This window comes from Oncorhynchus masou, chromosome 33 (assembly GCF_036934945.1).
Source record: "Oncorhynchus masou masou isolate Uvic2021 chromosome 33, UVic_Omas_1.1, whole genome shotgun sequence".
NCBI lineage: Eukaryota > Metazoa > Chordata > Actinopteri > Salmoniformes > Salmonidae > Oncorhynchus > Oncorhynchus masou.
The window spans coordinates 24461147-24584430 of record NC_088244.1 but is presented as its reverse complement, the minus strand read 5'-3'; the positions used below and the strand labels follow the sequence as shown (position 1 = coordinate 24584430).

The 123284-nt window shown below is 43.7% G+C and overlaps 4 protein-coding genes across 8 annotated transcripts; all 4 read left to right on the top strand.

Moving 5' to 3' along the window:
* The first annotated feature begins 5386 nt into the window (after positions 1 to 5386).
* On the top strand, positions 5387 to 29493 carry LOC135528084 (uncharacterized). Its single transcript, XM_064956874.1, has 25 exons — positions 5387 to 5523; positions 6448 to 6576; positions 8446 to 8591; positions 10337 to 10535; positions 10670 to 12222; positions 12398 to 12515; positions 12793 to 12858; positions 12973 to 13058; positions 13172 to 13249; positions 16177 to 16326; positions 16472 to 16579; positions 16664 to 16805; positions 17067 to 17354; positions 17520 to 17564; positions 17677 to 17756; positions 24292 to 24404; positions 24558 to 24741; positions 24873 to 24957; positions 25285 to 25430; positions 25523 to 25613; positions 25904 to 26052; positions 26350 to 26435; positions 27960 to 28029; positions 28233 to 28354; positions 28471 to 29493. Exons 1-25 carry the CDS (start codon positions 5502 to 5504, stop codon positions 28640 to 28642), a joined length of 4428 nt encoding a protein of 1475 aa, XP_064812946.1. The 5' UTR covers positions 5387 to 5501; the 3' UTR covers positions 28643 to 29493.
* Positions 29494 to 38367: 8874 nt separating this feature from the next.
* LOC135528082 (microtubule-associated protein RP/EB family member 1-like) lies at positions 38368 to 46439 on the top strand. Of its 3 annotated transcripts, none has more exons than XM_064956873.1 (7): positions 38368 to 38456; positions 39710 to 39833; positions 40046 to 40191; positions 40912 to 41104; positions 41453 to 41562; positions 41693 to 41845; positions 43605 to 46439. In XM_064956873.1, the coding sequence occupies exons 2-7, from the start codon at positions 39713 to 39715 to the stop codon at positions 43653 to 43655; spliced, it is 774 nt and encodes a 257-aa protein (XP_064812945.1). In that variant the 5' UTR covers positions 38368 to 38456; positions 39710 to 39712; the 3' UTR covers positions 43656 to 46439. The 3 variants fall into 3 exon arrangements, with proteins under 3 accessions (XP_064812945.1, XP_064812944.1, XP_064812943.1); XM_064956872.1 differs by having other exon boundaries at positions 38382 to 38502; XM_064956871.1 differs by lacking the exon at positions 38368 to 38456 and adding an exon at positions 38634 to 38885.
* Positions 46440 to 46707: 268 nt separating this feature from the next.
* Positions 46708 to 68994, top strand: LOC135527442 (WD repeat-containing protein on Y chromosome-like). Its single transcript, XM_064955968.1, has 26 exons — positions 46708 to 46769; positions 46873 to 46915; positions 47037 to 47184; positions 51457 to 51575; positions 52790 to 52893; positions 53795 to 53981; positions 56256 to 56373; positions 56575 to 56659; positions 57293 to 57404; positions 57545 to 57625; positions 58345 to 58475; positions 58778 to 58845; positions 59046 to 59194; positions 59376 to 59513; positions 59682 to 59789; positions 59925 to 60152; positions 60258 to 60328; positions 60506 to 60710; positions 61775 to 61993; positions 62192 to 62323; positions 62489 to 62704; positions 63813 to 63962; positions 64859 to 65027; positions 65505 to 65637; positions 65890 to 66061; positions 68788 to 68994. The coding sequence occupies exons 1-26, from the start codon at positions 46708 to 46710 to the stop codon at positions 68944 to 68946; spliced, it is 3507 nt and encodes a 1168-aa protein (XP_064812040.1). The 3' UTR covers positions 68947 to 68994.
* Positions 68995 to 69435: 441 nt separating this feature from the next.
* Positions 69436 to 91212, top strand: LOC135528081 (acetyl-coenzyme A synthetase, cytoplasmic-like). 3 transcript variants are annotated; one of them, XM_064956869.1, is made up of 18 exons: positions 69436 to 70405; positions 71197 to 71392; positions 76765 to 76960; positions 77546 to 77618; positions 78275 to 78350; positions 78565 to 78676; positions 79566 to 79610; positions 82339 to 82476; positions 82606 to 82776; positions 84527 to 84660; positions 86213 to 86345; positions 86904 to 86960; positions 87086 to 87166; positions 87356 to 87464; positions 87648 to 87716; positions 88020 to 88196; positions 88346 to 88420; positions 88578 to 91212. In XM_064956869.1, the coding sequence occupies exons 1-18, from the start codon at positions 70279 to 70281 to the stop codon at positions 88703 to 88705; spliced, it is 2097 nt and encodes a 698-aa protein (XP_064812941.1). In that variant the 5' UTR covers positions 69436 to 70278; the 3' UTR covers positions 88706 to 91212. The 3 variants fall into 3 exon arrangements, with proteins under 3 accessions (XP_064812941.1, XP_064812940.1, XP_064812942.1); XM_064956868.1 differs by having other exon boundaries at positions 79563 to 79610; XM_064956870.1 differs by lacking the exon at positions 79566 to 79610.
* Positions 91213 to 123284: the final 32072 nt, after the last annotated feature.

Sequence of the window (123284 nt, the reverse complement as noted above, 5' to 3'; positions counted from 1 at the left end):
TGCTGCTTAGTACTGTAAAACAATAAATACATTCTCCTGTAAATTTACAGCATTATACTGGCACCACAGTTGCCAGTTTAATACTGTAATTTTGCTATGTTTACAGCATGATTTTCCTTACTGTAAAACATATTACAGCATCCCTGCTGTAAAAGTACAGCAGAGATGCTGTAATATGTATGTCACTGTAACAGTATAACTTTAGACCGTCCCCTCGCCCATACCCGGGCGCGAACCAGGGACCCTCTGCACACATCAACAACAGTCACCCTCGAAGCGTCGTTACCCATCGCTCCACAAAAGCTGCGGCCCTTGCAGAGCAAGGGGAACTACTACTTCAAGGTCTCAGAGCAAGTGACGTCACCGATTGAAACGCTATTTAGCGCGCACCGCTAACTAAGCTAGCCGTTTCACATCCGTTACATCACATAAATCATGCTGTAAACTATATTACAGCAGTACTGCTGTAAAGCAAAATTACTGTATTAAACTGGCAACTGTGGTGCCAGTATAATGCTGTAAATGTACAAGGAAAAGTTTTACACTGTACAGTCTCGTATGGTGGGATCCAATTTAGAACCAGGAACAGATATAGCCCTTGGTTCTCAAGGGCTATATCGCATTTTTCTACAGCTGACCATGCTTTCCACCTGGCTACCCATAACCCGGTCAACAGCTCTGCACCCCCCACAGCAACATGCCCAAGCCTCCCCATTTCTCCATCACCCAAATCCAGATAGCTGATGTTCTGAAAGAGCTGCAAAATCTGGATCCCTACAAATCAGCTGGGCTAGACAATCTGACCCTCTCTACCAAGCCTTTTCGATTCCCACCGTACCTTCTCCGCTATGCAATCTGGTTTCAGAGCTGGTCATGGTTGCACCTCAGCCAAGCTCAAGATCCCAAACGATATCAGAGCAGCTCACAGTAATCTGTGAGCTGCTCTGACAATTGGTGCTTAAAACTAGTTAGGGAGATAAGTGTTTCCAGTTTCAGAGATTTTTGTAGTTCGTTCCAGTCATTGGCATCAGAGAACTGGAAGGAGAGGCGGCCAAAGAAAGAATTGGTTTTGGGGGTGACCAGAGAGATATACCTGCTGGAGTGCGTGCTACAGGTGGGTGATGCTATGGTGACCAGCGAGCTGAGATAAGGGGGGACTTTACCTAGCAGGGTCTTGTAAATGACATGGAGCCAGTGGGTTTGGCGACGAGTATGAAGCAAGGGCCAGCCAACGAGAGCGTACAGGTCGCAATGGTGCGTAGTATATGGGGCTTTGGTGACAAAACGGATTGCACTGTGATAGACTGCATCCAATTTGTTGAGTAGGGTATTGGAGGCTATTTTGTAAATGACATCGCCGAAGTCGAGGATTGGTAGGATGGTCAGTTTTACAAGGGTATGTTTGGCAGCATGAATGAAGGATGCTTTGTTACGAAATAGGAAGCCAATTCTAGATTTAATCTTGGATTGGAGATGTTTGATGTGGGTCTGGAAGGAGAGTTTACAGTCTAACCAGACACCTAGGTATTTGTAGTTGTCCACGTATTCTAAGTCAGAGCCGTCCAGAGTAGTGATGTTGGACAAGTGTGCAGGTGCAGGCAGCTATCGGTTGAAGAGCATGCATTTAGTTTTACTTGTATTTAAGAGCAATTGGAGGCCACGGAAGGAGAGTTGTATGGCATTGAATCTCGTCTGGAGGTTAGTTAACACAGTCTCCAAAGAAGGGCCAGAAGTATACAGAAGTACACCTCTGTGTAGAGGTGGATCAGAGACTCACCAGCAGCAAGAGCAACATCATTGATGTATACAGAGAAGAGAGTCGGTCCAAGAATTGAACCCTGTGGCACCCCCATAGAGACCGCCAGAGGTCCGGACAGCAGACCCTCCGATTTGACACACTGAACTCTATCAGAGAAGTCGTTGGTGAACCAGGCGAGGCAATCATTTGAGAAACCAAGGCTGTCGAGTCTGCCGATGAGGATGTGGTGATTGACAGAGTCAAAAGCCTTGGCCAGATCAATGAATACAGCTGCACAGTAATGTTTCTTATTGATGGTGGTTAAGATATTGTTTAGGACCTTGAACGTGGCTGAAGTGCACCCATGACCAGCTCTGAAACCAGATTGCATAGCAGAGAAGGTATGGTGAGATTCAAAATGGTCGGTAATCTGTTTGTTGACTTGGCTTTCGAAAGACCTTAGAAAGGCAGGGTCGGATAGATATAGGTCCATAGCAGTTTGGGTCAAGAGTGTCCCCCCCTTTGAAGAGGGGGATGACCGCAGCTGCTTTCCAATCTTTGGAAATCTCAGACGACACGAAAGAGAAGTTGAACAGGCTAGTAATAGGGGTGGCAACAAATTTGGCAGATCATTTTAGAAAGAAAGGGTCCAGATTGTCTAGCACGGCTGATTTGTAGGGTCCAGATTTTGCAGCTCTTTCAGAACATCAGCTGACTGGATTTGGGAGAAGGAGAAATGGGGAAGGCTTGGGCGAGTTGCTGTGGAGGGTGCAGTGCTGTTGACCGGGGTAGGAGTAGCCAGGTGGAAAGCATGGCCAGCCGTAGAACAATGCTTATTGAAATTCTCAATTATAGTGTATCTAACTACCTCATCCCCTTCCTGTATTTATTTATTTTGCTCCTTTGCACCCTAGTATCTCTACTTGCACATTCATCTTCTGCACATCAACCACTCCAGTGTTTAATTGCTATATTGTAATTACTTCGCCACCATGGCCTATTTATTGCCTTACCACCCTTATCCTACCTCATTTGCACACACTGTATATAGACTTTTTCTAATGTATTATTGACCGTATGTTTTGTTTAGTCCATGTGTAACTCTGTGTTGTTGTATGTGTCAAACTGCTTTACTTTATCTTGGCCAGGTCCCAGTTGCAAATGAGAACTTGTTCTCAACTAGCCTACCTGGTTAAATAAAGGTGAAATAAAAATAAATAAATACACCCTCTCATGGGGTGTAATTTATTTAACTTTGTCTCCTCGGTAAGAAAAGCACCACTTATTTTTAAAATTAGGAATCCAATGTGCCATTTGTTTATTTCTATGTTTACGTGACTAATGCTACTACTTTTTGGAAAATGTGTTGTATTACTTCCCTTCAGGAAGACCACATGAAGCATACACTACATGACCAAAAGTATGTGGACACCTGCTCGTTGAACATCTAATTTCAAAATCATGGGCATTAATATGGAGTTGGTCCCCCTTTTCCTGCTATAATAGCCTCCACACTTCTGGAAAGGATTTCCACTAGATGTTGGAACATTGTTGAGGGGACATGCTTCCATTCAGCCACAAGAGCATTGGTGAAGTCAGGCACTGATGTAGGGAGATTAGGGCTTGCTTGCAATCGGTGTCCAATTCATTGCAAAGGTGTTTGATGGGGTTGAGGTCAGGGCTCTGTGCAGGCCAGTCAAGTTCTTCCACACCGATCTGTACAAACCATTTCTTTATGGACCGCTTTGTGCATGGGGGCATTGTCATGCTGAAACACAAAAGGACCTTCTCCAAACTGTTGCCACAAATTACAGAATCATCTAGCATGTCGTTGTATGCTGTAGCGTTAAGATTTCCCTTCACTGGAACTAAGGGGCCAAGTCCGGGGTCTGCCTGGGACACTCAAGGACATTCAGAGACTTGTCCTGAAGCCACTCCTGTGTTGTCTTGGCTGTGTGCTTAGGGTCGTTGTCCTGTTGGAAGGTGAACCTTTGCCCCAGTGTCACGCCCTGGCCAGAGAGGCTTTTATTATTTATTTTGTTTAGGCCAGGGTGTGACTAGGGTGGGCATTCTAGTTTCTTTATTTCTATGTTTTGACTGGGAATGGTTCTCAATCAGGGACAGCTGTCTATCGTTGTCTCTGATTGAGAATTATACTTAGGCAGCCTTTTTCCCCAACTGCGTTTTGTGGGAAGTTGTTTTCTGTATAGTTTATGCACCTTACAGAACTGTTTCGGTTTTCCCTCTGTTTATTTTGTTCGAAACTTACCACGCTGAGCTTTGGTCCGATCCTCATTACGACGAGAGCCGTGACACCCAGTGTGAGGTCCTGAGTGCTCTCGAGCAGGTTTTCATCAAGGATCTTTCTGTACTTTGCTCTGTTTATCTTTCCCTCGATCCTGACTAATCTTCCAGACCCTGCCGCTGAAAAACATCCCACAGCATGATGCAGCCACCACCATGCTTCACCATAGGGATGGTGCCAGGTTTCCTCCAGGCGTGAAGCTTGGCATTCAGGCCAAAGAGTTCAATCTTGGTTTCATCAGACCAGAGAATCTTGTTTTCTAATGGTCTGGGAGTCTTTAGGTGCCTTTTGGCAAACCCCAAGCAGGCTGTCATGTGCCTTTTACCGAGGAGTGGCTTCTGTCTGGCTGCTCTGCCATAAAGGCCTGATGAGGAGAAAAATAACAATTTGATCTATTTCAGAATAAACCCATAATTTAACAACATTTGGAAAAAGTAATGGGGTCTGACTACTATAATTATAACTTTTCACCACCATTTCCCAGATAAATAATATTAGTCACAAAAAGATCCCACCATGTTGAACGAACAAATTAGGCCTATTTGTCGGCATTTATAACAATTACACCAAAACTTTCTATCACAGCTGTCGTGTTTTTTAAAAATACATATTACTTTACTCACATAAAAACTTTGGATAGAAGCGTGGATAATGTTAATCCATTCGTTTAACAACTAAATTACTCGGAGTTTGAGTCGATCCCAACTGAGCTTAGTTTCGACCTTCGCCATTTTAGACCAGTTGGAGCTGCCATTTGACAACAGAATAACTAGGCTACTGTAGGCCTATGCACAGAATGGTTCAACTAAATAGCACATTACTACACTAGATTTAGCCTGTCCAGATTTAGGCATATTTCGGGAATGAAGTCGTTATGTTTCTATCAAGAAAGTTCAACCCTGTGGTCCCCCTACCTACCCCCATGGTGTTTTTATAGTCCTAAATGTTGTTTTGTCGTGGAACGTGATGAATATGTGGGTACATTCGGTTACTTCCTTTTAGTGGCCACACTAGAAAGTTCGATCATCTGAGATGCTGAGTAAATTTCGCCTAGATCCGTTTTGATGGGCTTTTTGTCTGCAACACCTTGTGGCTCTCGAAATGTCGTAAACACAACCCTACAATGATACAACAATATATTATGATGTTTCGCTTACGATTCTGACTTAGAAACTGTAAAACAGTTAGTGTTTCCATTGTTTCGGTGGTTGGCGGGCGCAAATAGCCATAGCATAGTTTGCGTAATTGCGCACGAAGAGGGATCGGCGGGTTCACGTGGTCCAACCCCACTCAACATTAGCATAGAGAAATCATTGGTTGGAATCCCGCGGACGAAACATAGCTTTGGGTCTTCTGTAGAGCTGCAGCGAGTTAAATATCCCGTATTCTCTAGGCCAAAGGGGTGAGTAGCTAGCTTGGCCAAAAGACAGACCACGAGTTTGGGACATTGAAAACGCCATGAAAAGGAAAGGAGAGCGAGGTGAGCGCACATGTCTGAACAATATTGAACATTTTCGATATATCGTAAGCAAATAGGCAAGTAGCCTAGCTCATAGCCTCACATGAACTTTTACCAGGTTGTATTGTACTTTTTACGTTCACCAAGCTTTATAAATAGCATAGGTTACACATATAACAATGTAATTGAATGATATAGACTTTTCTTTTACCAATATGTCCAAATAAATTATTATTGCTTGGAATGCTGAGAAATATGTTTTGCCATTTTGGCTACAGTTTACCAGCCTTGTTGAAAACACTAGTTAAATATTGTTCTAAATAACGTTCTAATAACATGTGGGGCACCTGAAGAAACACTTCTGCGTTTGTTCGGTTCACTCACGTTTTCTCTCAACACTGCATGGTTACCATACACGTGGCTGCTTGGGTCAGCATTGGTCCAAATACAATACATTCCTTCGGTGTTTTTTGCGGGAAAATAATATGAGCATGCCTAAGTTTAGCCCTTGGCGAATAGTGTAAACATTTAAAATCAGAACATTTGACTATAGTAACTGTTAATATAGGCTATTTGAACATTCAGGAAGTTAACGTGAAGCACGAATGCACAAAGCAAGAGCGCAGATGAATCGACACAATGTTACAACACCCTGAATCGTTCGAGAGCGATACAATGTTGCAGCAGCTATATGTGACACACTGTAACGGTAGTTTACTTGTATTGTTATTGCGATGTTCGATTCCTTCCCCCAACCTTTACAATACGCAAATTGATGTTTACGTTGATATTTACCGGTGCTTGAAAGTAGCCTTGTTGGTGGAGTGTGCACTCCGTACTGAATATCAATTCATGCATTTAACACATACTATCACTTATACAAATACTATGATCTTTGTTTTAGTTATTAAGCTACATTGTTATTGATATGTGGTTTTGCTACAGGTGGAGACCTGGAGATGGCAGTGAATGTCCAAGTCAAGCCTGGTGAGAAACACAACCGCTATGAGCTGCTGACTTGGCTCAATGAATCTCTACAGACCAGGTTCACAAAGGTGGAGCAAACATGCTCAGGTAGGCTAGATGCTCATTGTACACACTGTTGATAAATTCTCTAGGCCTATGTATTGTCTCTAGATAATACACTTATGTGTCTGTCATACCTAGAGAACATTTCTCTACATCAATGTTTTTATTTTACTTTTATTTAACCAGGTAGGCCAGTTGAGAAGTTACCATGTAAAACAATCATAGTTAGCTACAGTGCCTTGCGAAAGTATTCGGCCCCCTTGAGCATTGCGACCTTTTGCCACATTTCAGGCTTCAAACATAAAGATATAAAACTGTATTTTTTTGTGAAGAATCAACAACAAGTGGGACACAATCATGAAGCGGAATGACATTTATTGGATATTTCAAACTTTTTTTAACAAATCAAAAACTGAAAAATTGGGTGTGCAAAATTATTCAGCCCCTTTAGTTTCAGTGCAGCAAACTCTCTCCAGAAGTTCAGTGAGGATCTCTGAATGATCCAATGTTGACCTAAATGACTAATGATGATAAATACAATCCACCTGTGTGTAATCAAGTCTCCGTATAAATGCACCTGCACTGTGATAGTCTCAGAGGTCCGTTAAAAGCACAGAGAGCATCATGAAGAACAAGGAACACACCAGGCAGGTCCGAGATACTGTTGTGAAGAAGTTTAAAGCCGGATTTGGATACAAAAAGATTTCCCAAGCTTTAAACATCCCAAGGAGCACTGTGCAAGCGATAATATTGAAATGGAAGGAGTATCAGACCACTGCAAATCTACCAAGGCCTGGCCGTCCCTCTAAACTTTCCGCTCATACAAGGAGAAGACTGATCAGGGATGCAGCCAAGAGGCCCATGATCACTCTGGATGAACTGCAGAGATCTACAGCTGAGGTGGGAGACTCTGTCCATAGGACAACAATCAGTCGTATATTGCACAAATCTGGCCTTTATGGAAGAGTGGCAAGAAGAAAGCCATTTCTTAAAGATATCCATAAAAAGTGTTGTTTAAAGTTTGCCACAAGCCACCTGGGAGACACACCAAACATGTGGAAGAAGGTGCTCTGGTCAGATGAAACCAAAATATAACTTTTTGGCAACAATGCAAAACGTTATGTTTGGCGTAAATGCAACACAGCTCATCACCCTGAACACACCATCCCCACTGTCAAACATGGTGTTGGCAGCATCATGGTTTGGTCCTGCTTTTCTTCAGCAGGGACAGGGAAGATGGTTAAAATTGATGGGAAGATGTATGAAGCCAAATACAGGACCATTATGGAAGAAAACATGATGGAGTCTGCAAAAGACCTGAGACTGGGACGGAGATTTGTCTTCCAACAAGACAATGATCCAAAACATAAAGCAAAATCTACAATGGAATGGTTCAAAAATAAACATATCCAGGTGTTAGAATGGCCAAGTCAAAGTCCAGACCTGAATCCAATCGAGAATCTGTGGAAAGAACTGAAAACTGCTGTTCACAAATGCTCTCCATCCATCCAACCTCACTAAGCTCAAGCTGTTTTGCAAGGAGGAATGGGAACAAATTTCAGTCTCTCGATGTGCAAAACTGATAGAGACATACCCCAAGCGACTTACAGCTGTAATCGCAGCAAAAGGTGGCGCTACAAAGTATTAACTTAAGGGGGCTGAATAATTTTGCACGCCCAATTTTTCAGTTTTTGATTTGTTAAAAAAGTTTGAAATATCCAATAAATGTCGTTCCACTTCATGATTGTGTCCCACTTGTTGATTCTTCACAACAAAATACAGTTTTATATCTTTGTTTGAAGCCTGAAATGTGGCAAAAGGTCGCAAAGTTCAAGGGGGCCGAATACTTTCGCAAGGCACTGTATTTTGCATGTGTTTCAGGGATGGGGGTAAGACTCTAAATGTGTGTTCCAGGTGCTGCGTTCTGCCAGCTGATGCATTGGCTGTTCCCTGGTTCTGTGGACGTACAGAGAGTGAGGTTCCATGCCAGTGATGAGGTGGATGCCCGTCACAACTACAGTGTGCTGCAGGCTGGCTTCAGGAGGAGTGGGGTGATCAAAGTGAGTTACACTCTACAGCCATACACCCGTTAATGATATACTGCAGTCTAGTAGGACTGTGTGTAATCTGCACACAACTTCTTCATTCCATTGCTCTTACACATGTGTAGCAACACTGCAATTACTCTAGTAATAACATGGTGTTATTATATTGCTCAAAAAAAGGGAACACTTAAATAACACATCCTAGATCTGAATGAAATATTCTTATTAAATACTTTTCTTTACATAGTTGAATGTGCTGACAACAAAATCACACAAATTATCAATGGAAATCAAATTTATCAACCCCATGGAGGTCTGGATTTGGAGTCACACTCAAAAATGAAGTGGAAAACTACACTACAGGCTGACCCAACTTTGATGTGATGTCCTTAAAACAAGTCAAAATGAGGCTCAGTAGTGTGTGTGGCCTCCACGTGCCTGTATGACCTCCCTACATCGCCTGGGCATGCTCCTGATGAGGTAGCGGATGGTCTCCTGAGGGATCTCCTCCCAGACCTGGTCTAAAGCATCCACCAACTCCTGGACAGTCTGTGGTGCAACATGGCGTTGGTGGATGGAGCGAGACATGATGTCCCAGATGTGCTCAATTGGATTCGGGTCTGGGGAACGGGCGGGCCAGTCCATAGCGTCAATGCCTTCCTCTTGCAAGAACTGCTGACACACTCCAGCCACATGAGGTCTAGCATTGTCTTGCATTTGGAGGAACCCAGGGCCAACCACACCAGCATATGGTCTCACAAGGGGTCTGAGGATCTCATATCTGTACCTAATGGCAGTCAGGCTACCTCTGGCGAGCACATGGAGGGATGTGCACCCCCCCAAAGAAATGCTGACCCACCGCCAAACCACTCATGCTGGAGGATGTTGCAGGCAGCAGAACGTTCTCCATGGCGTCTCCAGACTGTCACGTGCTCAGTGTGAACCTGCTTTCATCTGTGAAGAGCACAGGGCGCCAGTGGCGTATTTGCCAATCTTGGTGTTCTTTGGCAAATGCCAAATGTCCTGCACGGTGTTGGGCTGTAAGCACAACCCCCCACTTGTGGACGTCGGGCCCTCATACCACACTCATGGAGTCGGTTTCTGGCCGTTTGAGCAGACACATGCACATTTGTGGCCTGCTGGAGGTCATTTTGCCGGGCTCTGGCAGTGCTCCTCCTTGCACAAAGGCGGAGGTAGCGGTCCTGCTGCTGGGTTGTTGCCCTCCTACGGCCCCTCCACGTCTCCTGATGTACTGGCCTGTCTCCTGGTAGCTGACACATAGCAAACCTTCTTGCCACAGCTCGCATTGATGTGCCATCCTGGATGAACTGCACTACCTGAGCCACTTGTGTGGGTTGTAGACTCCGTCTCATGCTACCACTACAGTGAAAGCACCGCCAGCATTCAAAAGTGACCAAAACATCAGCCAGGAAGCATAGGAACTGGGAAGGGGTCTGTGGTCACCACCTGCAGAACCACTCCTTTATTGGGGGTGTCTTGCTAATTGCCTATAATTTCCACCTGTTGTCTATTCCATTTGCACAACAGCATGTGACATTTATTGTCAATCAGTGTTGCTTCCTAAGTGGACAGTTTGATTTCACAGAAGTGTGATTGACTTGGAGTTACATTGTTGTTTAAGTGTTCCCTTTATTTTTTTGAGCAGTGTATATGTAATCTAGTACTTATTCCATTTTATAACATGCATATTTTTACATGTAGTGATTTAATAATGTTGTGTAAAATCTCTCCTCCCCCAGTCAATCCCAGTGGAGGGTCTGGTCGGAGGGAGCTCTGAGGCGAGCCTGGACTTCCTACAGTGGTTCAAGGTATTCTTTGACTCCAACCACAATGGCCAGAAGTATGATGCTCTGGAGTCGCGGGCTGGACAGAGCATGCCACCTGCTAATGCTGCTAAACAGCCACAAAGACCCAAAGCCCTGACACAACTCGACTTCTGTGAGACTCAACTTCACTCTCTCTCTGTTCTATTCTTTTGTTTTTTCGTGTGAATTGCTAGTATGACATTCTAGTCCACTGTATCCACTTTATTTGTGTTTTGGTTTCTCAATGTTGTCATTTGTCACCCACAGCTAGGGAAGTGGAGATGTCTGAGGGGCCCTGGCAGAACCAGGAAATGGCACTGGATGTTCAAACAGCAGAGGAGAAGGAGGATACATTTTTCCATTTCAGCCCCAGCCTGCTGCAGCTCATCCAGAAGCACTGGCCCAGCCCAGCAAAGCACGGGACAGAACTTACCCAGGATCAGGTAGCCAGACACGCTCTGGGTCAGAAATACCCTCAGGACATCACCGCTGCCTGCTCCCAGACCCCCTACTGCCTCTACCTGTACCGAGGTGTGGAGCTGGGAGGGGATGGAGACCGGGAGACGGCCAGTGTGCTCCTGATGGGCTACTTTGACCAGAGGTCAGGGGTCAAGCATGTGCGCCTGCTAGACACCCTTGAGCCCAGGGATGCCACAGTGTCAGCTGGTACAGCCGAGCTGAACTGCCTGGTGGAGACTCTGAGGAGGTTTGAGCTCCCCTTGGCGAACTTGGCTGTGTTCTACTGTGGAGACACAGGGCTGAGTCAGGTGTTGGTGACTGGGCTCAGGGCCCTGAACCCTGGGCTGGTATCCCTATGTGGTCTCCCTGGCCTGGCTGGACGGGCGTGTCAAGTGGGCGTGAGTGTGCTGCCGGAGTCAGTCCTGGAGCTGGTTAGAGACATCCACCACCACTACTCCACCTGCCCCACCACCAACCTCAAGGAGATATTTGCCGATGTGACATCCTTGGACCCTCTCCTTCCCCTGTCGTCCCAGTGCCTTTTCCTGGGCAGGACAGTGCAGAGGATGGCAGACGCCTGGCCCGAGCTGCTCCAGTACTTTGAGTCCCGGGGCAATGAGGGGGACGCGGAGCAAGTGTGTGCCTGTCTAAGGGACCTAAAAGTCAGACTGAGCCTGCTGTTCCTGGGACAAGCCTTGGAGCCCCTCTGTGCCTTCCAGGAGCTCCTTGAATGGGGCGACTCTGATGTGGCCAACATCCTACAGCAGGCCTCTATCCTGGTGCACTCCTATGCAGCCAGCTTCCTCCGCTCGCCCGCCGTGGACCGCTTCCTGAGGCAGCGGGAGCCCACGCTCCTTGCCAACAAGAAGGATCACCTCCTGAGGGTGGATGTGAATACGGGCGCCCGCGTGAAGGACTTCCTGTTGGAACATCAGGCAGAACTCGAAGACGATGTCGTAGACTCTTTCCTGGAGAGCAGTGTCTCCTTCTACAAGGCTACCACCTGGAGCCTGATGCAGAGCCTGCCACTACCCAACGTGGCCCTGAAGAACATTCCCATCTTGCTGAGGCCTACTGGGAGGCTGGAGGTGACGAGTAGGGTAGTGGCCGAGCTGGGGTCCCTCATGGGGCTGTGTGGAGTCCCGGGTGACATGGCCCTGCTGACCGATGAGTTCCTGGAGTATATGATCTCAGAGGGTGAGAAGCTTACCGCCGACTCTCCCACCCCTGGGCCCACGGTGGAGCAGCACTGGAAACGGGTGCTGAGAACCATGGGAAAGACATCTATCCTACGGAGGCTGATCTGCAGCCTGCTTACTCTCCCCTCTGGCTCTCTGCAAAGGGACAAGGTCTTCGCTCGGGTGTGTAGCTAACTGGACTAGACGGCACTGTTTGGGAAATTATGTTGGTGTGTTTGCTCTGCTGTAATGTATGCTACTACTATAGTCACATTGTTTTGCAATGTAGAACATACCGTTTTTTATGTTTTGTTTCTGTCTGTTAATGTGTTGGTATGGATGTCTTTTATGTGTCCAGGCTACCTTGCTTGGTGATGGTAGTCGGGATGAGGATGACTGGCTCACAGAACGCAGTGAGGACGAAGGCATACCCTCGTCACCCTCAAGTCCTCTAACACAGGAGCGCAACTCATCTGGTAAGATTGTACTATATATTTACCAGAATGTGACACTTGACAAACTGTTTATTCGGAGCAGAGGTCTCCCACTCTGTTTCTGTGTGCAGGCTTTTGTTCCAGCCCAGCAGTAACAGACTCAATTCAACTAAGCCTCTCTCTAGACTGAAGGCCATTATTTGTTGTTTATTTGACACAAGTGTGTGAGTGCTGGGCTGGAACAAAAACATTGCATACCCCGTAGGTGAATACGGATATGCTGTATATTTAATAATTCCGATTGTTCCTATTGTTCAAGATTTGATTGACCTCACAGAGCCTGCTGAGACTGAACCTAGGCCTGTTCAGACAGACATAAGACCAGGTAAGGATGGCACTGAGAATCACATACATTTATTAAAGGATCATTGTCAGACAATTGTACATTTATATATCCTAAAAAAATATTGACCTCTTTGCAATTTGCCCACAATGGCAGCGCTAAAGACAACTGAGTCTATTCCAATTATTGTTCTCGATGACAGCGACGACGACGTTATTTGGACTGAGACCATACAGCACAAGGTACATTATATTGTTGTTTAAATCTATTTCCTTTTTTAAAATATAAAATATGATTATGTGCAGTGCAAATATTATGGAAGCATAATATAAGTGTTTCGCTCACTGACTCCCAGCGTAAAAATGACAATGCCCTGCCGATGGCCACATCCACCCCTGAAGGATCAGCGAAGACATCCTCCTGCCTGTACGAGGTAGATACTGTTGACTCCAACAACATATTGTCACTGTTATTATATTAAATTATACTGTTCTGTATGTACAGTGGCAAGAAAAGTATTTGAACCCTTTGGAATGATCTGGATTTCTGCATAAAGTCACAACAACAGTCTGCTTAAACTAATAATACACAAACTATTGTATTTGTCTTGTCTATATTGAATATATCATTTAAACATTCAGTGTAGGTTGGGAAAAGTATGTGAACCCAGAAGTCAGCTAACCTCTAGGGTACAATCATTGAGACGAGATTGGAGATGTTGGTCAGAGGTGCCATGCCTTATTAAAAAAACACTCACAAAATTAGTTTGCTATTCACGCAAAGCATTGCCTGATGTGAACCATGCCTCGAACAAAAGAGATCTCAGAATTGTTGACTTGCAGAAAGCTGGAAGAGGTTACAAAAGTATCTCTAAAAACCTTGATGTTCACCAGTCCACGGTAAGATAAATGGAGAAAGTTCAGCACTGTTGCTACTCTCCCTAGGAGTGGCCGTCCTGCAAAGATGACTACAAGAGCACAGCGCTGAATGAGGTTAAGAAGAATCCTAGAGTGTCAGCTAAAGACTTTAAAAAATCTCTGGAACATGCTAACATCTCTGTTAACGAGTCTACGATACGTAAAACAGTAAACAAGAATGTTGTTCATGAGAGGACACCACTGAAGAAGCAACTGCTGTCCAAAAAAAACATAACTGCACATCTGAAGGTCAGAGTATCTAGATGTTCCACAGCGCTATTGGCAAAATATTCTGTGGACAGATGAAACTGAAGTTGAGTTGTTTGGCAGGAACACACAACACTATGTGTGGAGAAAAAAGGGTACAGCACACCAACATCAACCTCATCCCAACTAAAGTATGGTGGAGGGACATCATGGTTTGGGGCTGCTTTGCTGCCTCAGGGCCTGGACAGCTTTCTATCATCAACTGAAAAATGAATTTCCAAGTTTATTACGACATTTTGAAGAGACTGTAAGGCTATCTGTCCGCCAATTGAAGCTCAACAGAAGTTGGGGTATGCAACAGGACAACGACCCAAAACACAGATGTAAATCAACAACAGAAGAAAATACATCTTCTGGATTGGCCCAGTCAGAGTCCTGACCTCAACCCAATTGAGATGATGTGGCATGTCCTCAATAGAGCGGTTCACGCCAGACATCCCAAGAATATTGCTGAACTGAACGTTTTGTAAAGAGGAATTGTGACGCAGTCTCCTCTGAAGAGTTGATGTTGAGATGTGTCTGTTACATGAACTCTGTGAATGTCACTTATACTCCCTCTCGGTCATCAGGCTGCTGATTATCCAGCACACCAGTCACCATTGTCTCGCACACCTGTGCCTCGTCACTCACCTGGACTCCATAATCTCCTTGATTATCTTCCCTATATCTGTCACTCCCCTTGGATCTTTACTCTGGTGTTAATGACTCTGTTTTCATGTCGGTGTGTTTGTTTTGTGTTTATTTTATTTATTAAAACGCTCACTCCCCGAACTTGCTTCCTGACTCAGAGCACTCGTTCCAGGAATGGTCCAAAATTCCTCCTGACTGTTGTGCAGGTCTGATCCGCAACTACAGAAAATGTTTGGTTGAGGTTGTTGCTGCCGAAGTAGGGTCAACCAGTTATTAAAACCAAGGGTTCACATTAGAGGTCGACCGATTTTTATGATTTTTTTTTTTCCAATCCCGATACCGACTATTGGAGGACCAAAAAAGCCGATACCGATTAATCAGCCAATTTAAAGATAAATGTATTTGTAATAATGACAATTACAACAATACTGAATTAACACTTATTTTAACTTACTATAATACATCAATAAAGTCAATTTGGTTTAAATAATGCAAAAACAAAGTGTTGGAGAAGAACATAAGTGCAATATGTGCTATGCAAGAAAGCTAACGTTTTAGTTCCTTGCTCAGAACATGAAAGCTGGTGGTTCCTTTTAACACGAGTCTTCAATATTCCCAGGTAAGAAGTTTTAGGTTGTAGTTATTATAGGACTATTTCCCTCTATACCATTTGTATTTCATTAACCTTTGACAATTGGATGTTCTTATAGGCACTTTAGTATTGCCAGTGTAACACTATAGCTTCCGTCCCTCTCCTCGCTCGAATCAGCAACACAACGACAACTGCCACCACATCGAAGCAGCGTTACCCATGCAGAGCAAGGGAAAACAACCACCCCAAGGCTCAGAGCGAGTGAAGTTTGAAACTCTTATTAGTGCACGCTAACTAGCCAGCCATTTCACTTCGGTCACACTAGCCTCATCTCGGGAGTTGATAGGTTTGAAGTCATAAACAGTGCAATGCTTGATGCACAATGAAGAGCTGCTGGCGGCAAAACGCACGAAAGTGCTGTTTGAATGAAAGTTTACACGCCTGCTTCTGCCTACCACCGCTCAGTCAGATACTTAGATACTCGTATGCTCAGTCAGATTATATGCAACACAGGACACGCTAGGTAATATCATCAACCATGTGTAGTTAACTAGTGATTATGATTGTTTTTATAAGAAGTTTTAATGCTAGTTAGCAACTTACCTTGGCTTACTGCATTTGCGTAACAGGCAGTCAGTCTCGCAGCAAAAGGTGGCGCTACAAAGTATTAACTTAAGGGGGCTGAATAATTTTGCACGCCCAATTTTTCAGTTTGATTTGTTAAAGTTTGAAATATCCAATAAATGTCGTTCCACTTCATGATTGTGTCCCACTTGTTGATTCTTCACAAAAAAATACAGTTTTATATCTTTGTTTGAAGCCTGAAATGTGGCAAAAGGTCGCAAAGTTCAAGGGGGCCGAATACTTTCGCAAGGCACTGTATCAATGTATTTTGGTGTTCAATCTCATCAAATGTGTTTTGTGGTGTATGGCTGACTGTGCATTTCCCTGTAGGATGAGAAGGGCTACAATGTGGGGGATCTGGTGTGGGGACAGATAGAGGGATTCTCCCTGTGGCCAGGGACTGTCCAACCCTGGAAGGGACGGCAGGCAGCCAAAAGCATCCGGAAAGTTGAATGGTTTGGGAACGGCATGCTTTCCGAGGTGAGGGGGGAGAAGGACATCATGTTTTTGTTTTCAGTGTGTTTGTGAGTTATGAGTGTCCATATTTGATGGACAATGTTTTTTTAAAATTAAATTGTAAAGGTGACCTGTTGTGCCTCACTTAGTGAAATTCTGTCTGTTTCAGAAAAACACCCGGGGACTGCTGCCATTTGGATCGTTTGCACAATGTTTCTGCGCAAATAGCTTCGCCACCCTCGTCACGTACAGGGATGCTATATTCCAATCTTTACAGGTCAGTCTATCTCTGCTTGTGTGTGATTGTCGATTTTCTATGTGTGTATCCTATCCGATTGTGTGTTGGTATGTAACCGTGTAGGTGGCTGCTTCAAGATGTAGGAAGGTGTTTTCCCTGGGTTCAGAGAAGCAGGAGGAGCACCTCAGCGAAATGGTGGACTGGGCCTTCGGCGGCTTCAAACCCACTGGCCCAGATGGGTTCCAACCACCACTCCAGACAGAGGGTAAGCTAAGAGGCTGACTAACATATCATTCTGTATCTACCCACTGGCACACACTGGTTGGGCCAATGTTGTTCCCACGTCATTTCAATTAAATTACGTTGAACCAATGTGGAATAGACGTTAAACTGACGTCTGTGCCCAGTGGGTATTACATACATGATCCCTCTTTCATTTTGAAGATATTATAACAACTTGTATGAAAATAAATAGATATATTTTGCCTTAAAGGTGTACAGTATTTTGATGATAATGATTTTACAGCTAAAGGGATTGCTAATGGGAAGCAACCGGACCAAAAAAAGGCAACATCCATCAACAGCGAACTGCACAACCTGAGCCAGGTGTCTGTGTGTCTCACCAAGCTCTCGCTGAACCTGGACAACGGCACCTTCAACCTCAGGCAGGAGAAGGATGCAGGTGCCTCGTCCAACATGGAGAAAAATGATCAAAATCCGGACTGCAAGCCACCACTCAAAAAACAAAAGCAGCAGTCCAACAAAATAAAAGACCCAGGCTACGTCTATGAACAGCCGGATCAGAAATACAGAGGTGGGCATTCTCTACTCTTTCTTCACGCTGATATATCCTCTGTTAATAATTGTTTCACATCACTACCAACAGCGGTATTTCCTATTTGTTTACTTTTCTCAATGCAGTGGCACTGTCTCTGCACACTCATTTAATATACTGTATTTTGTATCTTTATTTTCTCAGAGGAGATGGTTCAATGGGTACAGAAGAAAAGACTGGACATTGAAGGTGAGAGCTTGTCCTGACATGGACACACTTTTGTATTAAATAGTGGTATTGTGTTGGACGTCTGGTTCCTTCATTGTTTTGTTCACTCACTTTCATTTTCTATCTTCCAAAGCTTTCTGCCTGTGCTGTATGGCTGACGATATAGAGATTTTCCATCCACTGTTTGAAGGAAGCCTTTGCCTTAAATGCAAGGTAAAGCAAAACATATATTCATCTTGTGGTTCTTGCTACATTTCACCATGTTGTACAGGTCAGAGAGGTTACAAAAACATCCAGTACCAGTCAAAAGTTTGGACACCTACTCATTCATGGGTTTTTCTTTATTTGGACTATTTCTTTATTTGGAGATTCTTCAAAGTAGTCAACCTTTGCCTTGACGACAGCATTGCACACTCTTAGCATTCTCTCAACCAGCTTCACCTGGAATGCTTTTCCAACAGTCTTGAAGGTGTTCCCACATATGCTGAGCACTTGTTGGCTGCTTTTCCTTCACTCTGCAGTCCAACTCATCTCAATTGGGTTGAAGTCGGTTGATTGTGGCGAACAGGTCACCTGATGCAGCTCTCCATCATGGTCAAATAGCCCTTACACAGCCTGGGGGTGTGTTGAGTCATTGTCATGTTGAAAAACAAATGATAGTCCCACTAAGCGCAAACCAGATGGGATTGTATATTGCTGCAGAATGCTGTGGTAGCCATGCTGGTTAAGGGTGCCTTGAATACTAAATAAATCAGTGTCCCTAAAGCACCATCACACCTCCTCCTCCATGCTTCACAGTGGGAACCACACGCGGAGATCATCCGTTCACCTACTCTTGGGGCAGCAGCGTAGCCTAGTGGTTAGAGTGTTCGACTAGTAACCAAAAGGTTGCAAGATCGAATCCCCGAGCTGACAAGGTACAAATCTTTTGTTCTGCCCCTAAACAAGGCAGTTAACCTCTTGATGCTCTGGGGGCGCTATTTCATTTTTGGATGAAAAACGTTCCTGTTTTAAACAAGATATTTTGTCACAAAAAGATGCTCGACTATGCATATAATTGATAGCTTTCGAAAGAAAACACTCTGACGTGTCCAGAACTTACCAAGATATTTTCTGTGCGTGCCCTAGAACGTGAGCTTCAGGCAAAACCAAGATGAGACGGCATCCAGGAAATGAGCAGGATTTTTGAGGCTCTGTTTTCCATTGTCTCCTTATATGGCTGTGAATGCGAGAGGAGTAAGTCTGCCCTTTCTGTCGTTTCCCCAAGGTGTCTGCAGCATTGTGACGTATTTGTAGGCAGATCATTGGAAGATTGACCATAAGAGACCACATTTACCAGGTGTCCGCCCGGTGTCCTGCGCCGAAATTGGTGCGCAAAAGTCAGCTGCAAGTATTTTTCCATGGAATTTAGAGAAGAATGCAAGCTTCCACGAACGATATATCAATGAAGAGATATGTGAAAAACACGTTGAGGATTGATTCCAAACAACGTTTGCCATGTTTCGGTCGATATTATGTAGTTAATTCGGAAAAAGTTTGACGTTGTAGGTGACTGAATTTTCGGTTCGTTTCGGTAGCCAGATGCGATGTACAAAACGGAACGATTTCTCCTACACACAGACGCTTTCAGGAAAAACTGCGCATTTGATATGTAACTGAGAGTCTCCTCATTGAAAACATCCGAAGCTCTTCAAAGGTAAATGATTTTATTTATTTGGTTATCTGGTTTTTGTGAAAATGTTGCGTGCTAAATGCTACTCAAAATGCTATGCTAGCTTTGCATACTCTTACACAAATTAGTCAATTTCTATGGTTCAAAAGCATATTTTGAAAATCTGAGATGACAGTGTTAAGAAAAGGCTAAGCTTGAGAGCAGACGCATTATTTTCATTTTATTTGCGATTTTCAGAAATCGTTAACGTTGCGTTATGCTAATGAGCCTGAGGCTTTAGTCACGATCCCGGATCCGGGATGGGGAGTTTCAAGAGGTTAACCCACTGTTGCTAGGCCGTCATTAAAAATAAGAATTTGTTCTTAACTTCTTGCGTCGAGCAATCCCGTATCTGGGAGCGTAATCATAGCCTCAAGCTCATTACCATAACGCAACGTTAACTATTCATGAAAATCGCAAATGAAATGAAAAATATATTCACTCACAAGCTTAGCCTTTTGTTAACAAAACTGTCATCTCAGATTTTCAAAATATGCTTTTCAACCATAGCTACACAAGCGTTTGTGTAAGAGTATTGATAGCTAGCATAGCATTAAGCCTAGCATTCAGCAGGCAACATTTTCACAAAAACAAGAAAAGCATTCAAATAAAATAATTTACCTTTGAAGTACTTCGGATGTTTTCAATGAGGAGACTCTCAGTTAGATAGCAAATGTTCATTTTTTTCCCAGAAAGATTATTTGTGTAGGAGAAATCGCTCCGTTTTGTTCATCATGTTTGGCTAAGAAAAAAAACCTGGAAATTCAGTCATTACAACGCCTAACTTTTTTCCAAATTAACTCCATAATATCGACGGGACAACGGAATGGATCCCAGCCGGCGACCCAAAAAAACGACTTCGTAAAAGAGGTAAACGAAGCGGTCTTCTGGTCAGACTCCGGAAACGGGCACATCGTGCACCACTCCCTAGTATACTTCTCGCCAATGGCCAGTCTCTTGACAACAAGGTTGATGAAATCCGAGCAAGGGTGGCATTCCAGAGGGACATCAGAGACTGTAACGTTCTTTGCTTCACGGAAACATGGCTCACTGGAGAGCCGCTATCGGAGTCGGTGCAGCCAGCTGGTTTCTCCACGCATCGCGCCAACAGAAACGAACATCTTTCTGGTAAGAAGAGGGGCGGGGGCGTATGCCTTATGGCTAACGAGACGTGGTATGATCACAAAAACATACAGGAACTTAGAATTACTCACAATCAAATGTCGACCGCATTATCTACCAAGGGAATTCTCTTCGATTATAATCACAGCCGTATATATTCCCCCCCAAGCAGACGCATCGATGGCTCTGAACGAACTTTATTTGTCTCTTTGCAAACTGGAATCCATACATCCTGAGGCTGCATTCATTGTAGCTGGGGATTTTAACAAGGCTAATCTGAAAACAAGACTCCCTAAATTGTATCAGCATATCGATTGCGCAACCAGGGCTGGCAAAACCTAGGATCATTGCTATTCTAACTTCTGCAACGCATATAAGGCCCTGCCCCGCCCTCCTTTTGGAAAAGCTGACCACGACTCCATTTTGTTGCTTCCTGCCTATAGACCGAGACTAAAACAAGAAGCTCCCACGCTGAGGTCTGTCCAACGCTGGTCCAACCAAGCTGATTCCACACTCTGGGACTGCATCCATCACGTGGACTGGGATATGTTTCGTATTGCGTCAGACAACAACATTGACGAATACGCTGATTCGGTGTGCGAGTTCATTAGAACGTGCGCTGAAGACGTCGTTCCCATAGCAACGATTAAAACATTCCCTAACCAGAAACCGTGGATTGATGGCAGCATTCGCATGAAACTGAAAGCGCGAACCACTGCTGTTTAATCAGGGCAGGGTGACGGAAACATGACCGAATACAAACAGTGTAGCTATTCCCTCCAAGGCTAAGCGTCAGTATAGAGACAAAGTAGAATCTCAATTCAACGGCTCAGACACGAGGTATGTGGCAGGGTCTACAGTCAATCACGGACTACAAAAAGAAAACCCGTCATGGACCACGATGTCTTGCTCCCAGGCAGACTAAACTTTTTTGCCCGCTTTGAGGACAATACAGTGCCACTGACACGGCCTGCAACCAAAACATGCGGACTCTCCTTCACTGCAGCCGAGGTGAGTAAAACATTTAAACGTGTTAACCCTTGCAAGGCTGCAGGCCCAGACGGCATCCCCAGCCGCACCCTTAGAGCATGCACAGACCAGCTGGCTGGTGTGTTTACGGACATATTCAATCAATCCCTATCCCAGTCTGCTGTTCCCACATGCTTCAAGAGGGCCACCATTGTTCCTGTTCCCAAGAAAGCTAAGGTAACTGAGCTAAACGACTACTCACTTCCGTCATCATGAAGTGCTTTGAGAGACTAGTCAAGGACCATATCACCTCCACCTTAGACCCACTCCAATTTGCTTACCGCCCAAATAGGTCCACAGAAGACGCAATCTCAACCACACTGCCCTAACCCATCTGGACAAGAGGAATACCTATGTGAGAATGCTGTTCATCGACTACAGCTCGGTATTTAACACCATAGTACCATTCAAGCTCGAGACCCTGGGTGTCGACCCCGACCTGTGCAACTGGGTACTGGACTTCCTGACGGGCCGCCCCCAGGTGGTGAGGGTAGGCAACAACATCTCCACCCTGCTGATCCTCAACACTGGGGCCCCACAAGGGTGCGTTCTGAGCCCTCTCCTGTACTCCCTGTTCACCCACGACTGCGTGGCCACGCACGCCTCCAACTCAATCATCAAGTTTGCGGACGACACAACAGTGGTAGGCTTGATTACCAACAACGACGAGACGGCCTACAGGGAGGAGGTGAGGGCCCTCGGAGTGTGGTGTCAGGAAAATAATCTCACACTCAACAAAACTAAGGAGATGATTGTGGACTTCAGGAAACAGCAGAGGGAACACCCCCCTATCCACATCGATGGAACAGTAGTGGAGAGAGTAGCAAGTTTTAAGTTCCTCGGCATACACATCACAGACAAACTGAATTGGTCCCCCACACAGACAGCATCGTGAAGAAGGCACAGCAGCGCCTCTTCAACCTCAGGAGGCTGAAGAAATTGGCTTGTCACCAAAAGCACTCACAAACTTCTACAGATGTACAATCGAGAGCATCCTGGCGGGCTGTATCACCGTCTGGTACGGCAACTGCTCCGCCCACAACCGTAAGGCTCTCCAGAGAGTAGTGAGGTCTGCACAACGCATCACCGGGGGCAAACTACCTGCCCTCCAGGACACCTACACCACCCGATGTTACATGAAGGCCATAAAGATCATCAAGGAGAACCACCAAAGCCACTGCCTGTTCACCCCGCTATCATCCAGAAGGCGAGGTCAGTACAGGTGCATCAAAGCTGGGACCGAGAGACTGAAAAACAGCTTCTATCTCAAGGCCATCAGACTGTTAAACAGCCACCACTAACATTGAGTGGCTGCTGCCAACACTGACTCAACTCCAGCCACTTTAAAAATGGGAATTGATGGGAAATTATGTAAAATATATCACTAGCCACTTTAAACAATGCTACCTAATATAATGTTTACATACCCTACATTATTCATCTCATATGTATATGCATATACTGTACTCTATCATCTACTGCATCTTTATGTAATACATGTATCACTAGACACTTTAACTATGCCACTTTGTTTACATACTCATCTCATATGTATCTACTGTATCTTGCTTATGCTGCTCTGTACCATCACTCATTCATATCTTTATGTACATATTCTTTATCCCTTTACACTTGTGTATAAGACAGTTTTGGAATTGTTAGTTAGATTACTTGTTGGTTATTACTGCATTGTCGGAACTAGAAGCACAAGCATTTCGCTACACTCGCATTAACATCTGCTAACCATGTGTGTGTGTGTGATAAATAAAATTTGATTTGAAACATGGCAAACGTTGTTTAGAATCAATCCTAAAGGTGTTTTTCACATATCTATTCGATGATAAATCATTCGTGGCAGTTGGGTTTCTCCTCGGAAGCAAATGGAAAAATACACGCAGCTGGAGATTACGCAATAAATGCGGACACCAAGCGAGCACTTGGATGATGTAGTGTAAAATGGTCAATCTTCCAATGATATGCCTACAAATACGTCACAATGCTGCAGACACCTTGGGGAAACGACAGTGTAAGCTCATTCCTGGCCCATTCACAGCCATATAAGGAGACATTGGAACACAGCGCCTTCAAAATCTGGGGCACTTCCCGTTTGAAATTTCATCTTGGTTTCGCCTGTAGCATCAGTTCTGTGGCACTCAGACAATATCTTTGCAGTTTTGGAAACGTCAGTGTTTTTCTTTCCAAAGCTGTCAATTATATGCATAGTCGAGCATCTTTTCGTGACAAAATATCTTGTTTAAAACGGGGACTTTTTTTAGCCAAAAATTAAGAGCGCCCCTATATCCAAGAAGTTAACTGACTTGCCTAGTAAAATAAATGTAAAAAATACTTGTCTCAAATTTGTACTCATCAGACCAGAGGACAGATTTTCACTGGTCTATTGTCCATTGCTAGTGTTTTGTTGGCAAGTCTCTTCTTATTGGTGTCCTTTAGTGGTGGTTTCTTTTCAGCAACACAACTGATTGGTTCAAACACATTAAGAAGGAAAGAAATTCCACAAATTAACTTTTAACAAGACACACCTGTTGATTGAAATGCATTCCAGGTGACTACCTTGTGAAGCTGGTTGAGAGAATGTCAAGAGTGTGCAACACTGTCATCAAGGCAAAGGGTGGCTACTTTGAAGAATCTCAAATATATTTTGATTTGTTTAACACTGTTTTGGTTACCACATGATTCCATATGTGTTATTAAAGAAACCCTTGAATGAGTAGGTGTGTCAACTTTTGACTGGTACTGTATATGTTAAACAAAATGTATATTGGGTGTGTTGCCTCCATTTTTTTCAGATGGTCATGTCTTCCCTAGTTGTGCCAATTCCTAAATCTTTATATGGGAAGCTATAACACTGACTACTCTTCCCTACAGGATAACTTCACTGAGACTCTCTATCGATACGATGAGGATGGCTACCAGTCATACTGTACAGTGTGCTGTGCTGGCCTGGAGGTCATCCTCTGTGGGAACGACAGCTGCTGCCGGTGAGTAACAGTATTTGCTACTAACGCTCTCTCCAGTGGAGGCTGGTGGAAGAGGAACCATCCTCCCCATTCTCACTCCACCAGCCTCCTATGCCATTGTTTACTCTAAACCTTCCAGACATGGGTCATGGTCTAACATATGTCTTCTCCCAGCTCCTACTGTTTGGACTGCCTAAACATCTTGGTTGGCCCAGGTACCTTTGCCTCTCTGAAGGAGATGGATCCATGGATCTGCTACCTGTGTGAACCACACAATGCCCACGGTGCCCTGAAACCCCGTCTTGACTGGAGCATCCGTGTCCAGGAGTTTTTTGCAAATAACAGTGCCTTTCAGTTTGTGAGTGGCGGTTGTAGCGTTACCTTAGAATGGAATGCTTTTTGTTTTGATTTGATCTATTAGTAACATTCATTTACCTACCGGTACTGGTCAATAACCGAATGAGTGTGCAAAACCTTTGCCCTCTCTAGGAGCCCGATCGGGTATACCCGTCCATCCCTGCCAACCTGCGTCGACCAATCAACGTCCTCTCACTGTTTGATGGGATTGGCACAGGTTAGCTGCAGCGCCGGAATTCTTCCATTTTTAATTCTACTGTGTTGTCCTGATTCTGCTGCCAAAAATACTACTGTATTATTTGTTTTAATTCTAGTCTAATTTTGATTCCACTCATTTGTTGTGCTTCTACTATGAAGATCTCACTGTGAATATTTGACTTCCATTTGATGCTAATTCTATTGTTTTTCAACTGTTCTGATTCTACTGTGAAAATTATACCCCTTTTAAGGTCTAACGAGAAGAGGAACTTCAATAATCAGAGACTTTGCACAGTAGCACTTAACCAGATTATTAAGGAGGGCATCTGTTTTATTTGACCCTTAGGTTACTTGGTGCTGAAAGAGCTGGGATTCAAGGTGGACAAATATGTGGCCTCGGAGATCTGTTCGGAGTCCATTGCTGTTTCTGAGATCAACCATGAAGGCAAGATCATACATGTGGATGATGTCCGGCTCATCACCAAAGAGCACGTACGTCTTATAATGTGAGCACAGCACTTTTACTGTCGGTTTGAAACATTGGTCATTACTAAAACAGACCTCACTACTCTTGTCCAATGCAGATCCTAAAGTGGGGTCCGTTCGATCTGCTCATTGGTGGGAGCCCTTGCAACGATCTGGCCATTGTGAACCCAGCACGGAAGGGACTGTTTGGTATGTCTGGGACTTGAATAGTTTACCTTGTGAGATCAACAGAGTAAAAATATATTTGTTAAGTATTCCCTACACATTTTATAGTGTGGCTTATAGACATTACCAGCAGAGTGCAGTGTACAACAGCGTGGTTAGTTTGGAATAGGCAAGTAGAGTGCAACATCTGTTAGCTCTAATGTGGATATCAGCTCTGCAATGTTGTTCACTGCCTAGCTACCGTGCATAACCCAACTTCCCAGACTATTCCCCTGTGTTATGGGTGCTTATTAAATCTGTCATTATGTCTGTAGAAGGGACAGGAAGGCTCTTCTTTGAGTATTACCGGCTTCTTCACATCATGAAGCCCAAAGAAGACGACCAGAGGCCGTTCTTCTGGTTTTTCGAGAACGTGGTGTTCATGAACAACCACCACAAGGTCGACATCTGCCGCTTCCTGGAGGTTAGCTAGCCCCATTCACTCTCGTCTTAGAACAGTTGTATCATGCTGCGTACATTTTTGTCTCCGAAAATTGTGAATTCTAATGGGAAACTTGGGGTTCAAGCTTAAAACAAAGTTTTGCCGAATATATTTCTGGGTCTTTATGGTTTTGGTCTGGGTCTCAGAATGAACGGGTTTGAAGTCAGAAAATCGAATCATTCACATGAACACAGAACCAGATCTCTTGATTTGTATACAAATCATACTGTCTAAATGTTCTGTAGTTTAGAACCCAAATAACTGACAGTCTGTTCTCAGTGCAACCCGGTTCTGGTGGATGCGGCGAAAGTGAGCCCGGCCCACAGAGCGCGATACTTCTGGGGCAACATCCCTGGGATGAACAGGTACGTGTCTGCACCCTGGACCAAACTGAACCATTCAGCTGATCCATGATCATTTCTCATCAACCCCTTTGATTATTGAAACCATAGATTAACTTCTTGAAACTCCCCATCCCGGATCCGGGTTTGTGACTAAAGCCTCAGGCTCATTAGCATAACGCAACGTTAACGATTTCTGAAAATCGCAAATAAAATGAAAATAATGCGTCTGCTCTCAAGCTTAGCCTTTTCTTAACAACACTGTCATCTCAGATTTTCAAAATATGCTTTTGAACCATAGAAATTGACTAATTTGTGTAAGAGTATGCAAAGCTAGCATAGCATTTTGAGTAGCATTTAGCACGCAACATTTTCACAAAAACCAGATAACCAAATACATAAAATCATTTACCTTTGAAGAGCTTCTGATGTTTTCAATGAGGAGACTCTCAGTTACATACCAAATGCGCAGTTTTTCCTGAAAGCGTCTGTGTGTAGGAGAAATCGTTCCGTTTTCTACATTGCGTCTGGCTACCGAAACGAACCGAAAATTCAGTCACCTACAACGTAAAACTTTTTCCGGATTAACTACATAATATCGACCGAAACATGGCAAACGTTGTTTGGAATCAATCCTCAAGGTGTTTTTTCACATATCTCTTCATTGATATGCAGTTCGTGGAAGCTTGCTTTCCTCTCTGTATCCCATGGAAAAATACTGGCAGGTGACTTTTGCGCACCAATTTCGGCGCAGGACACCGGGCGGACACCTGGTAAATGTGGTCTCTTATGGTCAATCTTCCAATGATCTGCCTACAAATACGTCACAATGCTGCAGACACCTTGGGGAAACGACAGAAAGGGCAGGCTCATTCCTCTCGCATTCACAGCCATATAAGGAGACAATGGAAAACAGAGCCTCAAAAATCCTTGTCATTTCCTGGATGCCATCTCATCTTGGTTTTGCCTGAAGCTCACGTTCTAGGGCACGCACAGAGAACATCTTGGTATTTCTGGACACGTCAGAGTGTTTTCTTTCGAATGCTATCAATTATATGCATAGTCGAGCATCTTTTTGTGACAAAATATCTTGTTTAAAACGGGAACGTTTTTCATCCAAAAATGAAATAGCGCCCCCATAGATGTAAGAGGTTAAAACGATTTATTCAGTGCAATTGAGCTCTATAGTCTACTGATATGTGGGTCTTCGCAGAAACCCAGGACCACACCAATATGACACCATCTTTAGTCCCATCTCTATGACTATTTGACCAGGTAGGCCAGTTGAGAACAAGTTCTCATTTACAACTGCGACCTGGCCAAGATAAAGCAAAGCAGTGCGACACAAACAACAGAGTTACACATGGGATAAACAAACGTACAGTCAATAACACAATATAAAAGTCTATATGTATTAAGATTAGGGAGGTAAGGCAATAAATAGGCCATAGTGGTGAAATAATTACAATAATTATCTTAGTGATGAGTCTGCTTCCTGCCTTTAGAAATCTTCTTAGGTTTTGTTCAATGTGTCTGATTCTGTTCAAGACCCATCATTGCATCCCAGACCGACAAGGTTATTCTCCAGGACTGCCTTGAAAGGGGAAGAGTTGCTAAGGTCAGAAAATGTTTCAAATTAATTTTCTATTTAACTAGGAAGTCCCAATCTGATCCTCTTTGGTTCTTTTCAAATGTTTTTTCATTTTTTTCATTTGAATTAGTCTACCCATCTTTCTTTAGAACCGGTGACTGTTTGTCCGAGCATTTCCTGGTGTCTTACTTTCTTGTTTTCCTTTGTTTATTTTGTATTCTATTGCACAGTTCACAAAAGTGAGGACCATCACCACCAACTCAAACTCCCTCAAGCAGGGCAAGGACGTGAGCAAGCTCCCTGTGTCAGAGAAAGGCGTGGATGACAACCTGTGGATCACGGAGTTAGAGAAGTAGGCATTTTGAAATATGGCATTTATTTTTTTTATCGCTTATTTTCATTTTGTTTTTTTTATATAATTCAGTGGATATTAAAGATGTTCTCTTCTCTTCTGCCTTTCACTTCAAGGATCTTCGGCTTCCCCAAGCACTACACCGATGTAAAGAACATGAGTCGCCAGCAGAGGCAGAAGGTGTTGGGGAAGTCCTGGAGTGTGCCTGTGATCCGCCATCTCTTTGCCCCACTGAAGGACTACTTTGCCTGCGAACAACTTCCCCCCATTCCTTCCGCAGCCATCTAGTTCCTCAGCAACAGCTAGGGGGGAGGGGTCAATGGGTTGGTGTAGTCCCCTGGAGTGACAGTCAGGTTCATCAAGGGCGCTTACCCTCCACCCTACGGGGCTGTGGCCAATAAGACAGAACTAAATTAACAGGGTAAAAAACTAAACAGAAAATACCCACAACACAAAATCTACTTATCTGGTCTTTTTTAATCTTTTAAGTGTTCTACTTAAACCCTTTTATGCATCTTTTATTATGTTCACATTGGTTTTCTTACCTGACACAAAGGCCAAGCAAGAAGAAAGAGCAGACACATCTTACTAAGACAAAGCTTCTTCATCATCACCGTTGGGTTCAGTCTGTTAATAGTTCTGAGTTGGATAATCCTCTCATTGGGTTATTATTCATTTATGTCTTTTTATGGGAAAATTACTTGATATTTGGCCTCTATTAGATGGCTTGAGATTTCATGTATGTAGGTTTTTTTTAGGTCAATGGCCTCCCTAGTATGAGCACTGTCACTTTCTGTGCAAGCTGTGACATGCAGGGATGTTTTCAACAAAGCTGGTTAGATCCAGCAAGACGACCTGTGTTGCTTTATGACAGCCACATGAGAAACACAAACATATCTGCTGCTAACAAGCCACCTTCTACTGTAAATATAATGTACCTTTGTAAATAGAATTGAAGTTGTTATGGTATGATACTACTGTAAATAATTTGGTCAGATATTGGATGTTTTTATAAGATTCCTTTATTGTGTGAAAGGAGGAAGACAGAATCATGGTCATTTTTTAAACTGAGTTCTATTGTGTTAAGCCAAGGGATATATAGCGATGTCTTATTTAAAAATGAATAGTACAAATAAAAATTTTATGAAATGTTTGTCATTGTTGCGTTTTATTGTATCGTCAGTCATATGCATTGGGTGATTTTGCAAATGGTGATTGTAGTATTTGATACAAAAGTAATCCAAATAGATTATCATAGTAATTAGTATAAATTAAAGGTAGACTCAGCGATATGCAGAAAGTAAAAATCATAGTGGGTCGATTTCCGCAACAACTAAGTGTTGAAGCGTGAGGCTCAACTTCTCAGCTGTTTTGGTACCCTGGCTACCACACTGAACAGCGTGAAGTGAACCCATGCACATGCACAGATACTGTGTGTGACTGAAGTCTTGCATCTCACTCATCTCAATATCTGTGATGCTGCTCGTGGCAACTTCACTGAGTCTACCTTTAAACTACAATACTTGCCCAAAAGACTATCGGGTCACATATTTACATTTCAACCAGGCCTACCTCAAAGCAGCGAGCCGGTCAGCACTGGGAACAACCACTGGTCTTTCGTCATAATGAGCTCCAACATGTACTTTTTTGTCAATCGGGTTCGGGTCTGATTGTTTTTGGGACAAGGGTCACATCGAGTAATAAACACTACCAACTTTTTTCACCCAAGAAGACCTCTAGTGCATACATTGCTTTGTAAGTGTGTAGTTTGTGGTCAAGCCTTTTGTGAGAAGAGCCCATTCAGATGAAATGGCCCTTTCATAGCACAGAGGAGCCATTGGTGACAACATTACAACCATCTAGAATAAAAGGTTAAAAAGGATGAAGTCACTGATATTTAGTTTGAGATACAACTTGAGCAGTTTATCCTACCCTATGTTGGATTGGAGGGAATCATGCAAGTAATTAATTTACCAATCTACCAAATACTTCACACTAGAAGAAGTTAAGCTACTTTGAAAACGTAGTTCACTACATCCAAGGTACTTCAGGACAAATTATCATATCTAAATCTGAAATGTCAGACTACAAGAATGTGTAATTTGCCGTATTAAACACAAAAACTGTTTCAAGTGAGAATTAAGCTGTTCTGTTGCTGATAAAAACAATGTTTGCTTATTTCCCCCCACATTTTCTTCTCTATATATATAAAAAAAGTATCATGTAGTTCCAGTAGTTAGCTTCAACGCTACATGGCAAAAAAAAGTAATAAGCTACTTAAAGCAAAATTTGAATTTAGTTTAACGACCACAGACCTACTGAAAAATGTAGTTTAATTACTAGTTGAACTACATGTAGTTCACTATTCCCCAACACTGATGCCTGTACTAATAACCAGCATAACTGCCACAGTTAAAATAAATGGTGTAAGGCAAAAGTGTAAAGAAATGTTTTAGAATTATTATTTTTTAATTGCTTACTATGTTGCAAATAACTGATGTTCCCTTTAGTATTTTTTTTAATGTAACCTTAATTTAAACTAGGCAAGTCAGTTAAGAATAAATTCTTATTTACAATGATGGCCTACCAGGGACCAGTGGGTTAACTGCCTTGTTCAGGGGCAGAAGGACAGATGTTGACCTTGTCAGCTCGGGGATTCGATGGCCAAGCACTCAAATCCCAGCCATTTCTTCACTTTCTCTTCTTAAAATGAGATGTTAAACCTTAATTAATAAAGATTAGAAATCAAATTGTTGTTATCATGATTTGTTTTTATTTATAGCCATTTGAGGAAAGTAATACTAAAAAAGACAGAAGAGGAAGCAAGCCACCCCACTAGCTGTGTTTATTATGGATCCTCATTAGCTGTTGCCAAAGATTGAGCAAAATTAAAGCAGTTTCGCAAGATTTCACAACACATTAAGTGTGCACCCTCAGGCCAATACTCTACTACCACATATCTACAACACAAAATCCATGTGTACATATGGTGCGTATGTTATCATGTGTGTGTGTGTCTCTTCACAGTACCCGCTGTTCCATAAGGTGTATTTTTATCAGATTTTTACATTTGATTTCATTGCTTCCATGAGTTACTTGATGTGGAATAGAGCTAGACCTAGAATAGATCTCTTTGGTACTGTGTGCATCCCGTAATCTGTGCTGGACTTGGGGACTGTGAAGAGACCTCTGGTGGCATGTCTTGTGGGGTATGCATGGGTGTCCGAGCTGTGTGCTAGTAGTTTAACCAGACAGCTCGGTGCAGTCAACATGTCGATAGTTCTCACAAATACAGGTACAGTCGTGGCCAAAAGTTTTGAGAATGACACAAATATTAATTTTCACAGTCTGCTTCCTCAGTTTGTATGATGACAATTTGCATATACTCCAGAATGTTATGAAGAGTGATCAGATGAATTGCAATTAATTGCAAAGTCCCTCTTTGCCATACAAATGAACTGAATCCCCCCCAAAACATTTCCAATGCATTTCAGCCCTGCTGCAAAAGGATCAGCTGACATCATGTCAGTGATTCTCTCGTTAACACAGGTGTGAGTGTTGACGAGGACAAGGCTGGAGATCACTCTGTCATGCTGATTGAGTTTGAATAACAGACTGGAATCTTCAAAAGGAGGGTGGTGCTTGGAATCATTGTTCTTCCTCTGTCAATCATGGTTACCTGCAAGGAAACATGTGCCATCACCATGGCTTTGCACAAAAAGGGCTTCACAGGCAAGGATATTGCTGCCAGTAAGATTGCACCTAAATCAAACATTTATTGGATCATCAAGAACTTCAAGGAGAGCGGTTCAATTGTTGTGAAGAAGGCTTCAGGGCGCCCAAGAAAGTCCAGCAAGCGCCAGGACCTTCTCCTAAAGTTGATTCAGCTGTGGGATCGGGGCACCACCAGTACAGAGCTTGCTCAGGAATGGCAGCAGGCAGGTGTGAGTGCATCTGCACGCACAGTGAGACGAAGACTTTTGGAGGATAGCCTGGTGTCAAGAAGAGCAGCAAAGAAGCCACTTCTCTCCAGGAAAAACATCAGGGACAGACTGATATTCTGCAAAAGGTACAGGGATTGGACTGCTGAGGACAGGGGTAAAGTTATTTTCTCTGAAACCTTTTTCCGATTGTTTGGGGCATCCGGAAAAAATCTTGTCCGGAGAAGACAAGGTGAGCGCTACCATCAGTCCTGTGTCCATTCATGTGTGGGGTTGCTTCTCAGCCAAGGGAGTGGGCTCACTCACAATTTTGCCTAAGAACACAGCCATGAATAAAGAATGATACCAACACATCCTCAGAGAGCAACTTTTCACAACCATCCAGGAACAGTTTGGTTACGAACAATTCATTTTCCAGCATGATGGAGCACCTTGCCATAAGGCAAAAGTGATAACTAAGTGTCTCGGAACAAAACATCGATATTTTGGGTCCATGGCCAGGAAACTCCCCAGACCTTAATCCCATTGAGAACTTGTGGTCAATCTTCAAGAGGCGGGTGGACAAACAAAAACCCACAAACTACAAGCATTGATTATTCAAGAATGGGCTGCTATCAGTCAGGATGTGGCCCAGAAGTTAATTAACAGCATGCCAGGGCAGATTGCAGAGGTCTTGAAAAAGAAGGGTCAACACTGCAAATATTGACTCTTTGCATCAACTTCATGTAATTGTCAATAAAAGCCTTTGACACTTATGAAATGCTTATAATTATACTTCAGTATTCCATAGTAACATCTGACAAAAATATCTAAAGACACTGAAGCAGCCAACTTTGTGGAAATTAATATTTTTGTCATTCTCAAATCTTTTGGCCATGACTGTAGTGATGAAGTCAATCTTTCCTCTACTTTGAGCCAGGCGAGATTGACATGCATATTATTAATGTTAGCTCTCCATGTACATTTAAGGGCTAGCCGTGCTGCCCTGTTCTGGGCCAATTGTAATTTTCTTAAGTTCCTCTTTATGGCACCTGATCACACGACTGGGCAGTAGTCCAGGTGCCACAAAACTAGGGTCTGTAGGACCGGCCTTGTTGATAACGTTAAGGCAGAGCAGCGCTTTATTATGGACAGACCTCTCCCCATCTTAGCTACTGTTGCATCAATAGTTTACAATACATGGTTACTCCAAGCAGTTTAGTCTGCTCAACTTGCTTAATTTCCACAATAATTACAAGATTTTGTTGAGGTTTAGGGTTTAGTAAATGATTGGTCTCAAATACAATGCTTTGTTTTTTTTAAATATGTAGGATTAACTTATTTCTTACCACCCATTCTGAAACTGACTGCAGCTTTTTGTCAGGTGTTGCTGTCTTGTAAGGTACTGAGTCATCAGCATACATAGACTTACAGGCTTTACTCAGAGCCAGTGGCAGGTCATTAGTAAAGATTGAAACAATTAAGGGGCCTAGACAGCTGTCCTGGAGAATGCATGACTCTACCTGGATTATGTTGGAGAGGCTTCCATTAAATAACACCCCCTGTGTTGTGTTACACAGGTAACTTTCAATACACAATATAGCAGTGGATATAAAGCCACAACACGTTTTTCCAGCAGCATATTATGATCGATAATGTCAAAAGCTGCACAAGTCTAACAAAACAGCTCCCACAAGCTTTTTATTATCAATTTCTGTCAGCCAATCATCAGTAATTGCAACCGTCCCCAACTATACAAGAGTCTTTTTTTCCCTTTTTTTTCTCTCTCTCCCTTCTGGCAGCTTTATGGGACTTGCACAGCTGGTGAGCAATCAACCCTTGATTACTCACCAACTCCCAATCAGCCCCAATAGTCCTGGCCTGAGAGCCCATCGAGACCTGGCACGTCCAGCAGATGGAGCCATCGCCTCGTGATGTATACTCCATCTGTCACCAGGCCTCCACGAGTCTCCCCCTGGTGGCTGACCTGCTGTACGCCACACAGGTCAAACATTATTTATTTTACTAAGGGTTGGTAACAGGCTGATTGGTCGGCTGTTTGAGCCAGTAAAGGTTGCTTTGCTGTTTTTGGGTAGCGGAATTACTTTTGCTTCCCTCCAGCCCATTCATAAATTCACTCTGGCTATCTCCTCCGATTTCAGAGCACTCTCGTCTGAGTGTGCCAGAGCGCAGAAAAACTGATGAATTTACAAACTCGTAAAACCAGATGAAAATGACCGGTGTCAGTAAAAAACAAAAAAGTTATTACATTTTTTCCAGCAGCAGTTACAGTCACCAACGTCTAGATAACATGAAAACAGCCTAAACAACTCTGATAAGGCGAGTGAAATGGTCAGAGTGAGGTTCGCTCTCATTTGTGCCTGGAAGTGGTGTAATGACCTGACTAGATCATAAAATAACAATTGTCCAGACAGAGGATTGAGTTTACGAATTGACGGTTTATTAACCCAACTTTACACAGGGTTAATAAACCCTGTTTGGCCATAGCCAACGCCAAATAAATGAAAGATAACCCACAAGCCAACCGTGACCTTCTCTTATGAAGGCCAGACGTAAGAGAGAGAACAATGGCTAAACCTGGTCTTAACTTCCAATGCTCCATCCCCCTGCCCAACCCCCCTCCACGCCACTCTGCCAACCACCAGGAAGCCCGGCATCAGAACATTCCAGGCATTCCCGTGATTGGCAGATAGCAGGTTGATTGGCATTTCGGACCCCGCAAACACTGGGTTCTGGTAAGTACAACACAATCACCTACTAGCCTAACACATAACAGGTGAACGGAAAGGCTCTGGAGCAACGAACTGCCCTTGCTGTCTCTGCCTGGCCGGTTCCCCTCTTTCCACTGGGATTCTCTGCCTCTAATCCTATTACAGGGGCTGAGTCACTGGCTTACTAGGGCTCTTTCATACCGTCCCTAGGAGGGGTGTGTCACTTGAGTGGGTTGAGTCACTGATGTGATCTTCCTGTCTGGGTTGGCGACCCCCCCTTGGGTTGTGCCATGGCGGAGATCTTTGTGGGCTATACTCGGCCTTGTCTCAGGATGGTAAGTTGGTGGTTGAAGATATCCCTCTAGTGGTGTGGGGGCTGTGCTTTGGCAAAGTGGGTGGGGTTATATCCTTCCTGTTTGGCCTTGTCCGGGGGTGTCATCGGATGGGGCCACAGTGTCTCCTGACCCCTCCTGTCTCAGCCTCCAGTATTTATGCTGCAGTAGTTTGTGTCGGGGGGCTAGGGTCAGTTTGTTATAACTGGAGTACTTCTCCTGTCCTATCCGGTGTCCTGTGTGAATTTAAGTATGCTCTCTCTAATTCTCTCTTTCTTTCTCTCTCTCGGAGGAACTGAACCCTAGGACCATGCCTCAGAACTACCTGACAGGATGACTCCTTGCTGTCCCCAGTCCACCTGGCCGTGCTGCTGTTCCAGTTTCAACAGTTCTGCCTGTGATTATTATTATTTGACCATGCTGGTCATTTATGAACATTTGAACATCTTGGCCATGTTCTGTTATAATCTCCACCCGGCAGCCAGAAGAGGACTGGCCACCCCACATAGCCTGGTTCCTCTCTAGGTTTCTTCCTAGGTTTTGGCCTTTCAAGGGAGTTTTTCCTAGCCACCGTGCTTCTACACCTGCATTGCTTGCTGTTTGGGGTTTTAGGCTGGGTTTCTGTACAGCACTTTGAGATATCAGCTGATGTACGAAGGGCTATATAAATACATTTGATTTGATTGATAACACACACAAGCTAGCCGACTTTAGCTAGTTACCTTAAGTGCTTGACAGCCGTTGTGAGGTCTGAACGCTCAACCCTATGTCATGTAAAAATACAGTAGGCCCTCTGGCCATGTATGGGCTAAGGCGTTCATTCCCAAGGGGTTCTTGATCTCTGACAGACAAAACCAGAGGGAGCAGTGGGGTGTTTGCTCTGAGGCGAACAGGTCCAAATGTGCCGTTTCAAACCACTGCCATATCATCTTCATTACTTGTGGGTGAAGTCTCCACCCCCCCAGGGGCAGTTTCTGTTGCAATAAAAAGTCTGCCACCTCGTTCAGAGACGTGGTAGGCTCATAGGGAGGCCAGATGTGGTAGACTCGTAGGGAGGCCAGATGTGGTAGGCTCGTAGGGAGGCCAGATGTGGTAGATGGTTGATGTGGAACATTGTTGAGGTATTATCTGATCGTATCATGACATGTTTGTGTTTGAGAACTGGCAGAAAGTGAATCAGGGCTAGGCAAACTGTCTGAAGTTCTAGCACGTTGATGTGCTCTTTCCTCCAGCGGGGGGGCACCACTCTCCCCATACAGACCTGTGTTGCCACACTGATCACCAGCCTGCTAGTGAAACGTTGGTCATCACTACTTCCCGCCTTGCCGGAAATGATCCGAGAGGGACACCTGTAATCAGGTAGGCTCTCTTCCTCCACGTGAAGGTTGTTGAACCACACGTGTAGTGGCCTTAAAGACAAGCCTAATGGTGTCACCCAGCAAGCATGCCCATCAGTTGTTGGAACATTCGTACCTTCACCAATGCATTCAACTGGAATTGTGGCAGAAGAATTGGCGCAGAAGAGCTACTGGGAGCTTTCCCAGTGCCCTTCTGGAGTCATCGGACACTGGGACTTGGATGAGCCAGGCCTGGTGACGAGTCACAACAAGGGTGGACATCAGTCTGTCTAGCTCTCTGGTCATGAACGCAAACGCTGATGTGTCATTCAGGTTGCAGAGGTCCAGGTCTTCGTGGTCTGGCTGGAGCATACTGTTCTGTGCTAGTATGAGCACTGAGAGGGAGTTCCCAATGCGGGGTGCTGTGTTATAGGCCCGTGACAGTAGCTCATCTGTGGCCCTGCAATGAGGTCTGCGGCAGCGGCCATCATCCTTCATCTAAGGAGAGCATCAGCTCTGCTATAAATTCATCCACCCTAGGCATATGGTCCAGCCCATGTTGTTTTGCATCGTGCATGTCAGATAGTGTCCTACTGTCCTTGCTATGGTGGGCGAGAGCTCGTGGGTCGGACCAGCATCTCTGAAGCTCCGTAACAAAAGCCGGTGAAGGTGGTACACTGAAAGGTATAGCTGCCAGGGCCTTCTTAAAGAATGGGCTAGCTGCAGGAGCTGTAGCTTGAGGGTCATCAAGCTCTAGCCTAGCTAAGGCCACATGCAGGACAGCACATAGTGAGGCAGAGCTTTCGTCTGACTCTGTGTGATCAGAGCCTCGGAATGACTCCTCTGACCCATCTTTAGCGTTGAGACTGAACGGGTCCACAACACTGGTTGGTACCTCCTTCACCATGTTGGGCGTGTCATCCTTCTGGCCACTAAAGAGCCGGTTGGATGCCCGAGTGGAGGTCATCATCACAGCTATCTGAGTCCTCTGTTGCGTCCCCCATGCTGGAGGGAGTGCTAGAGAGCACCGACTTAGGGGGCTTGAATAAATGCAAAAGTGTTTTTAGCTGCTCTATCTCAGAGGATAAGCTTCTGAGTGAGGCTCTTATTTTTAGACTCTTTTACCGGGGGGGGGCGCCATCGGTTTTGTGGGCTGTCCCTCTTTTGGTGGCCTTGGGTGGGTCCTGGTGAACACTGCCGAACACTAGTAAATTATCTGTGAAATCCAGGCCCTCAACCTTCACAGGCAGGATGGTGCAGTTAATGCAGGGGTCAGAAAGGGCCTCACGTAGGTGGCCAATGCCTAGGCAGGCGGGGCACAGGTCATGACCATCTTCTTGTAGTTCAGCTCCACAAGAGGAGCAGCCATGTATGCCCAGCATCATGGTGATGCAGTGTTCTCTCAGCTCAGAATGTGAAGAAAATAAATTACAGAATATAAATATAAAATATTTCTTAAGCAATATACTAATTCATCAAATTACATAATATAATAGTAACCGGAGAATGTATACACTGTAAGGGTAGAGAGCTACAATAATTTCAGGTGAGCTTTGACCACAGGGCAACTGTGACCTGTGGGTCAGAGCCGAAAATTGCCCCCCAAGGCTGTGTGACAGCTCATTCATACCTCTCCCCTTTATGGGAGGATATCGGGCTTCCATGTCTTCTGCTGACTTAGCCCACCAGCTAGTGTGTGTGATACTCAATTGGGCGCTCTAACAATAAAAATACATGTATTCAAAGAAATATGGAAGACAGTTGGGAGAAGGCGATAACAGGTGGGACCATTATTGCCAATGAGGGCAGATTCGAGTGCGTTATCAGGTACAACTCCGATATTTTTCTCAAAATTGCTGGGATGTCACGTGTCCTACTTATATCAGTACACTCGTAACAACCTAACTATGCTTTACGAAACGTATATTTGATCAAATAAACCACACGTAGCAAATTATCCATTACATCTTTCGATAACTTAATTCGACACTCATTGGACCCAGGTATCCACCTCTTCCCATATCCACCAGCATCAGCATGCTCCAGCATGCGTCGAGACTTTACGTCTTGGCGACGTTTGACTTGAGAACAAACGCACGCAGTTGCATTTAAATACATCGCCTCGCCGGTAGATTTCTCGAATGAACTGAGAGCAGTAAACATTGACGTCTCTTGAATAAATATATTGGCAACACCTACGCCAAAACAGGGTAAGTCATTTATACAGCAATATTTGCAATTGAAAACGTAATTTAACTAGCTAGCATTTAGTTAGCCAATGGCATGGATGGGGCGCAGAGGCCGGGGTTAGATTGAATGCATATCTCTATGCCAATGGTATATGGGGGTTTAGTTAGCTAACACGACTGAGTTGGGCGGGGGGAAATGTTACCAGACCAGCTAGTTAGCCACCAACAGATAGTTTGCGCACTATTAATATGTAACGTAGCTATCTAACATTACTTTGTCTTTACTAGCTCGATAAGCTAGCTGTTAGGTTGAAAATGACAACCTAGTTAACGTAACTTAGAAACGTTAGCTAGCTAACTTTCATTACAAGCAGACTTCATGACTAACTAACGTTGGCACATTTATTTGATAGTAATTTCAGGGACATTCTAGCTACCTAACTTGGGTAGCTTACACATCTGCAAGACAATACTTGCTTCTATCCTTGTAATTGCCACTCACCAATACGTCTAAATTAACTACCCAACGTTACGAAAGCTAGTTCAACTGAACTAAACTACCTTGTTAGTTACCTAGCTAGCTAGCCAGTGTTCAGAAGGGATTCTGTCTTTGGTTAACAGACCTGGCTGCAGCTTTCTTCAACTCATCTTCTCCTGATCATGATCATTCCCCTTCGTTTCAGGAATGGTCCCCACTGAACCAGTAGTAGGTCCCCCCCAACCTGTTGTATCTCTGACATGATTATATGGCATAGAAATGTCCGGAGGAAAAAAAAATCACCTGTGTGCTTTTTCTAACGTGACATGAAGTTGAAATCAACATTTCTCCCTTTGTGCTTCAACAGAACATGGCTGTGAACGTTTACTCAACCTCAGTGTGCAGTGACAACTTGAGTCGTCATGACATGCTTGCCTGGATCAACGAATCGTTACAGATCAACCTTACTAAGATAGAGCTGTTATGTTCAGGTAATTGGCAGGTTATGGATGGCACAACTGCATTTGTTCTTCCATTACTTCATAAGGTGTAGATTGCTTATATGGTTGGGGAAAATGAAAGTAAATCCTGTAATTGATGTAGCCTGAAGGTTAAGCCTACTTTCCTTTAGTGTCAGTATGTCATCATAGAGGAATAGTTCATTAGCATTTGTGTTGACCCCTGGTGTGCCTGTCCTCTCAAGGTGCGGCCTACTGCCAGTTCATGGACATGCTCTTCCCCGGCTGTGTGCCTTTGAAGAAAGTCAAATTTGCTGCAAAACTAGAGCACGAATTCATTCACAACTATAAGATCTTGCAAGCTGGCTTCAAAAGGATGGGTGTCGAAAAAGTAAGTGGGATGGATATTCCATTTTCCCTCTCAGCATGTCCGAGGCTCTAGTCTACATCCAGAGCTCTATTTGCCAGGCTGATTTATATATTTTTGAACTGGTTGCTTTCATATTGATCCTTTTGCTTTCTGTCTTTACCATATGTTGGCTTGTAACATGATAACAATTCAACAACGGCATGTTGTTGGACTTACACATCTGAGTTGCCCGTAGTGTGGGTTTGTCTGTGTGTACCAATGATGTCAGCTGCTGTATACTTCTCTGCCACTGCTTGCTAATTGTGTTTACTGCTGAGCTAGCATGACCTCTCTACAGTGGCTCACTGATATTGACTTTCCTTTGCCCGCAGAGACAGGCCTGTTGGCATCCTATGCAGTCTCCACTCTATTAATCATTGGTTCTCATCCAGCAGTTACATGTTGGATTCGGCTACTGCGTAGTGAAGAACTGTCCTGTCTTTGAGAGACAGAGAGCAAAACACTTCAGAGCGAGAGTTTAGATTTTCTCCAATTCGGTGTCATGACAAAGTCCCTTAGAAATGGACAGTCCTAGTCTCTGTGTTCTATCCACATCCCGACAGCATTTGTAACGGTAATCACTACCTCTGCGATGCATGTTTAGTCTAAATCAACTGTGTATGATGTGGACATCCACTAGTGTTTATTTAACCCTTTTTTGTGTTGTTGAATTCACTTACCTAGTGCTTTGTTCTTTCCAAGATCATCCCTGTTGACAAGTTGATAAAAAGCAAGTTCCAGGACAACTTTGAGTTTGTGCAGTGGTTCAAGAAGTTCTTTGATGCCAACTATGATGGGAAGGAGTACGACCCTGTGGAGGCTCGCCAGGGCCAAGACTCCATATCCAACCCCGCCATGTTGGCCCTCAACAAGCCCAAGAAAATCCTCAACGCTGGTGAGAGTAGTAGCTGAGCCTACTACTGCTAGTATTAGCTGAGCCTTTTTTTAAATTTTTATATTCACTGTGGAATTACTTTTTAGGAGTGGTTCCCCTACAGAAGGTTCTAGGTGGGCCACAAAGGCCCCAAAATCAACATCTTGAGACCTGTTGAACTAAAATTGTCAATTGAAAGCAACAAAATCAAAATACTTTTAGTTTGGGGGGAGAAAGACTGACTAGCAGCAAGAAATGGCTTCTGTAAGCAGTCTAGAGGTGATTTGTCTTTCCATACTTAAATCTACTGAGCTTGTCAATAGCAACCTCTCCCCATCTCTTTTCCGACTGGTTGCTTGTTCCCATCAGCATCCCAGCGAGCAGCAGTTGCCAAGGTAGCACCCAAAATGGCGCCCAGCTTGGCGCGGAGACCAGGGGCTGGCGGAGGTGATGAGGAGCGGGCAGAACTCATTCAGGAGGTACTGTCATCCATCCTTCCATTCATGTGCAATGTCTTATTAGAAATGATGACAATTGGTTTGACTGAAGCTCTTGCGAAAGTTCAGAGATGCAGGTTATATCATCTGTTTCCCACCTCCCTCTTCCCAGGTAAATATACTGAAGTCCACCATCCAGGACATGGAGAAGGAGAGGGACTTTTATTTCGGCAAACTGAGGAACATTGAGCTCATCTGCCAAGAAAAGGAAGGAGAGGGTGATCCCACACTGCAGAGGATCGTGGATATACTCTACGCCACAGATGTGAGTTTGGTCAACATTACACACAGCCTCGCCGGGTTACTTCAGCTTTTTTAGGTTTGAGCCCATGTGTTTTGGTTCAAACAACTGCTGATGCCGCCTTAAAATTCAGTTTGTGGAATGGCATGTATGTAGCTCAAATGGAATGCTAAAGTATGCTCATACAGCTTGTGCAGTTTCCTTCCTTGAAATTCATTCATGCTTAGATCAGAACTGCGTCGAATAAATGTCCAAACACTAGTGTGCTTGATTTAGCTTACTTTGCACTTTTGGGACTATTCCATTGTTGCCTTCTATATCACGCAAACCAAATGAAATGCCACTCAAGTGTTTGAAAAGTACACTACAGGGCCTCCTGGGTGGCGCAGTGGTTAAGGGCGCTGTACTGCAGCGCCAGCTGTGCCATCAGAGACTCTGGGTTCGCGCCCAGGCTCTGTCGTAACCGGCCGCGACCGGGAGGTCCGTGGGGCGATGCACAATTGGCCTAGCGTCGTCCAGGTTAGGGAGGGCTTGGCCGGTAGGGCACTTGTCTCATCGCGCACCAGAGACCCCTGTGGCGGGCCGTGCACAGTGCGCGCTAACCAAGGTTGCCAGGTGCACGGTGTTTCCTCTGGCACATTGGTGCTTCTGGGTTGGATGCGGCTTGGTTTGGTTGTGTATCGGAGGACGCATAACTTTCAACCTTCGTCCCTCCTGAGCCCGTACCAAGAAATTGGGGAGAAAGAGGTAAAATTCAAAAAGAAAAAAATATACACTGCCAAAAGTATGCGGACACCTACATCTCATTCAAAAATCATGGCCATTAATATGGAGTTGCCCCCCCCCCCCTTGCTTCTATAAGAGCCTCCACTCTTCTGGGAAGGTTTTCCTCTAGATGTTGGTATATTGACTTGCTTCTATTCAGCCACAAGAGTATTAATGAGAGGACACTGATGTTGGGTGTTTTGGCCTGGGTCTCAGTCGGCGTTCCAATTCATCCCAAATGTGTTCGATGGAGTTGAGGTCAGGTCTCTGTGGAGCCAGTCAAGTTCTTCCACACTGATCTCGGCAAACCATTTCTTTATGGATCTTGCTTGCTTTGTGCACAGGGGCATTGTCATGAAAGGGCCTTCCTCGAACTGTTGCCACAAAGTTGGAAGCACAGAATCGTCTAGCATAACTGGCGTAGTGTTAGGATTTCCCTTTACATGGAAACACATTTAATGAAGCTCCCGACAAAAGTTATTGTGCTGACATTGCTTCCAGAGGCAGGTTGGAACTCTGTAGTGAGTGTTGCAACCGAGGACAGGTAACTTTCAATTTTTCTTTTATTACGTGCTTCAGCACTTGGCGGTCCCGTTCTGTGAGCTTGTGTGGCCTACCACTTCGCCGCTGAGCCTATGTTGATTCTAGACGTTTCCAGTTTACCAAAAACAACACTTAAGGTCGACTGGGGCAGCTCTAGCAGGGCAGAAATTTGATGAACTGACTTGATGGAAAGGTGGAATCCTATGGCGGTGCCATGTTTAAAGTCACTTAGCTCTTGAGTATGGGCCGTTCTACTGTTTGTCTATGAACGTTGTATGGCTCTGTGCTTGTCAGCAACGTGTGTGGCTGGAATAGCCAAATCCACTATTATGAAGGGATGTCCACATACCTTTGGCTGTGTAGTGTATTTGGCCCAGGTCAGACGTTGACTTCAATTTGAGTGTATTTCCGCTACGTTGAGTCCTATAACCTAATATCTAACCACCTTCCTCTACATCCCTCTCTGTGATCTCAGGAGGGCTTTGTCATACCGGACGCTGAGTCAGCGGACCAGGAGGAATTCTAACGTTCAAGACTGGATCATGCAGCTTTTAATACAACCCCTCAACCCACCAAACCCCTTCAATCAGCTACAACATCTCTATCCTCTCCCTACGTACAACACCCACTCCAAAAAATGTATCATGTTATGCGTTCGTGATCTCTGAGTGGACTGTATATCAAATGTTTGTTTTCTGTAAAATCAAGTTGAAATAAGTAAGTGTGTGAAGTACCTCTTTTGAAAGCCCTTCTCTGGGTCATCCCATTGGCCCGTATCAGCATCATGTTGTTAGAAGGCAGCCATTTTGGCTCTATTTGGGCCCAGAAGAGTGAACTGTCTGTAAGATGTCACTTTTTTTTGTTTGCTTGTCTTTCCCCTCAATTTCTGTGTTTGTTCCAGGAATTGGCGTTACAAGTTAATTGGAACCTGCACTCACTTTTGTACATAGTATTTTTCTTATTTTACCTGTTTTCTAAATTATCACGGTCTTTGCCACGTGTAGCAATTGTTTTCTGGGTCTAACAAAGTGAATTTGCTCAAGTGATCGTGGGACATTTTTGATTTACTAACCAACGTTCATATCTCTCAAACCTAGTTATCTACTTTCATTTGGTCTCCTCCTGTTTGGAGATTAACATTTTTTTATATTTTTTTTTTACGTTGCAATCCTTTTTATTCTAGGAAAGTGGCATTTTTTTTCTCAAAGATTCAGGTCTCTTAGTGTGGCTGCAATTCTCGGGACAGCTCAACAAACTGACTATTTATGAAGAAACATGTTAAACTAAAAATTTATGGTGGAATATTTTGTGCGTGTTTCTCTCTTGGATGTTGGAAGGCATGTGCACTGTGGATGCCAAACTCTCTGGTCCCAAGCATATCCCAAATTACCCACTGTTTTGTTTTTTGTCATTTCTCTTGTCTAAAATTGTTCAGTTGCAGGGGATGACGTTTTAACTTTGATTTAGCACCTCTAGTGTCTGCATCTTCTTAGAAAAACAAGTCACCTTTTGCATTCCCTAAGTTCATTTATTTTTTTAAACTCCTGTCTTGCATTTTAATCTGTTTTGATTATGCAGCCACTGCACCATTTGACAGGTTCTAGGCCCAAAATGCTGATGCACAAATAGAACTGTCAGTCTCTGCACTGGAAGATCAGAGATAAAAAAAATAAAAAACAGTTTTTTATGAATTACAAACATTTGCCAAAAAGAGTACAGTCACATATGTAGGTTATGAAACATATTTAAGAATAAATAGCTTTGCCTTATTCTTATATACCTTTCATAACCTACATATGTGACTTTGTACTCTCTTTTTGGCAAATGTTTAATTTAAAGAATTGTCATTTCAGATCTTGTTTTCTTTTCTTTCTGCTGCTCTGAATGGACGTCTAGAGAATCTGGCAAATAGATTTTCAGTCTTCCAGTTAATACAATGCTCTGACAGGCCAATTTACATGTGGATATCATTGATGGTTCATTTGAAGTGTTCTGAACTTATTGGTGTACTTAATCTAACGTGTGCCACCCATCTGTTGGCTGAAATGACCTATCTGATTAATTAGAAGTACATAACTGACAAGTCCAAAGTCTTGCCTCCTTACAAGGCCTGTTTAAATAATGTATAATAAATTGAACAGTAATGCCACAACAATGTGATTTATAGCATCATTTGGTTGTGCTGATAGCTGGGCATCAGCTTTGCATGTAGTTTTTTTATGAAGGGGATTTTCTGATGCTGAATATGTAATCAATTGTCTTGAAGCCCATGGGAGCTGCACATAGATTTGACCATTGTAGTGTACTTTAGTTTTCTGGCACTAAAACGGGACCTTTCTAGGTAATGAAGGGAGTTTGAATGTCGTGCATTCCGAAACGTTTTTGCATGGTGATGCCTGGCTGTAATATTTATTTTTTTCAATTATGTTTTGGTCCTCGTTACGTTCTGCAGGACCACAACCCTAATTTAATTTGTCAACTTTTTGGGATTACCATGTCCAAAACAGTTTTTCAAAATGTATTGGGATATGAATGTGTATGTTTTAACACACAGAAATAATCATTATGACTGTTAACCTTGAGTCAAGAAATGTTGTTTTGAGTGATTGTTTAAAAACACAATTGTCTTTTTTGAACTTGGCTTGTTTGATGACTAAACTATCCTGGTGCAGATTTTTGTGGGTATTTGGATCTTAAACACGGGTCATGTTCCAGCAGTCTACAACCAATGGTTGTGTGCAACGTCATCGACTGCGCAGTCTTATCAGTTTGCTATATATGTGGTTTGCAGATATTAAACACTTATCCAGGAGTTGAGATTTGGCAGACATCTATAACGTAGTCAGTCGAAGGTGGAAATTGTTTTGGTGAAGTACATTTTATATACAAGGCAGAACCCTGCAATGGCCTGTTTCAATCTAACCTGGTGACAATCTTGACCTTTAACCATTGAGTGTTGGTTATTGGTTCCTGATTGTATAATTTTCTAGATATTCTGAATGGTTGGTGTGGTTATTGGAAGGAGCGCTTGCAGCTCTTGTGTTTTTGGGGTGTGAAAGATCAGTGGTGTCCATCAGATCTCCCCTGTGACATCTGTGCTGACTTTCTGGTACACTGTGGGCCTTGTGCCACCTTCTGCTCTCCTTTTTTTTTGTCTTTTTTTGGTGATTTATTTATTTTGTAAATAAAAAAAATCACATTTATTGATAAAAAAATATTTCAGCGGGAAATTTATTTTATTTTTTTCTGATTTACTTATCATAGTAGCCGACTCAAGTTTCTTACAAACAATAAAACAGTATTTCAAGTTTTTTTTTTCCCTTCTGTTGGCTGTTCATTTTTGTTGCTCTAATATAACGGTGATATATGGCAGAAAAGTTCTGTTATTCGGTTGACAAAACAAGCAGTTCTAGTTCAGAATTTGAAATTCACATTTCCAGGTCAACTTGCCAGATTAGAATTCCATTGCTGTGACATCATAAAGAGTGCATTATTCTGGAATGTCAATTATTTAGTGAAACTCAATTGTTGAAAAGCCTGAGACAACAACAAACCAACCATATGGCCTAATGTTAGTCATGGGAAGTACTTCGCCCCAGGGCAGCAATACCAACATGATGAAGGTATCTTCAGAGGCCTGGTATGTGCATTGAGTGATAAGATTGCTGTCTAGCCATTTACACTGAGGATCATCATTTCTAAATGTTTATCACAATTGTCTGCATAAATAACTTTTCTTCCAGGTCCCCTACTGATGGAGACAAGCACAAACAAAATGGACCACAGGTATAGTGTAAAGACCACTTGTGCATTACAGAACCTTCTACTGTATTCTTATTGGTCTGATTGTCTGGTTGTGAGAGATGTAAAAGTAGTTATTCCTTCTATCCCGTCCCTTGTTGTGTAGCCGACTGCTGGCAGCGGGTGCACAAAGAGTGACTCCCCAGAGGAGGGCGAGAAGAGGAACCAGGGACGTGTGGAGGACCAGATCAACGAGGAGCACCTTCAACGGATTGAGGCCATGTTCCATGAAGCAGACACCGACGGAGGGGGAGGTACATAGATTTCGTACCTCTCATCCACACCCCATCTCCTGTTGATCCAGTTCTTGATAGTGAAATCCACTAGTTTGACGTCTGTCTATATGCGTTAGAAATTAACCTGGAGACGGGTACCTTTCTGATGTCTCACTCCTCATGAAAGCTTCTTGACTATAGCAGTGCCATCGCTGTGCTCATTTTCTACACCGTCTGAAGATACGTTGTGGAATGATCAGAAATACAGTGGGGCAAAAAAGTATTAGGTCAGCCACCAATTGTGCAAGTTCTCCCACTTAAAGAGATGAGAGAGGCCTGTAATTTTTATCATAGGTACACTTCAACTATGACAGACAAAATGAGAGAGAAAAAATCCAGAAAATCACTTTGTAGGATTTTTAATGAATTTATTTGCAAATTATGGTGGAAAATAAGTATTTGGTCACCTACAAACAAGCAAGATATCTGGCTCTCACAGACCTGTAACTTCTTCTTTAAGAGGCTCCTCTGTCCTCCATTCGTTACCTGTATTAATGGCACCTGTTTGAACTTGTTATCAGTATAAAAGACACCTGTCCACAACCTCAAACAGTCACACTCCAAACTCCACTATGGCCAAGACCAAAGAGCTGTCAAAGGACACCAGAAACAAAATTGTAGACCTGCACCAGGCTGGGAAGACTGAATCTGCAATAGGTAAGCAGCTTGGTTTGAAGAAATCAACTGTGGGAGAAATTATTAGAAAATTGAAGACATACAAGACCACTGATAATCTCCCTCGATCTGGGGCTCCACACAAGATCTCACCCCGTGGGGTCACAATGATTACAAGAACGGTGAGCAAAAATCCCAGAACCACACGGGGTACCTAGTGAATGACCTGCAGAGAGCTGGGACCAAAGTAACAAAGCCTACCATCAGTAACACACAACGCCGCCAGGGACTCAAATCCTGCAGTGCCAGACGTGTCCCCCTGCAGTTTGCTAGAGAGCCTTTGGATGATCCAGAAGAAGATTGGGAGAATGTCATATGGTTAGATGAAACCAAAATAATAACTTTTTGGTAAAAATTGAACTCGTCATGTTTGGAGGACAAAGAATGCTAAGTTTCATCCAAAGAACACCATACCTACTGTGAAGCATGGGGGTGGAAACATCATGCTTTGGGGCTGTTTTTCTGCAAAGGGACCAGGACGACTGATCCGTGTAAAGGAAAGAATGAATGGGGCCATGTATCGTGAGATTTTGTGTGAAAACCTCCTTCCATCAGCAAGGGCATTGAAGATGAAATGTGGCTGGGTCTTTCAGCATGACAATGATCCCAAACACACCGCCCGGGCAACGAAGGAGTGGCTTCGTAAGAAGCATTTCAAGGTCCTGGAGTGGCCTAGCCAGTCTCCAGATCTCAACCCCATAGAAAATCTTTGGAGGGAGTTGAAAGTCCGTGTTGCCCAGCAACAGCCCCAAAACATCACTGCTCTCGAGGAGATCTGCGTGGAGGAATGGGCCAAAATACCAGCAACAGTGTGTGAAGACTTACAGAAAACGTTTGACCTCTGTCATTGTCAACAAAGGGTATATAACTTCTTGACGCTACCCATCTCCAATCGAAAATCAAATCTAGAGTCGGCTTTCTATTCCGCAACAAAGCCTCCTTCACTCACGCCGCCAAACTTACCCTAGTAAAACTGACTATCCTACCGATCTTTGACTTTGGCGATGACATCTACAGAATAGCTTCCAACACTCTACTCAGCAAACTGGATGCAGTTTATCACAGTGCCATCCGTTTTGTCACTAAAGCACCTTATACCACCCACCACTGCGACCTGTATGCTCTAGTCGGCTGGCCCTCGCTACATATTCGTCGCCAGACCCACTGGCTCCAGATCATCTACAAGTCCATGCTAGGTAAAGCTCCGCCTTATCTCAGTTCACTGGTCACGATGGCAACACCCACCCGTATCACGCGCTCCAGCAGGTGTATCTCACTGATCATCCCTAAAGCCAACATCTCATTTGGCCGCCTTTTGTTCCAGTTCTCTGCTGCCTGTGACTGGAACGAATTGCAAAAATCGCTGAAGTTGGAGACTTATCTCCCTCACCAACTTCAAACATCTGCATCGCTGCAGCTGTACATAGCCTATCGATAAATAGCCCACCCATTTTTACCTACCTCATCCCCATACTGTTTTTATTTATTTTATTTTCTGCTCTTTTGCACACCAATATCTCTACCTGTTCATGACCATCTGATCATTTATCACTCCAGTGTTAATCTGCAAAATTGTAATTATTCGCCAACCTCCTCATGCCTTTTGCACACAATGTATATAGACTCTCTTTTTTTCTACTGTGTTATTGACTTGTTTATTGTTTACTCCATGTGTAACTCTGTGTTGTCTGTTCACACCGCTATGCTTTATCTTGGCCAGGTCGCAGTTGCAAATGAGAACTTGTTCTCAACTACCCTACCTGGTTAAATAAAGGTGAAATAAATAAAATAAAAAAATCCTGGTACCGGGATAATTGTCATCAGCAACCGCTGAATAGCATAGCGCCACAGTCAAATAATATTACAAAAACATATTCATATTCATGAAATCACAAGTGCAATATTGTAAAACACAGTTTAGACTTTTGTTAATCTACCTGTCGTCTCAGATTTTGAAATTATGCTTTACAGCGAAAGCAATCCAAGCGTTTGTGTAAGTTTATCGATAGCATAGCATAATGTACACTAAGCATTATGTAGCTAGGTCACGAACATCAGAAAAGCAATCAAACAAATAGTTTACCTTTGATCTTCGGATGTTTTCACTCACGAGACTCCCAGTTACATAACAAATGTTCCTTTTGTTCCATAAAGATTATTTTCATACCCAAAATACAGCGTTATGTTCAGAAATCCACAGGAAAGAGCAGTCACGACAACGCAGATGTATATTCCAAATAATATCCCTAATGTCCACAGAAACATGTCAAACATTTTTAATAATCAATCCTCAAGTTTTTTTTAAAAATATATATTCGATAATATTTCAACCGAGTGTGTAGCTTTTTCTTTTCTTTTTTTGTTGAATTTTTACCCCTTTTTCTCCCCAATTTCGTGGTATCCACTATCTTGTCTCATCGCTACAACTCCCGTACGGGCTCGGGAGAGACGAAGGTTGAAAGTCATGCGTCCTCCGATATACAACCCAACCAAGCCGCACTGCTTCTTAACACAGCGTGCATCCAACCCGGAAGCCAGCCGCACCAATGCGCCGGAGGAAACACCATGCACCCGGCCACCTTGGTTAGCGCACACTGCGCCCAGCCCGCCACAGGAGTCGCTGGTGCGCGATGAGACAAGGACACCCCTACCGCCCAAGCCCTCCCTAACCCGGGCGACGCTAGGCCAATTGTGCGTCGCCCCACGGACCTCCCGGTCGCGGCCGGTTACGACAGAGCCTGGGCGCAAACCCAGGGACTCTGATGGCACAGCTGCAGTACAGCGCCCTTAACCACTGCGCCACCCGGGAGGCCAGCTTTTTCAATAACGGCGGGAGAAACAATGGCAGCTTTACTTAGTTGCGCAAAACTCACTCTGAGAGCCCCCCACCTATCCACTTAGCAATGTGATCCTTCACGCTCATTTTTCAAAATAAAAGCCTGAAACTATGTCTAAAGACTGTTGACACCTTAGGGAAGCCATAGAAAAAAAGAATCTGGTTGATATCCCTTTAAATGGAGGATAGGCATGCATAGGAACACAGAGGTTTCAAAAAAAGAGGCACTTCCTGATTTCCTCAGGCTTTCACCTGCAATATCAGTTCTGTTATACTCACCGACAATATTTTTACAGTTTTGGAAACTTTAGAGTGTTTTCTATCATAATCTGACAATTATATGCATATTCGAGTTTCTGGAGCTGAGAAATAGGCAGTTTCAAATGGGTACGTTTTTTTTTAGCCAAAAACGAAAATACTGCCCCCTACACGCAAACGGATAACAAAGTACTAAGATAAACTTTTGTTATTGACCAAATACTTATTTTCCACCATAATTTGCAAATAAATTTCTTAAAAATCCTACAATGTGATTTTCTGGATTTTTTTTCTCATTTTGTCTGTCATAGTTGAAGTGTACCTATGATGAAAATTACAGGCCTCTCTTCTTTTTAAGTGGGAGATCTTGTACAATTGGTGGCTAACTAAATACTTTTTTTGCCCCACTGTACAACCATGGTTCAACACTATTATCCTAATGACCCTCTTTTCTCCTCTCTTTCTGTCTCCCTTACTGAAAGGATTGGATATGGAAGAGTTTCGTGAGGCAATCAAGAAGATCATGGGTGACATTGATGATGAAGATGTGGACATTATCTTCATGAAGGTGGACACCAACTGTGACGGCGGTGTGGACTGGGTGGGTGTCTGTCTGGCCAAGCTGGTAGTTTTCAGGACTGTAAACAAAGGCGTTTTATATTTCTCAGGGTATGGGTTAATGGGTACATGGTAGGGCGAAATTGGGACTAGGGGGATAAAAAGAGTCAAATTTCATCTTTCCTCAGGCTTTTTACATGCTCCGGTGGGTATGTCCCAAAGAGTGCCACTCGTCTCTCACAGTGAGCCCCCTCTGCCTCAAACCCCTAGCTGCCACCCCAAACCATTATTTACGATGATCCCTCGCCTGTTACTAGACAGAGGGCCAGACCAGGGATGTCTGTGTGCTGAGGCACAGAGGGTGACTGTGGTGGGAGTCTCTTATCTAAATGCCTGAAGAGTGAATAACCCCCCCCCCCCCCCTCCCCCTCCCCGCACACACACACACTGATCCAGGCCAGACTCCTACTAGAAAGACTGGAATGCAACATCCACTCCAGAGGGAGAAAGGACTTATTTGAATAACACATGATCTCATTGTTTTAGTTTCAAATGGAGTTGGATATGATTCTTCATTCCTCACTGATGTTTTTACTACATTTACTCCCTATATGAATACATCCACAGGCAGGCAGCTTCCTCATGAAACCCATGGATCTATGCTCACAAGCAGTGAGCAATATTTTTAAAATTCCACCTTTCTCCACATACTTAATGGCTGCACCCAAAATGAAGGCACAGAAATGCACACCTGCTTAGAAGAGGTGCTGGCTAGCAGAGTAGAACACTTGAAGAAGAAAAGCAGAGCTGTACATTCAACGTAGAGTTTGATCTGGGGCTATTGTGTTTTTGCTATCATTATAAGTGTTTGTAGGCGTATGTAGCCAAATTGTATTTATGATCACATGTTATCCATTCATGACTTATGTCTATTGACATCTGTAAATCAACCAATGAAATCAAGCCACAGCTAGCTTTGATTATGGACACCGGTGTGTGTGTGTGTGTCCTTTCAAACTATATAAACTAGTGATCTGCAGTGTTTGTCATTATACTCTGATGAAGATACCTTGGCTGTCGGAACATTGGTTGTAAAATGATTTTGCTTCTGAGCTCCTAGAGTGCGACTTTCTTTTTCATGCATCCAAAATGACAGACTATTCCCTACTCTCTTGCGCACATGTGGGGAATAGGGTGCCATTTATTATTCGCCTTTGGACATACAGTAGCTCATGATGTGTGCCTGTCTGCCTGTAGGATGAGTATCTAAACTACATGCTGCTGGAGTACAGGGAGAAGGACTCCCTACAGAAGCAGAACCGTCCCCTCTACTTCCCTAAACCTCTAAAGATCGTCCCTGTGTAAGTGCTCTCTCACTTGGATCCTATTCATTACGGCACACCGTAGCAAAACGTTTTGCAATGGAAAACAAAAACAAGCGTTTCTTATTGGAAAAGTCCAAGCAGTCCCTCTGCGTTTCAGTCCATTAATTCGACCCTGGGTTAGGTGTGTACATTTACATTTAAGTGTGTAGTCATGGTACGGTGCCATGCCTGGGAGACCGGAGAAGGATGGGATGCTACTGCTGTATGTGAGACGAGTGATGGCTCTCTGATAGACATGGATAGTTCCCATTATCGTTGGCTAGGACAACTACTCCCCAGTTGTATGTGTGTGGAGAGGGTGAAAGAGATTATTTGCATATAACAGCGCCTTTTGTAGTTTCACATGTAAATTATTCAAAGGGTCCAAGGATTTTTGCCCTGAATCTCCCATACTTTCTAACCCCCACTCTTTACACCCACACCCTTTCCATTCTTCTGTTCTCTCAAGTGTATGCCTTCTTTCCTATTGTCTGTCTGTACGGGTTTGTGTGGCCATGCATGCATCCCCCTGTCTGTGTCAGTGACTCATGATGACTCATGTCCCTGGATGACACAGCACTGCTACCCTCCTTACTCATGGTGTGTCTATCTGAGATCACTGGCATCCAGTCCCCCTGGGGTCTATTTCTGACTGTAGGAGACATGGATATAGGCAGTCTATAAATATCACCAGAGAATGGCTAAGATAATGTCATTTAATGGAATCGTTGGAGAACAGGTCTTCAGAAATATTGCAGCTTGCCACTTTTCTTTTCATATATTTGACGAACAAAATACTCTGAATCCTAAATGTCCAATAATCCACACAGGTTTTGTTCTTTGACTGATGTCTTGGTGGTTTGTGAGGTCTGTGTGGTTTCTGTCTGGTTCTCTACAGTGCCCACTGTGAGCCCATCGTTCGGCTGCAGTTCTACCCCTTCCAGACCCCCCAGGCAGAGAAGAACGGGGGGCAGGGCAAGGCCGTGCCCAAAACCCGCGCCCAGCTGGGACGCTACCTGTCTGTCAGCCGAGATGGCATCCTCAACTACTGGAGCGAGAGGTTCAAACTGACACGCACTGTCAACGTGAGTGTGTCTGTGTGTGCACGCCACTGTGTGTGTACAAGTGCATCTTTGTGTGTGTGCACACTTAAAACACCAGAGTACTTCCCTTCAGAGGTTAGACTGAGGAGAGAGGAATTCAGTGCATTGCATGGTAGGATGAAAAAACATGAATTGAGTCGATGCTGCTCTTCCATAGAGAAGGATGGATGTCCTGTCACCACCTAGTCTATTTTAAAGTTGGCCACAATGACTCATCCATGGATATAAAGTAGACACCTGCCATGGCAATAAATCAGACCGGCAAAGTTCAGCTCCATTGGGACAGGTGGTGCCACACATCTCCCGTCTGATTGGGCGGGCCACTGAGGACACCGTAGGCGGATTGCCTCGTCTCTCCATGGATCTATTAAAATCACTGCTTCTGTAAAGGCTGACCAAGATTACCAACATCTCAATATATCTAAACCCTCTGAATTTTGCATGGTATGCTATCTCTGTAATGTGATCCAGAAGACCTATGCACCAAGCAGGTGTCTTACTTAAACCTTATTACAAGTGGATTAGTGGTCTATACACAGTATACACGGAGTATACAAAATATTAAGAACAGCTGCTCTTTCCATGACATACTGACCAGGTGAATGCTATGATCCCTTATTGATGTCACCTGTTAAATCCACTTCAGTCAGTGTAAAGGAAAGGGAGAAGACGGGTTAAAGAAGGATTTTTAAGCTATGAGACAATTGAGACATGGATTGTGTATGTATGTGTGCCATTCAGAGGGTGAGTGGGCAAGACTTCTATTTAAGTGCCTTTGAACGGGGTATGGTAGTAGGTGCCGTGTGCACTGGTTTGTGTCAAGAATTGCAACGCTGCAAGAATTGGCCCAACACCCAAAAGACATCTAGCCACACAACTGTGGGAGTCAACATGGGCCGTCATCCCTTTTTAGTTGAAACATCAACATTATATGAGAGCATCCTGGCGGGCTGTATCACCGCCTGGTACGGCAACTGCTCCGCCCTCAACCGTAAGGCTCTCCAGAGGGTAGTGAGGTCTGCACAACGCATCACCAGGGGCAAACTACCTGCCCTCCAGGACACCTACACCACCCGATGTTACAGGAAGGCCATAAAGATCATCAAGGACATCAACCACCCGAGCCACTGCCTGTTCACCCCGCTGTCATCCAGAAGGCGAGGTCAGTACAGGTGCATCAAAGCTGGGACCGAGAGACTGAAAAACAGCTTCTATCTCAAGGCCATCAGACTGTTAAACAGCCACCACTAACATTGAGTGGCTGCTGCCAACACACTGACACTGACTCAACTCCAGCCACTTTAATAATGGGAAATGATGTAAATATATCACTAGCCACTTTAAACAATGCTACCTTATATAATGTTACTTACCCTACATTATTCATCTCATATGCATACGTATATACTGTACTCTATATCATCGACTGCATCCTTATGTAATACATGTATCACTAGCCACTTTAACTATGCCACTTTGTTTACATACTCATCTCATATGTATATACTGTACTCGATACCATCTACTGTATCTTGCCTATGCTGCTCTGTACCATCACTCATTCATATATCCTTATGTACATATTCTTTATCCCCTTACACTGTGTATAAGACAGTAGTTTAGGAATTGTTAGTTAGATTACTTGTTGGTTATTACTGCATTGTCGGAACTAGAAGCACAAGCATTTCGCTACACTCGCATTAACATCTGCTAACCATGTGTATGTGACAAATAAAATTTGATTTGATTTGATATATATATATGTTGAAGTCGGAAGTTTACATACACTTAGGTTGGAGTCATTAAAACTTGTTTTTCAACCACTCCACAAATTTCTTGTTAACAAACTATAGTTTTGGCAAGTCGGTGAGGACATCTACTTTGTGCATGACACAAGTCATTTTTCCAACAATTGTTTACAGACAGATTATTTCACTTATAATTCACTGTATCACAATTCCAGTGGGTCAGAGGTTTACATACACTAAGTTGACTGTGCCTTTAAACAGCTTGGAAAATCCCAGAAAATCATGTCATGGCTTTAGAGCCAAGATTGTAGAAAAATATATAATTCTAGACCTCCAAGTCTGGTTCATCCTTGGGAGCATTTTCCAAACACCTGAAGGTACCATGTTCATCTGTACAAAAAAAAACAAAGACATATCTAAGTGACCCCAACATTTTGGACGGGAGTGTATGTGTGGTTGTAGTTGTCTACTGACTTTTGACCGTCCTTCTCTATCTGTCCTCTATCAGTTGGACCAGCTGAAACGAGCCCCCCCCTCCACCTCCATCCAACAGATCTGGGTAACCGACATGATCTGCTTGAGCAACCTTAACCTCCTGGCCATCGCCTCCACCGGACGAGACGTTGGTGTGTATGCATGTGTGGAGCCTGCAGCAAGTGCATGCGAGGGTGTGTGTCTGTAAGAATTGTAATTAACCCTGAACAAAACCATGAACCACATCAGACCAGATTCGGTAGTAGCAATTTAACATCCCTTACTTTCACTTTGTATAGCTTTAGACATTATTTAATGTGTTTCTCTGTGTATTATGCCTGTCTGTGTGTTAGAGTTTTATGACATCAGCGCCAGCAAGTGTGACATTGTATTCTCTCTGACTGGACTGGAGGGCTACGTGGTTGTCATGGATTACTGGTATGGCATTGGCAAGTGCATTGGATTTCCGGACACCAGCTTGTCTAGCAACTTATATTACTGATAGGGCAATGGATATGTATTTAGATTACTGATAGGCAGCGGTGGAAAAGTACCTAATTGTCATACTTGAGTAAAAGTAAAGATACCTAAAATAAAAAATGACTCAAGTGAAAGTCACCCAGTAAAATACTACTTGAGTAAAAGTCCTGAAAGTATTTGGTTTTAAATATACTTAAGTATGTGGTTAGGGAGTCTGCCAGATAAAAGAGAGTAGGGATGACCATGGATGTTCTCTTGATGTGTATGATTAGGACCATTTTCCTGTCCTGCTAAGCATTTCTAAATGTAACGAGTACTGTTGGGTGTGAAGGAAAATGTATGGAGTAAAAAGTACAGATACCCCCAAAAACGACTTAAGTAGTACTTGTAAGTATTTTTACATAAGTACTTTACACCACTGCTGATAGGACATTGGCTAGGACTTTCAATTACTGGTATGACATTGGCTATAGGGCATCACACATTTAGATAAAACATCAGGCCAGTCAAAGGGAGGATCTGTTAACGGTGCATTTTGTTGTGTAGGGCTAATTTCCCACACTGTCTGTGTCTGTCTATATGTCTGTCCAGGTCAGATGGAACCAAAGCAGTGTTTTCGATAGGGGACATTGAGGGTTATGTGTCTGTCTTCATCTCCAGTGATGTGCTCCAGTATGGACTGTTCAACAGTGGGGCCTTTAAGTCTGGTACTAACCCTCTCTGTCCTGATGCAACACTCCATTCACTGTACATTATCAAACCCTTCACTGTACATAATTCAACCCTTTGTCTTCACCTTATGATGGTTCTCAGCTAGTTGGGTGGATGGTTACCCTCTCTCTCTCTGTCTCAGGGGGGAATTGCCGTATCCCTGTCCCAGCTCTGTTGAAGAACACCTCCAAATATTTCCTGTGTTTCAAAGTGGTACGTTGCTCTACAAAGGCAATTATTCTGGTCAGTCTAAGAGCAGGAATCTGTGCATGGTTTTGTTATAGCCCAGCAGTAACACTTGATTCAAATATTTAACTAATTAAGGTCTTCACTTCACTTACAATTATGCTGAATTGGGTTCTGTTACTGTAGGCTTTTGAATGAATGTCCACCCACCAATAGGACTTTATGACTGGAATGAAGAGTTGGGTGGACGGTAACCCTCTCTCCTGCTCCAGAGTTTTGCAGAGATGTAAAGGATTTGATGAAAATAACGTTAATGATAAGGTCTCTATTTTTATAATAGTCAACCCAGTTTTACGTCTGTTGGAGAGGAAGGAAAAATAAAGGGATGACAACAGCATTGTGAGAGATGGAGAAGGGGATGGGGTTATGGAGAGAGTGTCTCTACCTCTGTGATGGATCAGTCTGTCACAAAGGGACTGTCCCATTTACCCATCTGTGACCCTGGGGACATATCACTGACTAATACATACTAATCAGGTAGAAGATGATAGTCTGCTTGTCAGGGGGGAACCTGGGCTGGAAGATGGACTGATAGTAGACCATATACTTCCATTTGAACACATGTGCCTCCACTTCCCTCTCAGCAGCCTTTATTACACTACGTTGATCTCTTGTTTGATCAGGATCCCACCTTTCTCACACCATTACTGTATCTCTACTTTTCATGCCTCTGTGCCTCCCCCCAGGCCCTGCACAATAACTGGTGTCATCAGATCCGCTTTCTACCGGAGTTAAATGCTGTCGCCACCTGCTGTGCATCTGACCAAACTTCCATGGTTCTCACCACTGTGCCCCACTCTCAGAAGGCTAAAATACAGTATGTTCCCCCTGCCCGGCACACAGTGCATGCTCCTACATAGTGGTCCAGGAGCTCTCTCTTCTACCTTATTCCACTCACACGTATCTGTATCTCTGTCGACCGTACAGAGGAACAGGGCCCATATACACAAAGCGTTTTTGAGTGCTGATCTAGGATTAGCTGCCCTTTAAAAGTCCTACTTTTAAGACACTGAATAAGAGCCCTGATTGTTACAGTAGCATTTTGCTCATTTTCACAAAAGTACTAAATGTTTAGGAAAAGTGTTGTTTCCAAAAGTGACTGTGCTTTCTCCATCATAGCAACTCATTCTTTCAGCTGAGGAAGGGAATCCTCTGCTTTGACTACTCTCCCGAGTATAACATTCTGGGTAAGAGATTGATTAGGATGAATCCTCCTTCACTAAAGTCTAATAATAAGGCAATTAGTCATTTGGGTTATGTTTGTGCAAAAATATCAGCAGTCTTTTTTTCACCACCTGCATTTTTGTTTCTTACATTTTTTTTACTGTTACTGTGAATTTCAAAGTTAAAAGATGTGTTGTGTTTTGAATTTGAATCCCTGTCATAGTGACTGGAGGCTTTGACCGCATTGTGAGGATATGGAACCCGTACGTGAACAACTGTGCCACCTCTCAGATGAAGGGACACTCCACAGCCATCACACACATCATGGTCAACAGCAGCGACAACAAGATCATCAGCATCTCCAAGGACAAGGTCTGTCTGGGGACCATCCTGATCTACGGTCTCTGGTTACTCTGTGATCAGGATTACTTGAAATCATGTTATGAGAAATGTGATGAGCAAGAATTGCCATGAATGTAAGAGAAGCACTGCTTGATTTCACGCACATGATCACACTGTTTTCTTTCCTATTCTCTGTCTCTCTTGGTCTCAGAATGTGCGTGTGTGGGACCTGCAGGACTGTGCCTGTCTCCAGAACATCCACTCCAGGAATGTGACCATGAGTCGCTTCCCTATCTCAAGTGTCCACTACAACAGAGACACCAACACCCTAGTGCTGGCCACCTTTCTGGTATGCTCCCCACTTTGTTCATGCACATACTGTAGGACACATAAAAGAGGACTGGTTGAAGTAATCAAGACCCTAGGAAGATTATCGTCTCACACAAATATGTTACAGCTACTCTAGTATCAACAGCTATGCTTTTTTTTGCCTATTATAACAGCAATGTTTGTGCAGATAGGGGTTCTACATGGAGTGGTGGATGATGTGGATACTGTTCACAAGCTGCAGACATCACATGAACAGCCCCTGTGTACAGCTCTCTATAACACCAACTTCAAACAGGTGAGTTGTTGGGTATACTCTAAAACACCAGTTGGCTGGATGAATGAACACATAACTCATTCATTAAGATATGAATGAAAGAACAATATCCTGTCCCATTTGAACCCCAAGGTGCCTGCCTTCTCTCTGTTCCAGGTCGTGAGTGGCTGTCATAACGGCGTGGTGAGTGTGTGGGAAATCCTGACTGGGGAGAAGATCATGCAATTCCAGACATCTCCGGAGAAGGCGGTGGAGGTGACGGCCATGACGTTTGACGGGCCCAAGCGCCGCCTCATCACGGGGTCCAAGGATGGTAGCCTGCGCCTTTGGAACTTCAACAACGGAGCGCTGCTAGCTACACTCCCCATACTGAATGATAACGAGGTAGAAGTTACGCCTAACTACAGATCAGGGATCAGTAGCTAGCCTACCTTCGTTCAGCCTTATCCAATAGGAGGATAAGAACATCTGACCCTGCTCTTTTTCCAGGTGACTGGTGTCATTTACATCAACCAAAGGATATATGTGTCCGGCTGGAGCAAAAGGGTCATGTGGTACTTGTGAGTACACCTCACATCGACACCATGTGTCATTAAAGTCTGCAGGGTTAAATGTATACTGAGCAATGTGACGACATCATACTCTGCGGAACAACTTCATGCTGGATGATGTTGTATTTCTGAGTGTACCTTTTTAAGGCTCCTCTGATGGCGTGTGGTTGTTGCTATGGCTGCCAGGGATGTGAAGGAGGATATGGAGATGGAGTACCGTATCTGGAACCAGTACCATGCCGAGGATATCTACTCCATGCATGCCCACGGCAACAAGATGCTTGTGACCGCCTCCTACAGTGGTGACATCATCGTATGGAACATCGACTCGGGGCGGGCTTTCTGCCGCTTCAACGCCTACGAGAGTTCGCGACCACTGCTGCCCAATCGGGTGAGGGGATAGTGATCATACTTACTTTTTGACCAATCCCCTAGAACAGGGAGTTTCAAACGGGGGTCCATGGCCCACTAGGGTACGCGGAGGTACTGCAGGGGGTCAGCGTAATTTTTAAATATTTGTTTTATTATTTGGAGAAACAGTATAATTTTATGAATATTGCTAGCTACAACAGAATGCCATTTTTATGTCTGTCCAGTATGAAGGAAGTTCTATGTAGTTTCACAATCCAATGCTAACTGGCGTTAGCACAATTAATTAAAATCTACAGAAACAGTTAACATGCCAACAAAAATATTTTTTCAGCTGCCAAGATACCTTTCTAGCTAATAGGGCATGTTAGAGTTTACACTTCCTCTTCCAATTAAGTGTGTGGAGGTCAAAATAATGAAACTCTATTCATTTTAAAATGTTGATTACTTCTACTTGCCATTATCATTCACCTGATAATCAATCAAATGTATTTATAAAGCCCTTTTTACATCAGCTGATGTCTCAAAGTGCTGTACAGAAACCCAGCCCAAAACCCCAAAAGGCAAGCAATGCAGATGTAGAAGCATGGTGGCTAGAAAAAACTCCCTAGAAAGGCAGAAACCTAGAGAGGAACCAGGCTCTGAGGGATGGCCAGTCCTCTTCTGGCTGTGCCGGGTGGAGATTTATAACCGTACATGGACAAGATGTTCAAACATTCATAGATAATCAGCCGGGTATTATAATAATCATCATAATCATCATCACAGTGATTGTACAGGGTTTAACAGGTCAGCACCTCAGGACTAAATGTCAGTTATTTTTTTATAGCCAAGCATTCAGCAGGTGCGGTAGAGAGAGGGAGTCGAAAACAGCAGGTCAGGGACAAGGTAGCACGTCCGGTGAACAGGTTAGGGTTCCATAGCCCCAGGCTACAAGACGCAAGTTGTTTTTTCTTCTAACATATGATGGCGGTCCCTGTGTTGCCAGTTTGCTTGGGCAGGGGGTCCCTGGGCAAGTCAAGTTTGAAAACCCCTATGCTAGAAGGCTAAATTATCATGTTTTTGTTGCCCAATCCTGCCTTCCAGGTGATTGACAGGTCAGCTTTTGACAGATTTGAGGTATCAGAGTCTAAGGGCTCGTTTGATGAGAGCGAATGGACAGATTCATCAGAGGACAGAGGGGAGGCCACAGTCTCCCAGTCCAGCCAGGGGGTCTCAGTGGGGCCCGGTGCACCCCCTCCTCATCCCCCTTCTCCTCAGGAGGACAAGGACAGCTCTTGCAGCAGCACCCCTGAGATGATCCAGGTGAGACATTCTGACCCATAACTGCTGACCAGGGTTAAGGTCCATTCATGAAGTGAATTGAAAAAATAAATCACTGTGTGTTTTCAATGAGGATGTATTATTTGCCTGAATTGAAAATTGAATTGACCTCAATCCTGCTTCTAACCCTCCCATTGGCTCCTCTCTTAGTTGATATTTGACCTTGTTTGACCCCACCAGGAGGAGTCAGGCACTGAGAAAGAAAATGAGAGAACTCATCAGAAGAAGTCACCAAAGCAGCGGCACAAGAGCGGCAAACCTCAGCCGATCAGTGCAAAAGAGTTAGAGAAACCCAGACTGGCTGTGGAGAAGGTATGGGCTAATGGACCAGTCAGTGGGAGTCTGTGGACGCAGCATTGGACACCCTCAGACACTGAGCAATATTCCCACGACATCAGAGCAGATCAGGTCACAATGATGTAACAAGTACCAACAAATTGGTTGAAGACACACAAATCCCCTCCTTTACTCCCTCAGGCTCTTTTCTTGGGAACCAGGGAGCGGAGCCCTGACACAGCCATCCTGCTGACCAGTGCAGCTGATGGCTACGTGTACGCCTGGTCCATCCACCACCTGGGGGGGCTGCTGGGCAAGTTCCGGGCGGTCCACTCCGAGGGCACGGCCATCAGCACCATGTCTACTGATCTGCAAGACCAGATGCTGCTAACTGGGGACAGCACCGGCTACATCATGGTTGGTCGGAAGAATCATAGAGGATTAGTAGCACAGACGTTCCCATATCAGAATATTACGATATACAGTGGGGAGAACAAGTATTTGATAACCTGCAAAATCGGCAGTGTTTCCTACTTACAAAGCATGTAGAGGTCTGTAATTTTTATCATAGGTACACTTCAACTGTGAGAGACGAAATCTAAAACAAAAATCCAGAAAATCACATTGTATGATTTTTAAGTAATTCATTTGCATTTTATTGCATTACATAAGTATTTGATACATCAGAATAGCAGAACATAATATTTGGTACAGAAGCAGGGGGACCTTGCATGCGCTGCAGGATTTTAATCCATGACGGCGTAGTGTGTTACTAATGGTTTTCTTTGAGACTGTGGTCCCAGCTCTCTTCAGGTCATTGACCAGGTCCTGCCGTGTAGTTCTGGGCTGATCCCTCACCTTCCTAATGATCATTGATGCCCCACGAGGTAAGATCTTGCATGGAGCCCCAGACCGAGGGTGATTGACCATCATCTTGAACTTTCATTTTCTAATAATTGTGCCAACAGTTGTTGCCTTCTCACCAAGCTGCTTGCTATTGTCCTGTAGCCCATCCCAGCCTTGTGCAGGTCTACAATTTTATACCTGATCTCCTTGCAGAGCTCTCTGGTCTTGACCATTGTGGAGAGGTTAGAGTCTGTTTGATTGAGTGTGTGGACAGGTGTCTTTTATACAGGTAACGAGTTCAAACAGGTGCAGTTAATACAGGTAATGAGTGGAGAACAGGAGGGCTTCTTAAAGAAAAACTAACAGGTCTGTGAGAGCTGGAATTCTTACTGGTTGGTAGGTGATCAAATACTTATGTCATGCAATAAAATGCAAATGAATTACTTGAAAATCATACAATGTGATTTTCTGGATTTTTGTTTTAGATTCTGTCTCTCACAGTTGAAGTGTACCTATGATAAAAATTACAGACCTCTACATGCTTTGTAAGTCAGAACCTGCAAAATCGGCAGTGTATCAAATACTTGTTCTCCCCACTGTATGTGAATATGGTTATTTACTGCTAGCACATTCTTATCTGAAGCCACTTACAGTTAACACTTTATATCCCCCTCCACAGCTGTGGGACATAGAGAGGTATTGCTTCTGTATGCAAGGGGAGAGGGAGGGGATGGCCCCTCTGGAAAAGGCCGTTCATCTGCCCAGCCTCATCCCCAGGTACTGTAAGGTGACTGGGCCTCGCAGGATGAAGGTGGAGAAGAGAACCGAGGTGCAGCATAGAGAGAGAACATACTAGAGTAACACGTCATAAACCTTTCTAATTTCGAATAAACCATTCTAATTTGGTGGGTGTGAGTAGGAGGAGATGGTTACAAAATCAGTCATGTTCTGTATGGCACACTGTAGTGAAATGTTTTGCAACAGAAGACCGATATCAGTGTTACGCAAGTTTCTGTAGCACATCCTCCATTTTAAAATGTTTTCTCTGCTTCGGGCCTACCGCACACGACCCTGTTCAGACAAATGTTACATGTTGATTTCAGTGGCTTTCTGGGAAATAAATATTGAAAATACATAGCAACAAATCCATTGTTGTTTTCTCACTGACTAATTAATATACACTGAGTGTACAAAACATTAAGAACACCTTCCTAATATTGAGTTGCATCCTCTTTTGCCCTCTACAGGGTGTCAAAAGTGTTCCACAGGGATGCTGGCCCATGTTTACCTCCAATGCTTCCCATAGTTGTGTCAAATTGGCTGGATGTCCTTTTGATGGTGGACCATTCTTGATACACATGGGAAACTGTTGAGCATGAAAAACCCAGCAACGTTGCAGTTCTTGACACAAACCAGTGCACATGGCACCTACTACCATAAAGGCACTTAAATATTTTGTCTTGCCCATTCACTCTCTGAATGGCACACATACACAATCCAATATTTAATTTGTCTCAAGGTTTAAAAATCCTTCTTTAACCAGTCTCCTTTTCTTCATCTACACTGTCATGGAAAGAGCATTTGTTCATAATATTTTATACACTCAGTGTACATGGATATATTATTTTCACCACATTATCCATTTCATTCCAATCAAAGAGGCGTGTAGAGTTTATAACCCTGTCTCATTTATTCATTAATTCTTCACGGTTTCCACTTGGACAGGTGGTGGATGGCTGGAGCGTCTCCCTCACCCCTCCGCCCCTCCTCAGCTCCTGGCGGGGTCACCTGAAGGGCATTGTTAGTCTGGAGTACGTGGAACGTTTCCGCCTCATTGTCACCGCCAGCCTGGATTGTAATGTGCGACTGTGGACCATCGCTGGCAGCTACATAGGTGTGGTGCTGTCATATGGGCCTGTTGCGGTCTCATTTTTACATTATCCAGAGCGACTTCAGGAGTAATTAGGGTTAAGTGCCTTGCTCAAGGGCACATCAGAAGTTTTTTTACTTAGTCGCCTCTGGGATTCGACACGGCAACCTTTCGGTTACTGGCCTAACGCTCTTAACCAGTAGTGTACCTGCTGCCCTGTGTGCTCTTGTTTCAAAAGCACCTAGATGAAAATAATATCATTTCAAATCAAGTTTTATTTGACACATGCTTGCTCCGTAACAGTGAAATGCTTTTAGGACAGTGGGGGTCTTGCTAGCAGTCTTTTTTTTAACATTTTTTTTTATTGAATCACATCTGTACAGTCAAATATAATCACAATACAATGTTTGAGCTATCAGTCATAATAGAGGATAGATGCGCATGGCTGGTTGTAGGCTAGGGTAGAGGTAATGTCACGCTAACTAGAAGTGTTTTCTTCAGGCACGTTTGGCCAGGCCCAGTGGCGTGTGGGAGACCACCATGCCTTCCCCTGGGAACTGCCAGTGGACCTGAGGAGGGTTGGCTCCTGCCAGACCCTCAAAGTGCTCAACCAGGGAACACAACCCCACTGGAAGTGAGTCTCAAACCCCAAAGGGCAAAGTGCAACCTGGGAGATTTTGGTCTCACTGTGACTCCTCTGTTGTGAGTGCATTGCTGAGACATTGTTTTTTTACTTAAACATGTCCTATTATACAGTAAGCCTACATGCTTTTCCTATTTCTTGTATTGTGTGTTGTGGCTCTATGGTTTTACATTTATAATGCTGCACACATTGCCCACCTGTGACCATAACGATTTACTGAACTGAGCCCAAAAAACTAAACAGCTGTGCCAAACGTATCCTGGAGACACTGACCCAGCAGAAGCTCCGGCATACAGCCATGGCCAGCACTGCCTCTGACCTGCAGGAGCTGGTGCCAGCCGACCCACGCATCGCCCAGTACAGCAACGACCAGATCGAGGAGACCTGGCAGCACTGGCAAGAGAAGGGCAAACAGGTGATCGGCAGGAGGATGACAACGGGGTACTAGATAGTGGGGATACATAGGTGCTCCATATATATGGCCAACTATATCATATTGAATTGTTAGTTCCACAATCTTACTTTCAAATCTTTGTGGTTATATTGTTCAAATTAATCCATTTTAATTTGAATGTTATGTAGCACTGTAAAGTGTGGTTGGGTTTAGGTGTGAGAGAGCATTACTTACCAATCTATATGTTGTATTTCCCCTGCAGACGAGTGCCATCCTGGGGCTTGCCTACAAGCAGAAAGTGAGGCACCACCTGCCCTCCTGTCCCCCGGACCTCCAGGTGTCCTTTAGCAGCCGAGAGCAGGTGGGTGCTTCCCATTTTTACCATGACCATCTCCTTGTTCCTCCACATGAGACTATTAGGGTTGGGGTAAATTCCACAAATTCATTTCTTATTCAATTACCTCCCAGCTGTCACTTAATGTTCTGAGAACCATATGTTTCTTAGAGCATGGTGAGCGTGTGGTTGTCCTATGGTTATTTTGCATACAACCTTCCCACAGCATTCTGGGAATAGTGCAGGATACCCAGCTAGCACATTCTGAGAACCATATGTTTCTTAGGTGGGAATTTTGGTACTTCAAAACAAATACAATTTTATTTGTTACGTCGAATACAACAGGTGTAGACTTTACTGTGAAATGCTTACTTACGTGCCCTTTCCCAACAATTCAAAGTTAAAAAATAGTAACACAATAAAATAACAACGAGACTATATTCAAGGTGTACCGCTACCGAGTCAATATGCAAGGGGTAAGAGGTAGAGGTAATACAGTAAATGCAATGTTATCAACACATGGAAACCATGTATTTGATACCATTCCGCTCCAGCCATTACCACGAGCCTGTCATCCCCAATTAAGATGCCACCAACCTCTTGTGACAGTAGATAGGGGTAGGCAATCAGGTTTGATAATAAACAGAGTAACAGCAGCATATGTGAAAGAGTGTGTGCGTGCATGTGGCGTCAATATGTGTGTGTGTGTGTTGGAGTGTCAGTGTAGTATGTGGGTAGAGACCAGTGAGTCTGCATAGAGCCGGTGCAAGAGATTCAGTGCAAATAAAAAGGGGGTCAATGCAAATATTCCGGGAAGCATTTGATTAACTGTTGAGCAGCCTTATGGCTTGGGGGTAGAAGCTATTCAGGGGCCTTTTGGTCCCAGACTTGGTGCTCCAGTACCGCTTGCTTCAGCATAACGTTTCCTTGTGGTTCTATTTTAAAGTAATGTTCTCATTTTTCTGAGAACATTTAAGAAACAACATTTTTCTGTGGGAACTTCAGTACTTTAGCATTTTTTCTGCAGGTTTCCTCGTGGTTCTATTTAGAGTCGTGTTGTCAGAACATTAAGAACTTTCCAAAAAAATAACATTCTAAGAATGCGATTTAAAAACATGCATTCCATTCTCAGCATCAACAAAACACTCTATCCTCCATCTTAAGTGTGTTCAGGCGTGTTTGCCACGCCTCATCTTAAAGAGTGCTTATTTCCTTTGAAATGTGGTCTGTTTTGAGTAGATTAAAATGAACAGCTTTGTATGAATTTTAAAAACACCATCCTGGTGGCACAGTGGACTAATTCCAGGTATATAGAAGAGATCATAGGTTTGAATCTCACTGACACGTGCCACAATAAATAAATAAATGTGTTTGCATGATTAATGCATAAGCAAATTCATTTCTGTGTCCTATCTGTGCTTGGAATTCAAAACAGTTAAACCAAACAAAGTTAGCAGTGTTATTAAGTCTTACTGAAACATTCAGCGAAAGTTAAGTTGTTCAAAAATCTTCAAATAACTTAAATGTTCTGAGAACAGAAATTCTAAAACTTCTCAGGAAAACATTCTGGGAACCATAGTAAAATGTTCTGACTTCCCTGCAAACTACAAATTAATGTTCCCAGAACAGGCAAAACATCCATTCTCAGAACGTTTAAAAAAACGTTCAGTTTCACCGGTTAGGAAACGTATGGCTTTGCTCCCTGAAACAATGGTAATCCAAAAACGTGCGTTCCCACAACTTTCAAGAAACCAAATGTGCTAGCTGGGCTCTCCATGTAAATTCCTTAATTAATTTCCTTTCAATTCCAATGTTGGTTCAATTCAAATAATGAAATTCCCAATTCAATATCCCTGACAATTCCACAAATCCCAATATGAATTCAATTCCCTCGGGCTTTCAGGCTTATCATGTCACTGTTCAGACTGCCCAGCTGGAAATATATAAAAACATGTTGAAATGATTTAACACCTGCAGTGATTTACATTTTTTTTTTACTAAGGTCATTAATTAAAATTACTGGGAAATGTACAAATATTAAATTCCAAAGATTAAATGTTTTTCCAAATTCAAGCAGTCTAATTTAAATTCCATAACTTGAAGATTGTTCATTTGAATTGAATTCAATGTTAATTCTCCACTTCATTAGTGCATTCAAACAATTTAATTTCTAATTAAACTGGAATTGATCCCAACCCTGGAGGATTTACCTCATAATGTCACATTATATACAGCAAGACTCAATGCTTGTCATAGATGTCAAGCCTCATAGGAGACAAAAATACCAATTCTGTGTGTATTCAGCTCCTACTCTAACATTCTTCATTGTCCATTGCAGCTACGGGTGTACAAGTCAATGCCCTGCACATCCCTGCTGCCCATCATCCAGCCTCCGGTACCTGAGCTACTGAAGGAGCAGCAGCAGAAGACCCAGGATGGGGCTGACATGCTGGGCAAGCAGAAGAGGAACAACAAGCGTGGTGCTCATGTACGCTTCAGCTCGAACAAAGGGGCGCGCAGGAAGTCTATCGCTCCCAAACAGCAGACCAGGGGAGGCAGCAGCATCGCCTAGGGAACTGAGTAGCTGTGATTGTGACAGTGTCCATTGGTTTTACCTGTTATTTCTCCCTGTTTCTGAATTAAATGTTTCAATACATAATTTGTGTAATTACTGTCATGTTATTAAATTGTTTTAATTGGCACCAGTTTCACTGTCTACTACACAGTGGTGACAACCTTCGAGTGGACTTAGGGCTATCAGTTATCTCCAGTGGCATCCTCTTTATGACCCCATTAACACAAAACACTGACTCCTGGAGATGCATACTTCACACACATGGTTGGGGCCAATAAGTAAGCATTTTCCTTTAACTCCACCTGTTGTTTACAAAGCATGTGACAAATAAAATGTGATATGCACACATACCCACACCTGATGAGAGGAAAGTTTATCAATAAAAATACCCTTTGGCTTTGGAGGTAGTGGAGGTATCTTTCAAACGTCTTTAATGGAATCGTCATCGTTCTCCTCAAATATGATTGGCTGCCGCTCCGCCCATTTTAGGGCCAACCGGAGTTCAGTTTACCGTCATTCCTCATGCGCTCTTTCTTCGCGTTGTCTCTGCCTTCAAAAGACATTTGGACGAAGTGCAGACCACTTCCACTTCAGGGAAAACGGATATTTTTCCAGATAAATATTTATTGTAGCTTAATTTGAATGGAAGAAGGCGCTATCAAGTCAAGTGGTGTCCAACCTACCACTTCAAACAGAACGGCCTCGTCTCGCTCTCAAGTCAATCGTTTACTACTTCCTTATAGTTATAGCAGCTAGATATTTTTTTACAAGGATTTGAACTCCAGCTAGCGGTCGGTCTAAGTTAGCTAGCTAACTGGAAACGCAGTTATTAACCTTCTTGAATAGCAGGAAGTGGTTTATGTTTTAAGCTATTTTCTAACGCTTTGAATAGCTGATGTCCCTAAAGTTAGCTAACTGCTATCTCGTTTCTGGTGGGTTCCACTGCCTGGAAATATTGCTTGGATTTGCAACCAGCTAAGTTAACGTTGGCTAATTTGACAGTTAGCCTCATTACCTCAGTTAATGTATTGTTTTCCTATGCATTAATCGAGATAGTCGACTTCTAAAGTGGCTAGGAGGCTAAAGAAGAATCCTTAAACAAGGAAGTCAGAATTAACTATGCCAGTTGTACCATTTGTTTTCAATACCATGCAGTGAGAGGGTGACTCACTTGAGGCTTTTTTTAAATTGCACGTAGTAGTTTGAGCTGCAGTGGGCACGAGCAAATAGCGCAATTTATCGTCAATACCATTCTTCGCAGTTTTGCCATCTTTTGTCTCGTATTTCGATAGTTAGGATAGATCGCAAGCCAGCTGACTGAAGGTCAAAATGATTCCAGACAAAGCACCGAAGGAGGACGTATTTCATGCAGGAGGAGACTTAAAGAAGGATGCTCATGTACCCAACTTTGAGAAGTACAAAGAACTCTACCTGAAATCTATTGAACATCCAGATGGTAGGTTTATTTACAAACACATTTAAATCAAATGGGATTAGTCACATGCGCCGAAAACAAGCGGTGTAGACCTTACAATTAAATACTTGCAAGCCCCAAACCAAAAATGCAGTTTAAAAAAAATACAAATACGAAATAAAGGTAACAAGTAGTTAAAGAGCAGCAGTCAAAAAACAAAAAAACAATAGCGAGATTATATACAGGGGGTACCGGTTAGTCGAGGTAATGTGTATGTAGGGTTATTAAAGTGACTATGCATATATAATAACGTAAAGGGGGGCGGCAATGTAATGTCTGGGTAGCCATTTGATTAGATGTTCAGGAGTCTTGTAGCTTGGAGGTAGACGCCTCTTGGATGTAGACTTGGAACTCCGGTACCACTTGCCGTGTGGTAGCAGAGCGAGCAGCCTATGGCTGGGGTGGCGTATCAAAGCCTTGTTCATGCAATACTTTTATTTCCACAAAACCTTTAATTTATACCAGCAGTAGGTCTTGTTTTACTTCAATCCCAAGTGTATAGATTTTGCCAGCATTTCTTTCACATGTCTATGCTAGTGTGCATGTAACTCTACTTGTCTTGCTTCATGTTTGCTTTTTTTCTGTAACATGGTTTAGACATTTAGGAAAATCTTACTTCGAAGCTTTCCAACAACTGTTAGCATGTTGAGGAAATGTGACTCAGGAAATGAATCTGACATTTGTGTGTTTTCTGGTGGTGGAGGATGATTGTCCCCATCAGTCACCTGTCATGTGTCATCATAATGGCCCTTCATTATGTTTCCTTATTCCAGAGTTCTGGGGTGACATTGCAAAAGACTTCTACTGGAAGTCGAAGCACACGGGCCAGTTCATGGACTACAACTTTGACGTGACAAAGGGGGAGATCTACATCAAGTGCATGGAGGGGGCCACCACCAATATCTGCTACAACGTCCTGGACTGTAACGTTCATGAGAGGGGGCTAGGGGACAAAGTGGCATTCTACTGGTGTGTGTCAAATCAAATCTTATGGGTCACATACACATGGTTAGCAGATGTTGTTTGCGAAATGCTTGTGACACTAGTTCTGACAGTGCAGCAATATCTATCAAGTAATCTTAACAATTCCAAAACTTTCTAATACACACATCTAAGTAATGGAATAAGAATATATAAATGTATGGATGAGCAATGACTGAGCGGCATAGGCAAGATGCAATAGATGGTATAAAATACAGTTTATACATATGAGATGAGTAATGCAAGATATGTAAACATTATTAAAGTGACTAGTAGTCCATTTAATGAAGTGGCCAATGACTTCAAGTCTGTATGTAGGCAGCAGCCAACACTGTGTTAGTGATGGCTGTTTAACAGTCTGATGGCCTGTGTATGTGTGAAAGGGGTTACGGAGGCTGTCAAAGCACGCTCTCCTTGGACATTGTCTGTTTCAGTGCTTGAGGAGATTGCTCCTCTGGAACAATTTGATGGAATGCTAGGACGGGAGGCTGAATGCTTCTACAATGATCCTTTGTCTCTGGTCTTGTCTGAAATGACTAGTGCTCAAGACCCCCACCCCCCTCTTATGTAAAGCCAGCCCCAGGTCAGCGATGTCCTCATAAATGAATAGTGAATCTATGAGGACGGATGGGCTTCTAGTGCTGGGTGGGTTATTTAGGGATGTGGTAGCTATTTGTGTGTTTTGTTGGTATGAGTGAATAGGAGAGCTTTGAAGTTGAGACACAATACACACATGCTCTTTGCTCACCCCATTAACCACACTAAACTAAGTCGCTCTGGATAAGAGCGTCTGCTAAATGACGTAAATGTAATGTAAATGTAATTTAGACCACAGGGAACTGACATGCTGCAGCTTTGATATGCTCTAGTCTCAAGTATTTGTCTTGTCTTGCAAATTGTTGTGCATTTACCAGTTAATGTCTAATGATGAACAGCATTGGGCCTACACTTGACTTTGACTGCGTAGGTTTACTCGGAGGTCTCAACTTAACTGATTTTAGAAAACTGACTTCTCACTACAGGAGATGTTCTTTCTCACTAGTAGCATTTTGAAGTGTATTCCTTGCCGACAGGCTAGTTATAACAGTTATTAAAGTTGCGAGAGATTTTGTATAACTTAGACATTTCTTAGTCCCATGTTGCTGTAGCGTAAAAGGCAATGCTCTCTGCAGTCTCTTCCAGTGCTCATGACTCAAGTGTGAATATCTGTCCTATCAGTTCCAATGTACTGTCAGCCATACCATTAGATTTGCCCTGCTACTTCTCAGCTTATTCAATCCATTGGATATGTCCTTTTCTTTATGAAGTTACTTTTTAGTCTCGCAATGTTGTAATAGGCAAGCTTTTTTTCTGGGGATTCCTTACTTTAGCTGTTTTGTCCCTAAAATGATCTCATTTGTATTATAAACTGGGTGGTTCGAGCCCTGAATGCTGATTTTGCTGAAAGCCGTGGTATATCAGACCGTATACCATGGGTATGACTAAACATTTTATTTTTACTGCTCTAGTTACATTGGTAACCAGTTTATAATAGAAATAAGGCACCTCGGTGGGGGGGTTGAGATATATGGGCAATATACCACGGCTAAGGGCTGTGTCTTAGCACTCCGTGTTGTCGTGCATGAGAACAGCCCCTAGTTTTGGTATATTGGCCATAAACCACACCCCCTCGGGCCTTATTGCTTAACTATAGTTTGTTTATTTAGTGCATGTGTAGGTAATAGGCAGGCCTGTGTTTTTGTCTCTCCTCTGCCAACCTCCACAACAGAGTTGGTGTCTTTGTCATCTGTACTTTGACATCTTAAACGTGAGTGGAAAGATTTTTTTTTTCTCTGCTGACTATTTATAGGAGTGTGTGTGTGTGTGTGTGTTTCGCCACACTCTGTCACCACCATAGAGAGGGGATCTGTTTGGATGACCTTGACCTACCAGCAATGGTGTAGTTTTCTGCCAATGAGCAGAATACAGCTCACAAACAAATCTAAAAGGGAGCAGTGGGCAGTCTCTAGTGAGAGATCCATGTTGTGTGAAAGCAGAGCTTTGCATGGGTATTTTCCTCCTCGCGCTCTTGCACATAAACCGTTGTGAGATAACCGTGGCCCTCTACAGTATCTGGGAGGCCTATTGTGTTGCACAATAGGAAAGACCAAACTGCCTTTCCTTTAGATTTCCCATTAGACACGGCTGTGTTTATATTAAGCAATGTGTGTCCTGGACTGGAGAGGAGAACTTGTGTTAATCTAAATGCTATTAAGTTTATCATAAGGCTATGTGCTGTTTGCTCAAATGCATTCGCTACCTCAAATGAGAAATCCATTCTTCTCTCTGGCAGAGTTACCTTGTTAATTTGAGTGCGAAAGTATGGCAGAGCAACAACACAATTAGTGATTGTTGTCCTTGGGTGGAATGTGGGCTGATTGGGTGAACTTGGTTAGAGTGAGTTTTGCTCTAATTTCTCAGCAGGCTCTAGGGGCTCTTGTTATTGGCCAGTGGGATAAGAGGGCCAACTGTGTAAGAAGGGACACAGTGCTTTAACCTCAGTCTAAGCCGTTGGGCGGGGGACTAAGCTAACATGGACTTGTTTTAAGATGGTCATACCATGGATGATTTAGGACCCCTTTTTATATATGATTTGATAAAATTGAATTGGAACTTTTACTACTATAGCCCATAGAAACACATTGCATAACACATTCATAAATGGCAAGAGACAGCCAAAAAATAAATTAGGAATTAGGTCTCTGTTCTATACCTAGGCGATGTATAAGAAAGCTCAGAAAATAGTTTTTGTATACATTTATCCCCTTATTTTTGTTGGCACAAATATACCTTCATTCTTCCATTCTTTTGTATGGGTTCCCTTCAGATGGGTCCTGTGACACTTGTGGGGGTGTAGAGCAAAACGGAGAACAACAACATGTTTGAGTCTCCCCTTTCCATAGAGTGGCCATAATAGTACTGTAGGCCAAACCGCTTGGATGTTAGACTTTTTCGTGAGAAGACTGATTTTCGGGATGTCTTATGGTCTAACAAACACCGCTGTAGCGCGGCCATAGACGGATGCTTTGGATTGAGACGTAGCCCATGCAATATCTCTCAAGCTGACATCTCTAGCTTAAACTGACGGTTTCTGAAGCAGATTTTTGTATTTTGATACTTAGATTGAAGCATGGTAGTCGATAGACTCTTAAGGATTAACAGAGGTACAATCATGCTCAGTAACCACTCCACCCCAAATTCTACCGTACGTGCGCACACTGCCATTTTAAGAGCTTGTCTTTAGTTTGCAAGTCATGCGTTTCTCGTTTTTAAAGGCGATTCTCAAGACGAGAACGATTCCATAGCTCAGGCGCATTGCTGAGTAAAGCAGAGAGCCACAATGTCACAGTTTATTACTTTAACTGTAGGCACATGAGATACTTAGCAAGAATTTATCCACCTTGAATATTAGCTTTGTGAGCATGTTAGTGTGTGCTTGAATGTTTTGAGTTTAAGTAGAAAACAGAGGTTTAGTATTACTCATATTCAGAATTTGTTTAGGGGGGATAACATCTACAGTGCCTTCAGAAAATATTCATACACCTTGACTTCCACATTTTTGTTGTTACACCCTGAATTCAAAATGGATTAAATAGTTGTTGTTTTTTCACACATCTACACAATAACCCATAATGACAGTGAACTTGTTTTTAGAAATGTTTGCAAATGTATTTCAAATTTAAATATCTTATTACATAAGTATTCACACCCCAAAGTTAATACTTTTGTAGAAGCACCTTTTGTCAGCGATTACAACTGTGAATCTTAAGAGCTTTCCAACCCTGGATTATACAACATTTGTCCATTTTATTCTTATTTAAAATTATTCAAGCGCTGTTAAGTTGATCATTGTTAGATGGCCATTGTCAAATCTTGCCATAGATTTTCAAAACAGTAACTAGGCTACTCAGGAACATTCAATGTCATCTTGGGAAGCAACTCCAGTGTATATTTGGCCTTGTGTTTTAGGTTATTGTCCTGCTGAAAGGTCAATTCATCTTCCAGTGTCTGTTGGAAAGCAGACTGAACCAGGTTTTCCTCTAGGATTTTGCCTGTGCTTAGCTGTATACCCATAACATGATGCAACCACCACCCTGCTTGAGTTAGGAAGGACACCTGTTAATTATTAACTTCACCATGCTCAAAGGGATATTCAGCGTCTGCTTTTTTTTATTTATTATTACACATCTATCAATCGGTGCCCTTCTTTGGAAGGCGTTGAAAAACCTTCCTGGTTGAATCTCTGCTTGAAATTCGCTACTCGATTGAGAGACCATAAAGATAATTGTTTGTGTGGTGTACAGTGATGGGGTAGTTATTCAAAAATCATGTTACCCTCTATTATTGAACATGGAATTGTTAGGGACAGTTTTACTCCACAGCATGATGCTGCCACTATCATGCTTCACTGTAAAGATGGTGCAAGGTTTCCTCCAGAAGTGATGCTTGACATTCAGGCATAAGAGTTCAATCTTGGCTTCATCAGACCAGAGAATCTTGAGAGTCCTTAAGTGCCTTTTGGCAAACTAAGTGGCTGTCTTGTGTGTCTTACTGAGGAGTGGCTTCTGTCTGGCCACTCTACCATAAAGGCCTGATTGGTGGAGTGCTGCAGAGATGGTTTTCCTTCTGGAAGATTCTCTGATCTCCACAGAGGAACTTTGGAGCTCTGTCAGTGACCATTGAGTTCTTTGTCACCTCCCAGACCAAGGCCCTTCTCCCCCGATTGCGGGGTTTGGCTGGGCAGCCAGCTCTAGGAAGAGTCTTGGTGGTTCAAAATTTCTTCCATTTTAAGAAAGCTGGAGGCCACTGTGTTGTCGGGCACCTTCATTTGCTGCAGACATTTTTTGGTAGCTTTCCCGAGATTTATGCCTCAACACAATCCTGTCTCGGAGCTCTACGGACAATTCCTTCGACCTCATGGCTTGGTTTTTGCTCTGACATGCACTGTCAAATGTGGGACCTTTATATAGACAGGTGTGTGCCATTCCAAATCATGTCCAATCAATTGAATTTACCACAGGTGGACTCCAAGTTGTAGAAACATCTCAAGGATGATCAATGGAAACAGGATGCACCTGAGCTCAATTTTGAATCTCATAGCAAAGGGTCTGAATACTTATGTAAATAAGGTATTTCTATTTTAAAGTTCTAAACCTGTTTTTGCTTTGTCAATATGGGGTATTGTGTGTAGATTGGGGATTTTATTTAGTTAATCCCTTTTAGAATGCGGCTGTAACGTAACTGTGGAATAAGAGAAGGCGTCTAAATGCTTTCAGAATGCAGTGCATCTCTGTATGATATCTATGTTGGTCCCCTTACAGGGAAGGGAACGAGCCTGGTGACGAGGTGACGGTGACATACAGAGAGCTCCTCCAGCAGGTTTGCCAGTTTGCCAATGTGCTCAAGTCCCAGGGGGTGAAGAAGGGTGACCGCGTGTCCATCTACATGCCAATGGTGGTGGAGCTGGTGGTGGCCATGCTGGCTTGTGTGCGCATCGGGGCTGTGCACTCAATCGTGGTGAATAACTGACAACCTACACTTAAACTGTCTGGATTAGGCCTGTTTAGTTTTGTCAAGATACTAGTATCCAAATCTATGGATAAGATACTAGTGGATCAAGATACTAGTATCTTGATACGATAGCAGATTTTCTGTGGCAAAAAAACAAAACACAAAGCAGACTTCATGATCCTTTAAAATCCTACTTTATGTAAAATAGTGTGTTCTATAGCTTGCGAAATAACAAGTGACTCTGGGTGACCATATGAGGCCGTTTTCCAACATTAGGACTGTTTTGCTCAAAATAAGTCTGCTTCATGTTTTAGTTTCCTTTTCTTCCTGACGTCATACTGGTATCATTGACAACCCTAAAACCTATAGACACATCATACCAGCCAGATTTATAAGTGCACTTCAGCGACCTTGAATTAGTAGGTTAAGTGGCTGTAATACCCATTTTGCCAGCTTTTTCCTCATAGACTTAGAAGGAACATATCTACCAACACCCTACATGGCAAACAGAATAGGCAAACACTTTAGAGTGCATTTGCACACAGTGCACAGTGTATTTGATGTGTGTATTTCTGTGTGTACACTATCCAGTTTGCAGGCTTTTCGGCAGAGTCGCTGTGCGAGAGGATCCTGGACTCCCAGTGCTCGTTGCTGATCACGGCCGGTGAGACTGCAAACTAAACTGCAGTAATAAAGAGACATTTATTAGATTGGATTACAGTTCCACAGATTATCCCCCGACCCCCTAATCCACAGTGTTAATTAGCGTGGCTTTGTACTCATCATAGTGAGTCCAGCCCACTGTACAGGCCTACTGCATCACTGTACAGCTTTGGATTTGGAGTGACGCTAATCGGATAACCACCATAACCTCTTTAGATGGTGACCCATTGTGAGTGACTGGGTGTGGTCCTGGGCAATTTTGGTCTATGGCTGAAGACTGTTACCAGGGGAATTAAGGGAATTAAAAACGTTGCACGTTAGCGACACCCGTTGGCTGCTGTTCAATTACACTAGAACCCAGACATGCATTCGTTTGACATCCTAAAACATTTTGGAGCTGAGCACGCAATGCTAAAATGTTTTGCCACATATGAATATAATCTAAGAAACATTCATTTTTGTCAGCGGATTTTAAAATATCAATATTAAGATTGTTCCCAGGTTGTGACAGGTTTATGCCAATGCAGTCAGACCGACAGTACCAGTGAAGTCCTGTCGATAGCAATCACTGCCATGCCTTTCTCTCTTTGATCGGTGTGCACCCTTTGACCTCATCCGTTCTGAACTCCCCCATCCCATCATACCCCCCTCTCTCAGATGGCTTCTACAGAGGAGATAAGCTAATCAACCTGAAGGTGATCGCTGACGACGCACTACAGAAATGCAGGGACAAGTAAGTACACACTTTCTATCTGACTAGCTAGTCGCGTATACAGACTTCTACTCTGTTTGCTAGATATTTACAACACATCCTTGCCGATAGATACCTGTATGTTTACTTGGAGAGGGTCATGCAGACTTTGTTCATGTGAATCACGACACTGTCCTTTTACTTTGTCTCTTCCTCTACTCTTTCACACTGCCCCACTCTCTTCTCCATCTGTCAGGAGTTTCCCAGTACAGAGGTGTATCATGCTTAAACACCTGTCCAAGGAGGTGGAGGCCAGTCCCCTCCGCTCTCAGTCTCCCCCTGCCAAGCGGCCCTGTCCTGACCTGCAGGTGAGACCACCAGAAAAAGCTCTCTCGCCCCACAGTCTCTCTACAGGGATCTATTCATTAGGGCACACCATAGGAAATTAAAAATGCAACGGAAATGAAAAATGGGTGTTTGTTATTGGACAATTTTTGTATTTTATTTTTTGACCCCTTCTCCCCGATTTTCGTGGTATCCAATTGGTAGTTAGTCTAGTCCCATCACAACAACTCCCCAACGGACTCGGGAGAGGAGAAGGTAGAGAACCATGCGTCCTCCGAAACACGACCCTGCCAAGCCACACTGCTTCTTGACATCCTGCTCTCTTAACCCGGAAGCCAGCCTCACCAATGCGTCGGCGGAAACACCGTACAACTGGCGACCGAAGTCGGCATGCATGCGCCTGGCCTGCGCGATTGGACAAGGACATCCCAGCCGGCCAAACTGTCCCCTAACCTGGACGATGCTGGGCCAATAGTGCGCCGCCTCATGGGTCTTCCGGTCACGGCCGGCTGCGAGACAGCCTGGGATCGAAACCGGGTCTTTCGTGACGCCTCTAGCACTGCAATGTGCCTTAGACCACTGTCCCTCCCTGTTAGTTTTTTTTCCCGGTTGGTGCCTAATGAATACGACCCCTGTGTTCATAGGGCAGGTTTAGGGCACCTTTAACATTTGCTACTGTTTAATTAATAAATACCTTATCACTTTAATGTTAACTCCCTACTATGTTTGTATTTCACGTATCTCCAGAAACAGTCAACACGTTTGGCTTTTTCTCTTTGATTTTGTGTACAATGAAAAGTGTAGATAGTCGGTACGGCTTTGTCTCGATGTCATGGTTCAAATGACATGAAGCCACCCCTTTTTATGTTTGTTCAAATAGGCCTAACCGTCTCCATTAACCCCTTCTAGCAGGAGAAACAGAAAGACAGAGTAAAGAAAATCCGTCCCGTCCCTCAGGTATTTCAGATTTCCCTGAGCTTGAATTCTCTCCATTTCTTGTCCTTTTCTTCTTAACACCTGTCTGATCTACTTGTCAACGGTAGGCTAACCCTAGGGGTGGATCGTGTTACACACCTGTCTGTCTGTCTGTGGTCTGCCAGCTCACACCGGTCAGGGGTCCCTTACCTGATCTCTGTCTCGCTTTAGGCTTTACTTTCGCCGTACATAAAGCTGCAATATGTAACTTTTTGGGCTACCTGACCAAATCCACATAGAAATGTGTGTTATAGATTTGTCACTATTTGGGAGCAAGTCTAAGAAGCGGTAGATGTGAGCTTTTTTGTGGCGGCAGGTAGCCTAATGGTTAGAGCATTGGGCCAGTAACCGAAAGGTGGAATCCCCGAGCTGACGAGGTAAATCTGTCGGTCTACCCCTGAACAGACAGTTAACCCACCGTTCCCCGGTAGGCCGTCATTGAAAATAAGAATTTGTTCTTAACTGACTTGCCTAGTTAAATAAAAAAATATTTCTATCCTTCCCGTTCTTATGTCGCTTTTGAGTCTTACTTTCAAACAGCTGAAAATACAATATTTTTGGTTATGGAAATTATATTTCACTGCTTGTATTGTCAAAAACTGAAATTAGGCAAACTATTAGAATTTTACCAACCAGGAAATGTCTGACCAATTTCTATGTAGTGCATCTTTAAGATGGTGATAAAGGTTTGACCTGAAAGAAACACTGTTTACGTTTACATGCACACTAATAATTCAACCTTAAACTGATGGCAGTTGGCAAATTATGCAATAGTCATGTAAACGCCTTACTCTGCTATCTTAATTGGCGTAAGGTCAAAATCGAAGTAAACATACGCCAATTTAAAACGTCTGATATTCTGAGCAATCTTTCGAATTATTAAGCCCTGTAAACACCGTAATTGGCGTTCCAGCGGTGTAGTTGATCGTTGCGTGTGGTAGCACCAGCCGAGCGAGCCAACCGCTTTAGTGTGAGTGAAGTGAGTTCATAACAACTGAATGTATGGGTCTTAGAAGTAGTTTTCACATGTCCGAACTGTGAATCAAATATGCTTCCCAAAAATAACATGTTTGCTGTGGTAGAACGTTTATTTTGATTGTGTTTTTTCTGCAGTGCCATCAAGTAGCCTGATTTCAGATGTGTCCATATAAACAGGATTGTTAAATAAATCATTATTCTTGCAAAGCATGTCAGCTTTTATTCAAATTATTATATTAATCTGACTATCCACAATAATTGCATTATTGTGTGCATGTAACCACACTCACTGAAGGATTAACAATGACTAAGGTTTCAGATAAGAGGTAATTGACCCCTGACTCCATGTAGATGTAATTGATCTCATACTGTAAGTGTGGTCTTTCATTTCATGTTTCAGATAATGTCTGTTTTTTTAAGTCTTATTGAGATTGTGCACCACTGTCAATATACACTCAGTTTATTAGGTACACCCATCTTGTACTGGGTCGGACCCTCATTTGCCTCCAGAACAACCCGAATTCTTTGGGGTGTGGAAATGTTGTTCAGTTGGTATCAAGGGACCTAACCTGTGCCAGGAAAACATTTCCCACACCATTACACCGCCAGCCTGTACCGGTGACAGCAGGCAGGATGGGGCCGTGGACTCGGGCTGCTTAAGCCAAATCCTGATTCTGCCATCAGCATGACGCAACAGGAACCAGGATTCGACCAGGACCGACTAGTTGCGCGTTCCGAGATGCAGTTCTGCACACCACTGTTGTACTACGCAGTTAATTGCCTTTTTATGGCCTGCCTGTTAGCTTGCGCAAATCTTGCCATTCTCCTTCGACCTCTCTCATCAACGAGCTGTTTTTGCCCACAGGACTGCTGCTGACTGGATGTTTTTTGTTTGTCGCGCCATTCTCGGTAAACCCTAGACACTGTTGTGCGTGAAAAGCCCAGGAGACTCGTCATTTCTGATACTGGAACGGGTGCACCTGGCACCAACAATCAGTTACTTAGGTCACTTGTTTGACCCATTCTATAACGTTCAATCAAATAGTAAGTAAATGCTCCGATGCCTGTCTGCCTGCTTTATATAGCAAGCCACGACCACTTGACTCATTGTATGTAGGAGTGAACCATTTTTGTGAACAGGTTGTTGTACCTAATAAACTGGCCACTGAGTGTATATCAATACATGTGCAACACTATCAATGTTATGCACATTTGGCATAGTTCAGAAAAAAATTTCAAAAAATGCAGGGCCCTACCCATATTTCTAGAACATCTGTTCTGTGTATTTCATTAGCCCCACCCATATAGTGACCTTTCACCCCTGAGAGCAGCATTTTAGGAGAGTAATTCTATTGAACTCTAGGAGTTAAAACATTTAACTTCTCTCACCATTGTTTCACAGACTGTTCAAGCGTAAACAACGCTGATTCACTTAGACTTCCCATAACCTTTTTATAGCTCTCGTATTTTGTCTTATTTGAGCATGTTTGATTTGAGCTAACATTCTCACTCCTGATTTAGGGATTAGAAACATTTACACGTTTCTTCCTACTGCTATCAATTAGGCTTGGTTGTTGCTCTTGACTGAATAGAATCAAAGTATGATTAGAGTTTGTTTTTTCCTATGATCGTTATCAGGATGTCTTGATGTGGTCTCTCTCGAGCTGTAAAAATGCAGGGTTCCATGTCATTGTGTGGTTTTTACCAGTGTGTGTGTGTGTGGTTCCGCCAGGTGCCGTGGAACCCTGAGGTGGATCAGTGCTGGCTCAGCCTGCTGAGTGGTGTGTCTGAGGAATGTGAACCAGAGTGGTGTGACTCTGAAGATCCCCTCTTCATCCTCTACACCAGCGGCTCCACTGGGAAACCCAAGGTACATATGCAGCAGTGGCACTCTGTTTCTAACTCCCTTTCTCTCTTCTCTCGGTTTGATATAGATTTATCCACTCTGTCTTCACATACTTGTAAATGCTGCTGTGGTGATCATGTGTCTTGTAATCAGGGTGTGCTGCACACGATCGGTGGCTATATGCTCTACGTGGCCACCACCTTCAAACTGGTGTTTGACTACCATCCTGAGGATGTGTACTGGTGCACGGCCGACATCGGCTGGATCACGGGCCACTCCTACATCACCTACGGGCCCCTGGCTAACGGGGCCACCAGTGTCCTGGTGAGTGGATGGCCACAGGCTTAATACTGTCATTTAGAGGAGGAAGAGGGCTGTCTGAAATGGAACCATATTCTGTTTGGAATCTGGTCTAAAGTAGTGCACTATATATAAGGAAATAGGGCCCTGGTCTAAAATAGTGCACTATATAGTTGAAGTCGGAACTCCATAAATTTCGTTTTAAGAAATTATATAGTTTTGGCAAGTCGGTTAGGACATCTACATTGTGCATGACACATGTAATTTTTCCAACAATTGTTTACAGAGATTATTTCACTTATAATTCACAATTCTAGTGGATCTGAAGTTTACATACACTAAGTTGACTGCCTTTTAAACAGCTTGGGAAATTCCAGAAAATGTAATGGCTTTAGAAGCTTCTGATAATTGACATCATTTGAGTCAATTGGAGGTGTACCTGTAGATGTATTTCAAGGCCTACCTTCAAACTCAGTGCCTCTTTGCTTGACATCATGGGAAAATCAAAACAAATCAGCCAAGACATCAGGAAAAAAAACTAGACCTCAAGAGACGCGTTCTGTCTCCTAGAGATGAACGTACTTTGGTGCGAAAAGTGCAAATCAATCCCAGAACAACAGCAATCGACCTTGTGAAGATGCTGGAGGAAACAGGTACAAAAGTATCTATATTCATAGTGAAACGAGTTCTATATTGACATAACCTGAAAGGCCACTCAGAAAGGAAGATGCCACTGCTCCAAAACCGCCATTAAAAAAGCCAGACTACGGTTTGCAACTGCACATGGGGACAAAGTTCCTACTTTTTGGAGAAATGTCCTCTGGTCTGATGAAACAAAAATAGAACTGTTTAGCCATAAATACCGTCATTATGTTTGGAGGAAAAAGGGGGAGGCTTGCAGGCCAAAGAACACCATCCCAACCGTGAAGCACGGGGGTGGCAGCATCATGTTGTGGGGGTGCTTTGCTGCAGGAGGAACTGGTGTACTTCACAAAATAGATGGCATCATGAGGTAGGAAAATTGTGGATATATTGAAGCAACAAGACATCAGTCAGGAAGTTGAAGCTTGGCTGCAAATGGGTCTTCCAAATGGACAATGACCCCAAGCATACTTCCAAAGTTGTGGCAAAATGGCTTAAGGACAGCAAAGTCATAAAAGCTGAAATAAATCATTCTCTCCTATTATTCTGACATTTCACATTCTTAAAATAAAGTGGTGATCCTAAGTGACCCAAGATGGGGACTTTTTACTAGAATTAAATGTCAGGAATTGTGAAACAGAGTTTAAATGTATTTGGCTAAGGTGTATGTAAACTTCCCACTTCAACTGTATATAGGGTCCTGGTCTGAAGTTGTGATATATATTAGGGTGCTCTTTGAGACACACCCAGAGTATTTTTATGATTACATGTGATAAACTTGTCATTGATATATTGAAAGAATGCTTTACAATGTTGTGCAACAGGACTTCATAATGTCGTATGACCTTCAATGTTTCTAAAACGTCCATAGTCCATTTGGACAAATGTTAGAGATTTGTTTTATAACCAAGTCATGGTTTTATTGACTAATATCATAAAGCGACTCATAAAAGTGTGTGTGTGTGTGTGTGTGTGTGTAAACAGGAGGGGAAGATGGAAGGGGATATTATTTTCTACCTCTACTTCCTCCTGTAGTTCAGACAGCGAATGATGACTTATGTTATGATCATGAGGTTGTGTTTACACCATCTGCCTCTGGCTCGGTTTTGATGTGAATTTGATACATGTTCAGTTCGAGGGTCTGCCCACCTATCCGGACGTCAGCCGCATGTGGGAGATAGTCGACAAGTACCAAGTCACCAAGTTCTACACGGCGCCCACAGCCATCCGCCTCCTCATGAAGTATGGGAGCGAGCCCGTCCAGAAGTGAGTCTCCACACTCTTGGCTCATTCAGCCTGTTCCTCACCAGGATTGTGTTCATTAGGGCACACTGTAACAAAACTGTTCAAATTGGACAGTACCTCCTTATTTGACCCTGTTTTTTAAGTTCTATCCTGTTGAACATGACCTAGGCTTGAGTATGATGGGGCTTCATAGTACAGAAGAAGCATTCCTGTATCTCCAGATTGAGTTCTCCATCTTTTTATATTATAATTGAATCCACTAGAGTCTAAGCTGGGGGGGTTCTACTAAACTATATGGAATTGGTTTAAGATGGTCATACCAAGAATCATTTAGCTATTTGAGTTTATGGACCCCTTAAGGCTGTGGTCACCAACAGCCTGTTGACTGGTCTATCTCCAAGGCATTCCTAACATTTCTATTAAAAAAACAACGATACACCTTTTTTATTTGTCCCGGGCTGTTGGCAGTAGGTGCACCCGTTTCAGCTGCTCTGCGTGCCGGGTAGGCAGCTTTTTGAACCATTTCATGTCTGAAGTTACGAACTCTGCCTTTCCTGGGGGGTGCACTATAGGCCTTCCACTGGCCAATCGGATGGCTCAGACTACCGTGTCTGCAGTAACGTAGCAGGTGTAAAAGAAAGCTACAGCAAAGTTGATACTGTGAGATTTCTAATCTCTTTAAACCATTACTAGAGCGAGGCTGGCAACAAATACAGCAAAGAGTTGCTGGTTTTGAGTTTAAGGTTTTACTCGGCACTGTCAGCTTCATACATGGATAAACGGACATTCCCAAACACAATCTAAAGGAAGTTTGTTCTGAAGTGTCCTATATCTGAGAGAGATCAGAAATATTTAACTAAACTTTCTAATCTCCATATTTACTCAACTGGTCCTGCGGGACCTTCAGACGAGGCTTGTGGGTGTCCTAGAGCAAAAAAGACGACGTACGTGTTCAAGAGATTCACCTTTCCACGGGGTCATATTAGTGTGTAGCCCAAACTGTTCAGATGCTACAGACAGAAGTTGGCAGATTGGATATACCAACTTCAGACAAGTCCTATGACTCTTGTGCGGGTTGTAGAGCAAAACAGAGAACACCGTCTTTCCATAGCCCGAAAATCGGGATGTCTCGGTTTCTTTGCTTGACAAAAACATCTCTAGCTTTGCCACCTTTCACAGCAGATGTGTAAGGCTGACATCGGCGGATGCAGTGGATTGAGATGCAGACCATGTTAAAACACATCTTTAGCTTAAACTGACAGATTCTGATGGATTTTTGTATTATGCTCATTAGATTTCCAAGGAGCCATGTTACCATGACCTGGATACAGCCCTTAGCTGTGGTATATTGGCAATATTCCCGAAAACCTCAGAGGTGCCTTATTGCTATTATAAACTGGTTACCAGTGTAATTAGAGCGGTAAAAATACATGTTTTCAGGGCTTAAACCACCCTGTTTATAAACTTAGTATATGTATATATGTGTTTTGTTTTTTGTTTCGTCCTTTTTTCTGAGGCTATGGGGGTGTCTGTTAACCCTTTCCCTCTCTGTGTGTGTGTGTGTGTGTGTCAGGTACAAGCGGGATTCTCTGAAGGTGCTGGGGACGGTGGGGGAGCCCATCAACCCGGAGGCGTGGCAGTGGTACTACAGCGTGGTGGGGGAGAAGAGGTGCCCCGTGGTCGACACCTTCTGGCAGACTGAGACCGTCAGCAGTTTATTCTTTTTAATGAATTTAAGATTAACACACATCAAAACGTAATGTTACTGAATAGATTTTATTGAATAGAGTAGCTGCATTGCCGAATTCTCTTGACTCTACTTCACGCGCATTTTTTTTTTGTCCCCTGTGGCGATGATCGGTCTTTGACTTGCGTAGCCTACAAACTTCAACGTGTACCGAAGACATGATCGTTTTGTACAACAAACTTCAATGTTCTTAGTTACAACAGACAGAAATAGCCTACATCCTAATATATTTTTGTAGTGTTGGTTCAAATCACTGTTGGCTTTTATTTCAGCTGTTCATAAATAAGGCAGAGATGTAGGTTACATATATCATGTTGATCAAAAAATGTCAATGTGATTTGGTTCTTTAGCTCTGGGTAAGATGCTTCCTGTGGGGGCGGAATGGGGCGTTTACCTTCGGTCACGCAGTCTGTCTTGATTCAATACGTTAAAGACATGGATGAGTTTTTTTGAATGGAGATCTTTCTGTAACTATTTCTGTTCTGACTGAATCTCTTCCCATTGGCTTCTGTCTCAGGGTGGCCACGTGTTGACTCCTCTACCTGCTGCCACGCCCATGAAGCCTGGCTCTGCTGTAAGTGTTGTTATATTGACAGTATCAACTTCCCCATTTCTGCTCACTGAGATGCTCGCTCCCTCCCTGTCATCATGTGGGATAAGTTGGTCTAAATTGCCGGTCTTTTCCATTTTCTCCACCAGACGTTTCCTTTCTTTGGAGTTGTCCCTGCCATTTTGAATGAGTCTGGGGAGGAGCTTGAGGGACCAAGCGAGGGTTACCTGGTAAGACAACGGGAGCAATTGGTTATCCAGAAGTTTATGTAGAGATCTACCCAGTACTAAACATTAGATTAATTCTCACTCCAATATGCAATATTCTCACTGCAGTATGCTGTCGGCTGTCTATATTTGATGAAGTGGATCTTCACTGCTTGTTTGACTTTGGACATCCTTGCTTCTTATCCCCCTCAGGTGTTCAAACAGCCCTGGCCAGGAGTCATGAGGACTGTGTTTGGGAACCACCAGAGGTTTGAGACCACCTACTTCGAGCAATTCCCAGGATACTACGTCACTGGTGATGGTAAGATGCGTCTAACATCCTGAGCACCATTAATGACTGACGTTTTGTAGAATAACTCACATTTACCATATGTATTCTCTGAGTCTCATTATGTCATGGACAGTGCGTTTTTGTGTATACTAAATCAAGACCCTCTGTTGTTGACATGGAAACCACATTAATGTGTTGCTGTTTCCCCCCCAGGTTGCCGTAGAGATAAGGATGGGTATTACTGGATCACAGGGAGGATAGATGACATGTTGAATGTCTCAGGTGAGCACTTCCATCAGCTGGAGCTCTGTGAAATGTGATGTACAGTGTGTTGGAGTTGTCTGTACTGTAAGGTCTCTTGTCCTGTCATCTGCACTACTGCTAGTATAGTGCTCTAACAGGTTCATTTATCTTGAGCTGGGGAAGGTATAGGACTACCACTACTAGGGCGCTGTCTGCTGTTGTGAAATATTAAAGGTTGTCTTGTCATGGTGCATGTAAGAACCTTCTCTAACTTGTGATTTACAGTAGAGATCAGTGGACTGTTGTACTATATGATAATCCTATGGGTTGTGTGTACATCAGGTCACCTGCTGAGCACGGCAGAAGTGGAGTCGGCCCTGGTGGAGCACGAGGCGGTGGTCGAGGCAGCGGTAGTTAGCAGGCCGCACCCTGTCAAAGGGGAGAGTCTCTACTGCTTCGTCACGCTTACCGACGGAGTCAGCTTCAGCCGCACCCTGGAGGCCCAGTTAAAGAAACAAGGTACGTTTGTGTTTTATCTGTGTAAAGCCAACTACAGTACTGTCACTGAACATGAAGGGGATTGTCCTACACTGGCTGCATGCATCCCACACCGACAATATGTTTCTGTATTGGAGCTGATGACTAATGCTGTTTATCTGCTTTGACAGTGAGAGAGAAGATTGGTGCCATTGCCACTCCAGACTTTATACAGAATGCCCCAGGCCTTCCCAAGACCAGATCAGGTGAGAGTGTACCTTGGTTATGATTTTATTCTGTACGAACATGGTTTTGAATGTGAATGTGAATAACATTTTCCACTATGGCTTGATTTGAAAGGTATTTTGAATGAGAGCTGGTAACTTCATTAGTGACTGCCTTTCCTCCCCCCTCTGTGTACAGGTAAGATCATGCGGCGTGTGCTACGTAAGATTGCCCGTAACGAGCGAGACCTGGGCGACGTGTCCACGCTAGCCGACTCCTCTGTCATCGAACTGCTCTTCCAGAACCACTGCTGTGGCGCAATGTGAGCTCACAACTACAGAGGCCACAGTACCCTGACACTCTTACCGAGGCTGAACAGGGAGGACGAGGAGCAGGGAGGACGAGGAGCAGAAGGAGATGTATAAATGTAACTGTAGAGCCTTCACTGTGGGACTCGAGCCAACACTTGGGTTAAAGAAACACAACAAAATCCCTCTAGTTTGTCAGCAGTTCAGTTCTCCCCTCTTGAGTACACTTAATGTACTATTAGATTCAAACGTTTTTTTTTCTTCATTTTAACTATGTACACTTGTTATTTTTGTCCTTTTTATTTCATTGCCGTTTGACAAAGGATTGCTATGCATGTTTGTCTGCACGCTTGAAATGTTGTAAGTTTTTGAGATGCATTTTCCACTCCAGCTTTGTCTTCTAGAGGCAGAGGGGGCTTGTGTACTAGCAGAACTGCACTGAACACTCCTCTTTCCTCTGTTTAGACTGGATTGATTGTATTAGAAATAAATCCAAGATCCCCCTTTGAAGAAATAGATGAAGGATAACTGAAGCCTTCATAAACCCTTTTATATGGCCTATGTCATTCACCAGCAACTGTCATGCTATTTCAGAGGGTCTGACAGGTAATGCCACACTTGGCATAGATTCAAGGACCCCCCCCCCCCCCTTGCCCTCAGAACAGCCTCAATTCGTTGGGGCATAAACTCTACAAGGTGTCGCAAGCGTTCCACAGCTTTCACCTGGTCAGTCTGTCATGGAAAGAGCAGGTGTTTCTAATGTTTTGTAACTCAGTGTATATGATTTGTGAATAACTGATTTAGTCCTTGTAAAGGATTTCAAGAATTCATAAGTTGTTTAAAGTGGGACCAAACATAACATGTAAGACCTGTTTAAATTTATTCTAGTATTTTAAATAGTTTAAGAAATATCATTGTGTTCATGTGCCAACATTTAAAAAAGAAACATTTTTAACAGTAAGCTATTTGTTTTGAAAGCATTTGTCTGTATTATGTCACATGTTTTTCAGTTTTCTTTTTGTTGCCCCTTTGTATCAAAGTGACATGCAATAACAGTAAATGGACTGACTGATCTGATCTGGGGGTTTTTTGGGGGGGGATATTAACCTGGGTTCTGGGCACCACATGGTAGAAAACAAACCAACAGGGGGAGACTACTTGGACTTTTCTATTTTCTGTTAAACTTTTCAAAATGTTTTCCATTGCATGTTCTAATGAGTACAACTCTGTGCTGGGCATGTTGGAGCGCTGTGATCATTCTACTCATTCAGTTGCATCTCATCTCACACCTTTGCAGTTCTTCTTGACCTTTCCTACGTTTCCAGTAGATGGTGCTATTGTTATACAAGACCTACAGTATACTGTGTTCAGTTATTAGCTAGAATCCTTAGTTTCTACATCTGTTTTTCATCATGAATTAATTATGCATATATCCACTGTTTCTTGAAAAAGATATCTAAATGCTTCATGGGCTTAGTGTAACTGGCATACACCATCAGAACCTTGTAAGCTTGTTTTACTCCAATGTTTGTAAACAAACAATATATGGGCTCAAAACATGGTTAAATTGTAATATCAAGGATGGTCAGACATTGCAGCCATAGTGCTCTCTATGAATTTGAGTGGTTCCATTTCTCCAGGCCCATCCCTCAACTTTTACAGAAACAAAGGCTCTTGACTGCTTTGTTATTGTTTCAATTAAGAACTCTAGTTTTAAAGAACAGGATCTTTGGGTATATGACATAAAGAAGGATCGAGTCCTGTAGTGGCCAAAAGGCCATGTTAGCATTGGCAACACTGTTGAATACTTCCACCATTTTAGTGTAGTCATTGGGTGGGACTTCCAATTTCATTGGCTGGTGACCCTGTTGGGGCATGTCCAACCGTGTCATCAGGAGGGATCAGCCAAACGTGAAGAAGATAATTGACTACCTCGAAATGGAAATAGCCTCTATGGCACTGCCCGTGCTGTCACAAACGCTATAATGGCACAGATACAAAGACGAGTCCGCTATGTAGTATCTGACTGAACATGACATGAGTCGATGTATCCTGAATCAGAATACTCTAGGTAGGAGACAGGAATACCCCTGACACCATACCTCCCTAATCAGCCTTACTGCTTTATGCTACGCTGACTGGGGACTTCTTCATCTTGGAGATAATTGACATTTGTCTGCAATAATTGGCATTCTTTTTTCAAGATCACTTGGATACATAAGATGAGTAAACCAGTCCTTAATCTTTCCCTGTTGTTTTGTGTCGCATCCATTTTTCTGGTCATTTGACTGAATCATAAAAGAGTCTAATATTGTAAAGTGTGAATGTATTGAAGGATATGCTACTGCTGTAAATTAAGTAATTGTGTGTGTGCTGTCTGGCTTGCTTATATAATTGAGATGTAGCTGACCCGTTATTGTTTTGTATTGTTTGTTCATGCTCTGTTTCATCAACGGCCTATTTAACTGGAAGCCACCAGCCAGTATCCTGTAGAGTTGAAGATGAATAAATATATTAATGATCCACTCCCTCTTCATTGTGTTCTACTCACTGATTGATTTCTTCTCAGATTTCTCCTAGAATGGAACCTGCCTGCTGTTTAAGTGGAACCAGCACCACCCTCAAGATGGCAGTGATAGAGCATAGATAAGACTTAGTAACTATAGTAGTATCCTTTGGCATTGTGTGTAGACTGGAGAGAGGGTATACTCCACAGGAGGTTGGTGGCAACTTAATTAGTGAGGACAGGCTTGTATTGTCTGGAGTGCAATAAGTGGAATGCTATCAAATACATGTGGTTTCCATGTGTTTGATACCATTCCATTTGCTCCATCCCAGCCTTTATTGTGAGCCGTTCTCTCAGTAGCCTCCACTGAACTCTAGCTATGACTATATAGATTTCTATTTAATGAAGTACGTGCTTATCTAGTATAGGAAATTGATACGCACTTGTATGATGTTGATCGGTAACATGAACCATTTGCTGGCCATGGGGATGGCTGGGACGGAATAATTGATGAAGTTGTTATTGGTTTTGGGGTAGAGGCTGGTGATGCTGGACTGTATGTATTCATTGTATTCATGTCCAGCAGCATGTGTTCATTATATATAGCTGGCTCCCTTCTTCCAGCTCAGTTTTGCTCAGGGACATGAACAGCCCCAATGACGCTGTGGTCATACATCAATGAGACAGGTGAAGCAAAGGGGTTTGTCCTCATGTTTTGGTGAGGTTTGTGTGTGAGAGAGAGTGGCTGGGAGACCACATGATGTGTCAGGTTATTGTATGTCCAGGTCACCAAAATCCATACCTAGCTAGTTCACAGTATCGGACCTACGGTATGTGCCTCTATGCTTTGTCCTCTTTTTAGCATTCCCTCCACACATAAAACCTGAGCACCCCCAGGCTTGCATCTGAAATGGCACACTATTCCCTATATAGTGCACTACTTTTGACCAGGGCCGATATGGCTCTGGTCAAAAGTAGTGCACTATATAGGGAATAGGGTGCAATTTTGGACACAGATCCAGATTGATCCATTCATCAGTAGGTTCATCTTCTCAACCCTCCTCTGGTGATAGATACAGTCTATTCAGGTCAGTAATAGTAGACCCTGGCCAGCCAGTCAAATGGCCAACTTGCAGTTTATTTAATGGGAGGAGGCTGGTCTTGTCTGTGCTGTAGTCTGGGTAGGAAGGGCAGCTCCACTGAGACAGGATTTAAATCATAGGACACTCAGTCTCACGGTGTGAGTGTGCGGACATTCGTTTCTCTGTGTGTTTCTGTACTTGCGTGTGTGTGTTGCCCATACATGTGTAATTTTAAGACTAGAGCAGGGTGTCAGTCCCCCACCATGGCCTGTTGATGGGGTCCGTCTGGAGATGGCAGGCAGGCAGGATGAGGGGACAGCCCTGGGAGTCCCCTGGGTGCACTGGTTGGGCGTGTTGGCCCAGCTGTCCAGCCGCTTGACCCTTGTGAGCATAATGTGCAGTGGAGAGGCAGGCCGTTATTGTTTATGCATGCAGTGGGCTGACCGTGACAACAGGAGACTGGACAGGAGGGAGAGAGGGTTCTAGAGGCCTCAGAGAGCAGGGAGGGGGAAGGGAGAGAGAAGGTGACAGAGGAGGGGAGCGAGAAGGTGACAGAGGAAGGGAGAGAGAAGGTGACAGAGGAAGGGAGAGAGAAGGTGACAGTACAAAACAGGAGGATATGAGGATGTACGGTGGATGAAGACAGGCAGTGGAAGGGAGGAGTGACGAGAAGGGAGGAGTGATTAGAAAGAAGGAGAAAGAGAGAAACAAAGGGTAGGCAATAAGTAACAGATCGAGAAAGAGACATGCTTGACTCAGCCTTTATCCTGGCTTGATCAATCTACTCCAGCACCTTATTGGATTTTCCCCTCAAAGTCCCCTTCCATGTGACACAGTCCATTCAGGTTGGGGATTCCAGCTCCTGAGGCTTAAGGAAGGAGGGGAGACAGAGAAAGGGAAAGGGAGAACAAGCCAGTAACCGCCAGTAACCGTTCCCATTCCCAAGTCCCTCTTCTCCTCCATCACTCCTCCCTGGGCTGTGTGCTCTGGTCCAGGGGGATTTGAGTCTCTGTTTGTACTTCTATTTCTACCTCTTCTACCTCTCCCCACTCACTCCATCTACCTAGCTATGCTGTCAGTCTGTCTCTCCCTCTGTCTAGCTGATGTATTATATTTCCATCTACAATGTGAGTGTGGGTTTATACTGAGTAAATCCGTGTTATCAGTGTTATTAGAGACCTGTGCAAGCCCAAGTGAGTAAATCCATGTCATTACAGATCAGATAGAGGGACAAATGGAGGAATTTAAAGCCTCGTCTCCACACAATAACCCATCTGTCTCTGTCATCACAATGATGCGCTCTCTCTCTCTCTCTCTCTCTCTACCTCTCTCTCTCTCTCTCTCTCTCTCTCTCTCTCTCTCTCTACCTCTCTCTCTCTCTACCTCTCTCTCTCTCTCTACCTCTCTCTCTCTACCTCTCTCTCTCTCTCTCTACCTCTCTCTCTCTCTACCTCTCTCTCTCTCTACCTCTCTCTCTCTCTACACCTCTCTCTCTACACCTCTCTCTCTCTACCTCTCTCTCTCTACCTCTACTCTCTACCTCTCTCTCTCTCACACCTCTCTCTCTACCCCTCTCTCTCTACCCCTCTCTACACCTCTCTCTACCTCTCTCTCTCTACCTCTCTACCTCTCTCTCTACCTCTCTCTACCTCTCTCTACCTCTCTCTACCTCTCTCTCTACCTCTCTCTACCTCTCTCTACCTCTACCTCCCTCTGCCTCTCTCTACCTCTACCTCCCTCTGCCTCTCTCTACCTCTACCTCTCTCTACCTCTCTCTCTACCTCTCTCTCTACCTCTCTCTCTCTACCTCTCTCTCTCTCTCTACCTCTCTCTCTACACCTCTCTCTCTACACCTCTCTCTCTCTACCCCTCTCTCTCTCTACCCCTCTCTACCTCTCTCTCTCTCTCTCCCTCTCTCTACCTCTACCTCTCTCTACCTCTCTCTCTACCGCTACCTCTCTCTACCTCTCGCTCTACCTCTCTCTCTCTCTACCTCTCTCTCTACCTCTCTCTCTCTACCTCTCTCTCTCTCTACCTATCTCTCTCTCTCTCAAATTCAAATTCAAATTCAAGCTGCTTTATTGGCATGAAAAACATTGTGTCAATATTGCCAAAGCAACAATGTATACAATATACATTGTAACAAAATTATAAATGATAGCAAATATAAAATATAAAATGGTAGTAAATACAAAATACAAAATTAAATACAAAAATAATAACAATAAAATGGTAACAGTCAATAGTAGAAATGTAATAAATAAAAAATCTAATTATGAAAAATGAAACTATAACAAACTTATAACTAAATAACGGTCATCTTCTCCTTTATATCAGTACTACAACTACAACCATCATTACTACGACTACTACTAACCATCACTAAACTGTTATCACTACCATTACCACCCACATTTGGAATGATAAACAGCAATAGTAATAGTAATAACAATAATAGCAATAATAAGCAAGTTACTGCTTACTATGCAGATGTTATTATTCCGTGTCCCTCAGGCTATGGCAGGAAAATACATATTTGGCTGCAATAGGAGCCATTGCTCCTTCGCCCATGAGTATTCTTAGTTTTTCCTCTGGGTTCAATTTGTAAAAATTTGGAATATGTGTAGTCATTTCTGTGAATAATGAATCTCTTTGTGAGGAATATTTATCACAGTAAAGGAGAAAGTGCATCTCTGTCTCTACCTCCCCTGTTATGCAGTGACCACATACACGCTCCTCTTTGGGTAGCCATGTATTTTTATGTCTGCCGGTTTCTATTGCCAATTGATGGTCACTCAACCTGTACTTGGTAAGGATCTGTCTCTGCTTCGTATCTCTGACAGAGTAGAGATAATCAGCCAATTCATATTCTCTGTTTAGGGTCAGATAGCAATTTAGTCGGCTTTGGGATTTTGTTTCATTTTCCCAATGTTGTAAATATGATTAATTGGATTGGTTCATGATTTTGCTTATTGGAATTCTTTCTTTTGAAGCAGTGCTGGTGTCAGCTTGGTTGGTGAGGTCCAACACCAGCTGACTGAGAGGGCTCGTTTCTGGGCTCAGCTCTTGGGTTTGAAGTGATTTAAATTGCAGACTTGAATTTGGACTTGAATTCAGATGTAGCCAAAATTTTATTGATATTTTCTGTATTTTCATTATTACTGGAAAACGGCCCAATTCTGCCCTACATGCATTAGTTGGTGTATTTCTCTGGACTTTCTCTGGACAGAATTATGCATGTAGGGCTTCAATTCGATGTTTGTCCCACATTTTAAAGTCCAGTTTATTGAGTGGCCCCCAAACCTCACTTCCTTAAAAGAGCTATTGGTAGGATTACTCTCTCTCTCTCTCTACCTCTCTCTCTCTACCTATCTCTCTCTCTACCTCTCTCTCTCTCTACCTCTCTCTCTCTCTACCTCTCTCTCTCTACCTCTCTCTCTCTACCTCTACCTCTCTCTCTCTCTACCTCTCACTACCTCTCTCTACCTCTCTCTCTTTCTACCAACCCTCTCTCTCTCTCTCTCTACCTCTCTCTCTCTCTCTCTCTCTCTCTCTCTCTACCTCTCTCTCTCTCTCTCTCTCTCTCTCTCTCTACCTCTCTCTCTCTCTCTCTCTCTCTCTCTACCTCTCTCTCTCTCTACCTCTCTCTCTCTACCTCTCTACCTCTCTACCTCTCTACCTCTCTCTCTCTCTACCTCTCTCTCTCTACCTCTCTCTCTCTACCTCTCTCTCTACCTACCTCTCTCTCTCTCTACCTCTCTCTCTCTCTCTCTCTACTCTCTCTCTACCTCTCTCTCTCTACCTCTCTCTCCTCTCTTCCTCTCTCTACCTCTCTCTCTCTCTACCTCTCTCTCTCTACCTCTCTCTCTCTACCTCTCTCTCTACCTCTCTCTCTCTACCTCTCTCTCTACCTCTCTCTCTACCTCTCTCTCTACCTCTCTCTCTACCTCTCTCTCTACCTCTCTCTCTACCTCTCTCTCTACCTCTGTGTTTTTCTAGAATAGACCAGGTGTCTAATGCAAATGTACTGCATCAGGCACAGCACATGGATAATAAGTTCATATCATAGCATTACCACTGCAAGAAAATGATGGCTAGGCATAAAGGTCATGTGTAGTTCAGCAGTACAAGGCTCCTCGAGCTAAAAAAGTAGGAGAGCTCATTTGCTAAGCTGATGGCACAGCAACATCAACCACCTAATTAGTGCCTGCGTGTTTGAGAGTGGGAGAGTGTGCGCGTGTTTGAGAGTGTGAGAGTGTCTGCGTGTTTGAGAGTGTGAGAGTGTGTGCGTGTTTGAGAGTGTGAGTGTGCCTGCGTGTGTGAGAGTGTGTGCGTGTTTGGGTGCGAGAGTGCCTGCATGTTTGAGAGTGTGAGAGTGTCTGCGTGTTTGAGAGTGTGAGAGTGCCTGCATGTTTGAGAGTGTGAGAGTGCCTGCATGTTTGAGAGTGTGAGAGTGTCTGCATGTTTGAGAGTGTGAGAGTGTGTGCGTGTTTGAGAGTGTGAGAGTGTCTGCGTGTTTGAGAGTGTGAGAGTGCCTGCGTGTTTGAGAGTGTGAGAGTGCCTGCATGTTTGAGAGTGTGAGAGTGCCTGCATGTTTGAGAGTGTGAGAGTGCCTGCATGTTTGAGAGTGTGAGAGTGTCTGCATGTTTGAGAGTGTGAGAGTGTCTGCATGTTTGAGAGTGTGAGAGTGTGTGCGTGTTTGAGAGTGTGAGAGTGTCTGCGTGTTTGAGAGTGTGAGAGTGCCTGCGTGTTTGAGAGTGTGAGAGTGCCTGCATGTTTGAGAGTGTGAGAGTGTCTGCATGTTTGAGAGTGTGAGAGTGTCTGCATGTTTGAGAGTGTGAGAGTGTGTGCGTGTTTGAGAGTGTGAGTGTGCCTGCGTGTGTGAGAGTGTGTGCGTGTTTGAGAGTGTGAGTGTGCCTGCGTGTGTGAGAGTGTGTGCGTGTTTGAGTGCGAGAGTGCCTGCATGTTTGAGAGTGTGAATGCGTGCGTGTTTGAGAGTGTGAATGCGTGCGCGCTTGAGAGTGTGAATGCATGCGTGTTTGAGAGACAGAGTGCGTGCATATGTTGGGAATTGCGCTAGTTCACGCTGGTGTTTACCCACAAGTAAAACCTAGATTGTATCCACACTGGAATTAAATCAGGAAAAACCAGGCGTTGCTAAAGTTGAGCTCGCCCTTCCCCCTGTGCCCTGATGCATGAAGGGTGGATATGTGTGCATGGGGTTAAAGTTAAACTATTCCCCTGTGGTGTGGATGGGTGTTCCTCAGGGGACAAATGCAATTAAAAAGTCATTACTGGGACACCTCAGTGTCCCCTTCCGTCTGCCCCAGGACCTTACATCCCTTTTAATCATCTGAAGAGGTTCACTCACTTCTCGCCTGCATCCCAAATGGCACCCTATTCTATTTCGTGCAGTACTCTTGACCAAGACACATAGGGCTCAAGTCAAAATGAGTGCATTACATAGGGAACATGGTGGCATTTTGGACACGACCCTCATTTATGTTTATTATATATGTTTCCTGGGAAACAGCGTTGTGAAGATAAGTGGTGAAGCAGTGGGAGTCAGGTGATGGAGTCGTTGTAGATATACTGCATGAATAATGGATGCTGGTGGAGGAACATATGCTGATGCTGCTGGAATTATAACCACCAGAGAAGACCCACACCAGGAGTTCTATTTATCCTAAGCTCCTGCCCCTGGTAAGGGAATACTGTGTACACAATACATTTTTTAACAGGAATATTGTTACAATAATCTTACTTGCTCAATATTGAGTGAGTGACCTCGCTTAATTAGTTTCCCTTTGACACACACACGTAGGTACGTATGTACAAACACTCACACACACACACACACACGCACACACACACGCACACACTTTAAATACTTCATTTGAATCCAGAAATCCCATTTCATCATATGAATTCAAACATTTCAAAGGCTGTTGATGCAAGGACACTAAAGGAAACAAAAAAGCCTTCTCCTCCACACAGCTAGGCTGCCCATAACGGCTGAAACGGAGCAGTACCTTCTCCTCCACACAGCCCGGCTGCCCATAACGGTTGAAACGGAGCAGTACCTTCTCCTCCACACAGCTAGGCTGCCCATAACGGTTGAAACGGAGCAGTACCTTCTCCTCCACACAGCTAGGCTGCCCATAACGGTTGAAACGGAGCAGTACCTTCTCCTCCACACAGCTAGGCTGCCCATAACGGTTGAAACGGAGCAGTACCTTCTCCTCCACACAGCTAGGCAGCCCATAACGGCTGAAACGGAGCAGTACCTTCTCCTCCACACAGCTAGGCTGCCCATAACGGTTGAAACGGAGCAGTACCTTCTCCTCCACACAGCCCGGCTGCCCATAACGGCTGAAACGGAGCAGTACCTTCTCCTCCACACAGCTAGGCTGCCCATAACGGCTGAAACGGAGCAGTACCTTCTCCTCCACACAGCCCGGCTGCCCATAACGGTTGAAATGGAGCAGTACCTTCTCCTCCACACAGCTAGGCTGCCCATAACGGCTGAAACGGAGCAGTACCTTCTCCTCCACACAGCTAGGCTGCCCATAACAGTTGAAACGGAGCAGTACCTTCTCCTCCACACAGCTAGGCTGCCCATAACAGTTGAAACGGAGCAGTACCTTCTCCTCCACACAGCCCGGCTGCCCATAACGGCTGAAACGGAGCAGTATCTTCTCCTCCACACAGCTAGGCTGCCCATAACGGCTGAAACGGAGCAGTACCTTCTCCTCCACACAGCTAGGCTGCCCATAACGGCTGAAACGGAGCAGTACCTTCTCCTCCACACATCCCGGCTTCCCATAACGGTTGAAACGGAGCAGTACCTTCTCCTCCACACAGCTAGGCTGCCCATAACGGTTGAAACGGAGCAGTACCTTCTCCTCCACACAGCTAGGCTGCCCATAACGGTTGAAACGGAGCAGTACCTTCTCCTCCACACAGCTAGGCAGCCCATAACGGCTGAAACGGAGCAGTACCTTCTCCTCCACACAGCCCGGCTGCCCATAACGGCTGAAACGGAGCAGTACCTTCTCCTCCACACAGCTAGGCTGCCCATAACGGCTGAAACGGAGCAGTACCTTCTCCTCCACACAGCTAGGCTGCCCATAACGGCTGAAACGGAGCAGTACCTTCTCCTCCACACATCCCGCCTGCCCATAACGGTGAAAACGGAGCAGTACCTTCTCCTCCACACAGCTAGGCTGCCCATAACGGTTGAAACGGAGCAGTACCTTCTCCTCCACACAGCTAGGCTGCCCATAATGGCTGAAACGGAGCAGTACCTTCTCCTCCACACAGCCCGGCTGCCCATAACGGTTGAAACGGAGCAGTACCTTCTCCTCCACACAGCCCGGCTGCCCATAACGGCTGAAACGGAGCAGTACCTTCTCCTTCACACAGCTAGGCTGCCCATAACGGCTGAAACGGAGCAGTACCTTCTCCTCCACACAGCTAGGCTGCCCATAACGGCTGAAACGGAGCAGTACCTTCTCCTCCACACAGCTAGGCAGCCCATAACGGCTGAAACGGAGCAGTACCTTCTCCTCCACACAGCTAGGCTGCCCATAACGGTTGAAACGGAGCAGTACCTTCTCCTCCACACAGCCCGGCTGCCCATAACGGTTGAAACGGAGCAGTACCTTCTCCTCCACACAGCTAGGCAGCCCATAACAGTTGAAACGGAGCAGTACCTTCTCCTCCACACAGCTAGGCAGCCCATAACAGTTGAAACGGAGCAGTACCTTCTCCTCCACACAGCCCGGCTGCCCATAACGGCTGAAACGGAGCAGTACCTTCTCCTCCACACAGCTAGGCTGCCCATAACGGTTGAAACGGAGCAGTACCTTCTCCTCCACACAGCTAGGCAGCCCATTCTCTGCTACTGCATTGCAAGCGGTACCAAAAGGCTCCTAAACAGCTTCTACCCCCAAGACAGACTGCTGAACAAGTCAGAAAGATCAGAACCGGACAATATACATTGACACCCACAATAACATCTGCTAAATAAACTCAGCAAAAAAAGAAACGTCCTCTCACTGTAAACTGCATTTATTTTCAGCAACCTTAACATGTAGAAATATTTGTATGAACATACCAAGATTCAACAACTGATACATAAACTCATGCTGAAAGGGCCTTCCCCAAACTGTTGCCACAAAGTTGGAAGCACAGCATTGTCTTGTGTCATTGTATGCTGTAGCGTTAAGATTTCCCTTCAGTGGAACTAAGGTTCTAGCCCGAACCATGAAAAACAGCCCCAGACAATTATTTATCCTCCACCAAACTTTACAGTTGGCATTATGCATTCAGCAGGTAGTGTTCTCCTGGCTTTCGCTAAACCCAGATTCGTCCATTGGACTGCCAGACGGTAAAGCGTGATTCATCACTGCAAAGAACGCGTTTCCACTACTCCAGAGTCCAATGGCGGTGAGCTTTACACAACTCCAGCCAACGCTTGGTATTGCACATGGTGATCTTAGCCTTGTGTGTGGCTGCTCGGCCATGGAAACCCATTTCATGATGCTCCCGACAAACAGTTATTGTGCTGACATTGCTTCTAGAGGCAGTTTGGAACTTGGTAGTGAGTGTTGCAACCGAGGACAGACGATTTTTGCGCGTTACGTGCTTCAGCACTCAGTGGTCCCGTTCTGTGAGCTTGTGTGGCCTATCATTTCGCGGCTGAGCCGTTGTTGCCCCTAGACATTTCCACTTTACAATAATAGTGCTTACAGTTGACCAGGGCAGCTCTAGCAGGGCAGAAATGGTCTTGTTGGAAAGGTGGCATCCATCCTTATTCACATGTCAGCAACGGGTGTGGCTGAACTAGCCAAATCCACACATTTCACAGTGTGTCCACATGCTTTTGTATATATAGTGTACATAAACTAATGTGTGTCTCTGTGGTTCTAGTAAATGTTAAGAGAATATGAGGTCAAATGTAAAGCTGTTGAATGGCTCTTCCCTATTGTTGGAGTTGGAGGTTAGTGGACCTTCAGATAACGTTCAGTCCTGGTCCTCAGTAAGGCTGAAGATGAGCCACCTGAAGGAGTGTAGTGTATTCTGCTCAAGCTCCTTCTCTTTCTCAGCATCTGTCTCCTCTTCTTCCATTGATTTATTTGTTCACTGTCCTCCAGCCCCTCTGACTCATACAAGTGTTCATGTACTGCTCTACTCCTATCTGCTCCAGGTTGCTTGTTGAGATGCTTCTGATTTTTTCACTCCATCCACCTTCTGATAAAAATTTTCGACACAACAATATCACAGTATCTTCTCCATGGTTTGCAGAGAACAGCACATATTGTTTGATCACCACAGATACAGTTCAGTGGGGTTTTGTTTTCCATTGTACAGAATTACCACCTGATCGAGCACGGGGCGAGTAACAGGGTGTGTGTTTGTGTATGAGTGTAGGTCTCACATGTCTAGGTCTCTTTATGCTGTATCTATTTCTCTCACCGAGGTGGAAAAGTGAGGAAATGGGTTGAGTGGGTAATTATCTTACTCGGTAAAACAGGTGGAATGATATTGCGGTTAAAGGGGCAATTTGCTGTTGCTACATCCATTTTTAGACTTTAATTCATGACAAATACCCACTAATTCCTGAATAATATTATTTCTAGATGACCGATGAGCTTAGTTCAACTGTCGTACCCATCAGAACCCAAAATAGAAGTTGTTTTACTCCAAGTTTAAAACTATAATTTGTATATCATGGATGGCTATTCCTTGAATCCATAGCTATGTCCTTGAGTTTGCGATTGGTTCCATTTTTCTAGCCCTCAGCTGTTTACTTAACCCTTGTGTTGTCTTAAGGGTAAACAATGATCCGCCACTACGTTTAACAGCAGAGAAAACCCCCTAAAACATATTTTTTCAACTTGAAATGTGATGACTTTTCCTAGAGTGACCCCAACGTTAGAAAAAGTTAAACAATCGCCATTGTTCATATTTCCTTGAAAGCTGTACACCACCAGGGTACAAAGATTGTCTTAGGGTCATTTTTGACCCGGCAGTCCAAAAATAATTTACACACACACTGAGAAATTGAGATTATGTGTGCTACTGATTGAACTCAGCCAGCAGCTCCTGAAGAGAAAGATCACCATGATTGACAGAGTTAGAAAGAACAAGTCTGAGCTCCCCCCTGCACACCTCACAACAAGGGGGGGAAGGCCTTCTCATCAAAGTTTACCTTCACGCTCACCACCACTCTAGTTTCTAACTTCCCAAAGAGGAACAAGAATGTGGTCTTCCTGAGCACACTGCACAAAACATCTGAGATCAGTGATCGTGAGGACAGGAAGCCAGCCATCATCCTGGACTACAACCACAACAAAGGAGGCGTGGACAACCTGGACAAGGTGATTGGAACTTACAGCTGCAGGAGGATGTCTGCCCGCTGGCCCCTGGTCATCTTCAATAACATCATTGATGTGTCCTCATACAATGCCTTTGTGATATGGAACAAGATCAACCCTACCTGGATGCCTGATAAGAGGAACAAGAGGGTGTTCCTGGAGCAGCTGGGAAAGGCACTTGTAACCCCACACATTCAAAGAAAGGTGCGCCTCCACCGCACAACTGCAGCGCTTGTGAAAGCTGTTCAGGGGTCTGAATCTTGTCCTGACAGTGGTGGGCCGTCAGGGCCAGCAAGGCCTTCTCTGCTGGCCTAAACATTATCAGAATATAATTGTTTTTAAATATATTTTCCCACAAATATGTATTAAATTATTCCCCAGAGTAAGAGTTACACTCTTCATTTTATAGCGTTCCTCTTGGTTGCACTGCTTCCAGCCCCAGGTTGAGATTTGGAGGGCTGGTCTTTATGTTAGATATTTTATCCAATCATATTCAGCCATCATGTGTTGCCAGGGGTCTAAAATCTGCCCTCAGGCCTTCCGAATCAACAGTGTGGGCGCTTGTAGCTTAAAGTGAATGGAAATTAAAATTTAGTGTCAACCAATCAGCTTTAGAGTTGGCTATTGTACGCCTGCTGGCTGGCTCCAGTGTTACACAGGAGCCAGCTAGCAGGCGTAGTGCGTGCACGTCTTTTGATTGGATTACCAATATTGAGAGGCAGGTCCTATATGGGCAGGTCTCAGAACTAGGAAACTGAAATTGATCAACAAATTAATTTGCGTACTACTAAACAGTTTTTTCAACCCACAATGGCGGAAGGAGAAGATATCGATTTGGTTGAGGATATAATTATAACGCCATTCTCAAGACAAACTTTTCAAGAAAAGTTAGACATAGTCAGGAGAGGTAGATGCCGACCCTACAAAGCCTGTCACAGGCGGGAAAGGGGTTCGTTCGCCACTTTCAATTATGGGCGCTATCAATGAGCAGGCTCCGAGAAGCACTGCAAACTGTACTGCTGGGAATGCCTATTATTTGCAAGTGATCGATTTGGTGTTTGGAGCCACACTGGTTTGCAAACCTGAGTTATCTAACCAAGGCAGCAACGAGACACCAAAGTACGGCTGGGCACTTACAAGCAATGGTGCTTTTGAAAACTTTTGGGGACACCCGAGTGGATCCACAGTTCAACGAACAAGCGCGCAGGGCAACGAAGCTGCACAATGAAAAGGTATTGTACTCTTCCCCTGCAATTCTCTGAATAAAAATGTCAATTTCAAGGTGACGCAACGCCTGGTTTTCTGCGTTTCTGTCTAAATGCATAGTGTCTAGAGCCATGGCATCATAATGATGGTAATAAGAGGTGGATTAATTCGGGTGGGACTGTGTAGGACTTCACTGAAGGCCCAGGCCCCAGAACCACGGCACGCTACTGTGTCCTGATGCACCTGAGGCTGCAGCAGGCAAGAGGAGGAGATGCCAATTCTGCCCCCCAAAGAAGGACTGTTAGACAAATACTATACACTGTGCATGAGAAATACATCTGCAAAGTCCATGCACACACACTTACATACTGTCCTACATGTGCTAATTAGAGTTGATTGAGTTATGTTCTTCACGTTTTTGTTTTGTATCTATTATCTTATTGTTGTTGTTTATACACTTTGTGTGTGGGCAAATGATTAAAAAAAATAGGAGAAGACTAATATTTTGTAGTTGGAATTCCTCATTGTACAGTGTAAGTATATATCACTATGTTGCCAAAAAAGTCTTATTGTTTCCCTTCAATAAAATACATTCAAAACTACTTTCTGCACATTTCTGCTACTGTCTTAGGCTATATAAGTGATATCTCTTGCTAAAAAAATAAAATGTTTACACCTATGTAGTACCTTTAGCAACAATAATAACCTCTACTTTAGTAAAGAAAACAATTATGACAGGTGTTGTAATAAAAACGAGAGCTGTCCACTGATTAAATGCAGTCTTTCTGCATTGTGAAGAGGGAAAACCCAGATATTCACAAAGTTTGCGATGAATGATAGGTTGTTTCTTCATGCAAAATAGATTTGGGCTTTAAAATTCAATTAAGATGCTTTATTTTAGGGGTTTAGTGAAGGCGGGTCATTTTTTCCCCTTAGGACAAAGGGAGTATACAGAATGTTAAGACTACACAAGGGTTAATCAGTGGCGGGGTGTCCACTTTTTGTAGTTCAAACTGCAGATTGTCCCTTTAGCTTTGAGTTGTTTAGAGAGTAATTTAGCTGTTATATGTGTGTGTGTTGGCGTGTGTGTGCGTATTTTACTCTCCGCAGGCATGGTCCAAATGAATCCATTCAATCTATCCAGTTCTCTGTACAGGGGACTGGATAGGGCAATTTGTAGTGCTTGGGATGTTTCTGTCTTTTGTCTTCCGACGGCACAGCTGAATGGGTTTCTGATCTTACCAATTGTAAGTCCCTTTATTAATTGTATGTCTCTCGGGATAAAAGTGTCTGCTAAATGAGTAAAATGTAAATGATTTGGGCCTGTGGTGGTTAAAAGCTTTACCTGGGGCGGGAGAAACATGAACACATCTGTACACCATCAGGAGATGAACGACTTGACCCTGTAGCAGAGAGGAAGAGGTGAAGTGAGACGGTTTAACCTGCCCAAATTCTGTCCACGAAAATAAGACCACTAAATTAGGAATTTTTGTATGGAGGTCAGTGACAGTGTCAAATTCAGTCAACAGAAAATGGCACTGCTAATTTGCTCCACCTGCCTTCCATCTTTGAGGACGTGCATTGCCATTGTTAGAGCGGTCTCTCAACTCTCTTGTCAAAATAATAATCTTAATCTTTGCCAGTACTAAGTTCCACCCACAATTCCCACTGCAGCTCACTGCTGTCAGAATGTAGTACCTTGATGAAGAGGGGGTATTGTAGCTTTTTGTAGTTGAAGGTCTCCTCTGCGGACTCTGCCTTTGTGTTTGTGAAGAACAAGAATTATCAGCTGAAAAAGAGACTGATAAGTGCTTTAGAAAGTCATGTTTTATTCTACACGACCAGCAATGAACATATAGATTAAATTATTGTAAAGATAAGGAGAGGTCTGTCTGTGATAAAGAGATGCTCTGCTTTTTTGACACCACACTCCACAAAGCAAGTCCTGCAGGCTCTAGTTTTGTCTTTTCTTGATTATTATCTAGTTGTGTGGTCGTGTACTGACAGGAAAGACCTAGTTAAGCTGCAGCTGGCCCAGAACAGAGCAGCACATCTTGCTTTTCATTGTCATCAGAGGGCTGATATAAATGCTATGCTGCCAGTCTCTCTTGGCTAAGAGTTGGATACTGACTGCATCACTTCTTTTTTATAAGAAACAATGTGTTGAATTTCCCAAATTGTTTGCATAGTCAACTTACACACAGCTTTGACTCACAGACTTTCCCCACCAGATATGCCACCGATCCAGAACTAATTCAAGAAAACATGCCGTATTATAATGTCACGTTCGTCATAAGGAGTAGACCAAGATGCAGCGTGATATGTTTCCATCCGTTATTTTAGAATAGAAAAATAAAAAATAAAAAAAATGTAAAAACCGTTACGCTATAATAATGCTCACAGGCAATTACACAAAAACAAGATCCCACAAAACACAAAGGGGAAATGGCTGCCTAAATATGATCCAAAATCAGAGACAACGATAAACAGCTGCCTCTGATTGGGAACCATACCAGGCCAACATAGAAATATAAATCACCTAGATGACCCACCCTAGTCACACCCCGACCTAACCAACATAGAGAATGAAAAGCTTTCTAAGGTCAGGGCGTGACATATAAAGAGACATTATAGCATGGAACTCCGTTCCATCTCAGATCAGCTCAAATAAAAGAAAACCTGGTTTAAAAAAACAGATAAAGCAACACTTCACGGCACAATGCCTCTCCCCTATTTGACGAAGATAGTTTGTGTGTATGTATTGGCATGTAGGCAACGTGTGCCTTTAACAATTTTTTATTGTCTATAAATGTTCTGTATTAAGTCATGTTTCATGTTTTGTGTGGACCCCAGGAAGAGTAGCTGCTGCTTTTGCAACAGCTAATAGGAATCCTAATAAAATACCAAATACCAAATACAATGAAAACAATTCCCCGGTACTTTAATCTATTGGTAGAGATAGAAGACAGGGCAGGAGTGGTGATTGAGTGAAATTGAGAGGATAAAAACATTGTTTATCCTGTGTGGAAGAATAGACCAGACTGACAAAATGCTTTCAAGGCTCAATATGTAATAATTGTTATAATGCTGTATTAATTTGGTAATAAATTGAAACAATAATCTTTAATGATGTTTGTAATTAATGGATACAAAGCCAATTTTCTATCTACAGAACAACTTGTTATATAATGCATTGGGGGAACTCAAATGGACAAATACTCTAATAAAGAGGTACCTTTACGTAATTTAACAGAGCAATTTGGGTTGAGTGTCTTGCTCAAGGGCAAATCAACAGATTTTTCACCTAGTCAGCTCGGGGATTCAAACCAGTGAACTTTCAGTTACTGGCCCAACACTCTTAACTGCTAGGCTACCTGCCACCCTAGTGGATTAGTTGGCACTTGGCAATGACAGCAAGAGATGATGTCCATAACGCAATTACTGTAAAAGGACAATTGGCAGAAAAATGATTGTTCTTTCAAGTGTCTGTTGACTCAACTATGGATTTTATTTCATTATGTGAGCCCACATAAACCATGTATTCTGAAAACGCTGGTAAGAAACTGAAATGAAACCTGTCCTTTTGAATAACTGATGCAGTTTAAGCCTTGCAAAATAATGTAAGTGCTTTGTTGATGTTGTGTTTCTCTCTCTCTTTCTCTCCTCTTCACTGCCAACTCGGTGAATGCCAGGCCATGAGGTTGCCATGGCAATGTGGACAAGTGCAGCGAGTTGCCAGGTGAGTTCCTCCACCCCTGCTGAGCCCAACAGTACAGAGAGACAGAAGGAACACAGCTCACTGACATAGAGAGAGAGAAAGAGAGAGAGAGTGTGAGAGAGAGAGGAGCCACAAAAGAGCATCTTTCCTCCAGACAGACATGGTGCTCCGAAGAGGAGGAGGGCTGAAACTGTGACATCAGTGCTGACTGTGAAATCTGTTCAGACAGACAGACACTGAGCGTGTGTCTACTCATCAGACTGGCCACCCATTCACTCATCACCAGCGGCTTATTATGGGGTTTTCACAAGCCCATGCTATCCTGCTGTGCGTGGTATAAACATACCACTATCAAATTATTTGATTTCTGTACCCTCCCCCCTCTCCTACTCTGAGATGCTTTATGAGTACAGCACCTGCTGTGTGGGATAGCAATATGTACAGTACAGTGTACTCCTATCCTCAGTGTTCCCTCTTTCCTCGCTCCTTCCTTCTGCTCTACCCTTTTTTGTCAACACACCTCCTCTCCTGGGAGAGCTGCTGCAGTGCAAGGGCAGGGGAAAATAGCTGTGCTCTTTCGCCACTACCCTCCCTCCCTCCCTCCCTTTCTTTTGACTGTCTTTAATCAGTCCTCCGCAGTCTGCTCTCCACTCTCCACTCCCCACCTTCCACATCTGCATATAACACAAGCGTCCTTCAGGATTCTCAGGTAATGGTGGCTGCGTTCTCTGTCTCCCCCTCAACTCACTGACCTCCCTCCATCCTGTCTAGTAGGTACCATCATGTCCCCATCAAGCTGCCCACGTGAAGCCATTGTGAAGATGAAAGGTTTTAGAGTGGCAGACAGTGTGACTTACTGCCAGGGTCTGCACTATGGGACTCTATGGAGAGAGCTGTAGATAAGGCTCACAACCTTACCTGAGGTAACAATGACTATTCCTCTTTGTTTTTGTTAACAAAGTATTTGTATCAACTTCAGTAGCGAATTACTGATACTCAAACAAGCAAGGAACACACTACCTCCCGGAACTACTATAATCAATTGCAAATGTCTCTCCGTATCCAGGAATGTCATTTCCCGCGCAAACACATAGCAGTGTGTTTACGCACATGCTGGTTCATCGTTCTTTTTCTCTTGTTTACTGTATTGGTCACTTCTTCTCTGTTAGTCAGTGGGCCTGTGAAGCTGAATCACTAGCTGCTCCAGCTCCCAGCTTTGTTCTGTGTGTCTGAGTAAGGATGAAACAGCAACAAGAAGAACATCACCCCTCCACTGCCTTATAAGGCCAGCACCAAGCCTGGCCTGCTGCTGCTGGAGGGAAGTGTTCACCAGGCTGTCTTAGACCAACATCACAGCCATCCATCTCCCAGAGAGGACCCCAGACTCACCAAGGGTGCCCAGGAGCTCTGTCAGGAGGACTGACCCCAGGAGCTCTGTCAGTAGGACTGACCCCAGGAGCTCTGTCAGTAGGACTGACCCCAGGAGCTCTGTCAGTAGGACTGACCCCAGGAGCTCTGTCAGGAGGACTGACCCCAGGAGCTCTGTCAGTAGGACTGACCCCAGGAGCTCTGTCAGTAGGACTGACCCCAGGAGCTCTGTCAGTAGGACTGACCCCAGGAGCTCTGTCAGTAGGACTGACCCCAGGAGCTCTGTCAGGAGGACTGACCCCAGGAGCTCTGTCAGTAGGACTGACCCCAGGAGCTCTGTCAGTAGGACTGACCCCAGGAGCTCTGTCAGTAGGACTGACCCCAGGAGCTCTGTCAGTAGGACTGACCCCAGGAGCTCTGTCAGGAGGACTGACCCCAGGAGCTCTGTCAGTAGGACTGACCACATTATGTGCCTGATAAAAAAATACATTTAAAAAACCTTATTGACGTTTAAATGCAGTTTATAAGTGAAGTGTGATGGTCTGCAAATGTTCTGTTTAAGGACATCCCCCTGTACTGTTCTCCTCGCTGTAATTTAGTACAGAACAAGACTGTCTCTGGACAACATTCACCCATATAATGACCTCAGATGAAAAGGGTAGCTTTGTCTAGTCACTGCATCATAACAGTTTAACATTGTGTTGTGTGTAGACACTACCCCTCTGTAATGTATCGAGCGGTTCCTAGTGCAACACATTACAGAGAGCCTGTGTTCCATCACAGATGTGCTGTGGCTTCGTTAGCTGTCCAGAGAAAGGCTGATTGTTGAGTTCTCTTAATGTAATCTTTACATCACTTATTATGGTCTGACCTGTGTGCGTGTGTGTGTGTGTGTGTGCATGCGTATGTGTGTGTGCGATAGCGCATGTGTGTGCTGTCAATATGCCATGGTCTTTCAAGCTAATTCATTCATTCATTCATGCAGGTCCACTGGTTTTACAGTCAGAAATAAGGCACATTAGACACATCCACAGTCTTTTGCCAGTGGACCAGTCAGAGAGAGTCTCCCTCTGCTGCTCTAGGTTTGATCACATCATCAAGTTACATCTTTATTAACATAGTTTGCAGACTGGACACCACAGTGTAATGCACAATAAGCTACATCAAACTACAGCTGCAAACCCATAGAAATAGACTCTCATTCTAGTTATTTTATTTTATGTATTTATTTCACCTTTATTTAACCAGGTAGGCTAGTTGAAAACAAGTTCTCATTTACCACAGCGACCTGGCCAAGATAAAGCAAAGCAGTGAGACACAAACACAGAGTTACACATGGAATAAACAAAACATACAGTCAATAATACATTAGAAAAAGTCTATATACGGTGTGTGCAAATGAGGTAGGATAAGGGACGTAAGGCAATAAATAGGCCATAGTGGCGAAATAATTACAATATAGCAATTAAAACACTGGAGTGATAGATGTGCAGAAGATGAATGTGCAAGTAGAGATACTGGGGTGCAAAGGAGAGAAATAAATAAATAACACTATGGGGATGAGGTAGTTGGATGGGCTATTTACAGATGGGCTACGTACAGGTGCAGTGATCTGTGAGCTGCTCTGACAGCTGGTGCTTAAAGTTAGTGAGGGAGATATGAGTCTCCAGCTTCAGTGATTTTTGCAGTTCGTTCCAGTCATTGGCAGCAGAGAACTGGAAGGAAAAGCGGCCAATCGGGGAATTGGCTTTGGGGGTGACCAGTGAAATACACCTGCTGGAAGGCGTGCTATGGGTTGGTGCTGCTATGGTGACCAGTGAGCTGAGATAAGGCGGGGATTCACCTAGCAAAGACTTATAGATGACCTGGAGCCAGTGGGTTTGGCGATGAATATGAAGCGAGGGCCAGCCAACGAGAGCATAAAGGTTGCAGTGGTGGGTAGTATATGGGCCTTTTATGACAAAACAGATGGCACTGTGATAGACTGCATACAATTTGCTGAGTAGAGTGTTAGAGGCTATTTTGTAAATGACATCGCCAAAGTCAAGGATCGGTAGGATGGTCAGTTTTACGAGGGTATGTTTGGCAGCATGAGTGAAGGATGCTTTGTTGCGAAATAGGAAGCCAATTCTAAATTTAATTCTGTATTGGAGATGTTTGATGTCTGGAAGGAGAATTTACAGTCTAACCAGACACATAGGTATTTGTAGTTGTCCACATATTCTAAGTCAGAACCGTCCAGAGTAGTGATGCTGGATGAGCGGGCAGGTGTGGGCAGTGATTGGTTGAAGAGCATGCATTTAGCGTTACTTGTATTTACTTGCAGTTGGGAGGCCATGGAAGGAGAATTGTATGGCATCGAAGCTTGTCTGGAGGTTAGTTAACACAGCATCCAAAGCTGTGTTTGTTCTGTGTGCACATCCACAGTTGACCAGGTCCTTTTGGCAATAGTAGGAAAACAGTATGTTCAAGCTTAATATACTGTACCAGACCAGTTCAATGGACCACCAGACTTAATGGTCTGAGAAAATGAGCTTGCCGAACCACTGCTTATCGATCTCAAAGTGTATTCATAGGTTGTTTTAATGGCTATAGTTTGTAATGTGTTAGTTGGTATCTGTACGTGTGTGTGAAGTATAACTTGGTGTTACTTTATAACATCCGCAAACAAATCATCCTAATAAGTTTTCTCTGTGAGAACATGAACATTGAACGGGCAGAGAGTACAACATGCCTTGTGCTGCTACATCTCAATGTTTTACATCACAATGTGTCACGATCGCTGTCTTCAAACTCCCTGTCAGAAATGAGCCAAGGCACAGCGTGCATGGAATTCCACATCTTTAATAAAAGTGAAACTGTCACAAAAAAAACAGGTAAACAGAAACAGACCGTGACGCAACCATGGCGCACACAAACACTCACAGAAAACAAATAATTACCCACAAACATATGTGGGGAAAAGGCTGCCTAAGTATGATTCCCAATCAGAGACAACAATAGACAGCTGCCTCTGATTGGGAACCATACCCAGCCAACAAAGAAACAGACAAACTAGAATGCCCACCCAAATCACACCCTGACCTAACCAAATAGAGAAATAAAAAGGCTCTCTAAGATCAGGGCATGAAGGGTTTGAAAAACCCACCCAGTCTCACCAGGTCCCTTGTTTGATGCCCCATTCAATTACTCTCAACACTCTGCAAAATACACACAGCAGAGGTCAAACTGGAACCCCATTATTTAGATCATATTGTCTGAATGCAAATCAGCTTGTTGATAATAGCCCCTGGGAGTTGTTTTTCAGTGTGGTTGCAAGACTTGCTAATACTCTGACTAAAAAGAAAAAGAACAACGAGATGGTCGTTTCGTTACATAGATAGATCTCAGTCGGCTGCTGATGGGAGGAAGGCTCATAATAATGGTTGGAATGGAGTGAATGGAATGGTATCAAACACATGGAAACCCTGTGCTTGATGCCTTTATATTTATTCCATTCCAGTCATTACTAAGAGCCCGTCCTCCCTAATCAAGGTACCACTGGCCTGTGAGACAGATGTAACGCAACCATTCAAACAGAGCATTGGTAGATAGATTGAGATCAACACCAACAAACATTAAATTCCACCCCTTTGATATCTATCAATATGCACTATCCATAAATATTCCTCAACAGTGTTTCCCTAGATAGCGTGTTTCCTTGGAAACCACTATAAAAGTCCATTGTGTCCAATGTGACTGTCACACCACGCTCAATGACAAAATATGGTGTAAATTATATTCCCATTATCTCGTAGTCTCCCCTCTGGTTACATCATCTGGTGGCAGCAGTGTCCTTGTTCCACTGGTGTTAAACAACGATGTTATGAGTCTGCTTGCCGACCCCGAGGGAAAGATTTCCCCTAAATTAACAACAGGCGCTTTACTAGAGTACAGACCAGACCTGGGTTCAAATACTATCTTAAATATTTCAAATACTTTTAGCGTTTTCTTCAGCCTGACTAGAGTACCCGATGGGCGCGGCTTGCAACATTTGCGGCTATTATATTGTACCAAAAAAGCTCAATCAAGCCCAGATAAAGTATTTGAAATGATTTAATGATTTCAAACAGTATTTCAACCCAGGTCTGGTAGGGGCAACGCCAGCTGTGTTCTACAGCTTCGTCTGATAGTAACTGTCTGGCCAAAGTTATCGCTGCTTTATCCGTGAGTAACGACCCGTATCGAGCGCCCTGTAACATTACAACTACTACTGCTAGATTTATAGGTGAGAGGTTGAACAGATATGTGTGCGATGGGAATTGTCCAGCGCGTATCCTCACCGCTCAAGGTTAATTTGCTATCGGTCAGAGCTGCTGATGATCGCTTTGTCCGCACAGTGTTAAACTAACATTAGGGAACAGGAACACACAGACCGTAAAATATATTGCCAACTAATGCTCAATTGAAACGTATGTCTCTTTCCATCGAACGGAACAAGATGCTTAGCTATGCTCAGGTTCTTTTTTATGACTGAGTCAATGTGGACCCTTAATCTCTCAATGTTCAAAATATAAAACAACATTTTAGACTTTCGGAGGACCCAAACAGAGACCAACTCGGAGATGTCCCCAACTAGTTTTTCAGAATAATCTGAACCATCTTCCCCATTCCCATATTTGTGATTTTAATTAAAGTAATTGCTCGCAATGTGTTTGCAGGCACACAATCATGGTGTGGGTAGAGGGAGAAGTGCTTACCCAAATTACAGTCCTCTATTTGACGACACCAAAGCAAAGTAGTGTGAACCAAAAAATTAAACGCCACACCATCTGTCATGTCAGAACAGCAATTCCCGCTCGAGGTTTACCCAGCGGAAAGTGGAGCAGTGGTGTTCCGTAGAGAAAGAAACTGCTCTGGTCCTGAATGGGCCTCCCTATTTCACATTATGGCATTATTGGTCCTGTTCATTAAGGGGAAAGGGGGATACCTAGTCATTTAGTAGTTGAACTAAGTGCTGCTGTTGTATGTCAGACTGTGTCCTCTGGGAAATCAGTGCGCCACTGGTTTCAATTCTCTTTCGCAACATAATGACCACAGCTATTGATAAGCTCTTGCTGTGACACATAATCAGGCAAACTGTTATTTGATTGGATTGAGACGATTATTTGATTTGGTTCAACTTTTTATGTAATGACTGTTTTCTACCGTTTTATGCTATGTTATATCAGTTGGGTCATAGACATATGATCAATAAAATGAACCCAAGCTCTGAACCCAAAGGGGGTTCTGGTCAGGAGGACGCAACGTTACACAACATTTAGATAACGTTGCTGGGAACTGAGGGCGACCCAGGCAATTTACTTTGACCCCTTTTATTATTTATTTCTTTATCTTAATTGTTTTGCGCTGGCTCTCTGCACACTCACTCGACCAGGGTTCCTCAACTGGCAGCCCACGGGCCAAATTGGATCATTTTATTATATTTACAGTGGGGCAAAAAAGTATTTCGTCAGCCACCAATTGAGCAAGTTCTCCCACATAAAAAGATGAGAGAGGCCTGTAATTTTCATCATAGGTACACTTCAACTATGACAGGCAAAATGAGAAGAAAAAAAATCCAGAAATCACATTGTAGGAATTTTAATGAATTTATTTGCAAATTATGGTGGAAAATATATATTTTTACTTTTACCCCTACCTACATGTACATATCATATTACCTCAATTACCTCGTACCCCTGCACATAAACTGGTGCTCCTTGTGTATAGCCTCGCTATTCTTTTTATTGTGTTACTATATCCTTTTTTATTTAGCAAATATTTGTCTTACTTTTTAATTCTGCTTTGTTGGGAATGGGCTCGTGAGTAAGCATTTCACTGATTTGATTTGATCTCAGATCAGCTTACAGAAGGATGATCTTTGACTGACAGGATTGTGTGAGAACTACAGGACCATGAATAATTCATGTCTCTCTCTCCATCTTTCTCTCTTTCGCTCACTCACTCTCTCACTCTCTAAGACACTAATGGGATATCAGACCTTTTCTTCCTCAAATCTATCCTACTTCATTTTGATTTTGTGTTCACAGTACCCGAAATGTCCTCCCAATTATTCCAGCTATCACAGCCAAGAATTTAGACACATTGTCTGATGCCAAATGGCATCATTAGCTTTGCATGCTGGGAAAACATCAAACGATCAGGCCTACCTCTGGGATCTGTTTGGTGGCTGTTACCATGGTTACGGATACTATGTGAGGTTACGGTACAGCAGAGATATGTAGACAATTTCGCTTTTGTCGTTGCTACCAAGAGATGGAACTGAGAGGTGCCCTTCTTGAATTAAACATTTGGTATTAATGGTCCTGGCTGGAAGAGAAAATTATTCAGGACATGAACGGGAGTCACACAGTCTGGTGTGGAAAGGTTTTGGTTTTAAAGCTCTTTGTGATGTTTGTAGAAGAGGGAGAGGTGAAACTAACCTAAAGGATTTTGCTATTTATGAAAAGGAACTTCTCTCTCATCTCTCATTAAGCACAATGTATTAATCAAATCAAATGTATTTATATAGCCTTCGTACATCAGCTGTCTCAAAGTGCTGTACAGAAACCCAGCCTAAAACCCCAAACAGCAAACAATGCAGGTGTAGAAGCACGGTGGCTAGGAAAAACTCCCTAGAAAGGCCAAAATCTAGGAAGAAACCTAGAGAGGAACCAGGCTATGAGGGGAGGCCAGTCCTCTTCTGGCTGTGCCAGGTGGAGATTATAACAGAACATGGCCAAGATGTTCAAATGTTCATAAATGACCAGCATGGTCAAATAATAATAATCATAGTAGTTGTGGAGGGTGCAGCAAGTCAGCACCTCAGGAGTAAATGTCAGTTGGCTTTTCATAGCCGATCATTAAGAGTATCTCTACCACTCCTGCTGTCTCTAGAAAGTTGAAAACAGCAGGTCTGGGACAGGTAGCACGTCCGGTGAACAGGTCAGGATTCCATAGCCGCAGGCAGAACAGTTGAAACTGGAGCAGCAGCACGGCCAGGTGGACTGGGGACAGCAAGGAGTCATCATGCCAGGTAGTCCTGAGGCATGGTCCTAGGGCTCAGGTCCTCCGAGAGAGAGAAAGAAAGAGAGCAAGAGAGAATTAGAGAGAGCATACTTAAATTCACACAGGACACCGGATAAGACAGGAGAAGTACTCCAGATATAACAAACTGACCCTAGCCCTCCGACACATAAACTACTGCAGCATAAATACTGGAGGCTGAGACAGGAGGGGTCAGGAGACACTGTGGCCCCATCCGATGATACCCCCGGACAGGGCCAAACAGGAAGGACATAACCCCACCCACTTTGACAAAGCACAGCCCCCACACCACTAGAGGGATATCTTCAACCACCAACTTACCATCCTGAGACAAGGCCGAGTATAGCCCACAAAGATCTCCGCCACAGCACAACCCAAGGGGTTGTGTGTGTGTGTGTGTGTGTGTGTGTGTGTGTGTGTGTGTGTGTGTGTGTGTGTGTATGAGTGCGGGTGCATTTGTGTGTGTGTGCACAAGCGCACACTTATTCGTGCAAATGAATTTGACTGCAATTGTGTAAATGTACTCTACCATCTATATTTAGATCCTTATTTGCACATTAATTTAGGATTTTCACACATTGTAATTAACCCAGTGTGAATGAGATTATACAGCGGAGCGCAGTATCTTCCCCTTACTCTCACTGTTTGGAGATGGCCTCCCGCTAATGGGTTGTCAACGAGCGGCATGTTTTCCAACTCCCCCGCTAGACAACGGCAGACAGGACATCTGCTCTACCACAGACATTGACACAAATACAAACATGTACACAGACACAGACAGACATGCACGCAAACGCACACACACTCACACACTTCCCCAAAACCTCCCTCTTTTCTCCTTAACTTACCCTTTCCTCATATCTGCCAATGTCTCTCTCGTGGGGTATTATAATTTGAGTCGATATCAGTGGTGTGTTTTTTAAGAAATTGTGATTTTGTGTTGATCTTGCCGGCATGTAGGTGGCGTTTCTAACAACCTTGATCAGGAGGCTGACAGGGAGAAAGGCTATGTGTGAGAGAAGATGACACCTCTTTGTGGCAGAAGTGCACGACTTGGCATTTCAGCACCTCGTTAACCTGCATGCACCTGAGGTATAGACACAGTTCTCAAGATATGCAAGGAGAAAGAGAGGGATGGGTGAGAGAGATTAAAGTATAAACAGTAAAAAAGAAATTGAGAGCAGAGAGAGGGAGAGAGATGCAGAGAGAGGGAGAGAGATGCAGAGAGAGGGAGAGAGCAGAGAGAGGGAGAGAGATGCAGAGAGAGGGAGAGAGATGCAGAGAGAGGGAGAGAGCAGAGAGAGGGAGAGAGAGGGAGAGCAGAGAGAGGGAGAGAGATGCAGAGAGAGAGAGCAGAGAGAGGGAGAGAGATACAGAGAGAGGGAGAGAGATACAGAGAGAGAGAGAGCAGAGAGAGGGAGAGAGCAGAGAGGGAGAGAGATGCAGAGAGAGGGAGAGAGATGCAGAGAGAGAGAGAGCATAGAGAGGGAGAGAGATGCAGCGAGAGAGAGAGAGAGCACAGAGAGGGAGAGAGATGCAGAGAGAGAGAGAGAGAGCACAGAGAGGGAGAGAGATGCAGGGAGAGAGATGCGGAGAGGGAGAGTGATGCGGTGAGAGGGAGAGAGATACAGAGAGAGCAAAGAGAGGGAGAGAGATGCAGAGAGAGGGAGAGAGCAGGGAGAGAGATGCGGAGAGGGAGAGCGATTCGGAAAGAGAGAGCAGAGAGAGGGAGAGATGCAGAGAGAGGGAGAGATGCAGAGAGAGAGAGCAGAGAAAGAGAGAGATGCAGAGAGAGAGACAAAGAGAGAGAGAGCAGGATAAATTGACAGGGAGAGAGAGAAGAAACAACAACACAAAGAGCTATCCATTCAAAACGGAGATGTATGGATAAACCACATCTCCAATCTTTTTGGCCCTATAACAAAGAACAAACAGCAAAAACATGTACATGATCAAATACAAATCTTAGAATCAACTATTAAAGACTACCAAAACCCGCGTACCAGAATTTGGCTTGTCACCAAAAGCACTCAGAAACTTCTACAGATGCACAATTCAGAGCATCCTGTTGGGCTGTATCACCGCCTGGTACGGCAACTGCTCCGCCCACAACCGTAAGGCTCTCCAGAGGGTAGTGAGGTCTGCACAACGCATCACTGGGGGCAAACTACCTGCCCTCCAGGACACCTACACCACCCGATGTCACAGGAAGGCCATAAAGATCATCAAGGACAACAACCACCTGAGCCACTGCCTGTTCACCCCGCTATCATCCAGAAGGCGAGGTCAGTACAGGTGCATCAAAGCAGGGACCGAGAGACTGAAAAACAGCTTCTATCTCAAGGCCATCAGACTGTTAAACAGCCACCACTAACATTGAGTGGTTGCTGCCAACATACTGACTCCACTCCAGCCAGTTTAATAATGGAAAAATTTATATAAAAAATGTATCACTAGCCACTTGAAAAGAATGCCACTTTTATATGTTTACATACCCGACATTACTCATCTCATATGTATATACTGTACTCTATACCATCTACTGCATCTTGCCTATGCCGTTCTGCACCATCACTCATTCATATATCTTTATGTACATATTCTTCATCCCTTTATACTTGTGTGTATAAGGTAGTTGTTGTGAAATTGTTAGGTTAGATTACTCATTGGTTATTACTGCATTGTCGGAACTAGAAGCACAAGCATTTCGCTACATTAACATCTGCTAACCATGTGTATGTGACAAATACATTTTGATTTGATTTGATTTGAACCCACTGGATTCTCCAATCACATTGAACAAACTACAGGCAAAACAGACAAAATACAAACTCTCCGACCCAAAAACGCCTGTGATGTTGATGGTATCCTAAATTAAAGGATCAAATATACAGACCAAAAATTCCAATTGGCTGTAGTTTTTAACATCATCCTTAGCTCTGGCATCTTCCCCAATATTTGGAACCAAGGACGGATCACCCCAATCCACAAAAGTGGAGACAAATTTGACCCCAATAACTACCTTGGGAAAATCCTCTGCAGTATCATTAACAGCTGACCTGTACATTTCCTCAATTAAAACAATGTACTGAGCAAATGTCAAATTGGCTCTTTACCAAATGACCGTACAACAGACCACGTATTCACCCTGCACACCCTGTTGAAAAACAAACAAACCAAAACAAAGGCAAAGTCTTCTCAGGCTTTGTTGATTTCAAAAAAACTTTTTGACTCATTTTGACATTAGTGTCTGTTATACAAATTGATGGAAAGTGGTGTTAGGGGAAAAACATACTACATTATAAAATCCATGTACACAAACAACAAGTGTGCATTTAAAATTAGCAAAAAACACACACATTTCTTTCCACAGGGCCGTGGGGTGAGACAGGAATGCAGCGTAAGCCCCACCCTCTTCAACATATATATCAATGAATTGGCGAGGGCACTAGAACAGTCTGCAGCACCCGGCCTCACCTAACTAGAATCTGAAGTCAAACGTCTACTGTTTGCTGATGATCTGGTGCTTCTGTCCCAAAACAAGGAGGGCCTACAGCAGCACCTAGATCTTCTGCACAGATTCTGTCAGATCTGGGCCCTGAACAGTAAATCTCAGTAAGACAAAAATAATGGTGTTCCAAAAAAGGTCCAGTTGCCAGGACCACAAATACAAATTCCATCTAGACACTGTTGCCGTAGAGCACACAAAAAAACTATACATACCTAGGCCTAAATATCAGTGCCACAGGTAACTTCCACAAAACTGTGAATGAGTTGAGAGACAAGGAAAGAAGGGCCTTCTAAGCCATCAGAAGGAACATCAAATTCGACATACCAATTAGGATCTGGCTCAAAATACTTGAATCAGTCATAGAACCCATTACCCTCTATGGTTGTGAGGTCTGGGGTCTGCTCACCAACCAAGAATTCACAAAATGGGACAATCACCAAATTGAGACTCTGCATGTAGAATTCTGCAAAAGAAATCATGTGTACAACGTAAAACGACACACAATGCATGCAGAGCAGAATTAGGCCAATACCCTCTAATTATCCAAATCCAGCAAGAGACATTAAATTCTACAACCACCTAAAATGAAGTGATTCCCAAATGGAGAAGAGTCCACCAAGCAAGCTGGTCCTGGGGCTCTGTTCACAAACACAAACACACCCCACAAAGCCCCAGGACAGCAACACAATTAGACCCAACCAAATCATGAGAAAATAAAAAGATAATTACTTGACACATTGGAAAGAATTAACAAAAAAACTGAGCAAATTAGAATGCGATTTGACCCTAAACAGAGAGTACACGGTGGCAAAATACCTGACCATTGTGACTGACCCAAAATTAAGGAAAGCTTTGACTATGTACAGACTCAGTGAGCATAGCCTTGCTATTGAGAAAGGCCAACGTAGGGAGATGACTATATTAGAGACACATATTTCCTTCAGATTACACAGACCCACAAAGAGTTCGAAAACAAATCAAATTTTGATAAACTCCCATACCTATTGGGTAAAATACCACAGTGTGCAATCACAACAGCAATATTTGTGACCTGTTGCCACAAGAAAAGGGCAATCAGTGAAGAACAAATACCATTGTAAATACAACCCATATTTATGTTGATTTATTTTCCCTTTTGTACTTTAACTATTTGCACATCGTTACAACACTGTATATATACCTCGTATGACATTTAACATTTGTATTGTTTATTTCAGTTTCTTTGGCAATGTAAACATATTTCCCATGCCAATAAAGCCCCTTAAATTGAAATTGAATTGAGAGAGAGGGAGAGACTGCAGATTCATGTAAAAGCCGTGCCACAGATGCAGCAGCACCTCCACCCTGCTAAGCAGTCGGCTCTGTCCTAAAACCCTGCACATAAACAATGCACAAACACACACACACACACACACACACACACACACACACACACACACACACACACACACACACACACACACACACACACGCGCGCGCACACGCACACGCACACACACACAGCTCTCCCAGGCATCTAGGATGAACAGTATGCTGAGTGAGACAGGGAACAAGGAAGGCATGTGCACCCATCCTCACATCTTCACATCTATATATAGACAAATAATTCCCCTGTAAAGTCCTCTGGAATTTCCCTCCCACATTAGTCTTGAGAGAGACATGGGGAACTGTCTGTATCATTGCCATGATGGATGACTGTATATTTGCTCTTGTTTCTCAACCAGAAGGGACCATGCACTAATTCTAGATCTGTAGAATGTTCATGTAAGTGTGTGAGTGAGTGAATTATGTGAGTGTGTGTGAGTGTATATGTTATAATATGATCAATGTAGATCGCAATGTTAGGATTCTTCATCTTTACAGAAAGGATCACTGCTTATATTGTTGCCGAGATGTTTCCTATATATCCTTGTCCTAGAAATTGTAAATTCACCTTGGTTCATTAATTGGTGTCATGCAAATGTCATTGGGTAATCCTGAGTGAGTTTCCCAGATACAATCTACAGTGACCTTGATGTGTCATTGTCTCGGGTCACGTTGAGCTCCAGAGACAAACGTTTTGTCGCTTTAATGTGAATATATATACTGTATATCTGAGGTCTTTGTGTTCATTGAAGAGCATGAAAACAACTCGCTTGAGTGTGACATGCTAAATACATCTGTCTGTCTGTCTCTCTCCCTGTCTCTGTCTGTCTGTCTGTCTGTCTGTCTGTCTGTCTGTCTGTCTGTCTGTCTGTCTGAGAAATTCCCTGTTTGCCCATGGTTCAATCTCCCTCACATTTGAGACAGAGTGATTGGAGATCCCCAGTGGAGTGGATTATACAGTATGTTGGCTGTACAGCCTCCTTTCCCAGCACGAGGTTCTATTAGTGGTAGGTCCTAACCTCCTCCTAGAGTTATTCATGCGTATGACAGGCTAAGCTTTGTGTGTGTGTGTATGCGTACTAGTGTGTGTTTGTGTGTATGCGTACTAGTGTGTGTTTGTGTGTATGCGTACTAGTGTGTGTTTGTGTGTATACCAACTAGTGTGTGTTTGTGTGTATACCAACTAGTGTGTGTTTGTGTGTATGCGTACTAGTGTGTGTTTGTGTGTATACCAACTAGTGTGTGTTTGTGTGTATGCGTACTAGTGTGTGTTTGTGTGTATACGTACTAGTGTGTGTATGTGTACCAGTGTGTGTTTGTGTGTATACATACTAGTGTGTGTTTGTGCGTAAGTGTACTAGTGTGTGTTTGTGTGTATACCAACTAGTGTGTGTTTGTGCGTAAGTGTACTAGTGTGTGTTTGTGTGTATACATACTAGTGTGTGTTTGTGTGTATGCCCACTAGTGTGTGTTTGTGTGTATACATACTAGTGTGTGTTTGTGTGTATACATACTAGTGTGTGTTTGTGTATATACATACTAGTGTGTGTTTGTGTGTATGCGTACTAGTGTGTGTTTGTGTGTATACATACTAGTGTGTGTTTGTGTGTATACATACTAGTGTGTGTTTGTGTGTATACATACTAGTGTGTGTTTGTGTGTTTGTGTACTAGTGTGTGTTAGTGTAAGTACATACTAGTGTGTGTTTGTGTGTATGCGTACTAGTGTGTGTGTGTGACACCAGGTGATATATGACCATGGAGGGCCAGGGATGTCCAAGCCCCAGGGGTGATGAGGGAGCTGGATGTGGGGTGGAGGGGATTTGGGGGTGTTAAGATCACCCCTCATTGCCATGGCTAATGGAGATTAACCGAGTGGGTCTAGTGGGAAGTTTCCTGGGCTCACAGCAGGAAGGACCAGAGGCATTACCCGCACTGTGAGAAGGTACAGCATTCACCAGGCAGTGGTGCCGGTGACATGAGTGACCCTCGCTGCAGCAATTATGTAACATCTCTTTTGCATCTAAGGAATATGCTTAACTGAACGTTTTTGTTATGTACTCACAGTGTAGTGAGCCAGCCAGTATTAGAATACTACCGTCATTTATGGCCTTGACTCAAATGTGTTTGCCATTGAGGCATAATGCCAGTAGAAAAGCCAAGCCTGTTGTTCTTCCCAAAGACCACCTGCTTTTTCACATGCCTTTTGATTCTAAGTCCCCGTGGTGGATCACAGAGGAGAGCAGGGTGGTGGATGTGTCCTTCTCTGTCCTCTCTCCCTCTACCTCTCCAGAGAGGAGAATCACTGTGTGAAGGAGAGGAGCTTATAACGGTGGTGCTGGAACAAGCTCTCTCACACACACACACACACACACACACACACACACACACA

Coding starts and splice junctions, on each gene's coding strand:
- LOC135527442 (XM_064955968.1), top strand. CDS start 46,708: ATGGGAAGTACTTCGCCCCAGGGCAGCAATACCAACATGATGAAGGTA. Junction 53,982..56,255: donor AACTGACACGCACTGTCAAC/GTGAGTGTGTCT, acceptor GTCCTCTATCAG/TTGGACCAGCTGAAACGAGC. Junction 63,963..64,858: donor AGGTGGAGAAGAGAACCGAG/GTGCAGCATAGA, acceptor CCACTTGGACAG/GTGGTGGATGGCTGGAGCGT.
- LOC135528081 (XM_064956868.1), top strand. CDS start 70,279: ATGATTCCAGACAAAGCACCGAAGGAGGACGTATTTCATGCAGGAGGA. Junction 79,611..82,338: donor AAATCCGTCCCGTCCCTCAG/GTATTTCAGATT, acceptor TGGTTCCGCCAG/GTGCCGTGGAACCCTGAGGT. Junction 84,661..86,212: donor GGGAGCGAGCCCGTCCAGAA/GTGAGTCTCCAC, acceptor TGTGTGTGTCAG/GTACAAGCGGGATTCTCTGA.
- LOC135528082 (XM_064956873.1), top strand. CDS start 39,713: ATGGCTGTGAACGTTTACTCAACCTCAGTGTGCAGTGACAACTTGAGT. Junction 39,834..40,045: donor GATAGAGCTGTTATGTTCAG/GTAATTGGCAGG, acceptor TGTCCTCTCAAG/GTGCGGCCTACTGCCAGTTC. Junction 41,846..43,604: donor ATATACTCTACGCCACAGAT/GTGAGTTTGGTC, acceptor CTGTGATCTCAG/GAGGGCTTTGTCATACCGGA.
- LOC135528084 (XM_064956874.1), top strand. CDS start 5,502: ATGAAAAGGAAAGGAGAGCGAG. Junction 17,565..17,676: donor GAAAAGACTGGACATTGAAG/GTGAGAGCTTGT, acceptor TATCTTCCAAAG/CTTTCTGCCTGTGCTGTATG. Junction 24,742..24,872: donor ATAACAGTGCCTTTCAGTTT/GTGAGTGGCGGT, acceptor TGCCCTCTCTAG/GAGCCCGATCGGGTATACCC.